The sequence below is a fragment of the Sturnus vulgaris genome, chromosome 6 (assembly GCF_052056855.1).
Source record: "Sturnus vulgaris isolate bStuVul1 chromosome 6, bStuVul1.hap1, whole genome shotgun sequence".
Lineage (NCBI taxonomy): Eukaryota > Metazoa > Chordata > Aves > Passeriformes > Sturnidae > Sturnus > Sturnus vulgaris.
Window position 1 is genome coordinate 38,632,995 of NC_142248.1, and position 143,013 is coordinate 38,776,007.

At 42.5% G+C, this 143,013-nt stretch overlaps 4 protein-coding genes across 24 annotated transcripts; 2 read left to right on the forward strand and 2 right to left on the reverse strand.

Moving 5' to 3' along the window:
• The first annotated feature begins 8,111 nt into the window (after nucleotides 1–8,111).
• On the forward strand, nucleotides 8,112–69,734 carry MARK3 (microtubule affinity regulating kinase 3). 20 transcript variants are annotated; one of them, XM_014871900.2, is made up of 20 exons: nucleotides 8,112–8,473; nucleotides 16,441–16,479; nucleotides 20,810–21,001; nucleotides 26,783–26,836; nucleotides 33,626–33,674; nucleotides 34,394–34,459; nucleotides 36,957–37,027; nucleotides 42,263–42,319; nucleotides 42,974–43,210; nucleotides 43,317–43,436; nucleotides 44,124–44,223; nucleotides 44,482–44,594; nucleotides 45,353–45,506; nucleotides 46,965–47,188; nucleotides 52,472–52,575; nucleotides 57,053–57,217; nucleotides 57,963–58,220; nucleotides 60,572–60,598; nucleotides 65,187–65,231; nucleotides 67,276–69,734. In XM_014871900.2, exons 1-20 carry the CDS (start codon nucleotides 8,423–8,425, stop codon nucleotides 67,619–67,621), a joined length of 2,472 nt encoding a protein of 823 aa, XP_014727386.1. In that variant the 5' UTR covers nucleotides 8,112–8,422; the 3' UTR covers nucleotides 67,622–69,734. The 20 variants fall into 20 exon arrangements, with proteins under 20 accessions (XP_014727386.1, XP_088022676.1, XP_088022679.1 ...); XM_088166550.1 differs by having other exon boundaries at nucleotides 58,005–58,220; XM_088166553.1 differs by having other exon boundaries at nucleotides 58,047–58,220.
• Nucleotides 69,735–88,215: 18,481 nt separating this feature from the next.
• On the reverse strand, nucleotides 88,216–97,704 carry CKB (creatine kinase B). Of its 2 annotated transcripts, none has more exons than XM_014871899.2 (8): nucleotides 97,631–97,704; nucleotides 95,921–96,108; nucleotides 95,285–95,439; nucleotides 94,259–94,391; nucleotides 93,205–93,376; nucleotides 91,632–91,755; nucleotides 90,729–90,918; nucleotides 88,216–90,147 (listed from the first exon to the last, which is right to left on the reverse strand). In XM_014871899.2, the coding sequence occupies exons 2-8, from the start codon at nucleotides 96,096–96,098 to the stop codon at nucleotides 89,969–89,971; spliced, it is 1,131 nt and encodes a 376-aa protein (XP_014727385.1). In that variant the 5' UTR covers nucleotides 96,099–96,108; nucleotides 97,631–97,704; the 3' UTR covers nucleotides 88,216–89,968. The 2 variants fall into 2 exon arrangements, with proteins under 2 accessions (XP_014727385.1, XP_014727384.1); XM_014871898.2 differs by lacking the exon at nucleotides 95,921–96,108 and adding an exon at nucleotides 96,557–96,769.
• Nucleotides 97,705–99,439: 1,735 nt separating this feature from the next.
• On the reverse strand, nucleotides 99,440–102,785 carry LOC148223440 (uncharacterized). Its single transcript, XM_088166560.1, has 3 exons — nucleotides 102,328–102,785; nucleotides 101,145–101,322; nucleotides 99,440–99,646 (listed from the first exon to the last, which is right to left on the reverse strand). The coding sequence occupies exons 1-2, from the start codon at nucleotides 102,653–102,655 to the stop codon at nucleotides 101,318–101,320; spliced, it is 333 nt and encodes a 110-aa protein (XP_088022686.1). The 5' UTR covers nucleotides 102,656–102,785; the 3' UTR covers nucleotides 99,440–99,646; nucleotides 101,145–101,317.
• On the forward strand, nucleotides 102,035–124,968 carry TRMT61A (tRNA methyltransferase 61A). Its single transcript, XM_014871897.2, has 4 exons — nucleotides 102,035–102,151; nucleotides 104,778–105,142; nucleotides 114,995–115,261; nucleotides 123,558–124,968. The coding sequence occupies exons 2-4, from the start codon at nucleotides 104,812–104,814 to the stop codon at nucleotides 123,884–123,886; spliced, it is 927 nt and encodes a 308-aa protein (XP_014727383.2). The 5' UTR covers nucleotides 102,035–102,151; nucleotides 104,778–104,811; the 3' UTR covers nucleotides 123,887–124,968.
• The last annotated feature ends 18,045 nt before the right edge of the window (nucleotides 124,969–143,013 follow it).

Sequence of the window (143,013 nt, forward strand, 5' to 3'; positions counted from 1 at the left end):
GACACATGGAGAAAACTCTTCAGCTGTACAGCACAGGCTTGATTTTCTCGGCTCAGAATACCTGCAGCACGCATGGAATTCACTGCCAACAGGGACTATTCATTTAGTATGGTTATACAGTGCCAGGCACTTGAAGCAAGTCCTACAAAGCTCTGTGATTCATACAGACCACAGACCTAATCCCAGAACGTTTATTGTCATCAGTGAAAAAAGGCTAAGATGTGACAGGCACTCTTGGCCAGAAAGAAGCAGAGCTGGTGCCCTGACTATTTTGGGACAAAGACGTCCTGTTCCTCCAAAGCTTGAGCTGGGAGTACATCTTTCCCACTGGGAAGCACCAGCCAGGCTGGCTGCAGGGGCAGCCAGGGGGAACCTGGCCCTCTACAGCAACTTCAGATGCCTTTTCAGATAAATACAGAGGCAGATGAGTAAAGGACTTGAGTTTATTTTTTGTGTATGCTTGAAATGATGATAGTCTTAATTCCTGCTTTTTATTTTGATAATATTAAAGCATTCCTTCTAATTCATTTTGCTCTTCTATTCATTTTGAAAACTGTCCCATGCTTAATAGATAAAACATATCCTCTCCCTCCAAAACTGTTTTTATGTTCTTGTGTGATGTGAATTATAATCAGGATTGGGGCAACAGCATTAATGTGATATTTTTCCAATTCAGATTGAAGCTATTGACCTTCTACCCTTTGTAGCCATAACACTAGGTTGTGATATAGAAACCCAGGATAAATATGCAAATAAAATAATTCTTCTTTGTTCTTGCAAAGGTTGTTTATGATTATAGAGCTAATTCATTGTTCACCACCCTTGTTTCAGTAGCACATACAATGTAGCTGACTTTGGGTCATTATCAAGGATGCCTTCAACACATAAGCACAGCAACACAGATGCCTGTGATATCCAGTAACTTTTTGGACAGTGGGAAAGCTCCAAAGGAAAGCAGATGTTGGAAAAGGTTTTGGAAAAGGTAGAGAGAAGTATCTAAGTAATTATAGGCCTGTCTCCTGACACGAGTCCCAGCAGTATAATGGAATGACTCATATGGATCTAGATTAACAAAGAATCAAAGGAGGAAAATATCATTAATGCCAATCAACAGGAGTTTATGGAAAGAGACCCTTTCAAACTGACTTGTTATCTTTCACGAAGGAGATTGTAAGGTTGAGTGATAAATGTAACAAAGCTGATGTAAAACACTTGGACTTCTTTAAGGCCTTCAACTTGTTGCAGCAAGACATGGTGATTAAGAAACCGGAACAATCCAAAGCCAACGTGACACATATAAATTGGTTGTCTAATTAATCATCCCTGAGACACCACCAGGGGCTCCTGGAAGGGTGCTTGGGGCATTGTGAGCAGCAGGCACTGATCCCTGGGTGCCACCTTGGGACCTTCAGCTCAGTGTCCCACCACAACCATTTATTCAGTCCTCAGTCCTTGCACCCCTTCCCTTTGCTTGCTGGCAAACCCCACTACTCAGCTGTGATTTCTCAGAGTAGTTTATTTTTTCCTTTCCCACCCTGGATAGCCTGTGCATTGTGTGAATTTTCAAGATGGCAATTACTTATCGACAATTTTTTAACAGCAGAAAAATACAATATGATCCCATAACTCTGCAAAATTGTTCTTCATCTTCACCAACTGATATTTTATCAAGAACCGTAAAGAAACAAAAGGATTGCTGATAAGGTTTGTGCATGACACCAAGACAGATAAAAAAGGTAAAAATTAAAGGATGCGTCACCAGTACAAGCAGAGCAGTTTACAAAATTGCATTCAGATGAACAATACACGTTTGAGTATGACCAAAGGTAAAAATTACACCTGTAGGAATAATAATAATAAAGGGTAGTTTCAATATAGGAGATACCATAGGGAAGGGAAGGGTCAGAGGTATTGAAAAGGGCACATGAAACACAGCAGAATGTGAGTTTCCAGAGTTCAGAGTTACAGTATCTGAGAGGGCTAAATGGCATCAGCTAAATAACCTACATCATGTCTGTATTTGCGTTTCATGCTATTGTAGATGAAAAACTGTGTTCACATCTGGTATCCACAGCACAAACCAATGGATAAGGTAGAGATGAATCAAAGGAAATATGCATGCTACTGCTTACAAATTTGAATAGGATGCCTTTTGATAACAGACCCCAAGACTTCAATCTCTTTAGTCTCTTCAAGAAATCGATGTGGGCTGAACTGGGTCCTGATTTGGAGTAAAAGTCTGGTCATCCATGACACAAAAAACAGGAGAGTTCCCACAGCTGGAAGATGTCATTAGCAGGCATATCCAGAACAGAAGCAAAGGCTTCGAAAAGTGAAAAGGAACAATCACATGGACAGTCTTCCTAAATTGCCCACTGATTCCTTGCCACTGGTAATATTTAAATAAAAGATACAATCCAAATCAAGCACAAGTTACTTCAGGGAAATACACAGAGGGACCCCAGGGCTTGGTTCTGCTAATACTTTATAGACTGAATGAGCAACAACTTGGGTCTTCACCTAAAGTGCCTTCAGAAAATACTGAGGCTCAGTCTATGCCTGGACCTCAACATAAAGTCGTGTATGAACAAGGTAGATTTGATTAGTGTGGGCTATACCAATTTTTAGGATAACCTGTACCCAAAAGGCCTGGAATTTATCTTCCTGTTATAAAACAATTACTTCCCACTATTGCTTGGGCACACCAATTCTTAACCAGCATTTGAAAACATGACATGTTCAGGAGTCATCTATTCTTTTCCCCATATTGTGAATAGAGTCATTGATTCAGTATCAACCACACAGGAAAAGGATGTTGCTTTGATGGGGTCATGTGCTAGGAATGGAAGAGGCTTGCTATAAAACACCTATTTCAGCTTCAACAATACAGAGTCAAATTCAGAGCTAGCATCACCACCAACTGGCTACTTGTCCTTTGTGTTGCCTTTGTAGCCCACATGGCATCATGGTCATGGGAAGTTAAGGAAGTATTTTTCAATCCTCTGCTTCTCTAAACAGTGACCTTGTGCCAAGCCATGAGAGCAGTGCTCTCACCCAGCTCTCTGCAGCACTGTGATTCTGTCCTGGAGCTATGATCCATACAGGCATTTGCGTCAAATGGCAGTGGAATCAGTGCAGTTCGGGCACTTGATAGCGAGCCCATCATGAAGGTTCACATGTCATGCACCACACTATACGGCTCTGCACAGCATGGCCCTACAGGAAGGGAGTTAAATGAGGTATGCAGTTCAGGAACCACCACTGTTTGCCCACGGCTGCAGCCCAGCACCTGAACCTCTCCTCACTGAGGAATGCAGAGCAGTTCCAGTGCCACGGCCACTCTGCTGTCCTCAGGCACTTGTATGGACCAGAGGGAGAAGTCAACACATGCAAAATCTTCTCCCACCTCTCAGATCTCAGTCTCTGCTTGACACGAAGCTGAGAAGGAAGATCTTTTCCCTTTCAATGTTTTCTCTGCTGTCAACACCACATTTTGCGCTGGCCCTGCAGCAAGTTGCACTTGGGCCTCATCATAATAGAGCATAGACTATTGATTCAGGTTGCAGACAGTAATCAGTCCTTTTCTATCAATAGCTTTGTCATTGACATTTTAAAAATCACACACTTCTTCTTACAATAAAACACTGTTAAGATAATGTATTGTCTGGAAGTTAAGATTTTAAAACCAAATACAAATACTAATTTCAAATGCAAGGAATGACTTCAATTCTAAAGACAACACTAATGATAAAACAGTCCTGGAAATCCTTCACTGCAAGGAATTGCCTTAGAATTTCTGCAAGAAAAAGAAAAAAGGCATTGGAATAAGAATGAATAATATTAGCTATATCCCAGCAGATATAACATATTTTAAAATATGTTTTTCAAAGGCTTAAGGAAAAACCAAAAAGTTTCCTCAGATTTAATGACTATCAATCTAAACTGGAATTTTTGTATAAACTAAAATGATTTAACACCTGGGCACATTCCCAGCTGGTAAGCACTGTCATAGCTGCAGAACACAACAAAGCACCTATAACAATGGCATTAGCTGATTCTCTACTTGTCTCTACCAACTGATGTCTTTCAGTCCCCAGTCTTTAAAGACCGGTGAGTGGAATACAAATTCCTCAGTCAGTTCTGCATTTGTAATCCTTATTCCAGAATTAAGACTCAAAACCTGTGCATATGAATACATTAAACTTAATCCTTATGTTTTGCCCAGCAATTGTAATCAAGTTCAATATTTTCTTGCTCTGACTGCAAATGCTGCTGGAGTCTACTCTGTGCAGTGCAGTGTTAAGAGGTTTTTAGTGTGGCTTTTAATGTCCAGAAGAAAAAAATTCTAAATTCTTCACCACAGTGATGTCATTCTGTATCCTATTGTTTTCTCTGTGAGGTGGCAGCCAGATGAGTGACATAAAAAAAGCACTTTAACTAGCAGAATCTGCTTCCTGTATGTTTTTGAGTCATATTCTCCAGCTCTACTGCCAAAACCAACTTTTTATAACTGCTAGCACTGTAGCCAGTACAGCTCAAAAAATAAATTGCAGCCTATTCTGGTAACATACAAACATTATCATCTAAGTTCCCCTTGCAAAATCACTGCCACTATCACTAGTGATGGCACAAGAACCAGAAAGCATGATAGGATTATCAGACTGCTTTCTGAGTTTCAAAACCTTTATATAGGAAAAGAAATCACCTCCTGATTTGTGAATGTGGCTTAAGTAGCACCTGATAACACACAGAATATTTATGGACAACAAGGAAAGACAAAACCCATACAATCAGCTTTTTTCTATGGCCCAATTTCTAAGAAGAATATGAATACATTTTGAAATTAACTCATCCGTTTAAATGGGAGAAGCAGAATATAGCAACAATGAAATGTAGAAGAAAGCACCTGCTACGCAGTTTGTCATTCCCTGTGCAAGTTTTGCTACACAGTAAAACCAGACGTAATCAATGTTGTCATTTAATGGCAATAAAATAGCAAAATCAGCTACTGTTATTTTTGTGGTCTCAAGCACTTCTTCAGAAGTTCTCACTTCAAAATCCTTTGCCAATAAAAACATGACTCTGAAAGATACAGTCATCCTTCACAGCTCCCCTGCTCCCTATGTCTCTTTCCCAGCCCTTTTAAATTTGGACTGCAAGTATTAAATGCAGGCCATATCAAGGGCAATAGTGGAAGTCCTACTGTATCAACAGGCCTGGGAATTTCATTTGACTATCCACCACTGTACAGTTCAGATTTTATCGGAGTGACTACCACGGAGCAGAAATGCAAGTATGTAAAACACAATGCTAAGTTTAATGCCTCCTCATGCCTGTGCACAGAACTTCCACAGATCAGGACAGGCACACTTGTAGGTGCAAACAGCATTACGTGTACTTCTCACACCCTGCCAATCGCTCCAATGTGGGCAGCTCAGCCTTCCCATGCTGGCTGGAGTGCCCATGAGTGCAGGGTGAAAGCACTAGGCTGGGTAACAACCCAAAGAAACCTCTGCCCGATTTTCTGCCCTTTTTCTGACTCTGTCATAACTCAATTACAATTTTTTACAAACACATTGTAAAGAACATATTCTACTGGCAACCAAAAAGAAAAAGATGAAGCAGCAGCCCTGTAGCAAAAGCAGAGTCAGGAGATCTGGATACTCTTCCTGGCTTTCCTTTAGACTTTGTGATTGACCTTGACAAATCAGATACAGACAAATCCCACTCCCTGTTCTGTGCAAAGGTTCTTGCCTGCTTCCCAAGGAAAATGGCTCCACTATGAGTATGTATTGTCCCAGCAAACACACACATGGATGTGCATGTACACACAGAAATACAAACATTTGTGCACGGGGTGAGTCCTGAAATCCAAAATTCCTGTCATTAACACAGAGCAAAACATCAGCTTAAGGAGAGAGTTAGGAAGGAAAATCTGCAGGTCAGATATTGTGGAGCATTTTGTAGTCCTGAAGACAAAGTAACAGACATGCAACTTTATTGGGTGGCAAAGGCCATCTTTCCTTGCTCATGTCTCTAAAAGCAAGGGAAATATCGCCTACATCGTAGGATGGATTTCAGGGCTGAGTTGGCAAATATTTATGAGAGCCATAAAGTTTAGAAGTCCAGTTTAGTCTTTCCACTTTAGAAAGACAAAATGTTACTGCTAGGCTGCCAGATCCGCAGATATGCCAAGTTTCTACAAATCCCACCAGAGCCAGCATTTTTTTTTCTACAGAGGTTCATATTTTTTTTCTGTTTAAAAAAAAAAAAATAAAAACCAAACAGAAATAAGTTTGGTTTTAAACCGCCTACATACTGAATATACAGAAGTTATTTCTCTTTCTTGTTTTTCATTTGTAATTAGATCTTCTCATGACTATACCAAGGTCTTCTTTATAGACTTAAAAAGGATTATGCAGAGTAACTACTGGATATACAAAGAATGTTTTGATAGCCCAGGCTTCCACCCGCCTTCAACAAATGAGCCAAGCATCAAGCTGGTATGAAAACATAGCGCTGTAACACTGTATGGATGTCTGATGGCACCAGGTGAGATCTGCCAACACCAGCCTCAGACCCCTGCCAGGTGTGAGCTCCCTTCTGTAACTCACACCATCCTCTGGGCTGGGAAAGCCCAAGAAGACGAAGGACATGCTTTGGCAGATGGCCCAAGGACAGAACCCTGAACACGGATGACCATTCCTGGACTATCCGTGCCTGTGTCCCTTCCCCTGGCTGTGAATGGGCAGTGGGGTCTGTCCCCTTCCCCAGTAAGGGCTGGCTCTGCAGGGACATCTGCCATTTCACCATCCCCTCTGCCCCACGGTGCCACCCAAAACCTGAGCTCCCCAGCCCACCTGACACCACATCTCCTCCCACGCCAGGGGGGCTGCAGCTCCCTGAGGGGCTCTTTATGGAATCATAGAATCAGAGACTGTCAAGGGGTTGGAAGAGCCCAGTGCCACCCTCCTGCCATGGGCCCCATCCAGACTGGGCTTCAACACCTCCAGGGATGGGGCATCCACAGCTTCTCTGAGTAACCTCTTCTGGTGCCTCACCACCCTCACGGTAAAACATTTCTTGCTAATATCTAATCTAATTTTCCCCTCTCACTCTCCACCCATTACTGTTTGTCCTATCACTACAGCTGTTGATGGAGTGTCCCTCTCTAGCTTCCCTGTAGCCCCTCTCAGACACTGGAAGGTTGCTGAGTTGCTCACATAACCTTTTCCAGACTGAACAGCCCCAACTTTCTCATCTTTGTAGGGGAAATGCTCCAGCCCCCTTATCAACTTCGAGGTCCCCTATGGACTTGCTCCAACAGCTCCATGTCCTCCTTGTATTGGGGCACCAGAACTGTATGCAGTGCTCCAGGTGGGGTCTCAAAAATGCGAAGCCCACTCCAAGCTGTGCCGCCCCGGGGCTGCTCCGATCCCCGGAGGACAGAGGGGCAAGCACGGAGGGCAGGGGCCGATCCTCAGAGGACATGGGGGCCGGCAGGGAGGGCAGCAGCTGGTCCCCGGAGGACGCGGGGCCAGCAAGGAGGGCAGGGGCCGATCCCCGGAGGACGCGGGGCCAGCAAGGAGGGCAGGGGCCGATCCCCGGGCGGGCAGCGGCCGATCCCCGAGCGGGTAGTGGCCGATCCCCGGAGGACGCGGGCCGGCACGGAGGGCAGGGCCGGTCCCGGCCCCGAGGCCCCCGCACACGCCGGGCGAGGGGCGGGACCTTCCGGTTCATGTCGGCGCTGGGCTGGCGCGGAGGAGCAGCGCGGCCATCTTGCCTCGTCCGGGAGCGGCGGCGGCGGCGGCAGCGGCGGGGCGGGCGGGGGGCAGGCAGGGAAGGAGCGGTGGGCGGGCGAGCACCCACCGAGCGTCCGCAGCCCGCGGGGCGCCGGCCTTCTCGGAGCCTGGGGCGGGCCGTGATGCGAGCGGCGGCGCGGTGAAGCGGGGCCGCGGCGGGGGAAGGAGAGGGCAGCCCCCCGGGCGGCGGGCCTGCGCTAGCCGTGCCCCGGCGGCAGTGGAGAGAAGCCGGGCTGCGCGGCGCCCCGCTGCCGCCTCCTCCCGCCCGCCCTGCGCTCACCCCCTCCCCCCCGGAGCCGCTCCCTCGCCGCCTCCCTTTCCCCGGCTCCATCCCTTCCCTCGGCTCCATCCCCTCCCCGCTGGATGAGGCGGCCCCCTCCCCGCTGCTGACCCCTGCGGACCCCGGCTGTAGGATGAGCCCGAAGGACTCGGAGGGGGCGAGGCCGCTCCGCTCCCCGAGGAGGATCTAGTGGGGGGGCACCGACGCGACGCCGCCCCCCGCCAGGCACCTCGTCCTTCATGGTGGCTCCCTGCGACCACCATCTCGGAGCAGACGCGCAGCCCGGGGCCCGTGTGTGTGTCTGTGCGCGCCGCCGCCGCGGCCGCCCGAGTGAGGGAAAATGTCCACTCGGACTCCATTGCCCACGGTGAACGAGCGCGACACCGAGAACGTGAGTACCGCGGCCGCGGGGGACCCGCCGCACCGCGCCCGGCCCCGCCGCGGGGGCATCGCCCCGCGGGGCGCTGTCAGCAGCCGCCCGCCGCCTCTACGCTGCCCAAATTGCCGATTTATTCTGAATTGATTATTTTTTTAACCCCTCCAGAGCACGGTTCGCCGGCTCCGTGGCGCTTGCGGGCATCCCTCCCCCTCCCAAAGCCGGTGTCCCCTCTTTAATTCCCCCTGTACTATTTGAGTGTCGCAGGGTGGCGAGGATCGGGTTGGTTATGTCGGTAACGGGGATCGGCGGTGGGGATCTGCTGGGGGGCTGCTGCCTTCTCATCATATGCAAACTTAACTGCTGAAGCACCCGAATAAACCTGTGGTGAACAGATGGGAATAATTCAGCTTGGCTGTGGTGGGCTAGGTGACCTAGATAATAGGCCTCTTCCCTGCTTAATTTGCAAGGTTCTCGATGGTAATGACGCTGTTAGGCTAGTCACCTGTTCAGATGACATTAGAAGGGTTTCTTTATAGGAATTACCCTTCGCGCAAGGGAGCCTGTTCCCTTCACACCGAATACCTCCCCCCCTTTTTTTTTTTTACCTTGACAAAGCCAAGGTTTAGGAATTGACACTTTATTTACAAGATTAAGTCAGTCGCAAAGGTCGTATGCTAAAGGAAGAAAGAACAAAAAAATAAGTAGTCCTACCGCATGAGCATATAGCAACAAACGAAGCTCTGTAGGAGACTCCCTTTCTGCAGATAGAAGCTGTGTTTTTCTTAAGTTAAAACTTCCTTGATCTTGGTGTATCCTGTCTAACCATTTTTCTGCATAGGCTCTGACATGTCCCCAAATGATAAACAGAAGGGAGTTGTCACTCACTGTAGTCTATTTTTTTTTTTTGCAAGGGCTTCTTATGTTTTGGACTGGCATAAAAGGTGGAAGCTTTGGTTAAAGATCAGGAAAAACTGTTGGATTGTTCCAGACCATAAATAGTCGGAGAAAAGTGATGGTAGCCCCATTGTTTAAAACAAGACCAGACAAAGCGTTAGAAAACATGCTGCATGGAACAATTACTGCATTACTAGGGATTTAGATTTTATTGACATAATAGGCACTTCTAACTTCTGTGATCTTTATTTGTTTTAGCACTACATGCAACCTGCAGGCTAAGGGCTGTATTGAGCAAAAAGCCAACTAAGCATATTTGGTTGTAAAATCTCAATGAGCTTCCTGTCTTGTGGAAGAAAATAATTAAAATATTATGCAGCCCTTCCTATGCCATGGGGAGAGTTGAATTTGAAATATACTCTACAAAATACTATGCAGAGTTTATTTGGATGATTGTTTTAGTCTATGCCAAACCTGACTGGGGTTTTCAATCTCCATGTGACTGTATGGAGGTCACATAGTAAACCATTTTAGAAAGTGTTTAGATCAGATTCCCCAATTAATTCAGACTCTACTGTGGATAACTTAACAGTGGAAAGGCTTAATATGTGCTCGAGGAAACATAATTATTCACAAGCTGTGTGTTCTAGCACTTTAAGTTAGATTTTTACATGTCTTCCACTTAAGGCACCTTGTTCTCACTTCAAAATCTTGGTCTAACACTTCTGTTTAGTTATCTTCATAATTTGATATACATGGATTGTTTTGCTTGCTGATGAATTGCCTTAGGTTTAGAATAAGGCATATTTTTTCAATTGCTGTGTTCTGTACTGGTGTCCACAGAAATACCTGTAGGTAGTGATACTGACAGGGAGTGATTAATCCAAGTACTCACCCCATCCAGTGAGCCAAGCACTCCTTCCCCCTCCCTAGTACAATACCATATTCCTTAGGAAGCACTCTGATGTTTTCATCGGCTATCTAGAAATTTACCAAACCTATTAGGCCTTGCTTAAAAATTAAATTTAAATCTGACATTTAGTCTGTCTGAATTACCCCTACAGCTGTGAGTGGCAGGTCTCTTTTTTAATACCAAATGCAATAATTTTGATACTTCAGCTAACTGTTCTTCTCCTCCAAATCTGGGTGTGTTGTCTTGGCAGGTAAATTGAGCCTTGATTCATTCTCTTTCACATAAGAGAAGTCTAATTAGTTAATATTCAGAGGACTCTTTGAAGAGGCTTAGGAGGTGCCAAGGTATTCAGCTAGCCTTTGGGCCATGGTTGTGGACCCTATTAATGCCTTCTCTCTGCTTGGAAGGTTACCACTGCTGACAAAGGCTTGGCTGGTGTTGAATCTGGTTGAAGTATGCTGATCATAGCTTATCCATGCCTATACTTGCAGTTTTGAAAATGAAGTTAGCCTCCAGAATGACAGTGAGTGTAAATTATCATTGTCTGTGCTTGCAGTTAACCACGTTCAGCAGTTGGCAGGTTCTGTTGAATAAAAGGTGTAATTGCCAGTACTTGATGTTTTTTTTTCTTTCCTAAGGCTTCTTATCAAGACATGCTGAAGTGGAAGTACTGTCACAGTGACTTTCCCCAAAAGCTACTCAGAGCTACCAAGCCTTTAGTGCCTTTGAAATGAAAGAATTTGGCTCCGAGTCACCTGGTTTTGAGAGGAAAGGCATCCCAGATGATCTGTGATCATAGGAACTTCACACTTGGACAGTTGGAAGCTGGCTGTAGGCCTGTGATGAGCTGGCTCCTCACCGCAGAGACAGAGCAGCTCCCCTCTGGCCGTGGCTTGTGCAGCAGTGGCTGCCAGCTGCTTAGGGGACAGAAGTGCAGGACAGGATCAGGTCTTCTCTGTCTTTTTCAAAAATACGTCCTGCATGTGAGAAAGCAACAGAGACAGAAGAGACCTCCTTCGTGCACACCTGGGAGATAGGGAAAGACACGGAAAAAGGAGTTTAGATGACAGAAGAATGAGTAAACCTGTTTTACTAGTGATGAGATGGAGGGAATATAGAGGAGAATAGAGTGTGGAAACAGTGGGAAAGGAAGTTAGAAAGTGGGAAACAAAAGATGAGAGGAGTCACAGAGGAATGTGCATATGGCAGCATAAAGGACAACCAGTGACAAAGAAATAGGAGCAGAAGGAGCAAGATTATGAGTAGGACAACTATTCATTAAAAAAAATATTCAAAGAGTGGGAAGATGATAGCAAACTATAGATAGAAACAAGGAAATACAGGTGGTATGGGGGTTGGAAGATGACTTTTTTTAAGAGCATGAAATAGAAAAGAAAAATCTTGGATTAAAGAGTTTAATTAAAACCTCTGTGTTCATTGCACAGCTGTGGTTTTTTTGGGGAAAAAAGGGTAACTGTTTCGAATGTGTTGGTTCTGCAGGCCAATCTGAATTAAAAATTTAAGTAATTTGAGGAAAAGCAAGACTAAAATATACTCTTATCTCCATGACTGTGCCTAATGTGAAAAATTTGCTATTGAAAAATGCCAGCATGATGGCAACTGTGCTTGCACAAAAGGATTCTGTGCAGTGGAAGTACCACCATTTTTTTTTATTTATTTAAAAAGATTTAGTAAAGGCAGGGTTAGGTACAAAAATGTATTTTAAGATACTGGGAAAGTTAGTGCAGTATGTCTTGGTTTATTACCAATTAACTATGAAATGCATTAGAGCATTTGCAGACAATATGCAAGCTTGCATTGTTCTATATATTATTTATCAGTCTTCTCCTATTACAGATAGATCTGTAATTGGAATGCTTTCTTCCATAGCATGAAATCCTGTGGGCTTTTGCGAAGAGGGGACTGAGGAGGGAAGCGTTCCTGTGGCCAAGAATTCTGACAGATTTTCTTCTACAGGACCATCTACACTATTCTGTATTTTTCACCAGTTGTAATAAATGCTCTGCTTTGAATTAAATTGGGTGAAGGTGGCAAAATAACTAGAAATAAAAAATATTTTAGGAATTCACCTGGGATCTATTTTTTAGTTGCAGAATTCCCCAGAGCAGAAAAAAATGCTGATGCCTGATAGGCCTGGTACTGTGCACTCAGAAAATACCTGGTGAGGCTGCATGACATTGCGAGTCCCCAGCTGCTAGTATTTTCACATTTTTGCAGTGAGACATTTAATTCCTAGCTTTGCTGAACAGCCTGTGCTGTGGTGTTTAATCAGTTGGTTTCAGTCAGCTCGCACTGATGGGAGGGTGCTGGGGGCATCAGCCTCGGGTGCCTCTTCCCACCCGCCGTTTGTGCCAGCACTAATTATCGTGGGGTGTGTGACGAGTCTGGTCAGCTCTGATCTGACTGGTATAAACCCTTAAGAAAAGTGGAGTTATCCCCATTCTGTGGCTGCAAACGGAATGTCCAGTTCAGGTTGGGAGGGTTAGAAATGCTTCCTAGTGTTTTTGTTTTGGTTTGAGTTAAGCCAGTTGTAGCACAGCACCCTAGGGCTAGGGTAACTTGAGTTGTGCCACAACTACAAACAGAGATACATAGTTACAGCAGTGTAATTTGGGATGTTTTGTTCCTGGAAATAAACTTTTTCCCCCCCCTTTTTTACATTATTTCAATAACTCAGGTTGCAAGACTTTACTCCAGAAAATGTTACATTTAGTTAGACTAAATTCGTTAGCACCACCAAACGTGAGGTGTGTTGTGGCCTTAGAAGTAGCAGTCTGAAAAACAGAACACAACTGCAGGAATTGCTGAAAGAAGATAAATGAGAGGACATACAGTATTTAGTACACTGAACTTTATAGACTTCTTCCTAGCTTTTGTTACCCACTCACCTGGTATCCTTACCTGCTTGATTCTCCATTTTAGTTCTAACCAAAAGATATATTCATGTTGATGTAAGCGGACAGTTCCTGTTGACAACATGTCTCAGGTGACTCAAGTCAAAGGAATTCAAAGAGTGGAGGCATTTGTCTCTCCTGATCTCCATTTCATATGATATATAAGTAGCATGTGTCTGCAACTTCCTCTTCTCCTCAGTCAAGTAATGCTGCCTCATGGGTGTCAGCCAGATCAAAAATGGAGGTCACTTTTTTTTTAGGCTCATGGCATATCGAGGTTGGCTCTGCTTAGTGTGGAGATCATCTGCCACTAAAATTCTTTAGAACATATGATAAATAGGTGTGTACTGCTCTTAAAATATAAACCTGAAAGATACTGAGTACACCTATGGTAAGGATGAAACCCTTGTGTTAAGAGGAATTATTGCCCCATAAAGCAGCAAGTTGCTGAGCTCTCTCTCTCTATATATATTTATATATGTATATATACATATAAACAGAAATTGACTTTCAAATAAAATTTGTTCCTGCAGGGTTAAAGACTAAGCAAAGTTTTCTATCTGCAAGCTGAATGTGGTTTTTGAAAACCAACTGTGAGGTGGTTGGGTTTTTTTCTTTTTTGTTTAGCATGTAATTACTGACAGTGATGATTCTGGAAACAACTTAGTTGGCAGTATTGTTGAAGAAGAATAGAATATGGTTGGCTCTTTAGCTATTATTCCCCAGGCTGATGTCAATAAATATCCATTTTAATCAGCAGTAAAGGAACTTTGGCTGGAAAGATATGATGAATGTCAGATCTTGATAATGTGAAGCAACAAAAGAGCTTTTAAAGAGCTTTTCTAACCGGCACCAGACTTATCTTTTTGATTATATAAGCAGGATTTCTTCACTGTTGTGTTGTTCAGTGCTAATCATGGAATTACAGATTCACTCTCTTTCATATGCTGTATAGACCATGAACCAAATACTGCCGAACACATTGCAGAGACTGTAGTGGTTTTACATGGGAGGACTCTTCAGCCAGACCCTGTATGTCTGTGGGGGGAGCATCCTTCCCTTGCTGAGGACTATTAGTGCTTTGCTGTCAGCACTTTCCCACTCTGGTCTTCAGAATGCTGCTCTTGTCACTAGCAATTCCCACTGCTGGTCAGTAGCCAGAATTAGGAGTGTGCAAGTGTTGCTTTGGGTAGCAGTGTTCCCTCTGCCAGGTGAAAGTGTCCTGTGTCCCTGCTGTCCACCTCTGTTAGGCTGCCCAGTGTAGGGCGTTGCATTGCTGTGCTCACTTTGGGCTGGATCTGCCGTGTCCTGAGTGTTACTCCTGTTTTTTTTATTTTATTTTACCTTCCCCACTGAGGTGTGGAGGAATTAGGAATGTGTGTCAGAGGTAGAGGTTCCATGTGCTAAAGGCTGTTTACTCTTCAGGTTCCCCCTTTAATCCGGTGGTTTCACAGATCTGACCTAATTAAAATAGCCACTCGTTTTCATGAATGTCATACCAATTACATGAATGAACACTATGGCAGCCTGAGAACTGCACAGTGAAATCTTCCCCTGTTGACAATGGAAGCATCTCAGTTAGTATTTTCTCTCCCTTAACATCTATATTATATTTCTAGAGGGTCTTCTTGTCTCTGCTTGTGATGAATTCTGACGCTTTCAGTTGTTCCACTTGATCACAACATCCATAATGGTTGGACTGTAGCCCACATCAGTGAATAAATCTGCCCTCATGGGTTGATAGCTTCAGTGCCACTTTAGGTGGATAGCATTTTTCTTTGTGGGAGACCCTTTACAATTTTGTGAGATGGAAGCTGTGACTGTTTACCCTTAAGATTGATTATGGAGCAAGCTAGTCTAAAAATTGCCTTTTAATTATATGTGTTGGAACCAAATAATTGGTTATGCAAACATCAACATATGCATACTGGGACTGACAAAACCCACCTCACTCCATATCTTGATTTGTCACTGGTAGGAGGGAAGTAAAATCAGGACAGGTACAGGACATCTTCACCTGATGCATTCCTTGTTTTATAATCTGGGAAAATAATATAATATTTTATAATACATGATTATTTAGGGAATCCCAGAGCAGTAACTGGTATATAAACAATTGTGATTGAGCATTTGCTGTGACACCTTTCGGTGGCTGCCAGAAGCATAAGTCTCTGTTTTGGCTTTCCAGTAGAGTTCCTTCGTCAGCAGTTGCAGGATGCCCTGCTGTGCTGTTTCAGGGATATCTGTGCTCAGTAAGATGCTACTGTGCATATCCTTAGGGCTACCTTTTTGCTCTTACACTGAGTAGTACTCAGCAGCCTGTGTGCTCTTAAAGATGTTAAGGAGAATGGGAAATACAATACAACACGTTGGGAAGGGCTGCAGTGAAATTTTGTCTTTGCATGTTTGATTTAAAATATTTTTGAAGTTTGTTTTTTTTTTTAAAAACCAACTATGGTATGTTTCCTGTTAAGTTTTTTCTGTGTATGAGAGTGCTAGTGGGAAGTGCACAGGCAGAAATTATCACGTATTTATATATTGTGTGCCCAGGTTAAGGTGAAGCAATTTAGTGTCTCAAATGTTCGTGTCCTGGAATACTTACATTATTAGCATTGTAAGGTGTAGGCTTTAAGTACAATTTCACATTACAGTTAAAAAATCTGAAAGATATGATTCTGTCATGATTGTTGCTGGTCTGACAGCTTTCCAAGAAATTCTATAATATCACTTCATAGTACTTCATGCAGAGGTGAGGTAACAGCTAAGGTAATAAACATTCCTGGAGACTTCAGTAAGATTAAATTTTATTAGTTCGTTTTTGCTGATGATAAGCTAGTTCTCACTATGTAATTAAATAAATACTTTTTAAAAGTTGATGCTATTTGTCCCCCTCCCCTGTTTCAGAAACAGTTTCCTATTTTCTGTAATTAAACATGGATTTTTGCAGGTCTTGGACATTCTGATTTCTTACTGATTTTCAGCTCTTCGAATGGATATCAGATTCTGTTTCTTTCAGGTTTTTCCTCAGCTTTTGGCATCTTAAGCACTTCAAGAACTTTGATGCTAGTCACCCCCTGTTCTGTGTGTATCTAATGCTCTGAATGTTAAGATATCTGAAACCATACAGATACCGGATAAAACTTAACATCTACCAAAAAGATTTCAGTTATTGACACCCTCATACTTCATTTGCTTTTTACTTTTTTTCCTTTTCTTTTTTCTTTCTCTTCATGCTAATCATTATCTGGCTATGAAAGGATGTCGGCTCATCATTGGGGGAAGGCTTTTGCGAAAAGGTGGGTTTTGTGTTGTGTTCCAAATATAGTTGGTCTTGAGTTCAGTCCCTCCCTTGCAGTAAGGTCTCTCACAAATGGAGATGTTTTACTTCATTTCCTTCTGGGTTGAGTAATAATAGGGTGGGGCTGAGGGGAGGAGGAGAATGTTTTGTTTTGGGGTTTTTTTTAATGACAAAGGTTGTCTTGTTAGCTTGAAAATGGATGGTGCAAAAAAAGAAATTTAAAAGATATTTCAAATGCAACCTGACGCATGCCGAGATATGGAAGAAAGTGCTTTATTTTCATGAGTGGATTTCAAGAGACTTTTCTTTTAAAAGAGGTGGTGGCTGGCAAAACTGAAGTTGCACAAAGCACCCAATCTCCTTGCCTCAGTTTCCCTCTACAGTGTAATGGTCTTTACATGATGAGAGGTATTTTGGGAATCATTCAGCCATGGTGAGTTCATTAGCAAGTGTTATTCTTACAGAAAACACCTCCAGGAAATACAGCTCACCTACCACAATGTATGGAAACTTATAACAGATAAACACAGGCCAATTTTGAATCTTATGTTTTTAAGACAAACCCCATATCTTATTGAAACCATATAAATGTGGACCTGGAAAAGAAGCCTGAAATTGAACAGAGTTTAGGGGGGGTCAGCGTAGTGAAGGAGGCAAAATCTGCAGATTCGAGGGAAAAGACAAATGACCTGTATCTTGATTTGGAGAGCAGGGGATGCTGTTGCCATTTCTCTGGGCTGAGATTGGCACTGTTAATCTCTTTGCTGAGGAAACTGCCCTGGGATGTACTTGAGCCAGATGCTATACAAACCAATGCATGATTTGAGCTTTTATTGGACCACCTATATTTTACTTTTTGCCTACACCATTTAGCTTTCCATCTGCCTGTCATGGCTTCTTGAAAATGACTAGGTTGGGAGAAACAGTTTCACTCAGTTTTGAGTTTATGCTCTTCATTTCCATATGCAAAAGAAAATCCATGTTGAAATGGACAATCTGTTTTCTGTGGTTTTTAGAAAGCTTGCTGTTTGTTCAGTATAATAATGTAACTGACAGAAGAAGGACTTGCTGATAGATTTATTTATGTAAAGTGGAATATAGTCCAAATTAGATATGGTTGTAAATGGCTGAATTTCTTCAGAGTGAAACATGGCTTTGAGCAAATCAGTTGGAGAGAGCTGAACTGCTTAGGAACGCACAGCTTGATACTTAAAACCCACAGCTGAAAAAGATCATATTCTTGAAAAGAAATAATCTGGGTTGGGGTGGAAATGCAAACCTCCATACAAGGAGATTGTGTTCAGTTTATCAGCCTTAGTCCAAATGAGTTCGCAGCTTTTAATTCCACCCTTTAAATGCAAAGCTAGGAAGTGTGAAAAAAATTGTAGGACACAATTAGTCATTTCTCAACAAGAGGTCAGTGAAACTCTCAAGACACATAACTGGGTGGTTTACTATGTGGAATAGAGTTTGTTAGTAAAACAGAATCTTTCTTTTACCTGATGGTGCTTATGTGAAGTAGGTTACAAGTTAGATAAATTTTGACTAACCTGTGGTCTGGCTTGGGAATATGTTGTACCTGATGCCCACATCTCAGCTTCTTCTTAGGCTAGCTCAGGACTAATAGTGTTTTAGTTCAAGCACAAGGCAGCACAACTACTGTGTTTTCAGAGTCAGCTAGGTGGTTCAAAAGCTGTTGAATTCAAGTTGTTGAATCTATCTGCTGGAGAGCCTAAGCTAACAAGCCCTGCTGGGAGGCAGTCTGGCTCCTGCTGAAGCCGGCTTGTGCCAAGTGCCCAGGTGTGGAAGGGCTGTAGTTTAAATAGTTTGATACACTTCTTTTTCCTAGGAAAGTTATCAACTCAGTGAAGTGCAGTGTAAGTAGAACAGTTGTATTCCTGGGATGCTGTACTTGAACTCAAATGAACTTTCCTTTAATATATCCAAGAAATTTCCTCATGGCTCTGTACAGAACATCCTGGTCCCTGATCACCAGGGGTAGCAATGTAGGAGGATGTTAGCATCTAGCATCAGCAGTTGCTGCTTTTTTCTAGCTGGTCTGAATAATTTGACACTAAAAGGTATGAAAGGAGCTGACAGAGTTGTTCTCTGCATTGTGTGTTGCAAGGTTTGTTAGAAGTCAAAGTTTAGGGAAATACAGAAATACTGTGCCAGTACACAGGGGTGGCTAAGATGGCCTGAAAAATCAGCACCAGCCTGACATTAAGGACATGCAAAATACTGAAATGGTTAATATAGGATTTCACTGTCTTTAGTAGTTCCTTCAGGTGTTGACTGCTCGTCCTTCCTCTCCTTGAGAAGTACTGATTGATAAACACTTATCCAGTTGTTGTAGGTCTCAAGATATTAGAGAACACTGAATTATTATCAAGCCTTGAATTTTTACTAGATATTGTTATGAGTGTGCTTCTTGTTCTTGTGCCAGTTCTTAGTGGTTTGGAAAAAAACGTGTACCCTTGCTCCTGAAAACTGTGATAAAATTGCTAAACTATGAAATAGGGCAGGATGGGCCACTCATCAGGAACACTTGATATTCTGCATGAAAGGAAACTTTGCATTTCACTTCAGCCAAATGTGATCATGCATGTAAGGATCCAGGAATGAGAATCAGTAAATCAGGGTTGGGTGGTCAGGTACAGATCTTCTGCAGGTCTTCTGCAAAGAGGGTTAGTTCTGCCCCTTTGAAATCAGTGGGGTGTTGAACAGAAGATGAAACCTCTGTGCTTAGTCCTGCTGCACCTACTCCTGGTATGGTAGGTTCATGTCTATCATGAACCCCACAAAAAATGTTGGAAAAATAGAGGAGGGTTCTCAACAGAAGTACAGGACATGTTTCCTTGTCTTCAATCACTTGTACAGCAGCCTGTTTAGGGAGCTCAATATACATATCACTTCATATCACTTACTAAAGTGAAAGGGTATTGCTATCAGAGAAATTAAGTACCTCTATGGGAAGTGCAAATCTTGGGGCAATGCAGTAGCCAGGCAGTAAGGAGAATCTAAAGCCAGATTGATACTAAAACATTGTGTGTTTTTTAAAATAGTAACTATTGAAACCATTTTCCAGTTGCCATAGACTCCTAGCAGTAGCATTTTTTAAAATTAACTTAATGTGGTTTTAAAGATAATTTGATCACAGCTGTTGCACTCAAATTAACAAATCGAGGAACCTAAGATGTCAGAGTATTTGGTCACAAGGTTACATCAGGCAAGTGAAACTTGCCAAGTGTCATGCAAGCATGGATTTGTTCATTTGTGCCTGTACCATGGTTGTTACTCTTGAAGTATGATCTCATCCTCACGGTACAGTGATTTTCAGACTGAATGTTGCTGTATGCCAGTTTCATTGTTGCCCTCAATGGGTTTCAGAAAGAGGAGTAGTAGTAGAAGAGCAAGATCTGGGGTTTCTGGGATGACTGTGAATCTAATGTGTCATCTTTGGTGGAGCCGGATGTTTGCTCTGCATTTGGAGGCCCCTAATCATTTCCAGCTAATATTTTAATTAGTGTAGTTGGTGTATGGATCTCAACCATAACTTAGGAACATAATAGGGCACCTGCTCTTTCATAAACAGGCCGTCAGGAAATGAAAAAATACCTTTATCTTGACCATGTGATCTAATGAGTAAAGACTGTTATAGATAATATATAACCATTCCTTTTTGCAATTAGTAGCTGTTCAGTGAAATGAGAGTGAAAGGAACTTGAAAGATTGCAGACAGTGTCTCAGATCTCTGTAACTGGCTATCAATATTCAAGGTTTCAGTACATTAGATAAGATTTCTTCCATTTTTCTCCAGGTCATCCTGGGTATTTTCAGTCATGTGGATCTGTAGGAACACAAGTTTAGTACCACAAGGAAAAAAACCCTTTTATTATTTTATTAATGTAAGTTGTCCAGTAACTGTTAACAGTTTGTGCTCCTGGAAAATCTGTATTCATGTTTCCTTTCCAAAGGCTTTCATGCACTAATTAAGCACAGTAATGCAAATGGGAAATAATATCAAACACCTCCATATTTTGTACGTGATCTGGCAGTCCATGTAAGTTACTTAGAAGTGCTCAGCTGTTGCTGCAGTGCAGGTGATGTTCCACTGGCTTTAGCAGGTGATGAGGTGAATATTGTGTTGTGAACTGGGCACCACTTTATTGCCCCCATCAGAGCAAAGTTCAGTGTGAACATGAAGTTTGGATCCTTTGAAGGTTTCTTCAAAGGCATTGCTGACGTTTTTGAATGTTGTGTGCTTGTCATCATTGGTGTGCTTTGTCTTTATTCCTCAGCCTTACCCGTGTATGTTTTTGTTGCAGCACACGTCCCATGGAGATGGACGGCAGGAAGTTTCCTCTCGAACTGGGCGCTCTGGAGCTCGCTGCAGGAACTCCATAGCCTCCTGTGCCGATGAGCAGCCGCACATTGGAAATTACAGACTCCTTAAAACCATTGGAAAGGGGAATTTTGCAAAAGTGAAACTGGCAAGGCACATCCTAACTGGCAGAGAGGTAAAGTGGTATGGGTGTAAACAGCAGTGAGTTGCTGTAGGTGTGAAGGTTCTCTTGGAATAGCATCATCTAAGTGAAGATAGAGCACATTTTACTAGAGTTATTGCCACTGATGTAGAAAAAAGCAGAAATTGAAAACTATTTTTTTTAGTAATTATTACAAAACAATTTCTCTTGAAAATGGTTTCTTAAACTTGTATTTTTGACAGGTCTCTGTCCAGCTGAATTATGTTAAATTTTGCTACTAATATTCTTGGATAAATCCTCCATTTTCAAAAAGCAGATCAATATACAGCAACTAAATAAGCTTGTTGGAAAGACTGCCTCTTAGTTTCTCTACACTGCAGGGCTGTATTGGAGGCGAAGTTGGGCATGAGAGCTAAATGTTGTCTTAATTATGTTCCAAGTAGCCCAAATGCAGTATTTTCTTGCCAAAGCAATGTATTTCCCAGGAATCCCAGAGTGGATCATCCCAGGGTGTCTGCAGTGTTGGGTGGCTTTGGGAAGATGATTCAGTTTGTTCAGAGATAGTCTATGTGCCAGTGACAGTTTGCTCTATGTGTGTAGGATAGATAAGCTTTCTCTAGCATCTCTTCTTGGAGTTGAACTCAGCTCCATATTTAGTTTCTGCATGCCATTGCAATGTAATTAATCACTTGCACTTAGTGGTGGTTCTGATTTGGTAGCTATAGTCCTGTCTGCTTGTTACAATAAGGTGGTTTTTGGTGCTTTTTTATTAAAAGCGACTCTGAAGTACTGAAAGAGGGAGAAGAACCTTGCTGACCTATTCTTACCAAACCTGTTTGATGAAGTAAATGTTTGCTGATACCAGCAAGGACTTTTACAGAAGCTGTATTGCTGACTGCAGTGCTTTAAGGGAATTTCTCTTTTCTGAGCTAATATGGAGTTCAGTAGCAGGAACGGAGGGAAGAAGAGAGGGGACATGTTTTGCCAGAGCTTTTGAGATGGATTTTTTTTTTTTTTTTGGCTGACAGTTCCTTTTGTCTTCTGATGTTAAAGTCAGTTCTTGTTTGTAGAGAAAGTTCTTGGTTAATTCCTTTCCACTTTAGTTTCCTCTTCTTTTTACTGATCCGTAAGATGGGATATGCAAGTATTTGGTTAGTATTTCTTTGTTATTATTATAGGTGTTGAACTTGGAGGTAGATATGTGTCACACTTTGCAAAAAGTGAAGTACATTGTCCTTTACTTGCAGATAACTGTGTTGACCTCTGGTTCATTATTTTTGTTTGAAATTTCAACAAATGAAGGGGACAGTGTAACATTTTTGGCTAAATTTGGAAAGGTTGGAGTACTAAGTTTCCACTCTCACAGAACTGATATAGTTCAATAAATTCAGAGAATAAATTCTTTCTGAGTTGTGACCATTGATTGGAATTAGTGTTATTCCTTAGAAGGGAACAATTAAGCTAATTTTATAGGAATATCTGCAAGATATTTAAAACTTTTTTTTTTTTAAGAGGGAGATGAGTAAAATTTGTCTTATTGCTAGAAAAACTGTACCATGTTGATAATTTTAGACGTCTGTGACCAGAATTATATCCAATATTCTGGATAGCAATTTCCCCAATGTCATTACTTCACCCTTGGCCATACAGAAGTATTTATCTGATCAATCTTAAGATTGTGCTAACCTTTCTCGTGACTGTTAAATTGATGTGTTTTGCTTGTGATCAGCAACAGCACCAACCTTGTATGTTGAATCAGTTTCATTGCTAACTCATCTCCAAGGTTGTTTAAATTGGTTTTCTATTGTATTTGATGGTGCCTCTTAACTCCTGTAACAGACTTAATCATTGTGGTCTGACATCCTGTGCCAAGGCCGCTGATACAGATATTAAACAAGATTGGTCCCAAAATCTTATCCTTGAAAGACTCTTACTCATTTATTTCCAACCTAATATCTCTTTAGGCACCTTTTTTAGGAAAAAACCCCACGACTCTGTGCACTTTTCAGCTTATCTAGTTGGAAAATTTCCATGCAGCCTCCTAGACGAGGCTTTTCAATAGTCCAGGTAGTCATATCTTGTGTTTTCATAGGGTACATTAACTGTAGGAAAATATGTTGCATTTAAACATTCTGCTTCCTTGATTTTTTCCCTGCCAGTTTTGAGTTCAGGAACTTTATGATGAATTGGAAAAAATTGTCTTCTCATTTTTAAACCCTGCTCTGCTGTTTTGTTCCTGGTAGATGCTAGGAACCTGTGCTGCAAGAATGTTTTTTTTTTTTTTTTCGTTCTCCTTTAAAAACCTACTTCTCATAGGAATTCCAGGGTCATATTCTCAGCCTGGCCTCAGCCAGATGGCACTTAGCTTTCTGAATTTGTGATTTCCTGCTTTACACACTTGCTCCTGCTGCCTGTCCTGTCTTTGTTCCTGGTTTGTTTTTTTTTTAATCTTATGTACCAAAACCTAAACTAAGTGCTTAGTTTTGGGAGTTACACTTAAATGAGTTTTCCTCTCTGCTGTGTTCTTGCTGTATTTGAACCCCACTTTCTATTCCTTGTTATCTGTGTCTCTTTTCTGAATGTCCTTTCAAGTGACCATGTCAGTTTCACTTTATGGCAATTCCTTTTTTATACCTCTGTGCTGAGGAGCTTCCAAATCCTAAAGCGGATCAGCACTTTTCTGTCACTTTGTGGGAGGAGGAGATGTTTGTTTAAGCATTCTTTCAGGGTAGTTGCTCATCTCCTTGCATCTAGAGTCCTTCCCTGGGGATTTTCCTGTTGCTTGAGATGAAGATTTCATGTTTCCAACTGGACTAAGTTCTAGGACTCTTTTTCATTTCCATTTTAGTGTCTGCAGGACACATGATGAGAGCCCATCTTCAAATTACAGAAAGGAAGAAATGTTTAGCCCTTCAGGGGATGATCAGAACATCAGCCTAACTTGAGGGGGTTGAATTGTCTTGCAAGGAGTGTGTGGCCAGAGATTAGATTCACTGCATTAGAGCTGGTGCTTGGGCACACCATCCTTCTTGATCCTCTGCCTAAGAAAGTGTTATTTGTAGGCTGCCTGCCCTTTTGAAACCACAAGTCTTCATTGTCTATCTGCTTTTCTTAATTCTTTGACTGCAATCCATGTATTTTCTGTTGTAGTTTTATCAAGGGGTGTTTCCTCTGGCAAGTTTTCTGTACTTGCCAAAATGAATCTAAAAGATAAAATTACTTTCTGCTATTACTGAGGTGGCCAAAATTATTATGGACCCTTTTTTTCATTAAAGATATGTTCAGTTAATAGCAAGGAAGCTGAAGTTTCCTGGTGAGGCTGAATTCTTTCAGAATCTAAGTCTGACTCCAAGGAATCTATTGTCATCTTCTTTCTGTTTTTCTCTTGGAAAAAGTTAAATTTAAGAGGGAGAAAACATTCTGAATGGTAGCAGTTTGGCCAATTTGCTCAGTGTCCCAACTTCTGATTTCTTTAACTCGCTTATTCAAATCATGTAGGAGGAATGTTTTAAGTTATGTTATTGTGACTGGTGAAAGCAAACTCAGTTTTAACTCTATTAACAATTTCACACATAGTATCGTGGCAGTGGTGTAATAGTGTAGGTGGTCTTGCATTTTTCCAGCACTGGCCCTAGCTCACAGTACATGAAACCATTCAAAATGCACTTTATGTAAAGAGAGCAAAGTTTCTGCTTTGAAAGGCAATTTAATGTTTTATTGACTGTACTTAGAAAATTCTCCATTTAACTTTCTCAGAGTTCTCATAACTATTCTTGAGGGCAGGCTGCCTTTGCCTGTGATTTGGAGGCCTTATCAAGGCACCTGAAGTTGTTCCCTGTTCTGATGATGGGTTCAAGCCCTCACAGTCCATGTTAACACATTGTACTCTCAGTGTTCATGTGGATAGGAATTCTCTAAATTCACCTTGCCTTTAAGGCTATAATTAGTGCACTGAACGAGCCTGAGAGTCTGTCTTGGAAAACTGAGGTCTATACCTTCCCTGTATCTCCAGGGCTGAATCTGTTTGGCAGTGTCAGAGACTTTTCTGGTCATCTGGCACCAAGTGCACACTGAGGTAAGCTAGTTTTGCAGTAACACGGTATCTTAAGACTTGGTGGATTGGAAAGGGTTTACATCTTTTAAAGATTGGCCAGAATGGTACAGCCCAGAACACAAATGCAACCTTTTCTGGGTGGAATGCACTTACCAAGTGAACAGCTATGGGTAGTCTTGGGGCACCAAGTCACTTTCAAATAATATTATCTGCTGTTGGCAAAGGCAGTGGTCACTACATCCAGCATGGAATTAAAAGAGATTGCAGAAAGCTAATAACTTTGAACTATTGTCACAAAGTTAACAACAGGCATAAAGGTAGAGATAAAGATCTTTCTTGGTTTGGTACACAGCTGCTAATATAAAAATACCTATTGCTTAATGTTTTCCTCTCTCGTTTGTATTTTTGAAGTGATTTCTCAAGGTTTTGCAATGGAATTTTGCCTTGGGAAATAGTGATCCTTAATTTCAGTAGCTTGCCTTAGAAGAAAACACTCCCCAAAGTAAAAGCATTCTTAGATGGCTTCTCAATCATGTCTCGTCGTATCTTGCATCTAGAAGAGCTCAAAATAAGTCTTGAATATCAGTTTCAGAAAAACACCATATCCATTATGTAATTCTGTGATGCACCCAAGTGTTGAACGCTGTTCCCCTCTTACCCTCTCCATCGTGACAATCCATCGCTGTGTTTTTGCACTTGAATGTAGGGATATAAATTGGCTTTGATGTAAGGTATTCTGTATTCCATATGTCACCAGCCCCAAGTTAATGAGGTGACAAAGATAGCACAAAGTGATGCAGGGAAATGGGAGCTGTGGCATGGGAAGGAGCAGCATCTACTGTTTGAGCCAAAAATTGAAGTGGAGTTAAAAGCCTTTGCACCAGTGAGGTATTAGAATCAGCTGAGTTGCAGCATCTTGCCTCTTTGAGAGGCACCATCTCCTTCTGTAGAGCTTCTTCTGGTACGTTTAGTCACTAATTTAGAAAGGAAAAATACCAATTGGTGTGTAATTCTGGAAAGATTCTCATTTCTTGTTCTACCTCATCCAGTATCCAAACTGCATTGCACTGAAGTTTCTGTTGCCTATTCATTGTTTCAAATCTTCAAGTTCTGACTAGTTAGCATGGTATGGAATTTCTCTTTTGCTTATTATGTGAAATTTTTATTTTGTTCTTTACTATTTCTGTGCAGCATTTACTGAAGAGAACAAGTAAAGGAATGTACTTACCCAAAATGTTGTACTGCAGCCAACGTGTTTTTGTTGATTCCCAAGTGATACTTTTTTTAATACCCATCAGGGAGCAAATTGACAAATATTTAGTGAATTCAAAAAGATGAAGTTACTTCTTGCCAAATTTGTGTGGAAATGCTTTCAATATGCTCTGAAATATCTGCTATTAGAAACTGCCAATGCCCAGTCACTACTGTATAATCTGTTGTGTAATTATACTGTGTAAATATTATCTGTAGGCATGCTGCTCTCTATTGGGGCACTGTCTGCTGTTGGAGCTTCCACTGCCATGAGTGATGGTCTCAATGTCAAGTCAAAGACTCAGCAAGCTTCTCATCTTAATATCCTTAAAATACCAGGGTTTTTCCACTCCTGCTTCTAGTTTACATACAAGTACATAATTTGCAGAAGGAACTTAAGCGTTTTTGTGCAATTTTCATGTTTTCCATTTCTGTTACTGGATTTGAGCATGTTGTAATAGCACAGTATTGTACTTATGGAAAATACTGATCATGAACTCTTCCTTTAGGTTGCCATAAAAATAATTGACAAAACACAGCTGAACCCAACTAGTCTACAAAAGGTATGTTTTTACATTTAATCTTTCAACTGTATTATAACTTGTTCTCTTCCCCACCTTCTTCCATTAACCCTGAATGCCTGTGCTGGAGAATCTGAAGCACTGCATACCTTTGCATATGTCTGACTACTGTATTTAATAACTGGTTTTGTAACAGATATTTTTGACAACCCTGCAGTTGTTCAAGCTGATCTTGTACAGAGCTGTAAACTGAGAAAACAGTGGTATTTGCCACTTCCTTTGTCTCCCAAGCAGAGCTGACTCTGTAGAGAGGACGTCTGTGGTTTGGTGTCATGCCCCCATGTCTCCTCTCCATGTGCCAGTCTCTTTGTTCAACTTAGAAATGCAAAACTCATGTTCTGTCTTCTTAAACTGGCCTTGAAAATACTGCCTATGGACTGAAGGCCTTGCAGTATCTGTGCCTTTCATGTAGTTTGCAGCAGGAGAGGTGATGCAGTTGTATGAAACAAATTAGGCCATGGCTATTCTGGTTTCTTCCCTCTAGCTCTGAATGTTTAATGTGCTGTTACAGTTGTATTGCCTTATCTTTTTAAAAAGTACAGAGTGATAAACCCTGCTCTTGCATTAAGCAATCCAGTCTGTTTGGGAGTCCATGCAGGAAATACATTTAAATGTTATTTTTACTGGGACTTCTCTAACTCTGGCCTTTTAAGTGCTGCAGTCAAAGGTTTTTTGTTTACTTTTGAGTACTTGGATAATAACCCCCTTGAAATATTTCTGTTTGAACAAGAGAATACACAGAATTTACCTGCAAACAAAATGAAAAGAGAGTAACTAGAGTAAATGGGAGAATATACACATTTGTATTTTATTCAAATACTAAAAAGATCATGGGAGTAGATTTTTTTTATCAAGATTAATGGTGCAAAAGTAAATTGGAAAAACACACAAGTTCTTACATTTTATGGTTTCATTAGGAGGCAAAGAATAACCTGTAGAAGGAAGGCGCTGTCATCTGAGCAGGTAGCAACTTTTTATGAGCCTGTAGATGGGGTAAAAGTAGATAATCTGGTTCTATTTTTCTCAGAATTTTTCTCAGTTTAGTCTCTGAGGTTATTGCAGGGTGAAAATAAAGTGCAAATTAGGTAATATGATGGATTAAATAAAGTTGTTTTCTGTGGCAGATTGCAGCTTGGAATACCTAAATAAAAATGGTTGAAGGCTTGAAGCACTTGAAAGTGAAACAAAAGCTATGTGATAAAAAGGGGAAACATCAGGGCGTGGGAAGAATGGTCAGAGAGAAGTAAAGAAGTCATCTTTTCAGTTAAAAATGTAAAATCATAATCCTTCAAATGGTGTTACTTGAGATTGGGCTCTAATGTCAGTTTGCTCATATCGGGGTACAATACAAACCTTTTACCAGTCACAAGTGTTCAGTTGGTAAAGCCACCAGGTGGAAGTGTGCATGATGTGCCTTTGATTACTGGATTTCAGCCAGCTCAATGTCCACTCACGGCTCTGTTGTAATTTAATTTTTATTTACAATTTTAAAAATTAGATTATGAAGTGTGATTTATAGTATGATCTTGTGAACTGGATTTTTTAACTGGGAGCCTGGAAGAATAGTACCAAATAGCAGGGTAGAAATCAGGTCAAATTTGTGGAGTGAAATTGCTAATGTGCTCTCCTCTCTGAGCTCATCTGTTATACGAGCACAGAAAAAAATTAGCAAGATGTATCAGTTTTCAATTCAAAAACTGAAAGCAGTTTTATTAAGCTTTAGTGCCTGCTTGCCATAGGCAGCAGACTGAATGCACAACAAGCTACTTGCCAGCTGTGCCTGACCAAGGCTTTTTATTGTGCGAGCCTTTGCCCCTTTCCCCCCAGCACTGCCGGCAGTGCCGCAGCCTCGGTGCCTTTGGAGCCGACTGCACACGCGACCTGTGGATCTCAGCAGGGGAAGCTGAGATGGAAGTGCTTCTGATCTTGCACTTCTGGAGAGAGAGATAAAATATTTGAGGTATGGTGGGGAGGGAAGGGCTGTGCCCAGAAGAGGGTGTGGTGTACAGTGTCTCAGCTGCGGTGTAGCTGCATGCCCGAGTCATCTTTAGGTGGGGAAACAAATGGTGATTAAAGGCTGCCAGTTCTGATTTCTTTGTGTTCCATCTTCCACATCGATACTTCAGCTGCCAGGAAGAAGTTAACCTTGTTAAGGACTTGCTTTGCTTTCCGGAGCAGTAATTCTTGGTATGCCCTCTCTGCAGCCCTGACAGCTCGATACTGATACTCAGCAGCACAGCTCTTGGAAGGGTCGGGTTTCTTGTCTGCTGCTGAGGAAGTTCTGTGGCAGCCACATGCAGCTAAACTTTACTGTTGTTTTAGGACTTAATTACTGCTCTGCTGCTCTTGCTTAGTGAAGAGGAAGTTGTAACTGGTACTTCCCTGCTTTGAAAGAAAAGGGAATTCTTAGAGGTTTTTTCTCATGCTGGTGGTGTTAGTCATAATCGCTGTTCTCCACAAATGGACGTGTGTATGCAGTTCCAGTGGATATTGGTCTCACTGCAAACAAGTGCTGATGCTACAGAGTTCCCTTCCTCCTAGACAAACTTTTTTTTTTCTTTTGAATTAGCAATGCTATTACATGCAAGGGTTTTTTTAGCAAGCCCATGTAATAGTGCTAAATCCCTTCTCATTTTCCTCTTTTAGAACTTGGCTCCTCAGCCAAATATTTTTGTTCATTTTGTGCAGATGTTTTGCCACTTACTTGGGCAATACTTATTGTTAAAGCGTTTAGTGCTCTTAAACATCAATTTTAACATGGTTCATGTCCTTGCTGACCATGGGTCAGTGTTTTAAGAACTGCAAGAAAAGGAGGAGAATTTAAAATGCTCAGGCTTTTCTGTTTGTAACGAGTATCCCTTTCTGTTTTAAAGTTGTGCTTAGTTTGAGGCAAACTTGTATTGTGTAAAGGCTTTTTGCTTGAGGCTCTTTATTAGATGTAGGGCATATTTCAGTGAGCAGTTACCAGGAGAAGCCCAATACACAAGTCAGGCTTGAGCTGGCTTGGGACAACATCTGTGAAAAGCCTCCTTCTTTAAGGAGAAGGTGACCAGGAGAGGTTGGTGCTCTGCAGGTGGTACTGACTCACTTTTTAGCAAACTTTTTCAGTATTTTTAAAATAATTTGTTCCAGTCTTGTAGCTACTGCAGGAGCACTTCTAGTCTGTCTTTTGCTGTCTTCAAAGAGAGTTAGCCTAAAAGAACCAACTTCCATTGCTGGTTCATTTCGGTTTTTTTATTCACTTTTTTGGCTCACAGCATTAATTAAATGGCATTCTTTTCCTGTATCTGACATGGCTTACACTCAAAGGACCAGACCACAACAAAGCTGAAAGCCATTTGTTTGGCAGACTAAGGATGTTTGTCTTTGCCTGGAAACATTTGTAGAGCTCCTGTTGACGGAAAGCGAGCTGTTCAACAAGCTGGGAGTAACTCAGTATTAGAAATCAAACTAATGAAAACTATTTTCAGTTGTTTGTCTGACTTTATAGTTTCATTATGACAAGTAAGTTCCTAAAACTAAGAAAATATTTTTTGGTACTGAGAACCTTTGTGTTACGTTTTCTGATATTACACCTTGTTTTGTGTTCCTGTGGCCAGGGGACCTCAGAGGTGTGAGTTTTTATCATTACCTGGATATTTGTAATGAATTTTTGGTGTGATGATAGCTACTACGTCATTTCTTAGAAGCTGATACACATAATATTTTGGGAGAATGAAATCTGTAAAACCTTTATCCAGCATAATTTGGGAAAGTTGTATGATGTTTTACATTTTATTCCTCTATCAGAAATAGACTATAATATATATTAGAATGTCAGGCATTTGCAGGTATTCCCTTCTGTGAAAATGCGACATAAAACAGATAAACTAAGGGTGCACAATCTGAAGTGCAGTTATCTAACGAAAATTCCAATTTGGTGGTGGTTGTCTCCTATTCTCAAGTATTTTTATTTTTAATTTCCTCTGAGACAGAAATAGTCTGTTTTTTAAAAGAGCTTGTTCCCAGTCACCCACTTGAACAAAAGGCTCGTAATATAGAAGCTGCTTTTTGACATGCTTTAGTAAAGCAGAGTAGTCATTCTGGACCAGTGTTTTGGTAAGAATATGACCCAGTAGGCTTTATCTGGGTACTGGGGGTGGAAGATATCAATTGAGAGTGAAATTGTAAAAAACTGATAAGAGGCTTTCAGTTATGTAAGCTGTGATTAAAAGTATTAATGGAGTATTCAGAATATATTATATACCAGTTTAGCTGAAATGAATGAAAAGTAAGAAAAAAATAGATATAAATTCGACCACTTTTAAATTCCTGATGATCAAGAGAGAGATGATGTAGTCTACCCTGTCTAATTACATATGAAAAAGCTCCAGAAATAACATAGCTTAAAAAAGAAAAGAAGGCAATTTTACCTCTCTAGAGGATAAAGAAAACATGCACACAGTGGTTTTGAAACTATTTTGCATGGCCAATAATTTACTTGATCAATCAATCCTGATTGCATTTAAGCAGCTTGTCATCTAGCAAAGTGTCAAGCACAGACCTGGATAACAAGATAATTAAAAGCATTTGGAAAACTGTATGTTTTTTCCTCTGTATTCAGGTAGTGTGCCAGTCCCAGCTGTGGCTGTAGCAGGGAGGTCTCCTGGGCAGTGCAGTGAGGATTGCTCCCCAGATGTTGGCATTTGCAGAAATTCTATGATTCTGAAATATCAGAAAGCAGAGAATGGTTAGAACAGCTGGTCTCCAAATTGGGAATTTGTCCTCTTGATTTATTTAAAATCCACCCCTTGCATTTTCTTTTATTAAAAATCACAAGGCATAAGGATTTTGTTTTGTTGACTCTCTGGTTGTTTTCTGTTTGTTTCTAATGTTTCACGTTTTTTTTTTTTTTTAATTGAGTAAATACACCTACAAGTTTTTGAGTTGTTACTAATATGTGTAGACCTACAAAATTTCTTCACTTTATCTGAAATCTGACCTGAGCCAAATTTTCCATCAGCACTTTTTCTTCCTTACTGTAATTAACAATGCTGTTATCCCTATCCCATATTTGCAAGACTCTTGTTTTTTTTCCTGTGTCTGCATTCCCTTGGAGCTACGGACTTCTGTTCTGCTTCAGTCTCTTTACATGAAGTTCAATATGATCTGTTAGGTTGCTGATAGTCCTGTAGAAATTTCTGTAGGTTTCTAATAAAACCTCTTGATTACTCCCACTTTTTGAAGCATGCTGTTAGAAGATAATTGACACTGAAGAACATAAGCCCTCTGGAGTCTTGGGCTGGCACGAGCGAGCTGCTGAGGGAGAACAGCTACACACTTGGCTGCCATGTAGTGTAGTCCATAAAAAGAGAATTCTTTGGTTTTCTGAATACAAGAGTATTTTTGCTTCATGTGTTTTGTAATAATATTTTATCTTGGAACTGCTTTTAATTAATCTGCTATTTACCAGCTTTGTTCAAAGCAATGTTTTATATTGCAGTAACACCACCTGTGGCATTTTTAGTATTACAGTTATGAATTTATGTGTATCTTACAATAGTCTTTTGCAGAAGCGTTTTGAGAGGTGAAAATAGTTAACAACTTCAGTCATGACTTTGCTTTCATTTCTAGTTTGTTAAATGTCACTCCATATTTTCATTCAGTTGCAGAAGGACAGTTTGCTCTGTGTGACAGGCAGAGTTGAAATCTTTAGAAATAATTACTCAGGCAAAGCCTTCTTCACATGAGTATTGGCAGTGGGGACATGAAACATGACAATATCCTTACAATCAGTACACTATCTCTGGATTTAGAACAGGGGATATAATGTCATCCTGCAGTTTGAAATGGGCAGTTGTCCCTCACCACCATCCTGCTGGGTGGGCTAGAGATGGAGTGCTTTGATATAGGGGAGTGGTGTGTTTTGTGAGATTTTTCTGTTAAATAATTCCTGTACCTTGTGTGTCAGTCAGGGTTAACAGCAGTGCTTGCATAAAGGGAAGCAGCACGGAGGGGTCAGGAAAACACCGTTTGTGTTCTGCCCTATTAATTTTGGCAGGCACGTTCAGCGTGTTGCACTGAGCACCGGGCAGGCTTGAGACTGTGTCTGGAAGTCAGTGGGCTGTGCTGGCAGACCCAGGACTAGGTGCTGCTGTGCCTCAGTTGCCTTGCAGCAATGCTTCTGAAGGGCTGAGGAGTGGCCTTGTCTTCCCTTCTCTCCTTAGAACTTGCTCCTTGCTGATGTGGTTGGATAACATGATTTTTACACACTATAAAAGCTGGTTTTTCACCTGTAGATGTGCTGTTGTAGCACAGCAGATCACAGGTTCCTGGGCTTTAGCAAAGTACTGAAGAATGCTGAATTCATACCAGTAACATACTGCAGTGGTCTTCTAAAGTTGTTCTGGTGGAGAGTCACAAAAATTTGGAACTGTACTTTTTGTGAAGGGACTGAAAGATGTGTGAGATGCCCTGGTCAGCAGGAAGCTGCGTGGGCTCACAATGGTCTTCTGACCCCAAAAGTCTGCAAACCACAGGGCTAAGGTCACTTCTTTCCTGTGCTGTCTACAGTCTTTCCTGGGTGTTTTCAGGTTTTTGAGGGTTGATTTGTTTGGAAGGGGTGTTAAGCAACATTTAACTCTTCCCTTCAATAATTGCTTATTTCATGAACATCACTGAAATGTTTGTCCTTTTTGTTTAAATTACTATATCAAAGTCATCAGTCTTTAAGGAGAACGGCTGTTTGTTAGTGATTTCCTTAACTTATTTCACATTTTATGTCTATTTCAGCTCTTTAGAGAAGTAAGAATAATGAAGATCTTAAATCATCCAAATATAGGTATCTTGTTTCTTTCACATAATTTCCATCTCTGGAGAAGTTATCATTTTTTCACTGTTAAGATTGTCGTGGCATGAGTTTAAAAGATTGTTTTGCCCTAGAGTCTGAATTTACTGTAAAACAGCAATAGTAAATAGTATTTCAGAACTGTGTGTTTAAAAAAAAAAGTAAAATAAACATTTTTGGTCCGTTTGCACAGAACTGATATTTGCATAACTAACTGATAAATTTGCTCTTTTTGAGTATAGTATTGATTTTTGACTGGATTCAGGCTCTCATTAAAAATTAACATATACACCAAAACCAAGAAGTGGTCAAGAATTTTTTCAAGTTTGTGCATTTAAATGATGTAGTGCTACTGTGGGACTGGTAACTGATTTGTCACCAGTTCAGTGCACATATGTGGCTATTGCTGATGCTCCAATCTGTGCATATTCTGCTTAGTTTAGTTATGTTCCCATGTAACAGAAGCAAAATATTGTTTGTTGAGAATATGTTGTTCTGTATGAGTTGACCAAATATGTTACAGTATTGTCTGCTTAGGACCATTAGACATTAGAAAGATTAGAACATTAGAAAGCTTCTTTAGAGTAAATAGTCTGATATTATCAAGTGGCAGGCAAACAGTTTGGGTATTTTTCTTTCACAGAATTCTGTGGGGGGTTAACATAATGCTTTTGCAGCTACTTAACTGATGACTAAATGTCTTTCTTTTCTAGTGAAGCTATTTGAAGTAATTGAAACTGAAAAAACTCTCTATTTAATAATGGAATATGCAAGTGGGGGTAAGTACCTCTTTGCTGCCGTGACCCATGTAAGCAAAATGCCAAGTGAGAGAAAGCACTTGTTTTCTTGAAAGTTTTACTTTCTTTTTCAGCAAATATTTATGTCAAGGTAGTGTAAAATATTAAGCAAAATCTTTAATGTTCACTGGGACTTGTTTGGTTAACACAAATAATGAATGTAACTTGTAAAACCAGCTTTTAAACTTACTGGAACTTAGTAACATTTGCTTTTTCTTCACAATTCAAATTAATTTGAAATATTTTCTCAGCCACTGATTGTTCCTGCCTATAATAAATAATAATGTTCTCAATTTGTTGTATTCCATTCCCTATCTCTGGTGTCCTATTTTGTATAAGATATTTGGTAAATCATGTTCAGATGAAACATTTCTGTGTTTCTTTAATTGTTACTTTCAAAAGCATGAGGACTGCAACTTCTGTTTTTAGATGTTGATGACATCTTACATGTCTTAATCACAGGCCTTCTACTGTCAAGAATTTTTAGGCTTAGCCTTATGCCATTTTAGGAGTAGCTTAAATGCTCTTCCTGATTGAGGAGGGGATGGAAAAATGCACATCCTGGAGTGTCAGATATTTTCACCAGAGCCAGAATTAAGGTATTCAGGCTTAAGTTACTCCTTGCTGGCTAGAACTTAATATCACTCAGCTTGTCAGTGTGACCCTTGAGCACCAGCATCTGGGAATCTCAAACAGTTGAAGCTTTTCTTTAGGTTTAGGAAGGAGATAGACTTTTTTCAGGGAAAAGCAGCATTGAATTCAGACTCTTACATTAGATTATGTGAAGTCTAATCAATTGCTACAAATACAGCAAGATTCTCTGCCTACCTGTGTTTTCTTCCAGCAGCTTCCTAAATGCTCAGCCAAGATGTGCTTAAACAGGAACAGAGAGTGGGTATTGTACCATTAAAATACTGACTAGTGCAGGTGTTTGGGGAGACATCTCTGTGTTTTTTGATAGTACTACACTTAAAAGTGAAGTCTTATTGCCATCTAGTGATTGGCTTCTAGGAGGTAGAAAGGCCAGTGGTTCTCTAAAGGAGTGAGGACCTTTCATAGGGTGATAAGGGAGAAGTAAGTACTGTACTGGTCTAAAAGGCCAAGAGCAGTACCTTTTGATGTGCCATGCTGTTCAAGACAGCAATGGCTGCTAATCACAGTGGCAGGCATCAGTTTCCCTATTTCCTCTTTATCAAGGTAGGGGTCATCATGATGCACATGAACTCTGGCTGCAGGATGAGAGACATTATTGCTACAGCTGCAATGCTTCATATAAATTGGGGATAATTCTTTCCCTGGTGTCTTTTTCCCTGAATTATGAAGAAACGTTCAGGTTTGCTGCTTCAAGGTTTTTTAAGAAAACCTGTGAAATACAGCTGAGAGTTACCTGAGTTGAGTATTAAAGAATACACTGCAGAGGGAAGACTATTTTATAGGAAGTCCTGACATTCCCTCAGATGGCTCAGTTGATGCTTTTCTTGCAGTGTGATTACTTTTTTATTGCAATCTGGTGGAGTTGTGTCTTTTAAAAAAATAAATATGCTATTACTCAGCTCTTCCCTTGTGAGGTGGCTGTCTACCAAAACCGTGTTTCCTTGCTCAGTAGGGAATTTTTAAATATTTGAACCACTTCTGAAGATTTTATGGTTTTTGCATAGTGGTGAGGACTTTTAAAAACTGTGTTATTATTCTGTGTTTGTAGTTCTTATGTACATGACTGTTGGTTTTTAGTAAAGAAAATTCCCCATGCTTTTACAAATGTGTCAGCGTTTCATGGGCCAGTGGCCTGCACCTAAAGCTCAAACATTGTAGTCATTATTGAGGTGCTCTAAGATGACTGCATTGATTAAAGAGGGGGAAAAACCGAAATATAGTAGATCTTCAGTAATCTTTCGTTATCCACAGCCACACAACAGTGGCACTGCTCAGTGTAGTTTACAGGTATGATGGTTGTGTGAGAGATTCTATCAATGTGTCCTGCTGTGCTCGTTCTTGTGTCCCTCCTTGTGGGTACCTCTTCCAAGCCTAGGTTAAAGCTAAGGTTTCTGATTTTGTTCAGAACCATTTTATACATATGCACAGATTAAAATTCACGTTGGTATGATGATATTTACAAATATCATCAGCTGTTCTCATATATGAAGCAGGTTTTTTTCTGAAGCAAAAGAAACTTGTGAGAAAATCTGTGAAGGGGTAGATGTCATCTTTGTTTACAAAACAGAAGTATGCTGCTCAGTTTCTATCCTAAGTAATTGGGAGGAAATGGTTTCCTTTGTGTATATCCAGTCACTCATTACTTTCTTGTAAAAGAGATGATGATGTAGTAAATTGCACAGCAGTTGTGCCTTGTTCTCTTGAGCTGTCCTGTAATCATAAAATTGAAGTACAGTCATTCTGGTGAAGCTGCTGTGGGCAACTGCTGGAGAGGAATCTCTACATTCTGAAATTGGCATTAATGCATATCCTCATTGAATTGTAGGGGAGGTGTTTGACTATCTGGTTGCACATGGAAGAATGAAGGAAAAGGAGGCTAGAGCTAAATTTAGACAGGTATGTATAACATTCCTATACATCAGCTTTCCCCTCATCCCTGTTTTTAATGCTGAAGTGAGTAAAACAGCTGTCCTTTGCAGTGTTCAGCATGTTGTGGGCTTGTAGCTCTGAGTAAGAAAAAACTTAGGTCACAGCAGTACTTTGAAGGAGTCAGTAGTCTGTTCAGTGGTGCTGGTTTCTTTAGTGCTGAGTGCCAGGGTGTCCAGGAGTGCCAGAACACGAGACTGCTTAGTTTGGAAGTGTATTCCACTCCAAAATGCATTTCCTCTGGGCTGATTTCATATGTCCTTAGCTCAGCAGGTCTGTAACATTTTGGAAGTTGTTCAAATGTAACAGGCTACAAACAGGCCAGTTTCAAAATGCAGACAGTGCATGTAGTGGTGATCCCTTCACATTCTTTTGCTTACATGAGAAAATACTCTTTAATAGCTGTTCTAAAAAGTCTCAGAAAAGTCATTTCTAGAGTTTTTAGTTTAGCTTTTTTTATTATGAATAAGCTAGCCCTGCCAAGATGTTGGAATTTCACTGATCTGCAAAAAGCATTTCCATTCTACACTAAAGCAGTACTGAACATAACCGGATATTTTTGCATAGCCAATTTAAATCCAAATGCTCTTGTAGCATCTAGAGTTTCAGATCTGACCAGTCTTACATACTTGTTTCCTGTTCTTGGGCTGAAATTTGTCAATGTCTATTCCCTTTGGTCACTTGGATAGCCTCGGTAATGTTGTGAAAAATAATAAATGTCAAAATTATGCTCCAGCTTAATGACACTTGAAAATAATTAGTAGGGCCAAGAGTGGTTTTTTGAATGGTGTGTGGGGGTTTTAAGCTGTTGGACTGTGACAGTGATGTGTCAGTCAGTTTCCCTTTGGGAAGGAGAGGCTCTGATGATTTCACTTCTTAAGCATAGCTGTACATAAAAGAAATTTAAGGAATGTAAGATATGAGACTCCCAGGAACTAATTTAGTGATTTTGCTTTGTTTTCTCTCATCTTATTAAATCTTATATTTATCCTTCTTAATCTTTTGGGGAAAAAAACCCACACCAAAACTGCCACCACCAAACAAACAAAACAATCCAAAAGCAGCTGTAGACTTCATCTCCCCAGAAGTCATTTGTGATTACTGGAGTTATGCAGCTTGACAGGAATGAAAACTTTTACTCTTCAACAAAGTCTTACATATCTTTTTAAAGCTGCTGCCTTCACTTTCATATTCTGGTAGGTAGAGAGCTTTCCTTTCTGATTGAAGGTTTCTGGTTTATGCTTCTGTGCTGTGCTGGGAGAAGTGGTGGGATGTGAAACAGTCATTCCCACTTCAGCCATCTCTTCTAAAACCCTGGTTGTTGCCTTTGTGATGTCACTTGAAGAGCTTCAGAATAACTTGAGAGGATGGACTGTTCTTTCTCAGATGTGAATATTGGAAACTTCTACTGATAGACTTTCTGCTCTCAGTCCTCAATTTCTTTCATCAGGAGCTATATGGAAAAAGGTCTTATAGTAATTACATTAAAATAGCATGTTTCTTCAATAAATACCAATTTTTCCTAACAATTTTACTCCCCTTTAAGTGAAAATTTACAGAAACAGGTCAAACATGTTTGGCAGGTACTCTTAGTGTTTAATTTTATGGGATAATGTGGGTAATACGGGATATATGTAGCTTCATTTTCAAAAAGAACTGTGGAGGAAAAGAATTTAAAAGGGAATTACCTGCTGAGCTGGATATTATGCTGGAACCCATAAAGAATTGGGTTTATGTACTCTAAGCCTGATGATTTTTTGAGTGGGTTTGTTGTGCTGTTTTGTTGGTTTTTTTTCTGTTGTTGTTTTGTTTGTTTGTTTTTATTTCAGTAGAATAAATGCTGTTTATAGTTTTATAGATGGCACTTGCATGCACAGGAATACACTTTTCAGTTTTCTCTTGCAAGTCTCCTGGTGCAGACAGCTGTGCTCTGTCCTCCCCCAACAGCTGATTTCCTGGCTGCTGAGCTCAACCAGTTTTAGAGGGCCTTGATCTCAAAGAAGGGAGGTTCTTGAAAGCTTCAAAAGCCTCGGTTCCTGGGGAAAAAAAAAAGAGCACCCTAGAAATAAACAGAGGAGAGAAACTGTAGCACAAGCTGATTGGGCTTTGCTAGAGAGAAAAGCATTGATGCTGGATGAAAGTCAGGTAACTTTGATCAGAGCTTGGCATTTTATGAGATACTAAAGCTCAGGCTGAGGGACAGTGTCAAAGGAAACAAGGAAACGAGATCTTGCTGGGTTCACAGGTCATAAAACTATTCATTTCACCTTACTGTAGTCCTGGAATAGCTTTGTGTCGCTTGTGGTCATTGTTGGAGAAAGAATGCACTCTGCAGACCTTTTATCTGATGCAGTGCAGCTGTTCTCTGTTTGATAGAGACTTATGACATAATAGTCCTCTTTTTTTTAATTTTTTAACTGTTTTAGCAGACAGTGGCTCTTTCTAAACTGAAGAAACAGTTGTGCCATGGTATTGAGATTAGTTCTTACAATAGGTTGTATTATATCTTGTTTTCAGATCATGTTTCTTCTTTCAGTAGATGTGATTTCTGGATCAAACATTTGTTTTGTCTGAGGAGACACTTCCTCTAGCAGGCAAAGAGCAGAATTTGGTAATTCTCCGTTCTTTGCTTGTTAAAAATAAAAACGAACTATTTTTTAGCCCATCTTGTTTAACCATATGTAAGATTTTTTGCAGGAAAATAGAATGTAAAAGACAGTAATCATATTATTCCAGTTGCACTTAACAGGGAGCACAGGAGAAGGTACAAAGTCTAAGAATACAACTATGCTATACAGTTCTCCATTTCAAACTCCTTTTGTGTTGCCATGTGTGAGAAATTCAAATTAAGAATATTTTGCATTCTTAATGTCCCCTTATTCTTCTTCCCTATTACAGGCTTCCAGGCAGTTCTGGTTCAGTTTCATCCTTTTTCCATAGAAAAATCTGATGCAGAGCAGCAAGTCTCTTTAAATTTGTGTGTATTCATTCTCTCTCTTTTCTGCAAGTAAAAAGATCTGGCCTTCTTCAGTCTTCTCACTTGTTTCCCTGCTGAAGCAGTATAGAATTCTTAATGCTGGTAGATGTTAGGACAGATCTCAGAAAATTATAAAATCCACAAAATACATCTTATTGGTGTGTTCTAGTAAAGCAACAGAATGCTCTTAGCGGTGTGGAAGGGCCCTTGAGAGGTCATTTACCCTTTTGTATTTAATCCTTTTAGAGAATGGTTCTTCTTCTAGAGAGAACTTCTTCAAACCCTATATTTATGCAGATTTTTAAAATCACTCTTTAGAAAAGTTTTTCAGTGCTCCAGTTGTTACTTCTAGCAAAAAGTAACAGATGAGTTTTCCCCTCTTCTCTTCACCTGCCAAGTGTCAGAAAATTCCTCACACAAGGTTAGGAAGTGAGGGAGCTGTCAGTGGAAACGATGATGGAAGGTTGAAGACAAGGGTTTCAGTCTGGTGCAGCCATGCTTTGTGCTATTTTTCATTCAGTTATGATTGGTGTTCTTCAATTATTAATGTCCTACATATTGCATTATTTCACTTCATGTGGATTGGACTCACTTCTGCAGTCTCTGTGCCATCCTGTTGTAATGCAGAGGAGTTCAGAAGCATCTCCAAAGGAAGCTACGATTGATCATCTGCTCAACCTTCCCTCTTAGGCAGTCACAATAAAGCAGTTCAGGAGTGAGTGGTAATAGTGCTGTGTCTCTGCAATCCTGAATAAAGCCTGAGGTGTTTGTCAGGCTGTCAGCATTGGAATCCCCTGCAGAGTGAGCTTGTGACTGGCACTGAGGTAATGGTAGCAGAGAGAAAAGGAAGGGAAACCAAAAGGATGGGACAAGTGGTGGCATGGGAGCACTTTGGCAGTTTCATTAACTGTAAAAAGCTGAACTTGGAGTCTGAAAGAGGGAACCAGTACATAAAGGAAAAAGCAAAACCAGAATGAAGGTGTAGGGAATGGAAATAGTACTTCAACTTTCCACTGTCACTTGGTTTCTAAGGTTGCATTTTGCATGTGAGTGATTCAAGTGAATACAGAGCACAAAGATCACTTTGGTGCTTAAGTTTCAAATACAAGGCTTACTGGTGCCTCAGTTATTTGAACTACCAAGAACTTACCAATACCTTTCATTTGCTCTAAATGCTGAGGGCAAGAACCCTTGCTCCCTACCAGTACTGCAGGATCCTTACACTATACTGGTGATCTGATCATGAGTTATTTTCTTGTAGTAGTAATGCTACCTCATATTTCTTCTAGAGGAGTCTTCTTACTCTTGAATGAAGACTGGAAATATATTTATTTAAATGTAGTTACTATTTTTATGTGCAGTTCCACTTACTTCAAGAAGTCATAACATCTGCCTCAATTCTGACCATGCATGCATGACAAAATGCATTTGGCTGCATTTGTGGTCATGTAAGAATAATACTTTATCCAGCTTTTCCATACATGTGAAGTTCTGCAGCAATGCTTATGACTTTAAGAAGCAATGTACGGTGACACTGCACTGTTTAAATAACTTATATGCTATTTTATATTTATTTTATATTTTATATTATTTTATTTGTTATATAAAGCAGGAAAAAAATTATGATACTTGGAAATTATGATGGAAGAAATTATTCCACTACACAAGAAACATAAGAGGGTTTTTCCATTGAGCTTGCTATGGTATACAAAATACACTAAACCATATGCACTTAGACAGCAGATCTCTGTCAGATGCATAGTTGCTTGTCATTGCATAAATTTTGACAAACAGGCTGTTTCCCAGTAGTCTCTCAAGTAACCAAAACCCATTTCTTACCCTTTTTCTCCCTGGTATGCCATGAAAAATCACCTTTGAAGAGGGCCTGGAAAACCTCAGTCTAGGGGGAAAGCTTTTATAGCTGTATACAGTATTGGAATGGAAATACTTCAGTAACCTTTTTGAAAGTCATTGCTTCTACTGGTCTATAATTAGCCCCACAGGAAAAACAAAATCCTCGTTCAAGTATAGGAGAAAGCAAATAGATCAAATAACATCGAAGTTATTCAGCAGCTTTCTCCCAAATGTACTGGTCACTGTAGGAGTTGGTTATCTAGGTCTGACTGGATAACTTCATGTCAACTTCAGTAATAAATGTTGAAATCTTTGATTAAAGCTCCTGCTTCTTTGAGATGTTACTTACATAATTTGGCTTGTTTTCTATCTAGATAGTATCTGCAGTGCAGTATTGCCATCAAAAGCATATTGTTCATAGAGATCTCAAGGTGAGTATGAAAAAGTGTGTGCAGTGTATGTGTGAGAAATTTTTTTTTTAAGTGGTATTTTAATAGAGATATGACAAGAGTTGATTTGAACAGAATGAATTACCAGTACTGATAATGAAACCGGAGTATGGCTTCTTTGTGTCTTGGTATGAAACAGCATATCTCTTTTTTAAACACTGCCTTTTATATTAATAGTATTGCTATGTAATTTGTTCAACTTGCCATAGCTTTGTAACTTAAAAAAACCCAAAAAACAATACCACCACAAAAAAAAGAACACTTGAAAACACTTTAAAAGCTATGTTTACTTTACCAAGCTACTGCAAGAATACCACATGCTATCAAGTATGGATAGTGAGACTGTATTTTATTTTCATCTGAATAGATCAAAATTTAAGATACATTTCTATGGAGATAAACAGATACCAACAAGTTTTCAGGTAGTGAAACAGCTCCCATGGTCTGAAGCCGTTGTACAGAGATTTTTAAAACAGGATATACTAATGATTGACTAAAGCACACCTAAAGATCTTGCAGGGAAGGGAATGTTAATGGGTATTTCAGTTTCTTGCCTTTTAAGAATGAGTAAAAGCAACCAATAGCATTCTAAATCAAGTATTTTATTCATGTTACAAACTGTTCTTTCTCTTCCAGGCTGAAAATCTATTGCTAGATGCAGATATGAACATTAAAATAGCTGACTTTGGTTTTAGCAATGAGTTTACAGTTGGAAATAAACTGGATACCTTTTGTGGCAGCCCACCATATGCTGCTCCAGAGCTCTTTCAAGGGAAGAAATATGATGGACCTGAAGTAGATGTTTGGAGTTTAGGTGTTATTCTTTATACTCTCGTGAGTGGATCTCTTCCCTTCGATGGACAGAACTTAAAGGTAGCTTTTTGTAGACTATGTTGGCCATGTTTATCTAATATTTTATCTAATATTTTATGTGACTTGCTGCTTACAACTTACTGTCTGTTCTTGTTCTGTTACCAAGGAACTTAGAGAAAGAGTTCTAAGGGGAAAATACAGGATTCCTTTCTACATGTCCACAGACTGTGAAAACCTCCTCAAACGTTTCCTGGTGCTAAACCCAACAAAAAGAGGCACTCTAGAGGTAATTGCACAAATTAGGTGCATCAGAAAGCTCGACATATTTTGCAAACTGGATTTTTGAGCTATAACTTATTATTTCCATACTGTTCCTCTGCATGTTTGGAGTGGGCTTTGGAGGTGGGATTATCGATGAAAGCACATGACTCTTCAAAGAAACTGTTTACTGGGGTTGTAACACACCTGACTCCAGTTACTTTCAAAATCAATGTCACAACACTTTCTTTGTCATATAACTTTTCTTCGTGTTTAGCTTGTGGATTCCTGCATTAATGGATGATCCACCACATTGTTTTCCACATTTTCAGTTGTGAACTGGAGGTGTTGGCTGCTGTTAATTGCCTTTTGCTTGCCCTTTGTACCATCATGGAGGAGTAAAGACCAAAGCAGGGCTTCTGTTGGTGGAGCTTGGAATTCCAAGATATGTCACAGTTGTCACACTGCTCCTGGTCTGCATTGCAGGCTTTTGGCTCTCAGCTGGGAGCTGGAATACAGTTGACTAGGGAGAAGCTGGGCTTGGTGTGCATAGTTGGTTTTCCTCACTGGAGCAAAGCAATAGGTGCTGGAAATGTTCTGGAGCATAAAAACTAGCAAAGACCTTAATGTTTGTTGCATAAAGAAGTTGTTCTTCCCACAGCTTGTTTTCTTTGCTGGTAAGTGTACTGTGCTAACAAAACTTTTTTTTCCATAGCAAATTATGAAGGACAGGTGGATCAATGCAGGGCACGAGGAGGATGAACTTAAACCTTTTGTTGAACCAGAGCTAGACATCTCGGACCAGAAAAGAATAGGTAACTGAATACTTTCCAGAGTATGATACTGTTTGCATGTTGTGGGAGGGGATTTTGTTTTTCTCCACTACCACTCTGTATTTGTTTGACATTTTGAAAAAGTAATTAATCCTTTAAAACTGATACTTTATTACGTTTATGTTCTCAAAATTAACAATTCTATTTTAATTCTTTAAATGTTCCATCTTTTCTCTTGAAAACTCAGCCAGCCTGAACATCAGAGTTTCAGTTACTTACAGAATGTCTGCTTGGTTTTAGATATTATGGTAGGAATGGGATATTCTCAAGAAGAAATTCAAGAATCCCTTAGTAAAATGAAGTATGATGAAATTACAGCTACATACTTACTGCTAGGAAGGAAGTCATCAGAGGTAAGTACCATTCTTAAAACTGCAAAGAAGCAAATCAGAAAGTGTCTTTAGCAGAGTTAGAAACAAAAATTAAGTTAGTTACTGTAGACATTGCATTCCTGCAAAAAAATCCATCGTACTTAAAGTCATGTTGTTCTGCTCATCAGCAGTCCAAATTAAATAGATTTGTTCTCACCTGATTTTGAGCCAGTAAACTCTTGCCTTTAGGCTCTCCGGAGCTGCCCTGTTCACTCAGCAGTTACTCCTCTGAAGGATTTTGTATGCAGTTATTGTCCTGGCTAGTCTAGGAGCTCAGGTGTGAATGTGTAACTGTTACAAGAGAACCAAGGAGCAGGACTGAACAACCTGAAAAAGTTAATGCATTGTAGATTACCTTTCCATATGATGCTGAGAGGGCTCAGCATCAGAAAGCTGCTCTTGGTTCCTCTCCTGGAGGAGTTGATGTAGTGGTCTACAAAGTGTATCCTCTCTTCCTGTTAAAATCTTGGAGAACTGCGAGGGGAGAGTTCTGAAAGGACAAATGGATTTTCTTTACTGATTATTCTTTGAGGAGCTGCAAATTCCGCTGAGTTTTACCTAAGACAGTTGTACAACGACTTAAAAAAAGGTGGGACCTCTAAGCAAATGCCCATGCCATCACTGATTTCCCAAGTAGCAAAGCCATCTTCCACCTCCCTGTTCCTGCTCCCAGAATGTGGTGGATGTTTTAATTTGTTTTGTCTGAACTCCTTGTTTTAATATTCTCGTTTGTATTGTAGTTGGATGCAAGTGATTCAAGCTCCAGCAGCAATCTTTCACTTGCCAAAGTTAGGCCAAGTAGTGATCTTAATAATAGCACTGGACAATCTCCTCATCACAAAGTTCAGAGAAGCATATCTTCTAGCCAGAAACAGCGGCGGTACAGTGATCACGGTGAGCATTTCTCATTTTCAGTGTTGCAGAGTACAGTGACTTCCAGTTCTGCTCGGTTTCTGGATTTGTCTCCATCCCCCAAGTGTAAGGAGTATGACAACAGCATAGTCCACAGCATGGTGGTTAAATATTTTAGTGAATCATTGATTTTTAAAATTGATTTTGTTACAAAGCCTTCAAAAGAGCTTTTAGAGGAGCACTGAATACACCAATTTAATCCTCTTGTTCTGCCTTGTGTTGTCCCTTACATTCCTGGCTGTGCTGGCAAAGTCTTGTTACACAAATTGAAGAGAATGTTGCAACCCCTTTTTCATGAAAGGCACAGCACTCCTCCCCCATGCTCTTGTTTGTCTGTTTAGCTTTTGTTTTCTTTTGACACTAGTAGGTCAGCTTGTGTCTAAAACTTGAAGAAATGTCAGTTTGCCAATAATTCTGGTTTCCTGTTTCCTGAGGATAGTGTCACTTGGTTGTCCTGCAGGAATTCAATTTATAAAGAACAATGACTCTGACAAACTTACAACTCTTCTGCTTAATGACAGTGCAATATAGTAGATTAGGATTTTCTAAATGTCAAAAACATCCTTCTGCTCAGACATTGCCAGTTTAGGCCTACATTCTCTGCATTCAGAGGTTGCTTTTCCTTGGGGGGGGTCTTCTGTGTTGCCAGTTACTGGGGGTTTTGATACTTGTAAAACATGTTTTAGCTACATATTATATATGTTTATATGTATTCTTTTTTCTGTATATATACATTCATACAGTTTTTGAATAATTCTTATTAAAACGCTTAACTAAGAAGTTGATGTAACTTGATGTATCTCTTCAGAGCTGTGAGATGTCAGAAAACACAATCCTGACACACCCCACAGACTTTACCCAGTGTCCAGGAGGCTGGATAAGGAAGGAGGGAGCTTGGCACTGTTGTTCCTCATTCCCAGGTGGCAGGAGCAGTTGTCTGCTCCTGGAACACGTGGGAAGGCTGGTGGCGACCCAGTGCCACTTGTGGCTGTTGCAGGAGCACAGAGCACCAGCCATCAGTGCTGCTGGTGCCCCAGGGCTGTGTCACCAGCTGCCTGTCCCGGGAAATTGGCTTGAACAGCGTATGGCAACACTGTGCTAATGAGGGATGGTCTGCTTTCAGTGAGTCAGTTACTTGTTAAGTGTCTTGAAGATGACTCTAAAGAGTTTTACTAGCCAGCCAAATGAGAAACCTTAATGAAATTCTTGAAACTTTCACGGAAATCAAGAAGTACCTTCACCTTGCAAGGTTTTCACAATATTTTACTGTTTCCTGAAATACATCTATTTCAATAATTTAATTATCTTTTTGCAACTTTGATTCCCAGTGTTAACTATGTTCATTCTCATGTGTGAACACATTTTCATTGTGATAACAAATAGTTACTGAACTTTTGAGAAGAAAAATCCTTTTCCTGTTTCTTTTGTTTGTTTTTTAAGCTGGACCATCCATCCCCTCAGTAGTGGCATATCCCAAAAGAAGCCAGACTAGTACTAGTACTACAGACAGTGACCTCAAAGAGGAAGGAATTCAGTCAAGAAAATCCAGCAGTAGTGCTGTTGCAGGAAGAGGAATTGCACCAGCTAGCCCAATGCTTGGAAATGCCAGCAATCCCAACAAGGCTGATATTCCCGAACGTAAGAAAAGTTCGGCTGTTCCTAGTGTAAGTAGAAACGTTTATTTATCAAAACCATTAATTTTTTTGAGGTGTAAAAAAGTGTTAAACCTGTGATTTATCAGTGGTGCTGATTTTACTTTTCTTCTATCAGTAAATGTAGGTATTTTTCCCTTGCAATGTCAGCTATTCAAGTTGCCTCTTAATAGTGTTGAAGTAGTCAGTATTTATAATTAGCATTAGTAGCTCTTGGTAAACAGACATAATTTGGGTATTAAAAAAAAAGTAAAACAAAAGGTAGTTTTGTTACTCCTCATATCACCAACCACTCCTCTGTGGCCTCTGTACAGAAGAATGAAATCTCTGTTTTTGTTATCCTGTTTTATAGTCTCACATGTTTAAGCAGCCACCTAATCTTTGTCCTCAAACATGCTATTTTAGATCATAGTTATGTTGTTAATATTATCAAAGAAATGTAGTTCTAAAAACTCTTCAAAGATGTATTTCAGCCTGTACTCAAAATCAGTGTGCCTGGCTTTTGTCCTTGTGGGCTTCCCCCACCTGCTTCTAAACCACAACAATAACAAAAAAAAACATACAAAGGAGCAAAAGTAGTGAATGTACATGGTTTAGCAATAGGCAGTGTGCCAAAAGAAATAAAATCCTTTGTCCATTTTGGCTTTAGCTTTTGATCTCTGTGGTTACTCCCTCAAAGGCAAAGTTGGAAATCTGTTTTCACATAATGCTTAAGTCTTGTGACATCTAATTTCTAAAACTTTGGGATTTTGTAAGCAGAACAAAATTCCCAGGCCTTTAATCAATTTGTTCAACTTGCAACAGAACTTTTTTTTTCCTTTTTTTTTTTTTTTTTAACTTATCCGAAAAAGCTGTCTCATTTCTTTGGTCATAATACTCAGCACCATTACTTAAAACAAATGAGAACATAACTTCCTGAGCTGCAGGACAGTCTGAAGCAAATGAAGTGAAATTAAACTTGTTTTAATTTATTGGTCCTGTATTGTCAGTTGGCTCAGTGGCTAGTAGTGACTTGGCTCAAGGATATCAGCCCAAGAGTTTCCTTGGAAAAACACATCTACTGTAGCAGCTTTTATTCATAAATGTGAACAAGAACTTAGTATTTTGGGGACCCTTTTTTGATTTTTGTGGTCCTCCACAGTTTCCCTTTGTTCTTGATCAGTACAGAAACCATTCAGATTTGCTTCTTTCTTAAAAGATAGTTCTTAGCTATTGAATCTCAAAATGGTAGGATAATCAAATCAGTTTTGTCCTACATTGGACTTCACTTGGTATTGTATGGTGCCTTATCAAAAGATTTGTGTCACAGTTGCAACATACTTTACATTCAGTATCCTTTCATCTGCTATTCTGTGCCACTTCAAATATTGGGGATTTATTCCAGTAGACTTATTTCAAATTTCTTACTACTGTAACTGAAATAAAATTTCAGCTCATAACCATATGATGCTTCCCTGACTCAGTGTACAACTGGCCCAGCTGATCTTTTACTAGCAGTGATACCAAGTGGTGAACAGGAAATCAGACTTATGTTGTCACTCAATAATTAGTGTTTAAAATTGCCTCTGTGTATAGCTCTTCACACCAGACAGTTCAAACTCTTGAGTTTTTTTCCCTTTCCTTTACTCTCCTCTGCAAAAGACTACAAAGATGACACTTTGCCTTTCTGGTTGTTGGGAATGAAGGGAAGCACTGACTTTTTACTCATTTCCTGCAGCTGAGTAGGGAATTCTGTTTCTTACAGTGTTAGCATGCTTCTAGAAGGCAACAAATTATAGGAGTTACCATATTGTCCTGAGGCTTAAAAAAGTTTGAGATGAAGAGAGTTTCTGTTTTACTGAGCACTGAATTCCTGAAATCTGTAATATGATGGAAAAGCACTGAAGAGATGGAAAAATACCCTATAAAAACAATTATTATTTTGGCAGAACAGCAAAAGCAGCAGAACCAGTCCTTGCTGGCTACCCTTAGTCAGTTGTGTGCTATTGTTATTAAATAACAAAGCTTAAAAGCCTGCACTTAAGGATAAGAGTTGTGCTTTTAGAGCAGATAGCCAAGTCTGGGACTGGAGTGAGGGGATCCAAGCTCTACTTCTAAAGTTGACAGAGTGTTTAACTCTTGTAAACCAAATAGTTCTGCAAGCTGAACAAGTACACATCAAAAATCTTCAAGGTATTTGGGCAAATACCAAATTAATAATTAAAACCTGCTACAGATTTTAATTAGATATTTAGCAGGAGCTGATATATCTGTGTTTTAATAATTCCTTTTTTGTTTATTAGAGCTTTGGATTTTTTCCTCAATGTTGTAGAAAAGCTGCCCCTTAGAACAGCTTTAAGAAAACTGGAAGAGAATAGGTGGTACATTTGAGAAGTCATCCAGGACCAAATACCATGCTAGTGCTCTTAATTTAATAGATTGGTTCACTGTTGTAAGTCAGAAGCCTTTTTGGAAAAATTTTCGTTAGTCCTTGCCCTACTGTCTCTCAATGGGAAATAGCTTGCCTAAGCAGTGCACACAAGAGTCTCTCTAGGAAAAGAGGAGGACTCTGTGCCACAAATTCATCCTTTGTGCTGTGATTGGACCTTGTGCATGTGCTCACAAGTCTCAACATGTGCTTTGCTGTGTCAGCTCCTCCTGCAAAGAAGGCAAAGGATGCCATGAAGATGAACTTAGGCAGCTAACCCTGACCCTAGGGGTTGTCATTCCAGCAGGGAGTGGGGTGCTGTTCACACCAGTTTCCAGTGCTGTGCACCTGTGCTATTTAGTCATGTCCAGAGATTAACAGTCTTTAGACTGGCTGAAAAAAAGTCACAGCTGAAGAACTTCCTTGATGAATCGTGAAAGGTCATGCACTAGAAAGTGTAAAGGCCCCAATACCAAGATTATTCTTGCCAAAACTGAAATTTGAAACCCTGAAGTGCTTAAATCTCTTCCCCTGATCTCTGAAATCTGAGTCAAACAGGAAAAATGTATACTGATGCTTCCATCTTTGCATTTCAGCATGAGCTGAGAGAGCATGTCCTTGCAGTCCTCTCATTTAAGATATGAATACCAAAACTTGTCCACTCCCAAACCTGAAAATGCAGTCTTAAAAGTCTGGTCCAGCACAGAGATTGCAGTCTTGTCTTTCCAGATGTGCAACATGACAATATATTTTAATGTTATGGGTGTCTTCTCAAGGGAAACCAACATTTCATATTCAAAGGAAGCAGGTGGGAAGAAGGAAGCCACTGATGATTGTGCTTATTTCCCACCAGAAGACCAGTGTTGGATATTTTAGGTGCTTCATCCTCTAGTATGTTCAGAACACAGAACAAAATGGTCTGCAAATACTAATAAGCAATATTTCACTGTACCATTGGTTTGTGAGGCCTCCATGAAGTGTCCTGCACAGTATGACCTCCCAATAGCAGATAAGCAAAACCTCACCTTTGGTGCACAACTTTCATTGCTGGCAAGCTTGTAAGAAGAGAGACGAGTTTGTACAGTGATAAATGTCAAAGGAAAGTAGAAGAATTGGTGATGGGGTTTTTTAAAATAAATAAATGTATATGAAGACAAGGGATATATAAGGAATAAAGTATAAGGAAAGGGCCAGGAAGGCTTCTGCTGATGCTGGGCACATGCTTATCCGTAAGGAATATCTGGTGAAGAATACCTGAGAACCCTTCAGACAGTTGCATGCATTTTACAAGTTAATTAATTGTTCTGCTGATCTAAAATACCCTTTGTCTTTGTACTTTTTAACACCAGGAGGTCGTGCACTTCACTGTTGCATTTTAATTTGTACATTTGTGTAAAAAGATGTGTAACAAACAGGTCAGCAGTCTCTTGGACAAGATGGCTTCATGGTTAAATAGCTCAGAGGAGGTGTTGCTTGAGACTCCCTAAAAAGCAGATATTTTGCCTTAAGGCACTGGAGGGGCTTTTGCTAGGCATTGAGAATACTCCACTTTAACAGTTTTATTTCAGGTTCGGAAACAAAAAAGGTTTGGCTACTCTGCTTTCACGCTTGAACTAGTTTTTCCTTTCTTTTTTTTTTAATCCTTCTTGCCATGATTCTCTCCTGTGACCGTTTATGCGAAACCTTTTCTTAATGCTATTTTTAAAATCCGCTGAGTTTCCCTTGTCCGTCATAGCATAATTCTTCAAAGAACTCCAAAAGGTTAGTTGAGCATGAAGTCCCCTGCCTGATTCTTAGTGGCCCTCCTTACTCAACATGTGCTTATCCAGGTGCTGACCAGTCATTCCCTTAAGCTGGCCTCCTCCAAAACTTTCCCCAGCAGTGATGTTTGAAGTATATCACCTTTTTTGCTTCCTGCTTTGCCCCGTGATCCTTTTCTTTCAAGAAAACTTTTAAAGGTTTTTTTCCACTTTTCCAACCATTTGCAGTTTCCTGTGTTTTGTTCTTGGGGTGGGGAGAAAAAATACAAAGGCTTGCCAGCTTTTACTTCCTCTACGACCTGGGGGTGCATGTTTGTCTGGACCACCGTGCTTTTCCTACAGTAATTGAATCTAACATTTTATAATTCTGTTATCTGTGAATTACCTATAGCTTCTCAGTCGTTCCTGGAAAATTGACCACCAACTTGGGCATATCTCCACCCTCTTTCTCTGTAAAGACAGAGGCAAAGTAATTCTCTTTCTTTTCTCCCCTCTAAAGTAAGGTCTGTAGTTTAAGTTCCCCTGGTTCTCTTGCCCTCAATGTATTATGCTTGTATTTAAATGTGTATTTTAAAAACTGTCTTACTAAAATTCTCTGCAATTTGTCTCTTATTCTTCCCTGTTTTTAAAACTTGTCTAGTGTTTCATAGTATCTTAATATTTAAAAGTCCATGTTTACTTTCCCACTGAATTTTACCACATTTGTTTGTTAAGTCTTTCCTTTTCCTATCTTGTTTAAGGGTATGATTTTAACTTAAAGGAAAATTCTCCAAGCTACAAGTGGTAAAGTATTTCAAAAGTAGGCTATAAAGACACAGGCTATCTAGATGCAGAAGAATGCTATATATACTGAGAATTTGTAATTCAAATCATTTGTATTTAACACTTTAAGGAATAATAATTTTGAGCCATCAATATGAAATACAAGAACAACTTGTTAGAATTATTCTTTGTGATTGCATTGTTCCTTACAAATACTAGATGGAGTTTGTATATCAAATTATTTAATTATTGTACGTTTTAGAACTGTGTAGAAGTAGCATTAAGTAAAAAGCCTTCAATTATATGCAGACTAACCTCAGAAAAGCATTCTGTGGGGAATAACAAGCGTATGTTTTTTAATTGTAGAATAATACTACCCCTGGAGCAATGACACGGCGCAACACATATGTTTGTAGTGAAAGAACCACTGCTGATAGGCATTCAGTGATACAAAATGGCAAGGAGAACAGGTATATGAAATGTCTTCCTATGGTGTATGTCCCTTGTCTTCACCTTTCCAAAAACATTGTAATGCCTAATTTAAAAATAAGTGATATTCTAATGTAATTCTTAATGAAAGGTGAGTATAGATCTTTTGTTATGGAGCACCTGTAAGTATGCTGGGGCTTGGGTTTTTTTCCTATATTTAATTTTATAGTCTTTATATTTAAAATATAAAAGGAAGTTTCTAATTTATGGTTAAATATGTGAAATATTTTTAGCAGTCTTCATCTTAAATTTGTTGTGAACTCCTGTGGTCAAACAGCATATGCTTGCAGAAGAGTATTGTTTAGTGTCAGGCTACAAAGTCCATCTCTCTTGAGCCATTCTCTTTTTATATTTCACTCTAAACTCTGCTTCACTGGGGTTATTTGAAATGCCATTTTTGCTGCAAAGTCTCAGAGAGAAGGTAATGTTTTTCTGAGCAAAGATGAAATGATCAGCCATTGTCTTGGACTAATAGTGTTTCTTGCTGATACAGTGGCAGTCTAATTGTTTCCCAGGATTTTACAGAACTCAGCTGCTTCCCTCCTCAGGGTATCTCCATATTCTGAGTGAAAACAGTCAGAGAAATAACAAATTTCTTTCTATTTTACGGAATGAAAGCCTGAGTAGAGCATGCAGTGGAACTGGAGCTAACCACTGTATGTGTTGGCAGTGTGGTCACATCTACTGCCATCTTGTGAAGACTGAGAAGAGCTGTCAGAAATAATATTATAATGATCACAGATATCAGGTATCGAGTAGCAGTTGGGAAGAATACCACCAAGTTTCCTGGCTAGTTGAGGTATTTTAATTTCCAGCCCTTCTTGTCAAAATTTTACTGCTGTCAAAAGCTGGTAAGAATTAAGTAGTTAACCCTTGCCAGGAGAGCACTCAGATAGCTGGTACTTAAAGGAACTCTTCCCACTTTTCTCCAACCCTTTCTAATATTGTGATATTTTGTAAAGGGTGGGAAGAAAATATCTATTTTCTACCTTGTGTTAAAGTTGAGAGAAGATCTGCCATTTTTTGCACAAATTTTTTTCCCTCCTTTTGGCAGTTGATGAGGAATTTTGATGTTGAATGGAAAGCCTGTCTATTCCCTGTTTGATTCCTGGAGCCTAGGGATAAAGAACATGATTTTGACCCTGTCTCTTCCTCCTAGTTTTCTGCAAATGGAAAGGGATTAAGGAAAGAGTCGAGTATAAGTTTGAAGACTGCCAAAATTGTATCTGTCTCAGCCTTCATTGGTTACTCCTTGTTAATCTTACCAGGTTGTTTAGGCTAAAACTCACCATCCTTTCTCTGATTTGATATGTTAATATCTTTTTTCTTTCCAAGCAGTCTTTGGAAAAAATGAATCTTTCTGTCCATAATAGTTTTGGTAATTTTTTGTTACTTGATTACTTGGTTGTATACAATTTCTGTTCATCCTTAAACTCATATCTTGTCTACAATTTCTTTGTTATGCTTTTAAAAGCTATCAGATATTGTTTACTAGGAATGCTTGAGATTTAGATGTTCCCTTAATTTGGGAGTAAATTCATACTCCTAAAGAGCTATCTTTTGAAGTAATTTTATTTCCTCAGCTTTGAGTTTCTCGGAGAACTGATTTTTTTCTGGTTTGTCACATATAAACCTTAAATTCAAAGTTAAGATTGAGTACCACTTGACAACTACATTAGTTGTGTTTTATATTCATAATTGGTTGTCCTTTTTTAATTTACCTTTTTATTGTCAATATGATATTTAAACATCATTTGCTTTTTCTACAAACTAGACTAATTTGGGTCATTTGAAATGTCTGAGAATTTATATTTGCACAGGTAAAAAATGTATAGCTTTGATCATGCATTTTTTGATTACTATATTCATTACTTTTTATAGAAGGTTAAAAAGAGAAAAGGTAATGAGAATGCATTGCTAATTGTACTACAGTTGGAGATGTCATTGTCTGAAATGCTTCAATACTAAACTGCATGTTCATTTTGGCACAGTTTCATAATTACTGTGATTTGGCACAGAATTCAGATCTGAATGTATTTTGTTGCTGTAACTGGGTAAAGCATTGACTGGTCACATGAAATGCAGGGACCTTTAATGCAGGAAAAATCAACATGGCTATTGATGGGACTGGCTCTTAAGAATTAATCTTTAATGTTATTGTACTCTCAGCTTGGCAGAAAGTAACTCTAGAAACTTGTTCTTTTCTCTTCTGTAAAGCAAGATCCAAAGTTGAACGTGGGCTTTGTACATATCCAAGGTTTAGTTAAAAATTACTTCTGTGCTTTTGAAATGTCTGGTGGCAAATGTTACAGGCAGGAGTAATTGCTGTAAATGGTTTGTTACAGATTGGATTTTAGATTTTCCATAGCTAGTCAGATACTGACTGTGACCCAGTGAAAACTTGGGAGACTTACCATAAAAGGCAAGATGCACACATTTAAAATCTCTATTTTTTCTGTAGAGAAAGTGTTAAAGCATCGCTTACTTTTATCTTGCACATTGAATTCTGAGCAGGCACTGTTTCTGAACATATGAAAACTTTAAAGAATCGATAGTCAGTAGATCTGATGTTGGGGAAAGCAGTCCTGAAGGCCCATGCCAGACTGGTAGAAGCAAAGAGTTCTAAGTCTCCCATCTCTGCTTTAACACATTGTGTGGCTGACACAGGCATTCTGCTGGAGACAACTCTTTGGCTTTCCTCCAAAGCCTGAGCATTAATTAACGCACTTGGGGACTCATGAAACACTCTTCATAATGATAGGCAATTGCTTTAAATCATTTGTAACACAAATGATTTACAACAGCTTCAGATTTTTAATAAGCCTTGGCACTAATTGGTGATTGTTAGTTTGCTGTTCCTGTGTTCCCAGGCTAGTAATCCAAGGAAGCTGATTTCTAGCAAAGCAGCAGAGGAAGAGAAGGTCCCTTATTGATACCTTTAGATGTCACATTTTTGGAGGCAGGTGACTAAAAACTTGGGTCTTGTGTTGTAAAACTAGATTCTTTATCTTTTGCAGTAAATATAGAAGAAAGGAGCTGGAAGAGCTTAAGATACTAGTGACCAATTATGTGACTTCAGAGTATTAGTTTTGAAATGAATGTTCATTTTCTTACAATTCTTTAAAACCCTGGGGTAATGTAAATGCTGGGCCTGTGTTGAAGGCTTCATTGTAGTAGTACTTGTAGTTGTCATCCTGATGGATTCAACATTGTTGAGATGCATGCATGACTCAGATGAAGTTTTTCAGATCCTGAAAAGTTAAAAACAAACCAAAACCAAGTATGTTTGGCTAAGCATTCTAGCTGGCATTTCAGATGTCTGAGCCGTGTGGTGTTGTGCACTAGTGCTTTGGGAGCTGAGCCTGAGAAGTGGATGAGCTGACACTTATAGCTGCACTAGCATTCTCCTCTCCAGAGTGATGTACCAGAATTTGGTGACAGGACCTCAGTTTGTGTGTGTAACCATGAAGTAACTTGGAAGTGAACATGCAGTATCTTAACCTTGAGCAAAATTTCTGAATTACAACGGTTCTTACTTTTAAAGCAAACTTCAGGTGAATGATGTGGTGATGTAGTCTGAAAGGCCCAAAACATCTTGTGGCTTCTCACTTTTCTCCTATCCTTATCATTACTAGATACTGTGAAGGCTGTAAATAGTATTTTGGCCTAAATAAATACATAAATTTAATGCTCCTGTTTGAACATATTATACAGCTGGCAGCTTACTGGCCATTCTGCTAATACAGTGCTCTATACTTTCCTACAAAGCCTGAATGGTAAATTGGATAATTTAATGTTCATGGTCAAAGCGATTCTTTTTTCTTCAGAGAACAGCAAGCATGTTCAGTGCCTACTACATGTACAGGATCATTACTAGCAGCCTTTTTCTTTTTTCCTCTCTGGAGTTGTTAAAGATCATGGTATTTTTAGTTTTGATTGTACCTGTGTGTACATCTCAGTTATCTGATGTAGATTTGACAGCTTGCCCAACTTTCACTAATTTCTTTTAACACGGATACATTCTGAAAACAAAGGATTTCGCTGTAGTAATGGAGCTATCGTGAGTCTTTTGGAAAGTGCATTTGGTGGGGGTTTTAATGCATTGCTTACTGTTAAGAGCAATACAAGTTACATCAGTGCTTTATCGTAGAGTTTTGGCATAGAATTCTGAGTTATTCAGGTTCTGTACATCAAGGAGGGTATCACTGCTAACTAATGTTAATGGTAAGAGCATGGTCACTTACAGATGTCCAGTGCCATGTAAGTAAGGATGCTCTTTAAGGGGAGTGTAGGGTAGTTACTGCTGTTTACATAGAAGAGGAGGGCTGTTAGAGTTCGTGTTCTTTGATAAACCAGTTAATAGAAGGAAAAGTTTGCTTTTTTTTTCTATGCAGTAGTTTGTTGTTGGTCCATCATGCTCTTCTTTCTGCCTCTGCCTGAACCCAAACCCCCTCGCAGCCTGACAGAAATGTTCGCTTACGCAGCTAGCCCTGCTTCAGTTTGTACCACATCCTTCTCCAGTGTTCGGCTGCGACATCAGAAGTCGATGTCCATGTCAGCCTCTGTGCACACGAAGATGATGTTGCCTCCAATAGACAATGGCGCAGATAACTTCAGGCCTATGTAAGAACCAGAAATCGTTGTGACACTAACTTATACCCACTGCTTCTTAACTTTGTGCTGTGGAATTTTAGTCCTAGATTGTTCTAGTATATTTTGCCCACAAGATGTGTGTTTCCTCATTTTTTTAGTCTTGTTTACATTTGTCTTGTGGTGTGTCAGGCTGTCTGTGACATAATCCTGCAATAGTGAATCTTAATTTTTTCCTATTATTAGGAGTATTGGACATTCCCTATTGTCAAAGTTTGTGGGAGACTTTAACTGTGTATCCTGAAGGACTTCACTACTTGGAGCGGTTGGCTTGTAAAGAATTTTGTGTAGGATACTTTCAAATTAGCAAGACTTTCAAAGATGTATGTACAGAATGTGGAGGGAGAGACATTAAAGTTACTTATTCTCTTTCCTGGGAGGAAACTTTACTGGGCTATTCTTTTATCAGTCTTCTCAGTGAAACACTGTAGGCCTGGTTTATCTGGTCTTTTCCAGGATATTCCTGTTGCACTTTTCTGCCTATGTAGGTTTCTGTTTCGGCAGCCTCTTAATCCTAACTTCTTACAAGTTTTGATTCCATACAGTGCTGTAATAATGTTGGTATTTCCAACCTTGGCCTATATAAAAGTGTCTGCTTATGCTTTACTGTAGAACGTAGTGTTTTGTGTTTCCTGCTGAGCCGCAGTGCCTGCGCGAAGGCGTTCTAGCGTTGTTTTTTTTTTGTTTTGTTTTTTTTTGTGTTTGTTTTCTGCCCTAGCACTATTCCCGATCAGAGAACTCCCGTTGCTTCAACCCACAGCATTAGCAGTGCGACCACCCCTGACCGTATTCGTTTCCCCAGAGGAACGGCCAGCCGCAGCACGTTCCACGGGCAGCTGCGGGAGCGCCGCACCGCCACCTACAACGGCCCGCCCGCCTCGCCCAGCCTGTCCCACGAGGCCACGCCGCTCTCACAGACCCGCACCAGGGGCTCCACCAACCTCTTCAGCAAACTAACTTCCAAACTAACCAGAAGGTAAGCCTCTTAAGGTGCTAGTGCAACGTTTCTGTCTTTTTTTTTTTTTTTTAATAGCAGAAATACTTCATTGCTTAGGTGATTTTTGTCAGTGATCGGTGACTTAAGTTCTGCAACTTAAAATGCAGTTGCTTATGATTTTTTCATAGTTCTTTTCTGATTACAGAAGCCATTTGCTTTTGGGAGTTGAGTGAAATGGGGTTAAATGTGAGACAGTTTGGTCTGTGCTGTTTCTTCTATACTCTCCAGCCTCATGTCTGAGGTATGAATGCTGCAGAGACAAAACATTTCAGCTCAGGGGCTCAGCATTCAGCTGCTCAGGGGCTGCATAGTCTATCAGTAGATGGCATAAACTAGGATCCCAGTCTAAGTATTTGATGTAGCATTAGAAGCTCAGGTTGTGTTTCCCAGTCTCTTAGTCCATCAGTGTTTCCAGCGCAACCTTGCTGGCAGCACAGAAATAGAAATACCACAGATGAAAGGGTAGGGACAGGAGGCAAAAGCTTCTGTTGACAGTAGTACTGTCACAGGCCATCTTAAAATAATGGCAGTATTAGGGTTTCAGTCTAGGCAGGAGTCTGGCCAAACCTTGAAAAATTTATTCCTGATTTGGCCTTTAGTTCATGTGCAGATTCTGTGTTAGGTGTGAAGGTGTGGTGGTCTGGCCAAAGCCAAGCTTCAGCAGGTCTTGCTGCTGCACAATTTTTATTCTAACCGAACTTCTAGTTTCAAGTCCATGTACGATTTAGATTAGTTACTACAAACCCTAAAATTGAAAATTGTGTTTTTTCCTTCTGGATTTAAAACCTGTCCGTTCCCTTACCACATACTCCAGACCACTGATCTCCACAGCTTGCATTTGCAGGATGAAAGCTTGTTTTTCTTTGCTTTAAGATAATCATCAAGCTTTTGTACACTCCTTATCAGGTGAAGTTTTTTGGACAAGATCATTCTGATCTTGGCCTGCTTAGCTTTTGTTTTAAGCTTATACTACGTCAGCAGCAACCCATTTCCTTCCTGTCTACTTTGACTATAGATGCCTCCCTCTCAGTATCCCCTTTGCAGTCTCCCCTTCCTACAAAATACTGCTAAGCCAGACTCCAGTTTTTCATAAATGGCTGATTTCAGTTTAGAGAGTGAATTTCTTCAAAAATGTAGAAGTTGCTTCTTTACAAAACAAGAACGTGACAGTCTAGCCTTTGAGAAATGTTTTAATTTGCTCAGTTCTCTGCCAGGTGACACTTCTCTGGGAAACACTGTGCTGTAGGAAATTTGGTTTGGGTTTTTTCCCCTTCTTTTTATGTTGAGAGAGAGAGAAGTTTAATTTGAATATTTTTTAAGTGTTAAGCCATCTGCTTTATGTCAAATGAAGTCTTAATCAGCCACATCCTTTTGGCACATCTTTCTTTCTGTACTTTTGTTTGTAATATCCTTACTTAATTTTCCATTTGACGTTCCAAATGTGGACGCTCAAACTGTGAACATGCAAACTTTTCACTCAGTTGTTTAGGCAGCATTCAAACTTCTATCATTACCTCAGAGTTTCAACTTTTGCAGTGCAGTGTGGTTTTCTTGAAGAAGTCTTTTGACAGTAGTTTAAATTCCATCTGGACTTGATTAAATAACATGCAGTTGTAACACAATAACACAGTTACAGATGATTAGTTTGCTCTTGGAGGATCTCTTGCAGCTGGGGCTCTGTTATATTCAGTGCTATACAAACTACTGAGGAGGTGGATAGTGCCACTGAGGGACATGGTTATGTTTCTTCCTCTTAAATAAAATTTTTAAATCTTATTACTCATTAATTTATTGTAGCATTCTCTATGGGGAATCAGAATTCTTTTGGTTTTGAGCTACTTATATTCTGGTGTACGCAACTGTTACAGCTTCTGACACTAAAATAGCTAAATATTTGAGGCAGTTTTTGGCACAGTGTAGCTGACCTAATGTTATGAAGAAAGGAAGAAACCTAACTCTGATGATACTCAAGATATAATTATAATAGAGTTGCTGATTTTTGCTTTCTATGGTAAATACATGAAGAAAATCCAAACATATTTTTACCCGACCTTGCAGATTTTGAGTCTTAAAGTGTTTTGACACCAGTACATATTTTAATTCATAATAAATACTGGTTGCATGTTTCCCAGAAAAAAATTGGAAGTAGCAATTCCAACAGTTTGACTCTTCAGCCCCTAAATCATCTGCCTAATCTGAGAATGTATTGAAGTGTAATTTAATTGTTGCATTTAAAATGAGATTTTTGCATGTTTCACTCTAAATGCCTTTTTCAATTTATTTTGTACAAAATTTTTTGTTAATTTTTATTTTGGCTTAATTTCTTTTAGAAACATGTCATTCAGGTTTATCAAAAGGTAGGATTTATTTATATTTAAAAAAAAGTGGCTCCTGCAATTAACAAAAGATTTGGCTTTTCTAGCCTTGGTTTTCTGAAAACTAAACTTCCTGCTGAAAACTAAATACTTTCTTTCTTCAGAGGAAAGCATAGAATAAATCCATTAACTCATGATGATACCTAAGAATCTGTGGCACCATCTGTGTTGTATAACAAGATGCTAAGCATGCCTTGTGAATTCTTCTTTCTTTGATAGAGTTGGTAGTGCCAAAGTAATTCTATTCTCTGTACTAATACACTTAGCATGCTTATGTTTGAAGAATGAGGTGTTTGATAACAATGATGAAAGTATAAACAAAACATAAGATTACAAGCAAATAAAGGTAAGTAATGTTAAATTTATATTATCTCTCTGTTTTATTATATGGAAGAGAAAAAATGGTTGAAGGTTTGAAGTACTGCCTGCAGCTGAGCACAGTTTTGAGTTGAACAGTTTTGTGTGGAAGATTGAATGAAGACTCAATAGCTGTGTATTTATTTTAAAATGGGGTGCATTTTTTGAAGTGAACTGCAGCTGAAGTGCAAGTAGAGCACTTCAGTTATAAACAAAAAGTACAACAGTTATGCAAATTTATCAACGAAAAAGAAAAGCTCAGAAGTCTAATTCACATTTCAAGCTGAAGGATTGAATTACATTTTGCAATTTGGGAATGAATCAAGCTGCTATATTTCTCATTAATCCACTGTGATTCATGAAAATCGCTTACATAATTTTGATGTGTCGATAAATTTTCCAGTAGAGTTTTGTAATAGCCTGTTTAGTTGTACCACATCTTGGAATTTCTTAAAGGGTGGTACTTCCAGTTTCCTACTGCTGATCAAAACCAGGGAGATGAGGCCAAAAACCAGGCATCTGTTTTAACTTTCAGGATACAAGGCTGTGCTTGTGATGTAATTTGGAGTTTGTCCGACCATTTCAAGGAAATGCTTAGATTAGGGAGTCCTGAGAGATGTAAATTGCTGCCTAAATGTGGATTTATTATGTACAGTGTGAGGCTAAAGGCACCCTACCTGATTAACTGAGTCAATTCCATGCAATGGTGATAATAATCAGAGCTCTTCCAAACATGTCCGTGTTTGGAACTGGTGTTGGTTGGCTTGGCTGGCATTGTCACAGCTGACTTGAGAAAATGCAACAATTTCCTTAAGGAAAGAAACATCCAACTCAACACACAGCTGGAACTGAGCAGTGACAGTGGCTTTAACCCAGCGTGCATTATGAGCTGTGAGGTGCAGCCCACTTCTAAAACAAAGGATTGTGATCTGTGCAACCCTCCCCAGCATCTATGTTCTGAAGAAAGATGAGAAATGCTAATATGAGTACAGTTTTAAACTAGAATGTTACTGTTTAAATCTGAGACTTGAGGTAATTTTTAGGTAATTTTTAAAAAATTACTTTTGACTTGACTTGACCAGGAGTCTTAGACCATGGTGGAAATATCCTGCTACAGCTTCCATTAATATATCTTTTTGAATAAGAAATTTGTGAAGTCTTACACGACCTGCACAGCACCAGTGTGCTTTTTAAATTCTGTTTTAAGTATGCATGGTGTCCCTGATCTGTATGTTGGTACAAAACCTGAAAATGCTGGGGCTTTTTGGCAGTTTCTTCTGGCTATATTTGCTATGAATCCTACCTGAGCTCACTGTCCTTGTAGTTCTGAAAGAGCTACAGTAGCACGTAGACATAGTGCCACAACATCACTTCTAGGGAGCTGAATGAAAGTAGATAATCAGTCACTCCTTGTTAAACTGCTGAGTTTTACAGAGGTATCAAATATATATATATGTGTGTGAGTATATATATATATCTTGTACTATGCACTGTCTTTGCCAGTATGCATATTGTGGAAGTCTTAACTTCTTTTTTTTGACAGCAAAAATGATTCAATATTCTGGATTTTATTGCAGCATCATTTCTCCATTTCCATAAATTGATCTTATTTTATCATCTTGCACTTTTTGTTGATTTTCAGTATCTTTTTAGACAGTTTTCTTTGTGTTTACTTGGATATTTAAAACAGCATACAAAGATGTAAAGAACAGGAAACAAAGCATAATTTGGGACAGATGTGTGGAAACAATCAGATTTGTGAAAGCCCTTCCTAAACCATAAGGTAGATAATGTGTAGGCATAGCATGACAAATGAGAACAGAACTTGTCTATGTATTTGTTCCGTTCTCAAGACCAAGAAGCATCTTGGTCCATAAAATCAGTTTATGTAAAACACAAGCAAAAGCAGAAAATTTAGAGCATAAACGAGCACAGCAGTGAAGATTGTATTAGCAAGTGAAGAGGCCTCGGGGCTGCATCTGACTCACAAACCTCAACCCAAACAATCCTGGCAGTACAGTAAGTGCCTGTTCCCAGAGCAGCAGTGCTGGGCTGCTGGACCATAACCATGCCTGTCATGAAGGAAGGAGCACCTTGAGAGGCTGGCACAGCTCTCCTAAGTTTGGCAGGATAGTTCACATTTGAGGTTGTGTGTCACTTTATGCAGTTCCTCCTGCTCAGTGAAGGGAATGTTGATGCATGGAAAAGCTGAGCAAAGTGAGGGTTTTCTGAGAGGCTCCCATGAGAATGTTTATTATTTCAAAGTGGCAGGTATATTCGAAATAATGACCTTTCTTAGATTCAGAGTTGTAGTGGTTTACAAACTGAACACTTTGGCTTAATTTCAAACTGAAAAATGTGTCAGAACATCATTAGGGATTTTTCCTTACAGACTTTTCTGGGCAGATTCCAGCAACAGCAAGGCTATTCATTGCTGGGGAAACTGGTTGTGCTCCCATTTTCCACAACCTTTGGCAAGTTTCAGAACAAAACACAAAAAACCCAACAAAAATCCATAAATGTTTGCAGCTCTTAAAGCTGCCACCTTCCACTTCATAGGAACATAGAAGGCTCTTTGAAGTTTAAGTACTCTTAATTTTTCAGTTGAGGAGTGTTTTCTAACTTGTTGGTTGCTTTGCCCAGTAAAACAATCATCTGTGAGGGGAGGATCTGTTCAGTTGGTACATGTGGTGGTTCCTACCTACCCCTTTTTTGGGTCCTGTAGAGCTCTCATAGAGCATGACTTCATGGATTGTATGTACAGGCATGGAAAATCGATTTCCACCTTCTCTTATATCCACCATAGATTAGTAGCACGAGATCTAATGAAAATAACTACAATAACTGCCCACTTTGCACTGGGATTTCTAATCGTCTTCTCATTTTTTTTCTGTGATTTTTGCTTGTGGCAGCTATTGCCAGTGACATTGTCCCTGTTGTACAGGGAGCTGTGTGGTACCTCAGAGAGCAGGGTTCTCATTGGATGCTGCCATGAGCAGCAGCTCTCAGCTGAGCAGCTTTGCACCCTGTTAGGTGCAGTTGCTTTGCAGTAGCACCTGAGTTGAATCTGGGCTGGTTCTGTCGCCCGTGCTGCCACTCTGCTCCTCACAGTGCCAGGACAGCTCCTGGTCCCCTATGACAGGGACTGCCAGAGTCACCTTGCAAGGCTGATCCCTCACCACAGCTCTCAAAAGGAAGGAAAGGAGGAAATCACTCCTTGTAACACCCCACACACCCTGATATAAATAGCACTCTGCATCAGAAAATAAGGTTACTGTCTTACATCCCTGTCTCTAGACATCTGCCACCCAAACTGCTGTGTTTGTGTTACTGAGGAAAGCCATGTACTGCCTTAGTCTGGATTAAAGCAGTGTACAGCAGCATCCCTCTGAGCAGAGCTAATGCTGATATCTTGAACCATCCTCCTTCAGAGAGAGAGAATTTTCCCCTTAATTCTTCTTGACCCTGAGCTTTCAATGAATGGTAGTGACCAGCAATTTAGCCTTAAGCACTGCAAGAAGACAGAAAGCTTAAGCTTGTTGTTGGATGGGGAAGATGCATCAGTGTGGGAAATAATAGGATGGAGTTACCACAGCTTGAGAAATCTTGGATTTACCTATTAAAATTCTGCTAAAATGTATATGCATCTTCTTCTTTTGCATTAAGATACTTTGGTATTGTTTGAACACCTCAGATCTGATGAGCAATGCAAATATACTAGATGATCAGACTTGTCTGTAAATAGTTAAGGGGATTTTTTAAAATATATACTTCATTCCAGATAAAACTTTTAAATAACTTAAAAATATTTAGCCTAAAAATATTTGGGAGCTATTTCTCTTTCAGGAGGTACTTAGTAAATAATACAGTCACTTCAATATGCTTGGTAACTTTAGTTTCACATTTTCTGCTTTTAGAACTTCAGATTTATTCAGTGAGTTCTACAGATTTAATGTATAAACACATACTTTTAAAATTAGTTATGGTCGATTTAAAAACTGTAGTTGATAGACTTCCATTTGGTTTGACAGTATGTTACATTCTGAGTTTGGCCTAACCTACCAAGTTCTTTACATCTTTGTTGTTTTGTATTTTAAGACACCTTTGGTATGATTGCAGTATCTCTTAGCAACTACTCAGGTATTATATATTGTAGTGTAAGATTTGTCTTCTCTTTCCCACTTCCTTTTGCTTCTGCATTCTTTTCATTGAGGCTCCCGACTGAATATGAGAGGAACGGGAGATTTGAGGGCTCAAGGTGAGGGTAAAACTTTTGTTTAAAATGTTACTTAGGTGAGTTTGAACCTTTCTCCCCTTGATTATGTGGCATAGTGGCTTCAGGCAGCAGCTTTTGTTTCATGTAAGTCATTGGAACTAAACAAAGAAGCATTTCTGTCTGCAAAACAGCTATTAAAGCACTGACTGACTTGGTTCTAAACTTTCATCTTTCCTGTTGCCCTTTCCCTTGTGTGGTTTTTCTTTTTTTTGCATTTTAGTCATTGTAATTTGCTGTTGTCGTGTAGATGTGTAGATAAGTGGTCTCTAGTGAGGCTGCAAATGTGTGGAATAACCACTGAAGGGTGATAAGATATTTCTCATCTCCAAAATCACACGTAGTTAAATATTCTTCATGTTATACTCTTCTTCCAAAACCAGCGTATCAAAAACATATTAGAAATTATCAAACTGCTGGTTTTGCCAACTGTTTTCAAGTAGAAAAAGTTTCCAAAAATAAAATGAGCATTGAATATAAGTTGGGTTTGTTTTCTAGCCCTTTAAAGCCTTATTACATTAAAATCTTAAACGGAATACTCTTCAATTTGTGTGATGAATTTTATAACATCTGGTAAATCACATTGCATAGTCTTATGACTCTCACAGTCACATGAAGTCTTTTAATAGGAGAATTATGAAATAGGTTATATTTGAGAAATATATTTATTTAGTTGTGGCCTTGCTATCACTTTTTATTTAACTTTTTCATAATTGCCTGCTTAATGGTAGTAGAAATAAAATGTGATGTAACCATTGCCATCTATTTCAAAGAGCAGCTTGGCTTAATATAGAGGCTCAATATGAGACCTAAACTGCATGGTTGGGGTTCAGTTAGGTTAGCTATTTCCAGAAAACAGTTAAGTATGACAGTCAATACATTTAATTAAATTTGACGAGGTGACTGACAGCGTACAAATATTCACAAAGCAAATCCATATTTTACCCATGGAGGTCCAAATGTACTTCCTTATTCTTTAGCTGCATGACTACTGATTTTAATTGAAGTAGAAGAATGATTGCGAACTAGAAATTTCTGGAACATTTCTTTCCTTTGTCCTGTTTAACCCCACTTATCCATACCAAAAGAAAGCTTAAAAAAAAAAATTCCAGGTTTGGGAATACCTCAGTATTTTGTGCTTCATCTCTTCAAACTGTAACAATAATGGTACCCTCTCACCATCTGTGCAAACTATATTGAAGAGTGTCTAATAATCACTTCCAGCTCTCTTTATGCACGTCCCCCTCAGAGGCACTTAACTGCAGAACTTGTAGCTGCAGAAGATTTCATCATTTTACTTCTGCCAGTGGTTGGTATTTAATGAATTACCAACCAACTTAGGAGGAAGCATCTCCTCTCTGAGGCAGCCCCCAGAGCCTGCAGCGTGGGGTGTCCCTAGGGATCATCTCAAACACACCCCAGTACAGGAAAGCTAGAGCATAACTGAGCCAGGTCTGGGGCCTCATGGTCACCCTGGTCCTGCTGTCCTTCCTAATGCTTGCAGCCAGCTGCTGTGGGGCTCCACAGGCCCTCCCAGGGCTGCTGCTCAGGAGGAGGTGCCGAGGAGCCCACCTTTGTGCATGGGCTCACCCCATCCCATGTAAGTGGGCACCTCCCATGGCCTGGGCTGAGCACCCTCCTGCCACAGGGAGCTGTTATTTCAATGTTCCAGAAACTTCTAGCACAGAGCTGATGTTTCAGCTGCCCACATAGCCTGTGAGAGAACAGTTTTGAGCAGAACCTGTCTTAAAATCAAGTCACAGGTGCTGCATATAGTTCTGCCTCCAAGAAGGTCACTGTTCCCACGCTCCTGAATCCAGTGAGTGCCAGTTGTGTCACACCTCGTGCCATACCTGTGTTCCAGCCCCAGCAGCTACAGCTTTCCCCTGACTCTGTGTGTGTGTACAGAAGCTGGGGGAGCCCCCGGGGCTGCTCTAATCTGGGTGGTGTGCAGTGAGTGTTGGCTTCACTAATGTGGCCCCTGGGGAGGGTGGCTGGCCCTGCTCACTCCCAAATTCCTGTCTTTCAGCCGCAATGTAGCTGTGGATCAGAAGGACGAGAACAAGGAAGCCAAGCCTCGGTCACTGCGTTTTACCTGGAGCATGAAAACCACCAGCTCCATGGATCCCAATGACATGATGAGGGAAATCCGAAAGGTCCTGGATGCCAATAATTGTGACTATGAACAAAGAGAGCGTTTCTTGCTTTTCTGTGTCCATGGAGATGGGCACGCGGAAAACCTTGTCCAGTGGGAGATGGAGGTGTGTAAACTGCCAAGACTGTCCCTGAATGGAGTTCGCTTTAAGCGGATATCGGGAACATCCATAGCTTTCAAAAACATTGCTTCCAAAATTGCCAATGAGTTAAAGCTGTAACAAGAAAAAAATAGTTAAGTTGTAAATTAGTTAGCAATTTAAAGTGTTTTTGAGAATTCCGATGGAAATGTATAGAATAACATTTAGGCAATAACTTCTGCATCCTTCTGAATAGTGATATTAAAAAAAAAGCTGCTGAGCTGGGAGGGAGAGTTGGACTTTTTTATAAGTGCACTACAGCATTAAAGTTGCCTACTATGTAAAATATTACCCCTTCTGCTTTATTTCCATTGCTCCTAAGTCTCTGACAACAAATTGAAACACAGAATATATTCATTTAAATATGCCTCCTGTTTGTGTGGATGTGTGAATGTACAGTATGTGTGTATAATATATAAAGTATTATATGTAAACAATTCATTTACAACATCGAGCTGTACCAGTACCTCTTTTTGGGCTAATTTTGGTGCTAAAAATTGAAATGGCCAAGGAGGAAACACTTGAGTTAATATTTAAAAAGACTGAAGCGATAAACCAGTGAATGCAGGTTTACAGTTCACTGCTGTGTTAAGAAGAAAAAAGTGTGTGAAGAGTTTGGATTTATGGTTGTGAACATTATTAGTCCTGTTTTCTAAGTAGATCTCATGAGATGATTAAAAATTCACTTTTACTGAGTAAGTCTTGCATTATATTTTGCCCACCTATTTATTATTTAAGTCTGAATCAAATTTTAATACTGTAGTTAATTTGTGCATTAATATTTGGGTAAACGCTTCCATTCTTCTGCTTCTGCTAAACTACTAAAACTGTATCTTTGTCCTTTTGGCTTATGAGTATTGATTGCAGCTAAGAACATTTCTCTGTTGTTCCTCTAGGGAATGAGGCAGTGTGAAAGGAGGTGCTAATTGCTGAGTAGTGGTTTTGTTTCAGAGCGAGTTTGCCATGTTAGACTAGGTCAGGCTGATACAAAGCACAAAGGGACTCTCAAATCTTGGCCATTCTCTGCCGCAAGCCACGTCCAGTCCATGTGTTCGAGGCCTTGCTGCACGTTGGGCAGTGCTGCCCTCACCTTCTGGGCACCCTCAGCATTGGAACCCAGAAGTGGCAATCAAATATTGGCTACTGATCTCCTCTGTCCAAACGTCCAGCTTGCTGAGCTACAGCCATAGGCAGGAGCAGCTGAAGCTTTTCCTTGCAGCTCTCTCCCAGCGTGCTTCCCTTGGCTCCGTTGTGTTGCTTTGGATGGCTCTGTGCCAGTGTCTCTGCCGAGGGAGGCCACTGTCCCCTGTCCCCGTGCAGGGTGGAACCCTGATGAACTCTGATGGCCAAGTAGCTTTTGGTAGGACGTGAAGCTGCTCTGGGATAGCCCCCACTCTTTAACCATCACGGCGGTGAAACGGATTTGATTTTGCAAACCAGAATGAAGAGATCTCTTCATGCATTGTTTCCTACCGATACTCAGTTTATTTCATCGAGGACCTGTGTAGATAATACCCTGCATTATCTACTTGACTTTTTGTATTAATGTTTTGTGGTTATATTTCAGTGAAGCACTTACGCATGTACTTAACATGTGCTTTAAACTGGAGCCTAAATTTGCATTTTAAATTTGCAGTGAGCTAATAGTTACTCATAGTACACAGTTCAGATTTGACCCGAGGTGAAAATGCAAAGTCCTTAATATTTTGCAAGTTAGCTCTTGTGATCTGTAGTCTGTGAAGGCAGCAGACTTCCCCTCTCTTTCCCCCTAAGCATTGATATCGATTATGCTAGTTTAAAGGGTAATCATAGTTGTTAAATGTAGTAAATATTCCTGAATTTGCATTTTATTCTCTGTATATTCTGTATCATGCCATGGCTTGAGAACTCCGGGTGCTCCCGGAGTTCAGTTGGCTTTCAGTGCTCTGCCCATGCCTGTGCTGCTCAGTATGGGTTTTTTCCATGAAAACTCCATTTTGTAATAGCAATAAGACATTTCAGGGCAGTCATTGTACTTTCTCAGGTGAATGGTCACCTATCCTTTCACTCCCTACGTTTTAAGCACTCCTCCAAATGTATTTTTTTCACCTGGCAGTGCACTTTGTTGTCTGAACTGAAAGTGTTCTGATAAATTATGTAAATCTGTATTCGATGGAAGTTCCAAAAGGTTTCATATTAAATGTTTTCTGAAATACTCTCTTCCTACTTCACCTGTTAAGTATGTAAGTGTTTCTAAAAAGTGCACCACTATCATACTTTGGATATTTAAAGTTTGTACTTCGGTATTTTTTCTTAAAGTGTTCTCAAAAGGTTCTCTCAGAGTAAATCTTTATTTGAGGTATTTAAAAAATCACTTACTATAATCAGAAAAAGGTTTTTAACAGCTTCTTCCCCAAATGCCTTGTAAAATTACTGAGTTATGAGAATATTTAGCACCCTGCATGCTTGGTGTTCAAGCCTCTGGGAGCTGCCTGGGAAGGAAAATTCTTTCTTCAGCTCTTGGAACCAAAGATGAACTGCTTCCCCAACACAGGATTTTGACCTGCTTGTATTTCTTGGGAATCTCTGTAGGCTTGCAGACACCACTGCTGATGGGACTCTGCAGAACTACAGCTGGTTTTTCTCACCTTAAGGGGCAAGTTTTAAAAATAATCAGAGGTCAGTGTGTGGTGAGGAGGCAGCAGCAGATCTCAGTGCTTTGAGGCACGTGAACAGCAATGGAAAGTATTTTTATTTAATGACATGACTGGTGTCTGGGCTGTGTGCTCCAATGATGCGTTGGGGGTTGATTGTAATGGGCTCATGACTGAAGGTTTGCATCACTGAAACCTGTGTCAGCCAGCACTGAAGGTGTCTTTTGATTGCTGGATCTGGCAGAGAAAAATGTATTAAGAGTTTGGGTTGTGGGGTTTTACTTCATTAAGTAAAAGCATTTGAAGATACATACATAAACCAATGAACACTGAGCAGGAACAAGTTCGGATACACTTTTTCTTATGCAAACCTTCCCTGTACTTAGGATTTCTGAAACACTTCAGTGTATTTGACCTCTTTACAAGACCTGAGGTCCTTGACCATGTTGAGAAGTAGGCTGGAAGAACAGCTAGTCCTGCTGGGCTAAGTGTTTTGCACACTTACTTCTGTTCAAGCTACAGCATCTGGTCCAATCTTTGTGGATTTAAAGATTTATAATACAGATTAGGACATGGTTTAGCTTTTTCTCTTGAATTACCGTGAGGCTTCAAGATCAAATATAGCAAGATACTGTATCCTATTTTTTTAATTACGGAAGTTTGTGTCAAGATTATTAGATTATTTATAAAAATATGGAATTAATACCCACACATTTTATGTTGCAGAAATGAAGTGCAGGGTTTAGTAGTCCTCCCAGTCATATGGAAGGACTGTGGCATATCTGGAATTTAAATAGGAGCTCTCTCCAATTCAGTTAAAAACTCAGCTATACATGGGCCCGTTGGGACAATGTGTAGAGGCTTTTAATCAGTGTTTGCCACAGCTGCTGTGTCACAGACCATGTTGTGGATTGCAATTTAGTTAGGCCTGCAGCCAGCCCAGAGAGCTGTTGTCCCTGTGCAGCCCTGGTCTGGAGCAGCAGTGTGTGCCCAGCCCTCGGGCTTGGAATCTGCTCTGTCACCCTGGTCACTGTCCCTAAAGGGCTCGGGAACCCCCTGCTGTGGGCAGAGGCCCCTTGAGCCAGTGCCACTCTCTGTATTTCAGGGGGAGGCTGGTTGGGTGTTTCTGGCTGTGCTATCAAAGACCACATCTTTTCTTAGTAACCTAAAGTGTTAAATATTTAGAGCATTTCAGTAGTCGATGGTATTTCTGCCATCTGGGGTGGGGGGTGTCATGCTAATGTAAAATTTTCGTTTCTCATTTACACTGCAGATGTTTAGGAATAAATACAGTTTTGGAAAGCTGGTACCACTGTGGATTAACATTTAATTTTAGATATGTAGACTTGTAACTGTCCATACAATCTCATTTCTGTAAATTTTCCTAGAAAAGTTCTGGAGCTTTCCAGTCAAGACAGGCTCATGTTATTACAGGTTACTGGTGCCACCAATTAAATCCCTGATGAAGTGGAGCTTTTCCCCCTCCAGTAGCAGTGAATTATTTCATTGATTTCACCATTGACAATTACTCCATCACTTCAGAGAATAAACTTATCCAGCAAAGCGGCATGAGCTTTGAATAAAGTTCAACCTAGAGAAATTAGTGATTTTTTGGAAGTTCAACTTTTTCATACCCAAGACCAATCAGAGTCCTGCATTGCACTAGCAGTAAATGCTTAAAGAAAAACAAGAACAAGGGGGATATAGGAGTTGCTGTCTCTGTGCTCTGTGCTCCTTACTTCTGGCAAACTTAACAGAAAAAGCCAAACGAGTAAACTTACTTGGATAACTTGATGGTTTTCCTGTTTCTGCCAGTCTCTTTTTAGTGCACTACCAGGTACTGCCTGCAAGCAAAGGGGCTGGATAAAATGAGCAAAACCGTGGAGGAACAGTCTCTTGACCACTCAGTGCTTCTGAAGTTGAAACAGTTTGGTATTCGAAATAAAAGAATTTGAAAGACCCTTAACTGTTCTCTTCTAGCCTTCTAAGAATGCTTTAACCTTTGATACAAACCACAGGCTCTTGTTCCAGCAATAACAGAAAACAGAGGGGCGTCAATGCCAACACTATGAATCCTGCAAGTATCTCTGCACAGAAACCACATTCAGGGCATTAATTGTCAGCTGTTGGGAGTTCACCTTCACCGACGAGTGCCATTAACACCTTGTAGTGGTTGTGACTTAGCAGGTAAGATCTTTATTGCAGGAAAAAAAAATGCTTTTTCTTGGTTTTTGCTTATGTGTGTTGAGCACTTGGAACAGTGTGTTCAGACTTGGATGCAAAATCCATGAGAAGTGGCCATGGTTATGGTTGCTGTGGGAACCACAGCATGGAATTTCAAGGCATAGAAATGTTGCAGTTCTCATTCCATTTATACCCTTATGTTATCATTTAACATCCTTTAAAAAAATCAGGGCATAAAACCAAAATATTTGTACAGTTTGTGTTTCCTTGTAGTTGCTGATCACATTGAATGTATTAGGTGAATAAAATCAGATAACAAAATACCTCACCACGAAAATAATTCTGTTAAAACATATGGGGATGCAAAATCAGAAAGTAAAATTCTTCTGGCGTTACAATCAAATGGTTTTCAATCATTTGCCTGTCTCGAGGTAAAATCCTCTTTGCTTGGAGGTGCCTCTTGCTGAGACCTCAGCGCAAGCACCACAAACAGCAGCAAACAGCAAAGTTTCTAAGCATGGAATAATTTTCTCCCTCACAGTCAAAAGGCATGAAATGAAGTGTTTTCACACGTGTTTCCACATGGATGGGAAAACCACGCTGATGGGAGCTTGGGGGCAATGTTAGAATGGTCCTGTGTCTGTGGTGCCCAGAGGAGCAGGGGCTGGTGCTGGGGGGTACCCGCTGAAATGTCGGGAGATGGATGGATGGATGGATGGATGGATGGATGGATGGATGGATGGATGGATGGATGGATGGATGGATGGTCGGTCCCTTCTGCACGGCAAGGCGAGCTGCAGAGGGACGGTGCAGTGTCTGCAGCGGCCACAGGATGTCTCCCAAACGCAGAAACAGCTCTGCCTGGGGTTCTCTTGGAATTTTTTTAGAGAAGAGCTCCGTGGATCACTCCCTCCCTGCGATTTCACATCGGTTATCGGTGTTACCGTCCACTGGGACGACTTTTACTTAAAAGCATTACAGAGGAAATTACAGATGGAAACTGTATTTTTCAACTTAAAATGCACCCTAATGATACATTTATTTTTCCAGTAAGTTGTATTGCTTTCTGAGCTGAAGTGTAGTTCCAATGGGCTTTACCTTTCCCATGGAGAGCCTATAGGTTTTCCTACAAACCCTTTTTCACTACTTTGCTACGATTTGTTCAGTCTCCTTTCTTGGAAAATGGCCATGTCAGGCAGCATGCTCTTCTGTTGAGAAAGGCAAAAGTCATATTGAATATTTTAATTCATTTGCAGCTCATTTTACGAGTAAGAACCTTTCGTTTCCTCTTCGGAAATTTAATTACTGAAGTTATTTTGCTGTTCATCCTTTAGTAATCAGTCTAATCAAGGCTGTAAATTGCAGCCAGCCTTTTCTAAAATAATCTGGGATCACTTGCCATTTATATTCCACTGTATTAGTAACTCTCTAAAGCTTTATGCCCGGCATTTTCCATGCCTGCAGTCTATTTTACTCTTCAAACAAATAATGTCACATGCGCTTCGAGTAGGCAAGAAGTGAAACTTCCTTATTTGCTCAGGAGCTTTTTCAAATCACGTATTTTACTTCAGCTTTCACTTTTATTGTAATCTAAGTTTTGCTGCTGTGGGATTAATAGTGACTGTTACTAGTATTTATCACTGGGGTGTTTGGACTTGGCAAGTGGGAATGGAGAAGCTGTTTATTTCAGGCTTCTCCATGCTTGTTCTGTGAAGGAGCCCTGTGTCTCATCCCCTCCTTCCTGCAGTCCCAGAACCATGGGCTGCTGCTGAGCCCTTTTCTGAGCCTCCCAAGGCAATTCCTGGAGCGTTGGTTGTGGAGAGAGGCGTGCACAGGGCTCAGCCTGCCGTGTGTGACTGCAGCAGGAGCAGCCAAAGCAGAGTTCTGCTGTCGGGAAGTTCTGTTCCTCATCGCTGATCTGGGAGCAGCCACCACAGCAACTTTGCTAGGTCAAATATATTTTAGTGGTTTTATCTAACTGACCCCTTGATGAACCTCTTTATCCTTGGCTTCCAAAACTTGTTGCTTACTCCCTATCTCCAGAGACAAGCCTTGGCTGAACCCTTCTGAGCTAAGTCTCGCTTCAAGGGACAGTCCCTTTTTAAGGTCTCCTGTGGTGTCAGAGCTCCATGAGTCTCTACAGACCAGATCTGTGAGTGCTTTTCTAGCTGGAGAAAGAGTACAAGTGCTCTGGGGTCCCTGAAGCATCTCCATGCTGGTCCGTGGTGCAGAGCAAGGCAAGAGCAACAGGATCTCCTCAGTTTGGTCGCTGAAGTGAATCCAGACCTACAGGATGGCTTAGCTCAATTAAAGTCAAGGCTGTAATGAATCTATAATTTAGAGCAGCCCCTAGGATGGGGGGAAAGACAGTCATCAGTTCTGGATGGCTTCAGTTCTTGGATGTTTTCCAGGCCTCTCATGAGGGAATCAACCCCCTCACCAGAATGCTCTTTACTGGGTGTATTCTGTAACACGTGGGGTCTGTGCAGGGATGGGCAAGGAGTACATCACCAGAACACCCCAGAGTGTGGAGCTGGAAGGTCTCTGGGTGCTCATGGACAGTCAGGGCAGGGCTGTCCTGCTGCTGGGGCTGTCAGCCTGCTCTCTGCCACAAGCAGGGGGAAAAGCTTGTCCTGGCCATGTTGCTGTGAGAAACCACATCCATTTTTCTCCCTGGCTGCCTTTTAGGTCCTCTTAGACATTAATGAATGAATATTGCAAGGTGAAAAGGGAGACATGGTGGGAGCTTACCAGTGACAGAAGAGGGGCTCAGTGAGCACCACTTCCAAGGGCCCCTTGCTTGTGTGGATTTGAGTCTGGAGCTCAGTGCACTGTTTCCCATGTTGTCTCACAGCCTGTTGGAACAAAGAGCTCTTGGTATGAAGCTGCAGCCCACAGGGGCTGCTTGGAGGGCTCATTCCTGCTCTGGGCTCTGCTCAGGGCACAGGCAGGGAGGTTTCTCTCTGACCCATCCACCTTGCTCGCTTGCAGGTGCCACAGCCCCAGGGGGCACAGACTGAGCATACACGAGCCCAAGCTCTCACACACACTGAGGTTTGTTTCTCTGGGAAACCAGCCCAAAAACTGTGGCAGTTCACAGCAGGAACCAGAGCTGCTAGCCAAGAGTCATCTCGTCTTTAAAGGTCACTTTTTAGGTGAGAGCTGCACTTGGGGTGAATCCTGATGGAACAGGGGAGAATTCTGCTGGGTGCAAAGGGGAGCTGAGCTCTGGTTTGGGCACCAAATAACTTGGGCAGCTTAAAATATCAAAGATGCTTCTCCAATTTTCTGTCTACTGCTGACATTATAAGCTGGGTCTGCCAGGGTGGGTGTTGCATGATGCGAAATAGTCAGGAAAAAATGGTCTTGTGTCTGGCTAATTCTGCTGAAGCAGTGGGGAAATGTGGAACCACCTTTGCAAAGCAGTAGAAGTAAAGGCAGTGACAAAAGCATTCATCAAGGATAAAAATAAAGCAGAGGGATGAGAGCCAAGGTTTATAGGGACAGACACATGCTGTTTATTTAACCAGCATCCAGCATTTCTCATTAGCTTACTGTTACCTCTACCTTACCCTCCCCTTCTGTCCTCCAACAACATGTGAGAATAAAGAATGTTTCATTCTTGCCTTTTTTGTCACTCAGATGATGCCTTTTCCCAGTTTTCTGTCTTGGGAGCAGTAGCATTCCACATTTCATTGCAAAGCTGAGTTTCATTGATCTAGCAGCAGAGTTCAGGGAAGACAGGGAATGAAAACAAGTCCTAAATTGGGACTGAACCAAAGATAGACATGCTGCTAAATGAAAAACCAAAAGCCTGGAAGTAAAGCACTGGATCAGCACGGTGCTGCATTGAAATTTGTGGTTATGCTGATTGCACCTGTTACACTGGCTGTGCTGGAGGATTTTCTGGATACCTCACAGCCAGGCTGTAGGTGTGGAAGTGTAATGCAGAAGAGGAGGCACCCCCAGTCCTGATGGTGACTAACCAAGGCTGGCACAACATTCAAGCTGAGAACTAAGCCTCAGACTCTTCTCAAAGGGGACTGAACACCCACCTGGCTGCAGAGCACCCTCCAGCCTGGCTTCTGGTGCAAGAGCAAGAGGCTGAGGTGTAAAAACAGGTTGCCCATGGAAAAGGTTGCTATCTCCAGTTGTGGATGCCCTGTCTCTGGAACAGTTCAAGGCCAGGTTGGATGAGGCTTTGAGCAGCCTGGTATAATGGGAGGTGTCCCTTCCAACCCAAATCATTCTGCAGCTTCTTCAGCTCATACACCCTATTTGTGTAGCTTGGGAAGACCCAATGAGCTGCTTGTGCTCATTTAGAAATCAGTGTCTGTACAAAGAGTCTGCGGTCACAGCAAACCTGGGCTCCCAGACCAGTTCTTCAGCCCCAGAGCTGCTGGTGCTTGTGTGGTGCTGTACAACTTGCTGTTAAGCCTGAAGGGCACAGAGCCTCCTTTCCTCATGTTTCTGGGGTAGACAGCAAAGGAAATGAGGTGTTAAACCCAGTAGGAGCTAGAATACAGCCCTGCTCAGCCTTGATGCCACTGGAGACATAAAGGCCTGCCAGCAATCCCACTCACCAGCTGCCGTGTGGAAAATCCTAGAGTGTGCTGAGATTCAGGGAAAGGTACTAAAATCTGTCTTTGTGGGTGATGGGGGTCCCTAAATAGGCCACGTCCTGATGCAGGAGACTGGTCAGAAATTGAGGCAAATCTAGAGAAGGAAAGGTTGGGGTGAGCTAATCTTGGCTTCTATTTTCAAGCAGGCAGAATAAATCTATGGATTTGAAAAGGGAGTATCAGCAGTTCCTTCCCATGGCACACTTCTCCCAGGCATTCTGGAGGATTGGGTCACTTTTTAGGATAGTCACTTGTTTCTCCTCCTAGTGCTTCTAACAGGGACCCACTACCAGTGCGTGGTCACAGTGGTCACCCCTGCCTGCAGCAAGGCTCCAGCCTGGCAGGTCCTGGGGATCACCACAAGAAACAAGAGCCCCACTGGCACATCCTTCTCTAGGTGTGGTTTTCCACAGAAGAGCAGCCTGGTCTGCTGCTGTCTCACTTTGTATGGCAGAGCTCTGGGCTGGCAGGGGTGGTAGCAGCCCCAGACAGGGGCGAGCTGGAGGGTGAAGGACAAAACTCTGCCTGAGGATAGCAAAAAGTCTCTTCCTGTCTCAACTGGTTTCATTTCTCTCTTCTGGTCTGAATACACACTGGGTTGGGGCCAGGACACTTCTGAGCCCTGGTTTCTTGTCTAGCTGCTAAACCAACTTCTTCTTTGGCTGGCTGGATGCTTTTCTGCTGCACTTCCACATGGCCAAGACGGGTGCCTGTGCAAAAGAGGAAGGGACGGTCCTGCTCTCTCACAGAGAGGGAGTGGTGCAGCTTGAGCAAGTGTCTGTCACAAGGCAGGAAGAGCAGGAGTCAGACTTTCCCAAGGCTCAAGTTAGATCTCTTTCTGGCTACCACAGTAAGTGCAGCTAGGCTGACGTGTAGGACAACAAAAACTCTCTGTTGATAGATGTAAGTGGAGTAGTTTGAGAAGGTCTCAAATTTTCTTCTTGGCAAAATGAGGTTATGCACTCATTTCCTGAATTTTTTTCTCCTGGAGAAGGGATTCACAGTATGCAAGGAAGACCTTCGGGTTTGTTTTATAGTCATAAGACTCAGCAAAGAACTAGGAGGAAGCACAATACCACAGCCCTGTGGTTACTTGTGTTCAAGCTGCTACTGTCCTTCCTGAAGGCCATAAATATTCAGTCACTGGAGCTGGGGGATCCATGCTGAAGTCTCCCTGGATGGATAACTGTGACTGCCTCACTTCCACTGCTGAAGGAAGCAGCAAGCTGTTCTGTGAATCTCTTAGCCTACAGTGATCCATAAAAATCTCGAGCACAGGCTCCTGCTCAGACTGTCACATGCTTAAATTCAAGAGAAGCTTTCTCCTTTAGCAAAGCAGCAAAGCCACCTCTGGTTTGGTGCTAGCCAGGAGCATCACCCCTTCCCCTCCTGCCCCATCCTGAGCTGTTCCTGAGCTGGCTGCCAGAACTCTGTCCCTCCTGCCATGGCCACAGCCACGGTCCTGCTCCCCTGGGCAGCTCCTCCCTACCTGTGACGTGCTGCAGACATTGTCTCCGGAGAATACAAAGGAAGGAGGACTTGTCACCAGGAAGGACAGGTCTTTCAGGCATCTTTTGAAGCCTCACAGCCCTGGGAGTGGGCAGAACTGAAGTAATTTGTTCCTGGAGCCAGAAGTCTGGAGGAAAAACAGTTATGGAAATAATAACAAGTGACAATCAGAATAGGTGGGATCGAGCTCAACACAAGGACAATGTGTTGGCTGAAGCAGGCATCTGTTTCTGTGGAAAAAGTCATTGCTCCTCTGATGAGCTTGCAGCCTTTGGGGAGCTGGGAGGAGGAGGAGACAGAGGGGATGAAGGTGCTCAGTGCACTGGTGGCCACACCTGGCTGTGCCTGAACTAAAGGCAAAGTTTGATGCTTTGGTGTGTAAGTAGGAAAAGGCAAGGGAGCTCTTTCCTCCTTTCACTGCTCCTGGACAGCATCAGCCATGGCTTTTATGAACCTCTGGGCCAAGCTACACCTCAGTGAGGTGAAAACATCATCAGAAACTCTAATGCTTTACAGGACACATCGTGTCAAGTTTGGCCCCACACAGCTTGGTAGATTCTGAGCTGATAGTAGGGACCATTTGTGGTTTAAAACAGGTCAGTCACAAATTGCAGTGATTCATAGTGGCCCCAGGTGTGTGGCCTGCAGGTGAATGTCTGGAAAGAGAGCTTGAAAGGCAAGTGGAATCCTGTCCACAACCTGCTGCTGTGGGGTCAGCCTGGGCTTGGAAAGGGGCACAATTGGAGGCCATGAAACCCTGGTCAGGGAAGGACTGTGCCCTTCCTGCTGGCACTGTTTGATCATGGCAGGCTCCACTTGCCAAGCCCAGGGTCCCTGAGCCCAGCCCAAATCCAGCCAGGAGCTGGGGTTCCTGGTACACCTGTGTGCTGTGACCCCTCACTGTACACTGTGTCTGGACCTCAAGGTGCCGTGTCCCCCTCTCCTGACCCATGGCCTTGTCACCTGCAGAGTGATATCCAGGCTCACAGAGCATCCCTACCCCTGCAGTTGTCACAGCCCTACACCAGTGTGGGTCTGTCCCAGGGCAGGACAGGGGGTGCTGCCCCAAGGAAGCAGCACATGGGCAGTGGGATGGGGTCTTGGGATGGGGGCTCAGCACCTTTGGCTGTAACAGCATTCCAAAACAGACCTAATGACATATGCCAAGGATTTCTACTGGGCTGCAGCTTCCAGCCTGCATGAGCATCAGCCCAGCTGGAGATTAAACAATGTCCTTTAATAGGAACAGGCAGGGGAGCTGCTCTGTTTGCAGTGCAGGGAGCAGAGCACTCCACACTGGCTCGCACACAGCGCCAGCACCACGGCAGGACTGGGATGCCCTGATTTGGAAGTGTCTGGCTCGACCCAGCTGCTCTAAAGGCGGCTGTTTCCTACGCAGAGGCCAAGGGAGGCTTTTTATTTAGAGGATGCTTGGCCTGCTCAGTGTAGAGGAGAAGTCGAGAGACAACAGCTCTGCTCCTGAGCTCCGCCTGCTGTGACTTTGACCTAGAGCAGAGCCAGGAGCCATCCCCGCCCTGCCAGAGCCCCCCGGCTGCTGGTGCTGCCATTTATGGGGCTCCCTCCTGTGCCCCGTTAGACGATGCTGGCCAGCACAGGGGCAGCTCTCGCTGTTGTGCCCAGCCCTGCCCTGCTCCTCCCCGGGAAGGGGATGCCGGAACGCTCCTCTGCGTAAACAGGAGCTGCCTTAAAAATAAACCGAGAAACAGCCAAGCTGGAGGGCATCACTCCTGTTTCCATGAGAACACAGGCAGCACAGCCTGCCAGGGCAGCTCAGCTCTGGCCTTGGCTTTCTGACCCTGCTCTCACCCTGTGAGATTTCTCCCCAGCTTTTCCCTGCTTTAACCCCTTTTCCTTCTTGGGGCTCCTTTGAGTGGACCCTTGCTGTGGCTCCTGCTCTCTGCAACTTCTCCTGTTGCCTCCCAAGCCCTCTGAGCCCTCCTGGGGCAGCAAAGCCCCATCCTGCCACCACCAGCACCCCAAGTTATGGAGCACAAAGGGTCCCACCCCCAAAATGGCCAAAACTTGGAGCATAAAGCCCACTGCCTGAAGCAATAAGGCTGGGGGCTGCAGACAAGGATTCAACCACATTTATAGTAGGGTGATGTTGCTGCCAGCACCTGGGTTGGCACAGGGATCTGTCCTGAGCTGGGTTGGAGTATGGGGTCCCCTTTGATGCTCTCCTCATGCTGGTGGGAGGTGATCTGTGGGAGGGACCACCGTGTCCAGCTCTGAGTGGACCACGAGGCTTTTCACCTTTGATAACGTGCTTTTTACAGTCTTTTGCATTCCCAAGAGAAATTCTGCAGGAATTTTCTATTTCTGCAGGAAAGGCAGCAGGGAGAGGAAAGGTTGATCTCTCTCGAGACCTTTGTACTTTATTTTTACTTTTGTTGTTGTTTTTATTTTAATCTTGAGGAAGGAACAGACTGAAAGGGGCATAAATAAAATCCAGCTAGTTGGGACAAAAATACTTGGTTGAAATCCTTGCCCAGCACTGTGGGTGAGTTTGTACGTGAGAGACACAGCTAAAGGAGGATTCTGTATCTCAAACCAGGATTTTTTATCTTTCCTCTGTGTTCCATCTGGAGAAGAAGAGTGGCTAGGTTAACCTTCACCTCTGAAGAGGGTGAGCAACACAGCAGAGGATCAGGCCCACAGCAGAGGATCATGTCCAAGAGCCACTTTTGTCACCTTGTCCCCAGCCTCAGCAAAGCAGCTTCCTCCCTGCTGTGGGATGTGGCTGTGATACTCTCCAAGGGCTGGTTAAAAGCCTGAATGATGCTCTGCTAAATGCAACATTACAGAAGCACAATGTACTGTTAGCTCTAAGCCTGGCATAAGATGAAGGATCAGTCTTGTTTTCTTTTCTAAGACAGACTTTGGGATTTCCTTCACCTGGGTCAACATCATGTCCCCTCACCTGGGGGTGTGGCAGGAGAGAAAATGCTGTCAAGCCTTCCTCTGCATCTAAAACATGTTTAAGCCTCATGCCGAGTATAGTGCCATTGCTTAAAACAAATATATACATATCTAATTTCCTTGTGCTACTTTCCAAGGATCCCAGTCTTAGTGTGGCTTGGCAATAGTCTCTCACCACAGGTTACCCTTTCTGAAAGGTTCATTTCCAAGTGCCAAAATCTCTCCCAGGACAGTTCATTTGGAAACTGCAGCCCCTTGTCCATGGCCACCATGTCCTGGGTGCCAGTGTGAGCCTGGACTGGCCACCTCTGCCAGCACTCCAGGGCTTTCTCAGTGGGGTGCCAGGACAAGACAGAACATGTTGAGAAATAGCAAGAATAATGCCAAATTCAGAGATTAGCAGTTGGCTTATTAGGTTTTCCCCTAAGCTCAGTCTTAAGTAATTCTCAATGACCCACACAGAAATCAGAAGGGAGGATTAATAAAGTTTAATGGTGGAGGTTTTTGTTTGGAAGTGTCATGAGACTAAAAGTGCTGGCAAACAGCAAAGTGTTGTTTCCCTCCTTGCTGGTAGATGTTTCTTAGTATCTTAAAAATAGTTTTACCTCACTTGCTAGTTTTCTGAGTTTTTTTAATAAGTGTTCCCATGCCCATTCAACCTCAAATAGCTCTTGGGTTTATAAATATATTTCATTGTTTCTCTGTATCTACTTGATGCATATATTCCAAATCCCTTTTAGGTAATCTCATCTCTGGTTTTGGTGGGCCCTGCTCAGGACTGGCTTTAACTGGAAGTGAATAAATTGAGCTGAAAAGCAAGTCAGGTGAGCACTTAAACAACTCCTGTAGAAGATGATGGCTCTCAAGGGAAATTGTTCTTGGTGGACACTTCACTCTTGAAGTAAGTTATATGAAAATAATCTCCATGTGGCCATGTCAATGGCAGTGGAAATTATCTTACAAGAAAAAAAGGTTGTACAGGTACCCCAGGAAATCCAGGCTGATGAAGAACATAACCACAAAAACATATCATTGCTGGTTTTGACATTGATTTATATAAAAGTATTTGGAAAAGATACATTGGCCATCTGCCTCTTCAGCTGACCCACCACTCGGTGTAATTTCTCATAAATACTGTTACAGGAACAATCCTTTATTCCTTGTGAGGAAAAACAAAATACAGCTTCAGTCTGCTTTTAAAGCTGTATTTTATACCACATGCAAGGGTCTTCCCAGACACATATTCTGGGCTGTCATGCCCAAGCAGCAGTCACCTGAGTCAACTCAGAGGCATTTCCAGGGAGCAGGAGGGGGTTGCAGGGAGGAGTGCTCTGCCCCTGGAAACATCCTGGTACCCCCAGGAGAGAAGAGGGACAGGGTCTCTTAGTGACAGTGAGTAGCATCTGAGGGCTGCATCCCAAAACATGCAATCCTGCTGCTTGTGTGAGGACGCAAGTGACCACCAGCACAAAATGGTGCTGAGTGTCTGTGACTGCCAGCAGAACGAGAGGCTGGATGCTCCATGGGTGTCTGCTGCAGCCAGACTGATGATTCCCAATGGGACTGGGGCCTGGTTCTGTCCAAAATGTAGGTTACTGTCAGGAAGCAAGGCACATGAGCCAGGGCAGAGCCCTGTGCTGCCACGGGGACCTTTCCCTACTGACACACTCAGGATCCAGCCCCCGTGCCAGGCGGGCTGCCCTGCTGCAGCAAGGGACAGGTCTGGCAGAGAGGGATTGTCTCCATCCCATGCTGAGGTTGTTCTCAGCACCTTGTTTCAGCTCACAGTGACCCAGGCTGCGGCTGCTGAGGCAGGCAGCTCCCCCCACACTAAGCTGCAAGGTCTCTGTCCTGCTGACAAGTCTCTGCAAAGCACAGGGTTCATTGCAAAAAAAAAATACACACACAAAAAAAAAGGCAAAGCACCAAGTAACAGAAAACACACAACCTGGGGCTCTGGGCTAGCCAGTCCCTGCTTGCTGGGTCAGCCTTGTGCCCAGGTGAGCCGTGCCCCACTTCACAGCACCCCAGGGAATGAGTTGGAGCCAGCTCAGCAGTAAATGGGCAGTGGGCAGCTCAGCTGCTGCACAAGGTGCTGCTGCTCAGGTGCAAGATGTGATTCCCAGCAGCTGCTTCATTAGGTGCCTCTCACAGAACCCTGCTCATGATCATCTACCTGGCTCTCTTCCACTTAATGCACTCAGGAGGTGGCTTGCAGTGAGAAACAGTCTGTACCGACACCACTGGCCAGGACCTTTGGGGCTATGGGAGGGGCACCCATCCCCAGCACTTACCCCCTGCTGCGGGGACAGGGCTTCAAAAGAGTTGGGAGGTGGGACACATGGACACTGTGGGATGCTGTGAGCACTACTGTGGGCTGGGGATCAGCCTCTGGAGAGCCACAGGCAGATCTGGGAGGTGCCCAAGCACCTGGTGGGCACAGAGGCTGAGCACTGGGGCAGCTGGACACACTGCAGCCCCTGCACACATGGCCATGCACGCCTGACCTTGCATTCCCTCCTCAGCTCTCCTCGGAGAGCTCTTCAGGACAGCTGTAAGAAACCCTCAAGCCTCTCTGGAAGCTCTCAGCAGTAGGAAACAGCTGAGCTGTTCGATTTCTCATGGCCCTTCCCACCCCTTAGACAAGGTTTGGGTCACTGCTGGGGTCCCACCAGGCATCCTTGATGGGAACAAAGAGCACCCTGTGCCACCCACCAGAAGGAGGAGGAGAAGGGGCACTGACAGGGGCAAAGGGGGACATGCCAGAGTCAGAGGGAAGGAGGTAGTACCCATTCCAACAACGAGGGAAAGAGCATCCTCAAGATGCTCCATATTTTCCCTTAAAATAATGGCTTCTTGGAAAAAAAAAAGCCAGAAACAAAAAAAGGCAGCCATGACTCTCCCATGCAGAGGAGCTGAAACTCTGGGGCCATCCATTGCAATCCTCTTCTCATGCATATTCCCACAAGGATTTCTGGAGCCATCTCTCCCCAGACAAGTTCCAGCTTGGAGGCTGTTACAGCAACAATCCAAGACAATGCTGTCTCCATGTCCTCTGCTGAACACAGCCCACTGCCTCATGGAGCAGGGTGGTTCCACGGCCCTCCTGTGCCCATTCCCACTGGAGCCCTCTCCTGTCTTGCCCATCTGGACATACTCAGTCACTGGCTCCAACTCTGGATCAGCACCAGAGCCACGGGATGGCTGTGCCGGCTTCCCAGGAATCGCTGCCTGTGCCCAGCACTGGGAACGCTGTCAGCCCCAGCAGGGATTAATGATGATTCAGGGGATTTCACCACAGCCTGCAGGGAGACTGGCCAGTTTCTGTGGGCCAACCACAAGGCCTCAGTGAAACACCAGGTTCCCTGCCCGAAATGGCTTCACCAGCTGTGCCCCGAAGCCACCTCGTCTGCATCTCTGCCTCCAGCCTGTCCCTGGCCAGCTGGGACACGACAGCAGGAGAAGTCACCTCTGTGCCAAAGACGGTGCCCAACCTCCATCAGATCCCATGGGCAGAGCTGGCACTAGGGCTGAACCCTCCAGCTTTGCTGCAGTTTGAATGTACAGCAGCATTTGCACTGCAAGCAGACACTTTTTACAGCCCAGCAAACCTGTCCTTGGTGTATGTGCTCACTGCTCTGCTGGACCAGGTGTGGGGTTTCAGGTGAGTTAATTCAGTGAGTTTGCAGTCTTACTCTTTCCCATGTAATCCAGGAAAGCTTTGCTGTGCTTGAGTATTGCCATCAAACAACATCACAATAAGTCACTGCAAATACATAAGCTGACACCTCCAAGGTCTTCCAGGTTATTCTCAGTTTCACTTTCCGGTCATCAATAATGGATGTGGAAAAAGCAACGAGACTGCAGCTGTCAGCCAAACCTCACACCCACCTGCACGAAACACAGGGAAAAGCTGAGGTCTTTGCAAATATCTGGAGCTTGCATGTATTTGGTAAATTAAACTTCAGTTCTGGTTTTATACTGAAATTGCACTGAAGAAACTCAGGGTTGCCCATTCTTGTATATTTTTAGCTGAACTTTTCACATTCATTAAAAACTTCAACGCTAACATTTTTCTACCCATTTTCCTGGGTGTTGAGCATGAGGTATTCTGACCTTTTAAAAGTTTAATTCATATATATATATATGTAAAAATGTTTTCTCAGAGTCTTACTCACAGGCTGAAGGAGAAAAACAAAAATCCTTGGTAGGTTCGGATGAATCTGAGTTTATTTTTACCCTGTCTGATACTGCAGAATTTCCCTGTTAATCCCAGGCTGAGCTCACACTGCCACTTCGATCACTAGACTCACACTCTGGGTGTAGCAGGTACTGCTTCTCACCTGGCACACTCAGCCTGGCTCTATGCACCATTTGGACAAAAAAATACTCAGACAGTGTTTCAGAAGGTGGGGAAGCCCAGTGTTTCAGTACTGACACCTCGGGCAGCCCTCACCTCTGGCTAGGTGCTCAAGGCTGGTGAGGTGCTGGGGGACTGGAATCCAGGGCAAATGGCCCTATGGGCCTTGAACAGCAGCTGGTCAGGGGCTTGTGTGATTTCTGTGTCAGAAAATAAATCTAACGTTATAAACAGGGGAAGAGGGTCAAGCAAAGCAAGAGGCCCAGTTGTCATTACCTTCTCATCTTGGGCTGTGGGGTGTTCTCCATGGCTGGGCTGGGCTCCCCCTCCACTGCAGACAAATAAAGCCCAACAAATCTCCATGATGGTGAGGAAGTGCCCTGCCCCACTGGGGGAGAGCTGGAGAAAATGTCATCCAGGCTATTTCCAGTTTTGTAACTATGTTTTTTTAGGAGGAGGGAAGGCAGACTAGCCAAAGGAATGTGGAGCAGCCAAAGGAGCCTGCTAGCCTGCTGCTTCCCCAGGGGAAAAGCAAAGCAAACAGGAGATGAAAAGCCTGTGATGCCATCTCCATCCTCAGAAGAGTGCCTTGCCTACCACACTACCACATTTTTTGTGTGTGGGTGGGTGGGTGGAGAAAAGAACAAAGATCACTCAAAGCCTTCTGCTCAAGTTATTCCATATTGCGTAAAAATATGGTAATGCTCATCTGAGGACAGGCTGGAGCCTAAACCCTCCCAGGTGAGTGCTGGAGACATTAGGCAATAGCACCTTCCTTTTCCTTCTTGGCCTAGCAATAGATGCTGAGCAAAATGGCAAGCTGGAAGAAAGCATTGCCCTGCCCTAGGCTGTGGTTGGAGCTGAGCAAGAAGCCTCTGTGGAGAGCAGGACTCTAGCAGGAGCCTCCTGTGCCCCAGGCAGAGCACTCACCAGGCATCCAGCAGGTAAAACCACCTTGCTCCATCCCTTGTTTTTGTGAGAGCAGAGGCACACGGCTTAACCACCTTGTCCCAGGAAGCAGGAGCCGCCCTGGAGCTGCTGGAGCTGCTCAGGAAGCAGCAACCCTGTCCCCTCACCTGGCTGGAGGCACGAGGGAGTGTGCAGGGAGCTTGGCAACTTCACTGAGGGTTGGGAGCCTCCCATGGCAGGGCCCAGAGCCCAGAACCTGTGCTGTGGTGCTGAGTCCACAGGAGGATGAGAGAGACACCGTGAATCATTTCCCAGTAGATAGCACAGAAGTGGGATAAGGAGCATTTACACTGCCAGTGAGTGTAACATGAGAGGCAAATGGTTTCCCAAGCAGCTTCATTTCTTGAGCAAGGACCCTGGGTGCCAGCAGGCAGCATACTGCCTGTGCCACGTGTGTCCAGAGGCAAGGCTTGGCACCACACCAGCCAGGGCTGGGCAGCTGCTCCCTGAGGGAAGCAGAAACAGTTAGGAGGAAAATGTAATGAGAAACAGAAATTTCTCTTTAAAACATTATAAAAGCGGTGCATGTCTTGCAGCATCCAAGGGACAATGTGCCAGCCTGTAGGACCAGAGGCAGTGAAACAGGACAACACGAGGGGCTGCTTTGCAGCAGCAGGATGGCAGCAACCATCCCTGCTCCCCAGTCTATGGGGGAGAAAAGCTCAGATGAAATGTCACAGAGAAGCCCAAAGATGGTCCAAAGGACTCCTGGCCCCTCTCTTCCTCCAGCCCACACCCCCAGCACTGCTGGGACCAACAAAGCAGTCCCCACTCCAGGCCTAGTGAGGACACTGCCATCACCATGGGGTGTGATAAGAGCAGGAGCCACACGGCTCCTTTCCAAAAGCTACAGAACACACGTGGTTAATTGCAGGGTCCCTGGATAAAGCACAGCACCGACTGATAACCTTCCTCTCCTCCCCTGGGAGGTGCCAAGTACCCCGCTCCCATGGCAGCCTGCCAGCACCTGGCACAATTTTGGGTTCCCAGGGCACAAGCAAGCTGTGCCCTGCTGCTCCATACCATCCACGATGGGCACCCAGGGCACAAGGGTGAATAATGCCAAGGACCAAACCAAAGTTTTTAAGGAGAGGGAGCAGGAGCTTTAATTTCTCTCTTGATCAGAGGTTTTCAGCAGGTCCCACCTGGGGTTGGTCACAGTGTCCAGCTTTTGCCAGGACATTCTTTCTCTGAAATATTTGCAATTGCTTTGTACAAGCACGGTCGCATGGCAGCAACACGAGGGAACACAGCAAAGGTAGTGGGTGGGAAAGAAAACCAATTAAAAAGAAGTATTTTCTAGTTGGATGCAGGCATTAAAGACTGGCTTGCTTGCTGCTTTGAACACAATTGTTTAGCCAGCTACAGGAGCTGTCTTAGACTGCAGGGGCTGAGGGGCTGAAAGCAGACAGATGCAACAGCTCGGATGGGTTAAGAACATAGGAGAAACAAGATGCATAGAGAGAGAAATGTTTTTATTAGTCCAGCTGATATAGCTAGAAAAAAATAGACAAGTTTTCAGGCAACTCCTTCCATTAGGTAATTGCTGTGAGTGCAGTAACAACGCTGTGTTGAGGAGAGGCACCACTAAATGAACACTCTCTGATTACAAGAAGCAAAACCAGCTATTTGCCAAGCGTCTGTGAACAGTGACATGAAGCACAGCATGGGGGAATCTAAATATACAGAACCAACCGGTTGTCTTTTGCACCACTTTCTCTTCCCTGCTCTCACAAGCTTTGTACAGAAAAGTCCTGTGCTGATTAACTCAAATACAGGAACACCCAGTACAGAACAAAACTCTTTCAGATGATCTCCTCTCCCCCACCCAATTAACTTTGAAACACGTACAAAGCTGTATTAAAAGAAAAAAAATCTGAAATGTTCACTCAGCCTTTTCTCACCAAAATTAAATTAGCTTATCTCAGCTGGAATCATCTCTTCAGCTAAGTGACAGCCTGCAATCACAGCCTTAGAAATACAAAAGAAAGCTTCAGTTATCTACACAAACCTATATAAAGCTGCACGCCAAGGAGCTCTGCATCAACCTCTCATCACGCTCCCTCCATCAAAGCTGTGTTTCTGCAGTGGGTAGAGCTGTTGAGCAGGTGCATCTGCATGAGCTGCAAAGGATGTTCTTTCCAAGGGTCTGATGCTCCAAGTTAGCATTACTTGTGGAAAACGCTGCTCCTGCATATTAATAATATGGCGCTCCCACCCAGCAAGCACACGTGTACAGCCATTCTAGAGAACAGACCTACTTGATGCAATCTTGAGCTCAGACCCAGAGAATTACCTGAGCTTGCAAGCCAGGCCCAGCTTGGAAAAAACACTATTTTGCACGTTTTAATTGACTATACTGCTCAGTTTTAGGCTCATGGGCAACTGGTGCAGGGGCAAACAAAAGCTAATCAGCTTGTATTTTCCTGTAAGTTGCAGCTTTGAAAACCCATCTCTGCCCTGGCTGGACTGAAATCTCTTAAGAGAGAAGCATGGGCTGAATTAATCTAGGTTTCACCTCACCCCTTACCCTCAAAAGGGCAACTGGTGTTTACACTAGCTAGATCGACGACAAGCTTCTCCCCACAAAGCTGCTCAGGGTCAGTAATACCATAGGCTGTAGTCAGACCTCAGAGCCTTGCCCTGCACCCCGAGAGCCCATCTGAAAAAAGCAGCAGCCCTCTGGACCCAGCCCTGTCCCCCCTCCCTTACAGGAGCCAGCCTGGCTTGCAGTACTCGGGATAATGACAGTGTACAGTTGGCATGAGCAGATGCACAAGTCAAAGCCTTGGAGGTAGGGCATGTTTGCAGTGACTCATGTTTAACACTAGTTCTCAAATTTACAGCAACTACAACCAAGTTAGAAGGTTCAACTTTTGAAACTGCTTTAACAACATTTCAACTCAGCTGGTCTGCAGCAGCACACTAGAAAGATATGCTTGCACACAAAACCAGACCATCTGGCAGAACTATGAAACCAAGTCACTTAAATCTCAAAGACATTCAGTTAACATATCTAAGACACCTCAGGCCAAACAATAGTTTATTTCATTTTCAACAACATCTCAACCATCAAAAAAATAAACTCTAACACAAATGGATGGAAGACTTCTCTACAGTGTAACTAAGTGGGCTCTGACCCCAAGGGTTTGAATTGGAGTGACATTTTATTATTCATCCAATAAGTTAGGAAGCATGAGAATAAAGTGCTTTATTTCTGAGCTGGCATGAGGTCATCAATGGACTGGCCATTTTCAAGGCGTTTCTCCATCTCAATGAGAAGCTTCACTCCATCCACCACCATCTGCACCAGCTCCACCTCAGAGAAGCCAAGACGATCAGCATTGGAGATATCAAACACTCCTCCAACAGCAGCTGTGTCCACACCACCTGCAGCAAGAGAGTCAGTTACAACATTGACCTCAGCTAGAGCAGGTGAGTCTGCCTCTCTTCCCTCACTAGCCTGAGGTAGGGACACAGCAGGACCATCCTCCACAAGCTGCCACTTGCACCTCCTCCTACATGCAGGAAGATAAAGCCACGTGTGATTGCCAACATGAACCACAGAACATGAACTAGGCCAGCTCTTCATTCTTCTGACCCATGAGCAATCTAACCTGAGGTCACAAGTACCTGCTGGAGCCATCTCCTAGCCATAGGTTACACCAGGATTCCCACCCTTGCTTGTAACAGGAACAGCTGCCACCAGATCCACCTTACCTGGTGTTCAGAATGACACACAGGACATTAACTAGAAAGACATGGTACATACTAAGTAGAGCACTAGAATCCTCAACTCCTCCAATATACAATTTGAAAACTTTTTTTCTCTCCACGTGTTTTACAAGGGTTACCTTCTGGATGGTGTGACAGGCACTGACAGCATGAACCAAGAGATGGCTCTGGCCATAACCAGGCTTTTGCTGGTGTCTTAGGGCAGACTGACTCAGCTCAGTGTTATCAACTCTCACCTGTGCCTCGTTTCTGCAGCCGAAGTCTCTTGAGGACCTCTCCAAATTTCTCATGTTTCCCAAGGTGTGGGATCTTGATGTGCACACCAGCACGGAGCCCTGTTCCAAGGTTGGATGGGCAGGTCAGGATGTAGCCCAAGTGTGGATTCCACATGAACTCGTAGTTTTTGGCCTTGAAGAGACTTTCTATCTATAAATAGAAAGAACAAATGTTTAGAGATTGTTCTCTGCCTGAAGACTGTAGGACATCCATTAGCACTCACTTGCAGCTCCAGTTACTCAGCAACAGCCACAACACTCAGAAGGAACAGCTATTTCAGCCACATAAGCCCCCTCTCTATGGAAAAAATTGCCACCAATAAGGAAGGGGCTTTTAAGGCCTTCATCTTGCTCCTAGCAGTGAGACAGGCTGACTTTAAAAGCTACACTTCTGATGTTACTATCTGTTAGGAAGCTGCATTCAATACATGTCAAGCTGGCACGTCTCTTAGAATCAGGAAAGGGGCTGGTAAAGCTCAAGCTCATATCAAGACCAGAAGTAGAGAACAGCATCCAGCCTAAAAACTTGAGTCCAGTTTTGCCCATGCACAGTCAAACAATTTCTCCTCCCCAGCAAAGTGTCTTAAGGCTTTAGAGAACTATGTAGAATTTCTTTAAAATACAGTTGAGACATTTGGATAAGGGTGCCACCACATCAAGCAAACATATTCTAGATTACACAGCCACAAAGCTTTTTGCCAGAACACCTGCTCTGTAGCCCTCATAGCTCTGGATCTCAGAGTGTTCCCAGAGATCCAGTCTATGAAACACTACCATGGAAGACTCCAGAGGGGGCTTGAAAAATGCGTTCTCAGATCGAACCATGTGCCTTTTGAACCTACAGCCCAAACAATAGTGATTTACCTTTGTTAGTCCAGTACAGAAGCGGTTAAATACTTCCTTCATGTTGCCACCTTTCTGCATGGAAATAACTCTAAGGTGATCCTCCTCATTGATCCAAACAAGGAAAGTCTTGTTATCATTGTGCCTAGGAGACAAAGCAATCAGTTTGCTGTCTTTACCACATCACATTTTGAAGATGGCCCCAAATTGCTCATCACTGCAGATTTTAGTTCAAGAGGCTCACTTAGCTGCTTCAAAAAGATTGATCTTCCTTCTTTTGCCCACGCAGGACCTAAGTTAAGCTGGTAGTTGCTACTCTGCTCTTTTCAAGAGGTAATTTGAATTGGCCTTTACAGAGTGACTAATAATATAGCATTACCTAGTCTTATAGTATCAAAACCTAAAATGCCCTCATCCCCCTAGCTCTCTTGTGGTTCCAGTTTACAAATTAAGGTATTTATGCTCAGCAATTTGCAGAAAGGTGATCAGTAGACTCTGAGGGAGTCCTGTACAATAATGTTCCTAATGCCACCATGTGTATCGAGCCTTTTAACAGTATTTTGTCACATTCTGTCAAACTGCACTTTGTACCTTACTTTCAGTATTAATTTTAGACCATGGCTCTTCAGAGATGCTGTATAAAATCCTCTCAACAATGTGCTCCCCCTGTCCCAGCTTGCAGCTGACAGCAAGTACTATCATCCATGTTTATCATGCTGGTAATTTCTGAACTTGATTAGGATCAAAAATTAGCTAGTACCCGAGGAAAGTTATTTATGCAGACAACACTAAGACATTACACTTCAAGTCTGTAGATTAGTCATGCTCAGATGACAGCGCTATCTGGTGCTGGCAATCTGCAGGTAGATGATGCAATCTTAAAGGTGACCTACAGAAACAAAGCATGCTTCCTCTGGGTTGTACTGAAACAGCTGCAGTAATAAGATTGGAGCATTCCTGTTGATAAAAACCTAGCCCTTAGCTTACAAGGGAGCAAGTTAATTATGCTGCAGAAGCTCCTGAGATGCAGTTTTATGTAGGTGACCTACATTTAAAACAAGCAGAATCCTTCTATTCCACACCTCTGCATCAGTCAACTGTCACCAAATGTCTGGGGAGAGGGCCAGAACTCTTCACTAGAAGAGATAAAGCCATACTAGTCCAGCACCAGTGAGTTTCTGCAAGCAGAAGTTAAGAGACCAGAAGGGAGTAACTATGCATCCAGGACTGACTCTGAGCTAAGACAATACTATGGTTTGTACCACAAGTTACTCTCAACTCTTGTGGGAAGAGCTGACTGTAGTGGCACATCTGCTCCTTTACAAGTGATCCACTTCCATAAGTTGATTCAGTTTTTGTGTGATGGTTCACTGACCCATGCAGACTCTGGTTCTGGGCTACCCAAGTTGCCTTGCTCTTACTAGCATAAGAACACTTGTCCAAATTTTGCTGGTCAACTACAACTTCCATAGGAGTTTCTCATCATATACAGTAATACAAAATGAGAAGCTACTATTTTGCCAAACAGTACAAGTCACCACCAAAAACAGCAAGACTTTGACTTCTATGACTGCTTTCTCACAAACATACTCACCAGATACCCCTGGCATCAGGCCAGTCTCGTGCCATCCCAGATGCCAACAGAAGAGGAGAAACTGGCTTGTCAAACAAGAAGTGGTCATCAATCAGCTGCTGCTGCTCTGCATCAGTCATGTTCCTCAGAGCATAGTACTTCCCCTTGAGATCACCATCCAGACTACCCAGAGCTGAAAGAGAGAGGCTCTTTTAGAATGGGACTAAAGGTGCTAGACTTTCCCAGCACTTTGGAGACCCAACACAAAGTATGGCAATGTTTGATCAGCTGGGTCTGGTTCCTCCCTTGCTTTCATCTGCAGTGGCAATACCCTTGTGGTAGTATCAGATGATTTGTCTGCACCTTCCAGGCTTATACAAGTAGCCTTTGTTTCCTTACATGCAGTATAGAATCGTTAGTGCTGCTGAACTGTACAAATGGAGACTGCTTTTCTTCCAAGGAGAACCAAGGTTATGAATATAACAAGCAGTATTATTCTAGCCAAGGACTGTTACTCTGCCCTTGAGAGGTTTTGAAACAACTACACTCTGAGTCTCCAGAACTGCACCTTGAGTATTAAAAAGCAATAGGAAAAACAAAAAAAAAAGCCAAAGATTTTCACTGAAAACCAGGGCTTATTCTAGTCAGCTGAAGATTTGGAACAAGAATACATCTCTAAACAAGCTCAACATTAATGAAAGTCAATTAAAAGCAGCCACAGAACACTGCATCCCATGACTCAAACCCTATGGTTGCTACATACCTGTTACATTTCAGGTTTCAGCTCTGATGAACCAACCTCTTTCCCCACACACACAGACAGAAGCTTTTGAGATCAGCAGAGGTCAACTTAACGCAGTACAACTTCCCTCTGCCACGTGCTCTTGCTCTCAGCTACAAGCTGCAATGCTGAGGCAGCTCTAATGCAATGAGCCTTTTCCAGGGAAAGCTCCATGTTCAGACCAAGTCTCCAGGGAGGTGGCTCTTGCCAAGTGCCTCCATTTTCAAACTGCAAAGAACACCTCTTGCGCAAAGGACAGAGCTGTGTCCCTGATGCACCTCGTTCTCACTTTACCTTCAACAGAGAGCTTCTCGATAGCCCGCCTCTCCCCTCGACTGCAGTGCGGGGGAAGACAGAACCCACGGATGCTTCTGCCAGTTCTGACACGGGAACTTAGCACGTAATTGGGATCCAGGTCATCACCTCCCTACAAGATAAGGAAACCAGCAAGTACAACCCTGTTACCAAGATACCTCCCCCCTAAACACACATAGCCACCATGCACTTTACACCTGAGGTATTGACTACCTGGCCTGTAAGCCAGCGCCTCATTTCAGGGCTATTTTATTCAGCATTACATCAAGTATCTGGTGCAACACAACTCTTGCTTTGAGGCCAAGGCTACAGCTACTAAGTAGTCCTAGAAGACAGGGTTATCACCGGAACATCAGTTTCATGTCCATTTCAGACTGTGGTCTGGGCTTCTGTTACCCCTTAAAGATTTGCCGTCTACAGATATCAACATGAGACAAAAAACTTTCTTTAGTTAGGCGTTTACTCTTGCAAATGAGAATTGTTCATTACTGTTCTCATAAGTCTCTTTTCAATATGATTTACGGCTAGCCAATCAACATGGAGTTAGGAACTCCCAGAGTCTAGTTTACAGTAACATTTAAAACCCATAAAATGATATAAGAACCCTTACTCCTAGCTGTAAAAATATTTATTCGATAGCATGACACCATCAGTTAGAAATTAAGATCCAAGATCAGACAGAAGAAAGTGTTTAAATTTTATGACAGTCCTTGACTCCCAGGACAGAGCTGTTTAGTTTGACTGTTAGAGCTCGTGGAAATGCTCACTGAAGGTGTTTGGCACAACCCACACTGCAGCAGCACCTGAAAAAGCTCCTGCTGCACACAAGCTACCCAGCTGTACCCAGCCACTGACATCCCACAGCAGCAAGCTCTTCAGGCTGACTGCACCAGACCCACAGCCCAAGTGTCCACGCTCGGTGGAAGCCAGGGGACAGAGCCTGGCAGCTGCCAATAACTTCACAGTTCTCCGATCAATTATCTGTAATTGATCAAAACTTTATACCTGCAGGTTATCAGCATTCAGGTCGGTCTTGTGCTGATCACTTGGTTTGTAGCCACCATGCCTGTCTTCAATAACTGGATCAAAGAGTTCCTTGAACACTTCATAGGATTCTTCATCACCAGCCACACATCCTACTGTCATTATGAAGGGATGGCCTGGAGTGGTAATAAAGTCAGAAGAGCTAAGTTTGGGCAACATTTGGCTGTACTCCAGTGCAGCACTAACCAGGCAAGTTCTTTAGTGGCAAGTCTAGTCACTTAGAAATTCATTCTTACATAGAAACATTTGGAGAGACCCTACATTTTACACTTCATCCTGATAGTCAAACGCAGTGCTATGGAAACCCATAGCTGTTGTCATTAAACCATGCTCACTTGCCAAGCTTGGTTTAGGACAAATTTCCACAGCACATCTAATTTCACTAGCTAATTTAGATCACTGCATTGAACTTTATGGCTAAACAATCATGCTTTGCTGCAAGCAAGCATGCTTTGCTTTTTGCTCCTTCTGCTACACAGCTACATTTCTGTAGTCTGTTCATAAATACCACCTCCACAAGATTAGTTTTAAGTCACCATATTCAAAAGCACCAGTTACTTCAGCTGGTTCACACGGAATATTCTCAATGCATTTTACCAGGATTATCAACCCCAGTCTGAATGACATCATCCAGGGTGAAGCCACTGGGCGTGACTCTGTCTCTCAGTTTCTTGTATAAATCCAGGGTTAGAACTTTGGCCATGTGGTTGTTGTGGGTGCTCAGGTCCGGGTACTCCTCATCAGGAGGCAGTCTCTGATTATTTAGTTGGGCCATTTTGATATTGCTAGAGTAAAAATAAATACTGTAATGTTAACATGTAAACACATCTGCTCCCCCTTTTTCATAGAAGTGCTACAGAACATCATGTAACCAGTCTGGAATACGAATAGACCAGGACACCCAGGTAAATTGACTTTTTTTCCCCCCCTCCCCAGATGAGTTATAATTAGAATGCATTTAGTTTGACTTTTTTTTTTTTCTCTTCAGATTGAAAGTATTTAGCAGAGCAGTTACATAATTGAAGTGTCTGGGAATTGATATGTCAGATCACAGCACGGAACATAGCTTGATGGAAACATGGCCTCCAAGCAGAGCCATGCTTTTAGAGCAGTCTCTCAATGCTTTAGAAGATTTGTCCCTCAGTAGCTTGAGAAGTTTGGGTACCATTGTCAAGAAGCACTTCCAGTCAGGAGGGAGAACAGATCATTATGCAGACCTAACGACCCCATTACCTGGGTTGTCAACCCCAGTCTGGATGCAATCATCCAGGGTAAATCCACTGGGAGTCTGCTTATCCCTCAATTTCTTGTACAGGTCCGGGGTCAGCACCTTAGCCATGTGATTGTTGTGAGCTTTCAGGTCAGGGTACTCCTCCTCAGGCTTGTACTTCATCTTCAGGAGGTTGTGGCTGTTTGAGAAGGGCATGGCTGACCCTACCGCAGTCACTAGGGGAGAAAGATGGGAAGCCTATCACTGGGGGTTTGGCAGGCTCCAGACCGCCCGGGGGAATGCCAGGCACCCAAAAGGTCACCTTGGCTCACGTTCCACCCGCGCCTTTCACACCTTTGCTGCTACACCACCTTCTACAAGCATCAAGAAGGAGGAAAGAAAGAAAAAAGTTCTTCACGTCCACCAGCCTTGCCCCGTCCCCACCATCCCGGCGGCAGGGGCAGAGGCTCTCCCGCCCGCCGGGGCACCGCCCGGGCTGAGGGGACGCGCCCAAGGTCGCGCGGAGCGGCCGTTGTAGCAACGGGCAGACCCCGCGCGCGGCTCGGGGACAGGGGCAGCGGCCGGGCCGCCGAGAGCCGGGGGGCGCTCGGCCCCGCCAGGACCCCGGGCCGGCCGGCAGGTGAGCGGGGCGGCACCGCTGCACCCTCGGTGCGCGGCCGCGCCTCCTCTCGCCGCTGAAGGGCGAGGGGATCCCGAGCAGCGACGGCGCCCTCCGCGTCCGCGGACCCTCGGCTGCTCTCCGACCGGGAAGGGGAAGGCAGCATCCAATAAGCCCTTACACAACAGACGGCTGCCTCAGGGGACCTGGACGGGGCGAGCGTATGTAACTACCCTGCTAAATACCAGGTTAATCTGGTTTCAGAGCCCAACCAGCCCGGCGAGCACCTGCGCCGCTCCCTGCGCCCCCCGCCCCAGCTGTGCCCCTGCCCCGCGCGCCCCTCCTCAGCCCGACCGGCTCCACCCCACACAGCGCGGGGAGGAAAAAAAAGAAAAAAAAAAAAAGGCAAAAAGTAAAAACAAAACAAAAAAAAATATCCTTTAAGGTTGTAGAACAGCTCGACTGCCCCGGGACTTACCGCGGGCTTCGCAGCTACAGCAAGAACCTCCGCACAGCTGCGCGCACTGGACTGCCTCACTCCGAGTGAAGCTCCAGCGGCCCCGCCGCGCGTCTTTTATATAGAGCGCAAGCCGGCGCCCCATTGGCAGTTATTTATAGCCCATTCATTCCATTGGGCCGCGCGGCGGCGGGCGGAGCGGGCGTTGCACCGCCGGCCGGGCCCGCGCTTGCCGCCATTTTGCTCGGCGTCGGGGAGGTGGGTTGGGGGGACGGAACCCCCGGGGCGGTCTCGCGACGCTGAGGCGGCCCCGGCGCTGTCCGTTACTGAGGGCCTGAGGGCACGAACGCGCCTCGTGTGCCGCCGGCTAAGGGGTGCCATCGCACACCAGCATGGCCCGTGGCAGGCTTCACACCTTCGCCAGGCTCGGTCGAGGGTTCAGACGCGGGTCTGATAATGCATCATCCCAAAATAAGGGTTATGTAGTGTTAGCGCTGGCCGTGCTGCGAGCCTTGTGAGTGGCAAGTGGCCCCGAGCTGGCAGAAGCCCCCAAGGCGGCTGCGGATGTGGCGCCCAGCCCCCGGCAGCCTGGCTCTGCAAAGGGAGGACCTGCACCTCGCCTCCAGCACCTGCGAAACCGTGGGCTCGATTTACAGTTTCATTTGAAAGGAAGTAGGGTGATGGTGTAAATCGCAGTGAATCCTCTGCTCTTGTCATGTGCCAAAAAAAAAAAAAAAAAAGTCTTCAGCTTTTACTGGAGAGAGGGTGATTTCCTGCTAAAGACAGGCACAGGAACTCTGGGATCTGACCCATCTAAAGCTCACCTGAAATTTCACTGGTCTTTTTGTAGGAATGAGCAGGTTTGCTAAGATGCAGCTGAGAATCCTGCTTTTTGCAGAAATAATAATTTGTTAACTACGTGAATATCTTGATTTCACTTTCACCTTTACATAATAGTATCTTTATCTTCCTCTGACGTGTTTCTCACGGCAGAACCCATGTTTATCCTCCAGTCCAAACAGACTGTACTTATCCACGAGATCTGAGTCCCAGAGTTGCTTTTCTTGACATGAGCTGTGACTTTCAGGAGACATCACCTGAAACTCTTTCTCCACCACAATCCTTTCAGCACCATGACCAGTACCCTCACCCTAAGAACAAGAAGCATGTGCACTTTACAGAACTGCTAAGGACTTAAAAATAATAATATACATATAGAGGAAATAATTGCAAAATAAAAAGCCTAGACTGCATCAAATAAAAATGTGCTGTGTTTGGCAGCCATCCAGGTTTCCGAGTTATTCCAGGTCTGGTAGACTGAGTTGCTGAGTACACAGATCTCCAGGAGAAGCCAAGGGCTCAGCATCTGTGCAAGTCCGGTCTCTTAGCTTCCGGATCAAAGAACAAATCCTCTCTCTAGGTCTCCTCTGCACTTTTAACCTCACAAAATCTTCCCCTACACACTAATAGTTTCACACAATGCTCATGCTCCGGAATAGTGTAAATTGCAAATAATGCATGGCAAAACAAGTATTAAATTATCATAAGTGTAAAATTGTACCTAGAGTCCTCAATAAATTGCAATATAAATATAACATTAATGGATTACTTCAGCTGCAAACATAATTCTGATTGTGGATTTTTTTTAATGTAAACCACGAATATTTTATTCTTAATTTGAAACAGAAATATACTAAAACCATTTTCTTACATTATGGCATATTTTTGTGGTACTTTTCTCTACAAAAAAAAAAAGCCAATCAGGGTTGGTTCTGAAGGCTCCTTTTATCTTATTCCATAATCTATTGCCACACAAACAAAGAAGCAATCAACTGTTCTGTAATTTAATTGTTCAGGAGATTTGTGGAGTCAAGGTCACCTCGAGATCCAAAATCCAAGGATCCGTTTCATTGGATATGCTCTTTTTCTCCCAGTGTTGCAGAACAGGGAATACCAGTTGTGGTAAGCAGGTAGAAGTCTCAATGTGCCACACATTACAGCACTTCCAACACAAACACACACCTCTTCTTCACAGAACTTGGGGGACATGGAAAGAAAGTCAAGAACATAAAATCACTAAAATATATCCAAATTACATGTTTAATAAACAATGCACTCTCTTCCCCCTTTTCTCACCACTATTTGACAAATTTCTACCATGCAGTAAGTCAGAAGTGGCTGGGTTTTACTCAGACAGCATTTTAAGACCGGCTGAAAGCTGTGTGTAAATTGGATCCTATCTTTGTCACAGCATTCCGTGCCAGCTTCCCTAGTGACTTAATTACAGATGCTGTGCCCTTTGTCAACAGCCTCTGATCACCCGCTTTATCTGCCTCATCTGCTGGGAAACATTCGCTTTGGATAAGCCTGTATGGCCTGTTAGACTGTGATAAAGGCACCAATACTCACTTTCCATGCTAGGATGTATCTTAGTGAATACTGATTTATATGCTACATTTCCGGTTGGAAAGGTGGGCTGATTAATCCAGAGATCTTTGCACAGAGCTTTAACAATGAAGAATTAAGGGAAGTTAATGCAGCCAACTTCCTAAGAGGCTTAATTATAAATGTTGTGTGGTGTGCAAGTGCAAGAGCAGATAGGTGTTAGCTAGTGAATGTGTCTTCTGAAATTACTTGTGTGAATGTAATATGAACCTGAAGAATTAGGGGATAAACATCATCTTGGAAACATAGAACAATATTCCAAATTAGGAAACAGCAAGAGAAAGTGGTTTGCTGTGAACAATTGAATTGTTTCCAATTCCTAATCTCCAGCTAAACACCACTCGAAAATTAAACATAACACTCATGTACCAGTAGATTAAAGAAATTGGCCATAGCTCCATCTGCTTAACTTGTCAAATGAAACTTCTCTTCTCATTTATCACTTAAAATGTATTTGCTTAGTTGTAATACTTAGTGTATTTTCTCTCACTGGTTAGGCAGTCTGTTGAAAATTACTGATTGTTTCCAGTGTGCCTGTGGAAATGAGGAGCTGCTGAGTGTCTCAATCTTGTGCACAGTCAGGCCCATAGTGATCAGAACAGCAGCCCATCATGGGAAAGAAAGGACATGAGAACATAAACAATGACAAATATAACCAATGACACTAAAAATGACAGAAAATTAAACAAAGTGGGTGCAAATATAAAGGCACAGTAGAGCCATGATTGCCAGTCAGAAAAACAGCTGAGTAGGAGTTTGCAGTTTAAGAAACCTCTGAAACTGCATACATTATGTTTAGATTAGATGGAGAAGAGTTTCATAACTAACAAAGACTACTGCAATTATGCTATGGGCAGGTCAACACCATAAGAAAACATATGTTCTCACTGAAGGTAATGGGAAAAAAAAATCCTTTATACTTCATGGAACCACAATAATTTTAAAAATCACAGATCATCATCTAAACAGCTCTCCGTTACTGGGTTTGTGATTGTGAAAGGATGATTTTTTTCTCCATTATTGTGTATTACAGGTTACTGGTGAATGCAGCACAGTACAGAGCGTTATCTGATTTAGCTGGGAACACTACCTGCACGTCCAAGGTGATTCACATGCTCCCTGCTATGCCCATACTGCTCCCATGCCAGGTGGCCTAGGCTTGTTGTGAGCAGAAGATGAGGCAATATTCTCCTCCTTTGCTCCTCCTTGCCTCCTGACTACAGCCCCCGTACCACCAGGGCAGGCAGGGCTCTCCACATCATTTCAATCTGAAACATGAGACACAAGTAGGAGTTAGTACCATGCTGTTAGGGGGTTAGATAACAATTCTGCTGCTTCTGAGCCCACAGTGTGGTTTCTCCTGCAGCCTTATGAAACCCCTGTGAAGAGCTTGGTTGGCCTCGAGCTGCCTTTCCTTGAGGCTTCCTTGGGGGAAGGGCATACAGAACTTTCTGGAAGCTGCCTGCCTGAGCCCTGGAGGCAAGGCCTAGGTCTGCCAATGGCAAAGGCAGCCATTTGCTGGGGAAGGGGCTTCAGCCCTGCTGGCGATGGCCCTGGAGACACCTTACACGTTCAATGCTTGATGAACGCCAAGTGCCCACTGGGGCTATCAGTTCCCATCACGGCTTTTCACTGTGGCCGACCGGGACCCCGCAAGTTTCACTGACAGGGCAGCTGCCCCAGGTGGTCAGTGACCGTCCCCACTCCTCAGGACCCAGCAAGAAGCGCAGAGAGGACGGGGAGGGGCGGTCAGCAGGGGACTGCGGGGGACAGGTGCCTCGATGGGGCTGAGGGGACGGGTATGCTGAGGCGGATGGATGCATCGATGGGACTGTGAGCAGGACGAGCTGAGGGGAAACGGCGCCTCGATGGAGCTGCGGGCTGAGAGAAGCGGGCGCCTCAGGAGCGCTGCAGGAATTAGGTCTGAGCGCGCTGGGCACAGGCGGCAGCGACTCTCCGGCTCCAGGCAGGGCTGGCGGGGGCGGAGGCGGCGGGAGCGTCAGCAGCCTGCGACCAAGGCGGAAGGAGGCGCTGGGCGGGCTCCGCGTGTGAGGAGAGCCGGGCCGGGCCGGGCCAGGCCGGGCCGGTCCTGGGGAGGTAAACGGCTCGGGGTACGGGGAGAACCGGTGCCGTCCCCGCGGGGACACGGGGCGCTGGGGCGAAGGCGTTCCTCCCCCGCGGAGCCGCCGCCCGGGGCCCTTATGGGTTAACGCTGCTCTCCCGCGGGCGAATGCCGCCTCTCACCCCTTCCCTGCCCAGTCCGTGCTTCTCACCTGCCCGCAGCTGAGGTTCCCGGCTCCGCTGGGACGGGCTGATGCGCTGCTGCGGTCCAGGAGCCGCATTACCGCCCTCGGGATACGCACGGGGGCTGAGGGGAGTCCTGGCAGCGGGGTCAGCGCTGAGCGGGAGCGGCTCCCGAGCCCGCGTGTGCCTGGGCGGAGAGGGGGCTGTGCCCGCCTCGTCTGCGGGAGGTTCCCCTGCCCCCGTGCCAGGCAGCCGGGCTTCGGGAGGGGGAAGGGGCAGCCTGCCAGGTCTCTGTGGGAGCTGGTCAGGGAAGAGAGATGAGTGTCTGGGTTGTAATTGAAGGCAACACGGAATCATGTTAGTGGTTTTATTTGTGAGTTGCGAGGGATCGCCTGGGGCGTTGGGTTTAGGTCGCTGCAGCCGTGGCAGATCCAGAGAAGAGTCCTGATCCGGTGTCGGAGTCACCGCCTCAGTTTCCCGGCACTGCCATCTCCCAGCGCAATCCCCCTGCACCTTGTGGCAACAGCGGTGCTGCCCCAATGCTCTGCGTGCTGCCCCGGGGGAAAGTGCGGGAGCCTCTGCACTGCCAGGGAACGGAAAATACTGCAAGTAGTAGCTCAGTGTGCTCCTTGACAAGGGGGCAAGGCAAAGAAACTTCCAAAATTCCTCACAGACGCCAATTTTACCCCAAATATACGAATATAATGTGGCAGGGGAGGTCTGAGCCTGAGAGATGTGTAACTTGGGATGTCAGCGTGCACTGACAGAGATGGACTTGGTGATTTAAAGGTCCCTTCTAGCCTTGATGATTCTGTGATTCACTGCTGTGACTGCTAGCTGTGCTAAGTGTAGTGGCTCAAAGGAAGGCAAGGAAGCTGGGAGCCAGTTGGTGTAATCGAAGGGAGAGGAGTTCGCTCAGTGTTCCTGCAGGCTTGCTATAGGATTCTTTTTCACATGGGTGTAACTGCAGTAAATACTGTGAAATAAATGTATTCCTTTCGAGGTCCTTTCAAATGACACTTGTGAGAGCTGAAAACTGCACTGCATTAAAAGTATCTGGAATGAGAACTATAAGTATCATTTATGAAAGATGAGGACATGAACATAATCATAAGGTGGAACCTATAAAAGACAGCATTTGTTCTATCTCATAAAGTCCTTCATGTATACATTTCTGAATTAATGGGATGCCCTTCCTACTATTTCACCAGATGTCCAGACAAGCCTCTTCTGCCTTGGCATCTGAACACCTTATGCAATAAGCATGTCATAAGCTTTGGAAATTTCAGCCACAAGCACATCTGTTTATCAACCTCAGTGAATGCAGTGGAAAAATTCTAAATCTAGCTGCTTAACAGCAAATTGAGCTACACAGAGTTTCCAGGGAGGAACCAGACTACAGACACCAGACTACACTTAGAGAACGAAAGGTTTTAAATTAAAATGATAAAGCAGGACCAGACTCTTAAGCATTCAACACAGAAGTGCTGGAATTCAGCAATTATTTTGAAACTAAAAGTTACACTGCTTTTGATTCTGCCAGGGTGTACCATACTTTCAAAGCCTTCTGTTATAGGCTTAAATTTCTAACTTTGGGATCCCTATTACTTCATTAAACAACTCTTGCATATACTAATCAACCTGCAGCTTAGACAGTTAGCTGCTTTATCTGAATAGCAATGTCATGTTTCATTGTAAGCCGCCTTCTGATTTCTAGATTGTCTTCTCAAGGCCATCAAAATTTAATTGTAATTCTCTAAAACAGCTCTGAGACCATGGGGCTGAAGTGATTCGATGGTTGGCATTAGCTTGCCAAATGGTTGTTTACATTTAGCTGCAGCAGAGATCACTTCCCAGACAATTACTTTGCACCCCCAGTGGCAAATTAAAGTCCACAATATTATTTTTTTTTTCCATGTAGTTAGTCAAGTTTATGCATAAATTAATGTCCTTAGCCTATCTCTAAACGTTCATTTGGAAAAGTTTCAAGTATACTTTTGTTAGTCATCCTAATAGCTGGTGATTGAGATCCGGGCAAGTAGCAGAATGTCTTTATGTTGTAAATCACCAAGAAATAAGCAAGAAGATGGGAATGTAAGTTATAACTTAAAAACATGCTCTGAGTGCTCAGGAACTGTAATTGAGTAGGGTGCTGAAATTGGTACTAACCTGCAGTAGCATTGTGGAGCAGGCTGAGTAAATGATAATGTATTTCCCAATTTTTCTTTAAAAGTTATCATAAGCCAAGAAAAATACTTGTTGTTTTCAAATCTGTAGGATCCTTCATTGATTGCAGTTGGATCAAGAGTACAGCAGAAGACTGGTCCCTGAACATTCTAGAGTTTGCTTGCTGGCATCTTATTTACACGGTGTGCTTTTGTTCTGTATTGGAGAAAATAAAATCACTTGGTTTTATGTCTGTAGGTTCAGCTCCGTCGTGGTCCTGTGAAACTCTCCTGACATATTTGTTCTTCTCTAGGTGACAATCATCAGCCAGCTACAAGATTGCCATCATGAGTTTTGTTGAATATGGAGATACAATAAAGGATGGTGACACAGCTATTGTGTTCCTGGGCCACGAGTCCATGTTTCCTGTGAAAGTCCAGCATGGCACTGTAACACAGACTAAGTATGGGGTCATCAGGCATTCCACAGACCTCATAGGCAAGAAGTATGGCTCCAAAGTGACCTGCAGTAAAGGAGGATGGGTGTTCATTCTTCATCCAACTCCAGAACTGTGGACCATGAATCTCCCACACAGGACGCAGATTCTGTATTCCACTGACATCTCTATAATCACCATGATGCTGGAACTGAAGCCAGGCTCCATAGTATGTGAATCAGGTAATAATTGCTATGTTGAAATCCTTTATGAGGAACTAACACCAACACTTTCATGAAAAAACAGGGTTTTCTTTATATTTTGCAAAAAGTTGCACTTTTTTTCTGCTGTGATACAATTTTCCCTGCCCACATGTTGAAGAATTCTATATCTTGTGCACATGTTATCAGCTGCTGTTTCTTCAAAAATTCGTGCTACCTTGGAGTGCAGCCTCATGTATGTGGGTATACCTCTGAGCATGTGTTTGGTTAATTCATCTTCTTAGAACAAATACGTAAACATTTTCATTCCCATTTTCTAAAACTGTTGTTAAGTACTTAAAGAATGTTTCTAAATACATTATTTAAACCAAGATTCAGGCTTTGAATTTGCGGTTTCAGAGGACTTAGTTGAGATAACCTGGTGGAAGAGACTGGTGACAGGGTGTTGAACTAATAAGAGAAATAAATTGGCAGTATTTATATATGGTACCATGTAAGTACATAAATTTCATTCTTTTCCCAAGTGTAATCTACTTGTAGCACCACAACTTCATACAAAATCACTGATTAAATACAATGGATGATGTGTTCATCACAGGGCTGTGTTTTATTTCTAAACTTGGTTTAATTTATTACAGCTTGCATGATTTTGCTTAATTTGGAAGTAAGGAGTACAAATTTACATAAAGGTTTTCTTGGTTACATAGAGTTTGTAATAATGTCTTCATAACTTTATTACTACAGTATGAGGCAATATGAGGTTTGCTTGATTTGAGTGAATCTCTGTAGTTTGGAGAAATAACAACTGAGGTTGTCCTTGTTTTTTCTGGCTATTTGAGCATTTTTATGAAGCAGTTTCATACATTTCCCTCTCAAGCATAGATATGGCAAAGGATCAGCATGACAGGACTGTGATGCACTGTACTTTCTTGCCTTTACCATTTCCTGTTCCCACTCATGCATAATTTTGGGCAGCTTTTCAGGCATAATGACCACTTTCTAACACAGCTGAAACAGCACTTATCTCTGCACCCAGTTTCACCCGTTAAGAACAAGGCACTGCATTTAGCTTGTTGCTGTACAGCAGCACTTGAAGCAGGCAAAGCTCTGTGCAGAAGCCTCTGATACTGTGAACATAGTTGGGTCTTGTGAGTTTGTAATTTGGTTTGTAGGGTGATTAGACGTTTTTAGTTTTATCATGGGTAGTTTCTGTATTCATCAGCTCTTCCTCTCCCTGCTATGTTTAGACAGGATGGGAAAAATAAACAACAGATTATTTGGGGGGTGGGAGGTGGGGAGAGATTTGAATTGCTCCATGTCCTGTCTCACTTGGACTAGTCAAATATACAGAGCTGTACATAAAACATTTTCAATAATGTCAAAGGTGCCTAGAGAAAATGAAAATGTTTAATCTCTTTCTTATCTAAACAGCTAAGAAATGGAAACACTCGATTTCCAAAAATGTTGCGAGTCAAAAGTCATAGCCACAAATCAATCCTTTTTGCTAAGGGGAAACTGTCCCCAGGTCCATTTTAATGCTTGTGCTACCAATATATTGCAATTTCAGCTTTCCAGGCAAAGTGAACAGTTTTATTGCTGTAGTTACGCTTGTATTGCTTGCAAGTTTCACTTTTCACAAAGAAAAGAAAGAATACTGCAACAAATCCATCTGGCTAACCTTGGAGCGAGAGACCCTACTGCAGATTTACTTTGAATTAAAAACTTGACAGGTATTGACAACTAGAGCATCCAGTGTGGTGATGTAGCCTACTTTGGTGTCATCCTAAATTCGATGGTATTTGGTGATCCAAAATCATTAGCTCTAGATTAACCTTGTGTGGGCTAGACAGAACCAGCCCAATGGTGATGAGTAGAAACAAGACAGGAAATCTGGCTTAGTAAAACTTGAGTCTGCTTCCTGATGATGCTGAGTTTAGGTGTATTTTAAGCGTTACTTAACACAGAGGTCTGTTTTTTTTATTATTTGAACTTATATACACGGTTGCTGTATGGACTGGCAAAGCAGGCTCTGTAAAAAAAGGTGGGCTCTTTTCCTCTTGTCTTACTAACTCACTGTAGAAGTGTGTCCTGTATTTAGCCATTGTAAGTTAGCAGAATTTTGAATTAGTTTCCACAACTGTGAGAATAAATGATAGAAAAAGTAAGATTAAATACCCTCTGTGTGGTGTTGAAATGCTGTGAGTATAAATGATCTTATGCATGTGATTATAAAAATGGAGTAGAATAACCAGAAGGATTAATTTTATGTCAGTTCTGTTGTATAGTTTAAATTGATTAGTCATTATTTGTCCTAAAAGATACGAACATATTAATACAGTTTTTACTATGTTTAATCATCTTTAATAAATACATAAAGAGCAAGCTTGTCAGCAGCACATGCATAATTAAAATGCCCCAGGCATACTCTGTTGAGGAGGCTATAAGAAGACTCTGCATCTACCTGATGTTTCATGACAGAGGTGTAGGAATATGATCCTTTTTCTGTCTTCTGCTAATTTCTAATTTATAAAGGTATGTTGAGTTTTAAAACTGTTAGCCCTTACTAGAGCTAAGATCTTTTTAAAAATTGGTCTCTGCTCTGAGAAATTCCCCACTTGGATACAGTTTTTAACAGCCCTATCTTTCCAAAATTATGGTACTCAGAATAGCTGCTTTAACACCTGCTGTGAGTGGCCCAATATGAAAGTTTCATTCTTGTCAGGTAACTAATAATCCCATTTATGTTGACTGCATGTGCAGCAATGCCTAGATAAAGGAAAAGGCTAATTTTTTCTCTTTTGTCTCACCCCACTCTCCAAATCTAATCTTGATGTCAACTTCGCAGGCTAGGCTCCCTGTAGGATAATAATTCTATTTGACAACTGATTTTGAGGGGTTTACATTTATTTTTAATACTAGACTGGAACCAATATGAAACCTTTCAAATACTTTTTCCAAACAAATCCCCTTCTTTCCAGTCCCCACACATCAAGGCTTTTTTACTGTCCTCTCTCCATGGTGAGATGTAAAAGAGTGTCTGTCCTAACAGTACAGCATGTGAAACCTCATTTAATCTGATAAATCTCAGAAATATTTTGGCTTCGATGGAGCGTAGTATTTAGACAAAATGTAATTTAGTCAAAAGTACTTTAACCACCATGCCAGTGATCCTTCAGCATTCACAAAATCAGACTCACATGAGTGAAAATGTTAATTGGATTTTTTGTTTCCCTTCAGCTAAATCCCAAATTAAAAATTGCTAAACCCTATTCATTGCTACACAGCAATGGGTTTCTGAGCTGAGGGACTGGATTTCTGAAGGCTGAGAGCCTTGTTCTGGGTTCTCATGGTTTCTCAGAGAAGGAGTAACAGGAGCTGCCACCCAGCCTTACACTAGAGCTTCTTAAAAACAATTATGAAATTTTCAAACTCACAGCCTGAGTATAGATTTTGTTAAAGAGTACACTCCTAAAAAATTAATGAGGGCTTAATGATTAATGGATACTTAATAAATGATTAAGAGTTTATTGTGGAGTCCCAGCAAGTCAGCTGTGTGCTTATGACTCTTCTGAAGTGTTTATAGACTTTTTAACAAATACTGCTTATGTCTTCACTATTTTTGTGTCATAAGTACATCTAAACTGTTTGCAGCTCTGTTTTTAGTGTAAAGTACAGACCAAAGTTTGGAAGTATTAATTTGATTCTGGAATGTGCCCAAACTTAATTATGTCTGTGTTTTATAATGTCTCCCTTATCTACCTCTTAGCAGCTGTTCATGTTAGAGAGAAGAACTAGAAAACCTGATCCTTGTATAGCATCTCATTGAAGTATTAGAAAGACCTCATCAGTACAAATGTCATAAACCACAATATTCTCTTTCCACACCAAAGCACTGAACTGTTGCTGGGGCACCCAACAGAGGGGCAGTAAGAAAGATGTGAATCTATTGGAGCAAGTCCAGAAGATGAAGATGAGCAGGGGGCTGGAGCACATTCCCTGTGGAGGCAGGCTGAGAGAGCTGGGGTTGTCAGCCTGCAGAAGACAACTCTTCAGGAAGATCTTACAGCACCTTCCACAACCTACAGGGGCTGCAGGAGAGGTGGGGAGAGGGAATTTAACAAGGGCATGGAGTGATGGAACAAGGGGTAATAGCTCTAAACTGAAAGAGAGTAGATTTAGATTAGATATTAGGAAGAAACCCATTACTGTGAGGGTGCTGAGGCCCTGGCACAGGTTACTCAGAGAAGCTGTGGATGCCCCATCCCTGGAGATCTTGAAGCCCAGGCTGGAGGGGACCTTGAGCAACCTGGTCTAGTGACAGGTGTCCCTGCCCCAGACAGGTGGGTTGGAACTAGAGAATCTTTAAGATGTTTTTCAACCCAAACCATTCTGTGAATCTGTGATGGTTCTATGAACCAAACCTCTGACCACATGAGGCATCACTGTAATATATTCAGACTTGTGGCTGTCATGCAGCTGATGAGGAATGCTGTTCATATCCTGAAGGGTTTGTTTTCAGACTTTTTGGACTCACTTGGATCTTGTAATTTCACCTGACCACCAAGGACACTTCTCATGCAACTCTGAACCTAACCCTGTTGTTAACCATATTATGTCCATTCTGTAGAAGAGTCCTTCCTAAAAAATTCAGACTTTTGAATCTATAAGGAAAATTTATTTCTTCTCTTGAATCTCTAAGGAAAAATTAATTCTTCATATTCTTTTGTAGGCAGTGCCAGCCTTGAAAACCTCCCTGCTACCCTTCCCTTAGCTCCTCTGTCTGGCCAGTGAGCAGTGACCTCCAGCCTGTTGCCTAAAATTAAGATGTCTGCTTCAGCATGGTGTCCATGACAGATAGGCAGATAAGCTAATTTTCTGTAAAGGGAACTTCTTGACTGTAAAGTGAACTTTTTGATTAGGTGTTTTCTCTTTCAGCCATCAGTTCAACTTTTTGAAATTCTCTCCCTCCCTCTCTTCTTCCTTCTCTCTGTCCCTGTTCTTCCTTTGTCTTACCTCTGCTACCATGATTTGGGCCCTTGACTATCTTCCCAGTAAGATATTTGGGTTAATTTCCATCAAATGCTTAATATCTCTTCATGTATTCATTATAAGTCATTACACAAACTTGTCATGTACAGTGAGCAGTCTTCGTCTATTCATTGTTTCTTGACAGATTTTAGCTGTGGAGTTTTTAGCTCTATCTCAAGATTAATTTTCCCTTGGTTTTGAGGCTCCTTCCGTTCTCATGGCTGATTCATGACCTATATTACTATTTGCTAGAGCTAAGTGGCGTAGCTAGGAGACAAACAGAGAAACACTGTCATTGTTTTGTTGTATTCATTTCAGAATGTCTTAGGTAGCCAAATTTTGCATCAGAAGCTTAAATTCTATTAAAATGTTACTAGATATTTTAGAGACCCGGTATTAAATAACACTTTGCATACTTTTCTCTTTTCCTGTTTCCAAGCAATATGATCCTTTTTATGCACTTAAGAGCTTATTCAACTTTATTCCAAAATGCTTTTGCTTACACACCACTGTAAACATCTATAGATTCTAAACGACAATTTGTAAATCCTTTTTTTAAAAGAAGTACCATGATGAGAAACTTCTAGAAGAAGGCAAGCAACAGCCTGCAAAGAGAAAATGTAGTGAAATACAGAATCAGGTCACTTATATTTATGGCATAGGTAGGATTCCAGGAGATAAGACAAATATCTTTTGCAATAAGGAAACCAGACTAAACAGAAAACATGTAAAATGCACTTTGTATTCTATATCAGTTAAGCACTGTGCTTGATGCCATGGTGACACTGAATCTTGGTAGTATTCTGTTGTGAAATAACATGCATCATTTTTTAACAGCTCAGATACTGACCACTGCAACTTTTGAGAAGGTGAGAAATTATTTTAACGTGGACATTGTTTTAAGATGGCTGAGGTGTCTGGAGGCTTCTCTGTGGAAAACCTGACACTTGAATAATCAGAGAGTGAGAAGAACAGATGTGTTGGAGGTCAGGGCAATCAAGAAGTTCATCTGATCAATACTTGCTTGTCTGCAAATCAGAAGGAAGTATCAGTGAGTGCTGAGTTAGTGTTTCATATAGGTGTCCACTTGTTAGGACTGAAATCCTAAAACTTCAGTGTTCTGCTTGGGAGAGGGGCAAAAACTCTGCCCTAGAGCTTATATGCATCAGAGAAGGAGTATGTCACATGCTTGGGCCCAAGAAGAAGGAAATGATACTGCCTCAGTGTGCAGGGCCATTAGCCACCTAAATCGTGGGTGTAAAACAGGAGCTGAATTCCTGCCTTTGGACTGAAGTGGGGCCCGTTCCTAGCTTACACTGTGCTGATCCCCTGCACAGTGCTGCCTCCTCAGATGTTGAGCTTTGAGTGTGGCGTATTGGGGCCCCTGTGGTGTCTCATTAAATGCCTGCAATGCAGATATCTGCTTTTTGACTAAGATGTTTGAGATCACAGAACAGTCAATGTAAAAGAGCATCACATTTTCCAAGTGAAAATTAGCAGTGACGTAAGTGCTCACCTAAGTGAGCTCTAAAGCAGCAGCCGTGCTGTTAAGGTTGTCTTCAGTACAGTTTGATTTGTTGTTGTTTTACCTCTGTTCTGTAGAGTCCATTCATGATTAAAACATGGTAGTTAAGTGGGCATTGTCCCGTGGCAGAGAGCAAACAGTTTCTAAGGCTATTTATTGTGCAGGCTGTCAGAAAGGGAGCATCTTGGTGAAAAAATTATAAATTAGTTGTTCTAGTTGTCTTACCTTCTGCTTTCTAGGTCATATCAGGAACACAGACATTTCATTGCACCTTTGTGAGAAAGAAAATCCATTGAAGTTCTTCCAGTTCTGATCTTGTCTGTTCTGATACAGAATACTAATTTTTGAGTATCGAATTTTTTGGTTCATTTGTATACAGGCAATTCAGGTATGCAATTTCTAGTTTGGTAGCATTCTAGTATATCTGCAGTAGTTATGCTCAGGTTTTGCTGCTGTCCTGACTGATTCTGTATCATGCTAAGGATACTTTTCATTTCTCAAGAAAACCTGTACCTGACTAGAATTTACTCCAAACTGATGCCTAAGACTCTTTGAATCATGTTTTGCTTTTTATCAGTAGTGATTTTGAAAGAAGAGCAAAGAGAAATTGAGAAGGTTGAGAAGACAGAAATGTTTAATGTTGCAAATTTGCAGGGAAGAAGGTGAATATAAACATTAATTTCCCCTTCTGCATCATCATAAAAACATAGGGTTGAACCCCTGCCTTGTGTAGACAGTGCTGATTGGGCTTTAGGGCTTGCAGCAGGTATGGACTCATGCCAGACTCTCGTATTAATGGATCACATCAAATGTGCTGATCTATAGGGCACATGAGAGTTAAGGGTCATCATCATGTCACATGTCTGGGATCAGAATGTATTTTCAAGGAGAGATTTTACAATAGTGGGTTATTCATAACCATCTTGTTCCTGATTTCCTGCAGTTCTAAAAGTGTTGTCACGGAGAAGGCAGGCAGCATCTTCAGATTATCCCATTAATAATATTAATGTGATAGAATTTGATACATATGCATTGTTCTCATGTTTGTGGTAGCCAGTCAACAATAAATAATTACTGGCAATCTTGTTTAACAAAAGCTCTGTCTGTAATACACCTGCAAGTGGTGACTTCCAACATCTTGGTTTTAGTTCAGGGTTTGGCTTGGAGTGTTTGTGAATAAAAAAAGAGTTTTAGAAAAGAAGCCAAAAAATCTTAATGGTTTTCCTATGGAGGAGACAAATGGCATCTTCTGTGGTGTTTTTAAGAGCAGATTTAAAAGGAAAGTGATTAAAAATGTAAAAGAATATGAACAAGGAAACTGGATACATGTGTGAGCTGCCTCCCTCTTCTGCTTACAGCCCAGGCCTGTTCACTCCTTTAGATTAGCAGAGAGATATGCAGAAAGCATACAGCACTACACATTTGAGAGGTAAAATAATTAAATTCCCTTATTTTACAATAGTTCTCAGTTGTGTAATCCTCCCTTTTGGCATGAAATGTAAAGGCAGAGTTTCAGTCTTTATCATCCTGTGAGCAATAGTTCCCTGTCTTTGTCATTAAAAACATACCAATGGAATAGTATTTCTTTGTTATGCACATATATCATTGAGTTTTCACAACCACATGGCTGCTGCACTACCATTACTCCTTTAACCAGGGAAAAGTTCATTTTGACATTTAGATCATGTGCTGTGACAGGATAGTTTTTAATGTATGCCCATATAGGTGTCTTTTGCTTTTTCTTTGTTTCATATTAACACTGCCTTGAATGCCTGTATTTTCACTTTATTAAATGCATGTGTGTAAAAGTCTCTCTCTTCTCTTGGACCTCTCTGAAGCCAGTGCTAAAATCTGTAGGTCCTCTCTCCCTCTCTAACGGGCCCTGCTGAAGCTGTGGGGGGTGCCAGTCTGCTCACTGGGGTCAGAGCCCTCTCCGGGGGAAGCAGAGGAGCAGTGCTGATTGCGCCGTGCAGCCGCTTGATCCGGTGGCAAACATGGGCCCTGGGCTCTGTTTACAGTCTGAATGTCTCCCCTTTCAGAGCTGTCGGATTAAATACAGTGCCACAGCAGTGTTCCTCCCCTTGTGTGACTAGAGGGCAAGAACCTGGGATCTGCCAGTGAACTCAGACTTCCTGTATGATTATGGAAAGTACTGCGCCAATTAAGCCACTGTACCAGCCCCTGTGCCCCCTAATTAATTTCCTTTCTACTTGTTTCTGAGCTGCTGTACTTCAGATTCTGTCCTTTATAAGTTTTTTAAGATTTATGTTAGCTGGAAGAACTTGCCTGAGGCTGAACAGTCATTTAAAATAGCTAGAAATAGATTTTATTTCTACAGGAGAAATGTGTTCTAAGCATAGAATTATGAATCAATAAAAACAGATAATTTGGAGCTGCTGTGGGGTTTTGAATTCATGGGGTTACTCCGTTAAATGCCACTTGAGTGACTAATTTGCAATAGGAATTGGTATATGGGTGTTTTCTTAAGTGAAAATCTTTGTTATTAGTCATTCATCTATTTAATATGCCAATGGATCATTTAAAGTAAGTTTCCTAAATTATCAAACTAAAACAGTCTTGTCAGTCTTTGTTTGTTTGTGGTAATTGTAGTTACCTACAATTTTGTGACAGGTTTTGTTAGGCTAGTTAAGCTTGTGTAGGCATGTATGTGTGTAAGTGACCTGTGAAAACAGGTGTTCAATAAGTGTGGCTACAAGGAGCCAAGAGGCCTTAGTTTTGGGTAATCCCAGTGGGAGTTGAGGATGTCTCTTAAGAGATCTCTGCAAAGCAAACTGTATCCTGACAGCCATTTGTTTGCATGGATATTAATAGGATTTTCAAGCACGTACCCATGCCAACATCTTTGCTTTGTTTAGTGAAGTATAAGGCTTTGAAAATCCATTAAAATTTGCCTTAATCTCTTTTCACCCTAGAAGAGTCTGACACTTTGAACAAAACCTCTCCAGTTAATTTTCCTGAATTTTCCTGTTGCATTTACTTCCTCGTGTTCTCCAGTGGCAGTCGTGAGAGCTATAGCTGACCCTTTGCATTAGTTTCCTGCTCCAGGGAGATAGGACAGATCCTGTGTTTGCCAGATTTTTATAATGAATGCTTTGAGGACCTGGAGGACTGTTTCCTATGTCACCTAGTCCCTCCCTCCTTGTGAAGGAGGGACTGTTGTCTTTCGGGAGCTGAATCAGTGGTTTGTGTTCATTTGAGTTTGGAACAAGCATTCCAAGTGGGAAGACTAATGCAGAAGACTTTAGTTCTGATGTTTGGCACTGGCAAACTCAATTTCATGAGTTGTTTGTCTTTTCTAGGTACAGGCAGTGGGTCCCTCTCCCATGCTCTCATCCGGACGGTGGCTCCCACCGGGCACCTGTACACAGTGGAGTTCCACCAACAAAGGGCCGAGAAGGCGCGGGAGGAGTTTCGGGAGCACGGGGTGGAGCACCTGGTCACTGTGACCAACCAGGATGTCTGCAAAAATGGCTTTGGAGTCTCAAACATTGCAGATGCTGTGTTCCTAGATATTCCATCTCCATGGGAAGCCATAGGACATGCAAAGTCAGCATTAAAAGCTGAAGGTAACTGCATTTTTCTCTTTCTGTTCGGGAAGCACTGTGCACATATCTCTGCCTTTGGGCCATACACTAGATGTGCTCCCTTACCTTGTGTGATCACTGTTCTCAAATGTCAGTCTCCAGGTATTTCTAAGGCTGTGAAACCTTCAAAGGGCATCTTCAATTTGCTGTGGAAGATTTGAAAGGAGAAGAACAATTTTTTCCTGCAGGCCCAGGGAAGCTGCTACAATTTGCATGGGCAGTTTATAAAATCTCCTTTGAACCATTCTCAAGTGCATTTTGCTAGATCTGAGGTGTGTGGGAAGCAGAAGTAACAATAAATGCTGAAAGCAAATTTCTTTGGCAGTTCAGTGGAAAGGTGTTTGTATAAAAGGTGTTCAGCCTCAGTTCACATCAATCATTGCAGATTTGTACCCATTTAACAGAGCACCCCAACGGTAAATGTTAAAAAAATGCGGTTACACTTAAATATACTTGCCAGTTTATGTCCTAAATCTTTGGGGTTGGAGCTAGCAAGAAGTTTGCCATTGGATGCAGTGGGAATGGAACATAAAGGATGTTGTAGATTATGCCAGTTACTCTGGGATTGTGACAGCAAGTGAGAACTGATGTTGAAGTTTTGCACAGATTTCATCATACCTCTTTTCCCTATTGAAAAATAAGCTTCAGTGAATAAATGATTCTTTTATCGTGGAATAAGTTTTCCTCTAAGTAATGTCATAATAGTGTGGACCTGAACTAACTTTGGCCAAATTGCTTCCATCTACAAAAGTGACTTCTATAATCAAGAGAGCATGGAGTTCTGAGCAGTGTCCATGCTGGGACATGAGTTAAAAAAACTTGATTATGTGCCAAGGCCCAGTTCTTTGTTAAAATACATAATCACAGGCTGGACTTCAACTGAATTGCTAAGTCTTCTTGAAATCATAGGATTTAAGCTTGTTCTTAAAGGTCAGTGAACGTGCACTGCCTTGCTGAGTCAGGACCAGCCCTGCTGTTGGGCTACTTCAGCTACTACTGAAAATTTTCTAGAAAGCTTTGTGATACCCACGTAACACACTTTCTTTAAAAAGTGAATAAATAGAGGGAGCCTTGTTAGCACTCTGTACCTTCAGTGGTTACAGCTCAATTTGTAGCAGCTTTCCAGTGTGTCCTGGGAAGGAAAAAAAATCACTGCACTGTACAATGCCTTCCCATGCTCAAATTATCTAATCTAGTCAGCACAACACTCAGCTGACTTCCCAGCTTAGAAGGCGCTGCATTGCGCAGTCCAATTTGAATTATTTAAGTGGTGCATGCTTAGAATACTAAGCAGGGCTGCTTGAACAGTTCCAAGTTTTGAATCCTTGTCTCACTCCAGCATTTGAAATCCTAGAAAATGTATTACAGTCCCAAACCGGCCATACCATCTGGCTATGCTTTTCTGTGCTATGCTACAAGGTTACATCTGCTTAGGCAATATAAATAAGACTTCAAAATCCCACATTTCTGTGTTTGTGAAGTGGCATCATTCACTTTATGAACCACTCAAAAGGCAAAATTGCTGATCCTTGCTGCAGTTTTTGCTGCAACCAGCCTCCCATGTCTGAGATCTGGTGCTGGTCTAAGGCTCCTCTTTTGGGCAACTTGATACCCCACTGACTGGAGGCATTTTTAAAATTTTGCTCTTTTACATGTAAACAAAAACTGGTTTTCATATAAAATATAATTGATTGTAGTAGTAATATGTAAAAACGTACACATTTTTCGGTTTTATTCTGAGTCATGCAGGTGGTTTTGTTGTGGTTTTTTTACTGCTGTTAAATCTAAAATATTGCAGAAGGTTATCTGTAACTGCTTCCGTTTCCCTACCACAGGCAGATAATTTAATAGTGCTCCTTTGTTTTGTTTTCAAAGAGTTAAACCTCTTCTGCAGTACAGCCTGTGCACATTCTGCTGTTATTCAACCCCTTTCCAGGGTCCTTGTTGTGATAAAGCATCACTGCAGGAAATGAGTTCCACTCTTTTCTGTCCACGCCCTCTCTCTCAGATCTGGACGGGTCACATTTGAACCATTCACACTGTGGGTTTTGTTGTGATGTGCCATGCAAATATCACAGCTGTACTGCCTGGTAGTGGTAATTTAGACCCTAAAGTCTTAGTGTATTTTGAATTAAATTAGAACTAAACAAATTCGATATATAGCATTAGCTACCCTTCTCCTTAAAACCTCAATATTCATGAGTTCAGCTGAAACAGTATGGGAGAGTTCTCAACCTTAACAAAACCTAATCAGATCGCTATTTTCTCTCCTACTTCAGCTCAAGGTCCTGAATAGTTGCCACTCCTGGTAGGCTGAGTGTTAATGATCCTCTTTACAGAGTACAGTTATTACTCACGTTATGCCTTGCAGTATGCTGTAAATACACTACTTAGAGCAGCTTGGCCTCCCATTTAAAGCACTGCCAGCCTCTGAAGAGCTGAAAGAATAAAATGTCATAGTACGTTTGTGACTAGAAGGTTCTTGTTCTCTGGTGATGCTCTCTGCCGACGTTCACGTTTGCCTCTCAGCTGCATCCTTTTGTGCTGATATCACCAGTCACACTTCCAGCAGAAACGCTGCTTGTAGCATCTCTGAGGCACTGCTGCACTGCAGAACTTCCTTTCATTTCCACACTTGCACTGTTTTTCTTCTGCAGCATCTGCTGATTAATGCTTTTCTGTAGTCATAGCTGCGTTCCCAGTATCTGACCTTGGTGGTTTTTGCAATATTGACATTAACCCCTTTAGGCTACATTTTTAAAAACTAAGAAAATGAGAAAATTGTGAGGTAACAGAAATATTCTACAGTTCTTAAATGCCCTGAAACTTTTGACTCACAGTCATTTCACAGCTTAATACTGTAGTGCTTTGGATGTAATTCTGCACCCACCTACTCTACTCTCATAAATACTGTCTATTTCTTCCAAGGCTGTGGAAGTTGAAGGAGAAGCCCACTGCTACAATAATTTTCATACAGATTTTAAATTTTCAGGTAGGGGGATGGAAAATTACAGCTATATATTAGGTTGGATTAGCCTCTTGCATTTTAAGTTGCTCCTTGTGATGTTTAACAGTCTGAGTCACAAAATTATTAAAACCACCTCTCTTTTATTTTCTTTCTTTCTTTAAAGATTTTACTCTTAAATTCAGATTTTCCATTCACTCTTTAGCATCATAAAGCCCCTAAATTACGAGTGTGTCAAATTGTGATCCTTGAAATAACACCTGAATCAGTTAAAATGGTGCTATCAATTCTCCCTCCAAAACTCTGCAGGTAAATTTAACTTTGAACATCTCTGTCTTTGGGCCTCTGCAGTTCCATGTCCATGTAGGAAGTCTCACTGGCTATTTTTCTTCAGCTCCAGAGGTTATTCATGGTCCAAGTTTTAAATCACCCAGGTGTGGCTTTGAGGCGCAGCTTCTGTCCCTCACCATGTGAAGTACTTGGATTACTGATTCATCCCTAGCTTGGGTCTGTTAGGGCTTGGTAGGTCAGGTGCACACCGTGGACCTGCCCTGAAGTACAAGTGATTCTTTCATGTGTAGAGAATCAAGCAGAAGGATTCCTACATCAAAATCCTCACTGTGGAAGGCCAGCCACTACTGGCTTTTACACAGTTTGAAGGAAGTAGTTTGAGATGAAAGAGTCCTTAAAGAAAGTTGTTAGGTTTTCTTCCCCAGTATGGAGCCAACTGATTTCTTAATTTCTTTGTTACATGCTTTTACCAGCCCATAATAATCAGCAGGAATAAATTCTTTTTGAATCATGCACCTACAAGTGCAGAGGTTAAGGTCACATTTGCAGAAAATCACATCAAGCTCCCTATTAATGAGCTGGCAAGTGATTTGGATAAAATTCTCTTTTCTGAATCAAGAAACATCCTTTAATTTCTTCCAACAGCCAAATCCTCTAATTTCACTTGTCAGGGAAGCTACATCAAATCGCCCACGAGCACACGCACTTAAAGGACATTCTGTCCCCTTTTGCAGATACAATATTTTTAGTGTCCTACTAGCACAGAGTAAATGCCACAATGATGCTGCTCAGTGACTCTCCTGCCTCACCTCTGCACAATGATAATGCTTGTGTGTTTTTTTTTTCTTCCTTGAGATCTTTGTAGCATTATCTTCCAATTATGACAATGCATTTAACTCCCAAATCCCAAGCTGTGTTCTTTTGCCAGAGGTAAAAATGCTGTAGTGTATTCTTTATGTCACAGAATCATTCTAAAATTACTGGTCCTTTTCCCTAAAACTTAATGGTACTACACTGCATGTGCATCATCTGAATAATGTAGGGATGATGAAAGAACCTGTCAAAGGACTTGTGACACATACAATAACCTACAAAAATGAGAGCACATTTCTTGGACATGTTTTCTCTATCATCAGTACACACTGGAGTTCTTGTCAATTGGTAGCACTGAGGTTTTCCACACTTGAAACCCAATGCACTTATTAGCTAAACATTACTGGTAGAGATGTTAGTCCTTGCTCAGACAAACCAGAAACAAAATTGTTTGTTGGCATTGCACAGGAACATTCTGGCAACTTTCGAGGCACTGGCCTCTTGTAGAGATGCAGTGGTGTGTCCCTCAATTACCAATTAGATACAGTTGGTTGAAATGTACAGTGCTATGTGGATGAAAATCTTCTATTTCCCCCTTCCCTTAAGCTCTCTTTTCTAATCATTCCAGTCTGAATTCTACTTCCATTTTCATGTCCTCTCGACCCTGTTGCTGCTTACAATGACTGCCAGGACTGTGTGGGCTTCTTCCAGGCTATGGATTCAGGACATTTAACCTCTTCATTAATGCTTCAAACTAACTCGTTCCCGTAAAACTGAAGGTAGAAAAAAACTTAAGTCTTTCATACCATCTCATTATTCTCTTCTCCTCAACTGTAGCACTTGTCAGATGCATTATACATGAATAAACACATTTTTAGACAGCTCTTCAGATCAAAAAGCTCACACAGCTTCCCAATGTGAGCAGGATTAATCTCTCATAATTACTATATCAATTTATGATGACACACAGATCTCATTAACCAAATTTTAGGAACGGTAGCTTTCCTAAAAGGAGAGCTCTGAAAGAGCACAAACCCAGTTTGTACAAAAAACTTTCCATTCAGATGTTTTCACTGCTCTCTAGTCTAGTCCACTCCTTTGTGATCCACAGACAGAGCAATGTGCCCCAGGAGGAGAGGAGAGGGAGGGAGCTCGTGTCTTTTCTTCATTCACTAAGGAATCCTTGGCATGGCAAGACAAAGCAATGCATATTCAAGTCCCTTAAGCCCTAAAAGCCTCTTGGTGTCTAAAGGACAAGAGGGCTCTCAAAGAGTCTGAGAACTCTGAATGCTGAAATCTAGATTTATATCTTTTTGATGATTGTGACAGAAGGGGTGTTGCCTAGCTGGTAGTCCAGCCGGGTACAGAGGGCAGCCCACAGTGTGCAGGATTCAGAAGCATCTGCTCTCTTAAACATGACAGTGTCTCTGCTCCTGGGACAGATGACCGTGTCCTTCTGAGTACTGGTTTTCTGCTTTTTTTATTTTGCAGGTCTAAACACGCCATAGGAATTGAAACTTCCCAAATGTTTCTATTTTAGACAGCCTCTCAGAGTCTAGAACTGCAATTTCATTTTTGCCTTCCAGCCTTTTGGTAATTGTAGGTTCCCAAACTTTGCCCATAAGATCTGCTTAATCAAGTAATTGCAGCCTGTAACTGCAAGTCAGATCTGGCCTGCCTGATGGAACAGGAAAAAGCAGAGAGGACCCCTCTCCCACTTGTTAGGATCTGTAAGGACAGATGCTTGATGGGTTTGCTTCTAAGCCCTTTGTAGGTATATTTATTTGGGAGGGATGTGTAAAAATAACGAGAACAATAGGCATGAAAGGGCAAAACAAAATTGACAGAACTGTTAAAACCCATTGGATGGTCTCAGTTAGATGGAATACTAGCAGTTCTCATCTTTCACACCTGAGAAACTTCCAGCAGTGCAGGAAGTAAAGTAACATTGTTTTTTATGCTTGCTCTCTGGATATTTGCTACTGCAAACAAGAGCTTTCCTCCTTGCCAAACGGCTTGAAAGCCTGTTTTCTGTAACCCTACTTCCCCCAGCAGTTGTGAGGAGGCAGCCTGATAAATCTTCACCAAGTTTGGTGTTGACATGCTGTGCTCAGCTGACCAGCCCCAGGCAAGAGGAAGGGTGCTCTGCCTTTAATTGAAGGCTTGACAAGAACCGTAGGTGGTTTTGCTTGTATGGCAACAGCTGTGTGCAGGCTTTGAGTTTTTGACTCTAAATCCAGAGCATGTGAATGCAAAAGCCTAAACATATCTTCAAGCCCTTAGAGTCAGAACAAATAAGAACAGACTTACTGTAAATGTAAATATATTTTGCTTTTTTTATTGCAATATAAAACCTCAAAACCAAAAAGCCTGAATGAAGTAGTAGTCTCTGGTCTCTCGGCAGATCCTTGCTTTGCAGACAAAGAATTATTGTGAACTGACATTTAGTTAAATCAGACATTTGTTCAGTTCCCTACACAGTAAGAATATAAGTTCTTTCTTTGTAACATGCGTGCATCATAGTAGCTTTCTAATTATGTAACAGATTTTTTTTCCTGACCTTTTCTGTTTTACATCTGCAAGCATGGTAGAAGTGTGTAAGTTCTTTGGCCAGAAAAGATTAGCTGTCAGATTCAGGAACATTTTGGTAGTGCTGGCCATCCTGATGAACATGCAAATCTAATTTCATGGGAGTTAATGGACTGGGCATGCAATTAATTTAGCATCAACAGACTTGGTTTATAAAGACACATACCAGCATTAATTTTGCAGGTGATTATTAGTTTTAATTGTCACTCCAGGGAATTACTTGTCCAGGGTACTTTGTTCTGAAGATTCACGATAAGAACCCCTTGGTTCAGAGACTTTATTTGAGGACTAAAATTAAATCTTAGCGTATGGTGGATTAATGGTTGTGGAAAGTGTTCTTCCCCAGGCAGTACCCAGCACATCACTGCTGCACAGTAACTAGAGAGCTACAGTGACGCTTTCAGACCCGATGCTTTCTTTTTTTAGAGATCTGACTTTAAAAACGAAAAAGGAAAAAAAAGGGGGAGTTTGAGATAAAGCAGGCTTCATGTAGTCCCAGAATTGCCTCTATTTTTAGCAGGATGCTTTGCTCTGGCTTGCACGGGTTCTTTAACTACTTAGATGACTGGTATTGGAAGGTTTGGCTGGAGCCCGGGAGAGGACTGGGAAGGAATGCAAATCAGGTCAGCAGGCATTTTCATCTAATTGTAGTAAATGAAACAATAGCTGAAGCTGCATTGCCCAGTGTTCCTTCCTCCTGCACAAAAGCTTTTCAGGAAGGGCAGTTGCCTTGAGGGATGCTGTGTCCTGGGTGAAAGCACATGCCCTGGCTTTATGGCAGACAGTGTCCTTATAATTCTTTGATCTGATTTGGCTGTGGCTTTTCAGAGTAAATCTGAATCGCTCTATTCTCAGCTGTTAAGGTGACATTGTAGCACTTAGAGAGGTGTAGAGGGCCTATTAATACTCCGTATTAAGAATCAAAAATCAGAACTGTACAGAGACAAGGAGGCAAGTGTTAGTTTGTCACTTAGAAGTCCTGTCCTAGAGCTTTACAGCATTTACTGTAAGCCTGCACAACGTGATATCTAGTAAACTTCAATGCTCAGGAGACATGCTAGTCAGCTTGACTAAAAGGGTAAAGCCTTAACAGCACTCCATCTATGGCCTGGAGAGATCCCTTTATTCTGTCCACGCATGCCATCGTCCTCAACTAAACACAGCCGCTTTTGTCAGGGGCGTGTGCAGGCGCGCTGGGCTCCAGCGCTGTGCAGCGTGTGGAGAATGACTTCTGCCTTTGTGTACGTGCCAGCTGCAGTTTGGTGCCTCAGTCCAGAGCAGTGGAGAGTGATTCCAAAAGAGTCGCTGCTCTGAAGGGATCAACTTCAACAGTTTTGCTGTGAACAAATGTCGAGGGCAGCACTGGATGTGCAAGATGAATGAAGTTGCTGTTGTTGTTTTTAAAGTGTCTGAAGCATCCTGTAGAGTTGTCCGTAATAGATTTTTGTGCTGACACTTTAAACCAACAAAGTTGCCTTGTGAAGATTTTCTTGAAGAATGTTTTCACTTTGTCTGTATAATAGTAATTCTATGGGGATCTGGGAGAATTTGAAAAAAAAAGATGAAAAGTGCTTCATTTTTGCTTTTACCCTGTTTTCCACTACCTGTCTTATTTTGCAGGTGGCCGCATCTGCTCTTTCTCCCCCTGCATTGAACAAGTTCAAAGAACCTGCCTAGCGATGGAAGAATATGGTTTTACAGAGATTAACACCTTGGAAATTCTGCTCCGAGTGTACAATGTAAGGACAATTAGTTTGCAAATCCCTGACCTTGGTAAAGCAGCTGAGGATAATTCTAGCACTGGCTTTGACAGCAGCAGCCCATCAGACCAAGGTAGCCCGTGTGCTAATCTGCAGCAAGGGACTGTGCAGTTCAAGAGTGGCGTGCCACTGAGGGAGGTGGTTGGGCACACTGGGTACCTGACCTTTGCCACAAAGAGCCTGGTGTAGTACATGGCCAGTTCATGCAGTCTGGAGTGGAGTTTGTGTGCATTCTGTTTTCGTGGCTCTTTTTTGTATGGCATCCAAAGTTTTACTTGTCAGGGAATTCCATATATAGTCAGATTTGGTTGGAATATGCTTTGTTTAAATAGCACACAAGCATTAAGCAGGGCAGCATCAAGGGAATGTCAAAACTCTGGAATGGTGCTCCACTTGCTGTCAGAAAGAAGATAAATTAATAGCGAATGGCCATTTGCTGGAATGTGCAGAATTAAGATCACTCATAAAAAAGCAAAACAAACAACAGACAAATTACAAAAAAATTGGATTTTTTCCTTCTTTTTTCTGAATTATTTTCCCAGGTTTATGTTTTTATCTTTTCCTAGCACCACTGGACACTATTTTTTTAACTTCTCTAGTATCTGTGTTGCTCTGAAGAATGTGAAAGTGCCTACTTCCTCCATTTTAGATAAGAAAGGTCCAAGATTATAGGATTGCCAGGACAACTATTCACAGAATCAGTGTTTCCTTGGAGTAGTGTTCCAGAGGATTATTGGCAGCGCTCAGGAATACAACCTCTTACTCCATTCCAGGCTGGTATCTGCAAATCATTTTGAACACACAGAGGCCAAAGAAGTGTGGTAATTGTTGGATTTAATTTAAATTGGTATATTGTGCTCATCAGTTTGTAGTAGAAATTCGGATCTGGATCCATACAGTCATGTTCTAATGGAACAACCACTTGCATAGTTGATGATTCCACTCTGAAAATTAACTGAACAGCTGGCTAATATTATCTGAGCACCTCTTTGTAAGTGGTGTGGATGAGGTTCCAGTTGTTTGGTGGTTTATTTCCATTATGGTGTATTGTTTTCCTGGAGCTGAATGACAGAAAGATTGCTTTTGGCAGGATTTCTGTCTCCAAATTACATCAATAATGCAAACTTAGTAAAATCCTTAACCAGCCTTATTAATTAAGTTTTCAGATAATTTACTCTTTGGTCTTCCATACAGAGCTGGTGGGTGTGATGAACTGTTTGAATGCTGGATTACATTTTGTATTTAAAGATTAAAATAATCATGCAAATTTATTAAGTTCCTTTTATTTTTTCTTATTTTATTTTTAACAATAAGTTCACAGATATTCCTATTCCAGCCACTAGTGCTGCCACTCAAAGCATTTAGCTGTGCCTTGCATTCGGTACCTGAGCATATCAATTGCTGTGCAAGAGAAACAGCCATTCATAAACTGCTGCCTGAACATTTAACCTGATATCCCTCCCCCATTCTTGACAAAAATAAACAAAGCTAAGCTTTTAACGTGTTACAGCAGAACGCTAATCCATAACGGTTTAAGGAGAGCTCAACCGATCACGACTGCACAGATAAACTGTTGAGCAGATTAAAGGCAGAAAGCAATTCTGTTCAGCTAAATCAGTTATGTAAGTTGGCCTACAACTGCAGCATTTCCCCAGAAATTATGGGAAAGTTCCTTTTCTGATGCTGTTCATGTTCTCCAGGCTGTGCAGTAAGATGCTGATGCTGTGTGTGAGGTTTGGTGGCTGTGTTAGAATATGTGTGTGTGTGTTTGTTTGTGTGTGCACATGTTAGTGGGTGCTGGGATCACCACCAAGCAGCACAGCACAGCTACTGACAGACTCCAGAAGAAACAACAGGGAATTACAACAACCACAAGGTTCTTCACTTTTTTCAAGGTGATCCTCATTCAATAACAAGGGGGATCCCTAAGCTTCTCCAGGGATAATTCCAGCCCCAAACTTGATTGTTTTTCCAGACCTTATTTTAAAGTAATGTAACATTTAAACAGGGGTAAAAAGGAACAAAGTCACATTCCTGTACTACAAATAGATATGGAATGGAAATACCAATGTGTCTTCCTGGAGTTTGAAACAAGGCTAATGCCTTTTTGCCTGCAAAGCCAATTCAAAACCCCCTGAAATAAACCATTGACTTTGCTTTGTCCCTTATTGATTTGATCTCTGCTGAGGAAGGGCAAGCATTGCATAAGAAGAGAAGGATTTCATTTCTGTCTTTGCAATATTAAAAAGGCTTCTGTGTTTTTGTTCTGGTGGCAGCCATAGCCAGTAGCACTGCACCACTTCCTGCTGTTGCTTTGTTGTCAGGGTCACAGGGAGGATCCCACACTGTCCAGAGTGGACAGTACTGTGCTGCTAGGCCCCCCACTGTTTAATGCTGCCTATGGTCACCTGGGTTCTACATTCTGGCTGCACTCCCTGCCAAAAGTAGTAGTCAGAAAGATGGGTCTTCCCCTCCACGATGGGGGGATCTGCCTGGGCCATACTTTTACAGACTCATTTCTCTTTTAAATACATTTATTCTCCAGTATGGAACAAAACACTTCTTCCTGCCCTGGTGCAGTTCAGTCACATGTTCAGGTGCACCTTTTCACTGCTGTCACGAACCAGGATTCCTCAGTCATGGACGAGCACTAGGACACAGCTCTGCACAAGAGCCAGGTCCTGCTGTGCCCTGTGCCCCGCAGGCTGGCGTGGAGAGCAGGCTGTGTGTGACACCTGGCAGCCTACAAGGCACACAGCAGTGACTAACATGAGTGACTAAGAAACACTCAGAGCTCTGCTGCTGTTCACAGTTTACCTGTGCTTTAATTAAAGCATCACAGATCTGTATCTCACTGTGGTTGTTTCTTGCCTACCTGTTAGCACAACACTCTTCTCTGCAGAAGATGATCTGCTTGAGAACCTTAAAGGGATAAAGTGGCAAAATTCTAGGAACTCATTCTTCTTCTTAATTTCCTGCTCTGCCTTCTCCTTAGGTACTTTGGGATACGTGATGGTGAGGAGATGGTTCTTCCTGGGAAGCATTCCAGAGATGAGGGTTCTGGTTCGCACTCACTCCCTTGAGAGTACATCTGTGCTCCATTAGTCCTGGTGAACGGGATGATTGCGGAAGTCATGGTGACCTAGAAAGGAGGGGGCCCAGAGATGCAGTGATGTGTTTGGGAATGAGTGCTCATCCCAGCAGGGTCTGCATCACTTGGGTGGGTGCAGGAGTGCGCTGGGCAGCCTATGTGTTCATGCCTGCCCAGGCTCATTCTGGCCAGAGGCTGGAGAACTGTGCCTTCCTGGGCTGCAGTTCAGGGGTGTCTGGTGGACCCAGCTCACCTCTGTGCCAGTGGGAGCCGTGCAGGCTCGGCAAAGGAAGGTTGTGAAATGGCTGAGCTCTTGGAGGCTGTTGCTGGGCTCCGTCTGGGCTCCTGCTTGCACAAATAGGAGAAAGGCACGATAAGAGCAGAGTGGGAGAGTGAGCATTGCATAACCATGATGTTACACCAAAGGTACGTACAGCTGTGACCAGTCAAAGGGAGGAAGGGGGTTGCTGTAGTACCAGAAAGTGCTGTCTGTGTCGCCATGAGGGAAAGCATTTACGTGCTGCTTGGCCTCTTGAGTGCTCCTGAGGAATGACGTTGTTTAGATGCCAGAAGAGGGGAGCCAGACTGTGTTATTTCCTTTCTCCCTACATGACAGCTTCTGAACTGGAATGAATCTGCATCAGCATCAACACAGGGAACAGAGAAACCTTGAATTAAACAGTGAAATAAAAATAATTCTCACTGGAATCCAACCCTTTACCTGCATGTCTCACCCAGGAGATCTGTGTCCTTTTGGAGGCTGTTGTCCTCTGCTGCAGGGCAGCAGCTTTGAACTCTGAGGTAAAGTGGATGATATGCTGATAGGAACAACCACAAAGTCCAGCTGGGAACACTGTCCTGTGGGCACTTCACTGTACCTCGTGTTTCCCCCTGGCTGCTAAGTGGCTGCTGTGAGTGGTCCCTTCACATCATCTCCCTGCTCCTGCCCTCAGACCCAAAGCTGACAGCCTATCAACAGCATGCATCAGCTCTTCCTGCTGCTCCAAGCCCACTGAGATTGCACAGCCAGGCTTTGGGCAGAGCATTTTCCTCTCCTCTTTACTGGAGTGCAGGACAAGGGCTGTATTTTGTCACCCCATGAGGACCTGCAGGTACAGCTGAGTGTTCTGACGAGGCACCCTGCAGAGAGCAGCACATTGGAGCTGCTGAGGACCTCAGCCTGAAGTTATTTCGGTGGGGGCTGAGTGAGTTGATGCTAAATATCGTATTCCTTTATAGTTGTTAAGAGGGCAATTTGCATGAGTGGTTCCAGTGGAGCTGTGGAGCTCTCCCCAGGGGTCCAGATAGCTGCAGGATATGTCAGAGACCAGGACCGAGTGAATTTGGAGCTGCTGCTCCCAGAGGTGCAAGCTGAGTAGTCAAAGCTGCATAAGGAGAAGAAGGAGCCTTTTCCATCTCATTCTGAAAGCTGATCCTGATTCACCGTGAAGCCCATGTGCATGACTAGGTCTAGTCAGCTCAGAGAAACTGTTGCTTTAGCAACCTCCCTTTGTGTTAGGCACTGTGCAGGAAGAGGAAGTCTACAGTGGGATTTTCCTCTCTATCACGTTGCTTTGGGAGAGATTGTAGTCCCCACCCCTAACCTGAGTCAAAAATATACCTGCAGTAGTTTTGCCTGCCATATGTCTGCAATTCAGTGTGGCTGGTCCCTGGGCATGTGGAATGAAACTTTTGTTGTCAAAATATTCTGAGCCAGAAGTTTATTCCACTTGAGGGGTGAGGAAGATGATGAAGTTGTAGGCTCTGATACTTTTTACAGTGGTCCCCCATCCCCTTAGAAATTGACCATAAAGTATCCTTTCAGGATAATTAAAATAATCAAGAGCCACCTATTTGTAGGAATCAGCTGGATTCGAGAGAGAAATCTACTTGGACAAAGGGGAAGGAGCAGTAGCAAGGTAGAGAATGATTTCTAGGAGAAAGCTCTTCATTTCCTGGCCTTTTGCAATAAAAAGGCAATTTCTCAGGAAATTCCAGATTCTCCTCTTGAAAGCTGTGGATCAGAAAGGCTCATTAGTGAGGATGTCCGTTCAATTAGGCTGTTTTAACAATGGATGTAGGGTGGGATCTACAGCTGATGGAGTGGAAAGGAGGGAGGGAAAGAACTCTGCAGTCGGCTCAGCCCGTTGGATTACAGGTGCATCTTGTCACACTGTTAGAGGAATTCAGTATGGTTCAAATTATGTCAGCAAAATACACGGTATGGTTATGTATTATATGATAAAGAATTACCCATTTAAGGACATTACTGGGCAAGAGCATTGAATTACAGAGAGATTTGATTGCCTATGTTGAAAAATCAGGTTTAACTAAGAAACTAGCTACAATTTCTCCATATTCTCTTGATGTGTTTTTGTGTCCTCTGTCAGATAAGGTGGAAATATGTAAGAAAATGGAAAATATTTGGGTGGAATACAGAACCCACAAGCACATCAATCTTGCCAGACAGGAGATTGACTTCCAATTTTTACCACACAGTGTTCCTAGGAGGGATCCTTAATTGCTGACATTTCCTCACTGATCTTAACACCCCTTTTGCAGCAGGATGTGCAGATATTCTCATGGTTACAGCTGATTACCAGCCTGCAGACACACGTCAGAGCAAGGATGGCAACGCTGGACTCCTTTAGGTTTTTACATGGGCTATATGTGATGCCTCCCTCTGAAGGCATTACACCCAGCCCTGTGCACTGCTGGCATTAGAGCAGCACCAAGAGGCCCAGGTGGGCTGAACACATGAACTCAGCCTGTCACACCTGAAAAAGCCACCAGAAAAATGTGACCTGTGCACAACCGTGTGGCACTGCAGCAAGCCTGAGGCTTCCTCCCACCTCAGGGACACTGCTGGGGCTTGAGCATTATCCCTTGGAGCATCTTCTGCCCCCAAGGGAATATGAGGCCTCAACTCCCCTTAGACTAAGTGCCTTTGCACCTGCCACTTCTGTGCCTCTTCTGACAGAGCTGTAGGCTTAAGAGTCGAAGTGCAGCATGCTTCCCTAGGAAAAGAAAATGCAGTTCTTCCTCATGGTAGATCTCTGTGTGAGACAGGATTTCTGCTTTGTAAACAGTTCCTCATTTCTCATGCAGTTTGACTTTGATCCTGCAAACATTTACTAAGAGAGGGGAAGGGATTTGCAAAATGGCTGTGGCAGGAGATTGGAAATACCTGCAGCTGTTGGGAGAGTGTGGTGATACCTCCACGTTAGGGAGCTGCTGGCTGCCTGAAGCCTGAGCAGGTTTCTCAAAGAAAATAAAGGGATTTCATGCCCTAGCTCCTACTTACTTTTCTTATTTATTTCAGTGGGATTTCAGCACAACTCCTTTGATCACCTGGGCCCTGGTTGTGTAGACTTCTTTGGGAATCACACAGCACCATGCTGCTTTCAAAGGCTGATGCATGAAGGGATTGTGCAAGGCAGTGGCAGAATGAAAAACGGGACCTGAGGTCCCAGATCTTCTCACAGCTCCTTCTTAAATAATAGTGCTCTCCTAATGCTCAGCAAGAATCTCCTCCAGAGCAAAGCTCTCACATTGCAGCACCTCAGTGCCCACAAGTTCTTACAGTACCTGGATGCAAATACAGTTAGATAATGTCTTGATTCATGTCACAACTCATTACCAAATCAGAGCATGCAGCCATATCAATGCTTAATGATCTTCTGAAACTTTAATTCATTTTACTCTGTAGCTATTTTCATTAATTAGCTGCATTAATTTTATACAGATTAAAAATGTAAGTCAATCTCTTTGAAGTAGAAAAGTGGCATTTTAAAATCTACATTCTATCCCAAGCCTATAAATATGTCTGCCTCATAGAAATCAGCTGTTTATGGTGATTCTTATACCAGAGAGGGTGACTCAAAGAGGCTTATGTGCTGCATTAGTTTTATCAGAGCTGAAAAAAACCTCCCAAATTCCCTGTGAATTAGAAGGATCAGTAACTATAGATAGATCCTATGCTCTTCCCCCACCAGCTAAAACATAGCACTGGTTTCGGATAGTCTGGATCCAAAGCAGTCACAGTAGCAGAAAACAGTCACATTTTGTTGCACTTTTACAGAATACTTTCTCAAGTAAAGATCAACAAAGCAGCAACTCCATAAAGGCTGCTAATTGCTCAAAAAGCATAGTCAGTGTTTTCCTCCATGCCTGCCCCACTTGGTTGTAGAATACCCAAGAGTGGTTGAATTCAATTATACACCCCAAAATAATATTAAAAGATTGTGAGTAAGGCTGCAGAGCCAGCCATGCAAAAAGCCAGGGAATCTAATAGAATTAAGGCACTTTCTGAAGCCATTAGTTGTAAGATAAATAAAGCTGAGTAATGAGTTCAGGGATAAGGGACAGAGGGTTGAGGTCCTAGCCGGGTCTCACAGGAGTCTGGAGGTCACCAGTGGTGTCTCCTGGCGTGTGTGCTGGTACTTGTGCAGCTCAGTGTTGTTACAAATGACCTGGAAAAAGGGCTGAGCACTTCACTGAGGGAGTCTGCTGATGGTGCACAGTTATTTATGGCACTAAGGATGGGGTCAGGTTGTAAGGAACTATGGAAAGACTGTATGGGTGAGTCCTGCCTATGACTGGGCAATAAAGTGCAGGTGAAACTCGTGCAGATAAATGCAAAGGGTTACCAGGGGACAGTCCTGTTGGGAATTGTGAGTTGATGGTTGCTGGGGCTGCAGCACCAGGACAGAGAAGCTCAGTGGTCAGCTGGGTGCTGCAGGCTGAGAAGCACCATGAGAGGAGCACTGTCATGCTCTGAGGGAAGGACAAGCTTGTTCCTTTTCACAGGAGCTGTTCTAAACCTCCTTGCAGAGCATGACTAAGTGGAGCTAATCTAGGAGATCATTTCCATTTACTCCAGTGTCCCTTTGTACTTTCTTGCCAGTGATGGTCTAAAGCTCCGTGACACTTCCCAAACATGTAATGGCTGCTTGCTGCAAGTCAGAGTCAAGTTCCAGGTGTGTTTTCAACCACATAATAAGATTTATCTTGCAAAACTTTTGTGGTTCTTATCAGTACATTTGCCCACTTGTGAGATAGGAGGTTTTTGTTATGATTTTGTTTCCTAAACATTTGAAAGCCTTTGAAAAGCAGAGGGCTTGTTCAGCTGTGTCCATAAACATTCAAATTATACTTGACTTATTTTCTACCCTGTATTTATCCTCTGTGTGTGCATGCTGCTGTTTAGCAAGTGCAGCAGTCCTCAGAGACCAATGAAGGAGGAAACCTCCTACCTGCAGTGCAGCCAGGGGAGCTAAACCTCCTGACTCCCATGCTTGAATCTGTGATGGACCAGAGAGTAAGACTTAAATTACTTATTTGAACACCATTACACCCCAAAAACAAGGTCAGCAGCCACTGGAGCCCCAGGAAGGGCAATGCCAAGTAGCACCTTTGGTTGCAGTGGCTGGTGGAGAGCTGGGCACCCCTCCCAGCCCATTCCCTGCTCCAGGGGCTGGACCCTGTGGCTGCAGCAGGGAGCAGCCCCATTCCCCCACCTGGCAGCTCCAGTGTCCTTGGGAGCTAGCACAGTTCAACAGCAGCAGCTTGTTTGCAGGCAGTGGGATTTTACAAGGACTTTAAAGAGGCAGCTCTGCCTTGGGAACAGGCGATGCAGCAAACACTGGTGAGGGTGGTCTCCCCTGCAAGGCACCACACAGCTGTGGGGTTTATCTGGTTCTCTGCTCCTGATCACAGCTGCCCATCATATTTCAGTGTATTTATGACAACTATAGGTCCAACTCTTCCACTTCTTTTGAGAAAAAAAATGCAATAAACACACACTACAATTTGCACAAAATTTTTCAACAGCCCAGGCTAAAATCAGTCTTTATGTGCTTAGAATTTATTTAAAATAATTGCTATTTATGCTTTTTTTTTTGGCTTTTTACCAATCTAATCAGCATAATTTGACTGTGCTGGAACAAATCTACAAGACTCCAGAACTGCTCTTGCAGATCATGCAGATTAAACATGAACTAATTGGTAGATTTCTGTATCTCTAAATCCACAGCTTTGGAAAAAGCTGACAATGCCCATGAGTCTTCACACAATAAGAGAGAGACAAAACCCAGACATACAAGAAAAATGGCTACAGATGGAATATGTGTGAGAAATCTTTGCAAAGAGAAAGGATTGAAAAAGAAAACCAAAAACAACAACTAAAAGACATAGGGATAATAAGCAACAGTGTTTTGGGGTTTTTTCCTAAATATTTCAAGAATAAAGGCTTTTTCTGTCTTTAGTTGAGTCTTTTGTGGAAATTAAACGTGGTTCTGTAAGAACTAGAGGCCGTAAACCACTGTGGGATAAAAAGGAAGAAGTAGCAGAAGCTGCAGAGATGAATATTGAATTCACCCACGAGTTAGTCTGAGCACATCCAAAAGCTGTGACGTCAGTAAAAAGGAAGAAGCCTGACAATCGCCCTGGGAACGAAACCAAAAACTTGCTTTGCCAATGTGTGAAAGCTTCTGAAAGTCTTCTAAAAGTTTCCTCAGGAGACAACAAAAACTTGATTAGAAATGTTCCAGCAGATGATGAAGAACAATAACAGCTGCTCCAAAGCTCACTGCAAACAATGGAAAGTCCCCGTTGATTTGTTCAGTCTTGAACAGGGTCCAAAATTCACAGAATTTTGCAGAAGAGGTAAAACCAGCTGTCTGCCTGTGACAGCAGCGTTCATGCAATGAGGGGACGGGAATGGCCCCATAATTCAAGCCCCATCCAAAAACTGCCATTGACAGGCAAGAGCCTAAAAATAGGCACTTGGAAAAGAGGGTTCAGTGCTGGTCTGGAAGAAGGATGCTCCATTCTCAGGCTTGATGGGATGACACGGACAAAGTCGGAAAGGTCTCTCTGGGATTAAACCTGTCATGCATAAATTGACATTGTTAATTCCTACATGCCTTAAGGAGGTGTATTTTACTTTCCTACTTGGTTAGTCACACACAATCAGGATGTCCTCCTGATCTCACTAGTACCAGTTTTATGGGAAGTCTCTCAGCTGCATTTCCTGGCACTGAGCTTATCAAGCTGCCCATGGGGGCTGAATGGGCTGGGCAGACTCTGCTCTTTGCTCTGATCTGATAAACGCCCCAGACTGCGTCACCTTCTGAGCTTACTTGGGGGATACCTGTACTTAATATGGCTCTAATGATTTCCCCTTGTTATCACCACTTAAAGCCTTCCTTTCTCAGCTTCCAAGAGCAGGAAGCTGCCATGTCTCTGCCCAGAGCCCCCATTCCCATGCCCAATGCAATTAGTGCCTGTTGCCCTACACAGTGCAATTAGAACTAATGAGGAAATTTAAACCAATGACATCAGAAATGTGTTTGGCTCATTGTCTTTGAAACATAGATAAAAGAAGCAAGACAGCCTCAAAACCATATGACAAATGTGACAGTGCTAGAGTCTGAATTCTGGCAGTGCACCAGCACCTGGGGAGCTCTGGGCTGAGGGGCACAGGCTGTGGGTGATGGAACAGCCTTGTAAGGAATTTAACTGCAGATAAGGAACTGTAGGGGCAACAGAGTAAGCAGTGGGTTTTGCCAGTGAAAGGACAAATTCCTCTTTCATTTCACCTCTTAAGGACCTTGGAGTAAACCTGCTCAGTGAAGCTTTGTGCCTTCCCACAGTTCAGAGCAGAGCAGCTTTGTACTGCAGCTCAGGAGCTGGGGAAAGTCAGCAGGAATAAACTGAATTCTAATAACATCTGCTTTGCCTTCCTAGCTCATCCCCCACCACCAACTCACAAAAAGAGAAGCATTTGGGAAGTCCAAGAGATGCTTTCCCCATGATGCAGCTCAAAGTTGGTTTCAAAAGAAGACAACGCTTCTCTGCAAATGAAGCTTTAATAGCAGTATTATTTATTTAACAGGAAAAGCAAGCCAAGGATAAAATAAAAATTAAACTTATTCCTGAGCCTTTCACTAGGTACATATTTATTTTATCATTTATCACAAAACTATATAGTCTTGTATTTGAAGGGAGCTTGCTCTGTTGGCCAGGTATAAATACAGGTATAAATAAATACTCCTAAAAGTAATCCTAATGAAGCTTGTGCTAGCATGCATGTTATAAGCATGCTCCCTTCCAAAATTCCTGTCCTTGCCCCATGGAACTGATATCAGGCTTTTTCCATTACATGGTTAAAGCCTGTGCACAGGCAGAGCAGAGACTCTGGATCCTTGTCCTAGTAGTTAAAATCCCTGTGGAATTTGTGTCAATTTATCCAAAGGGCTACTTGGATATACTGTGCAGGGCTTAAACCCCCCTTCTCTGCGCTATTTTTGAGCACAAGCTCTAGCAGCTCTGAAGCATTTATTCCCAATTGCACCCACAACTTTTCATTTTGGTCTCTTTAATGTGTCAGTTTAAATCTCTTCCCCTTCCTCAGGCAGCTCTCGGGCTGTGCGGTGGCGTTGGGGCTGATGCCTGAGAGCAGGAACTGTGCAAAGTGACTCTCACAGCAGCAACACTTCCTCATTTCATGGCATTGCACATCTTGGTAAGGAAAGGCTGGTTTATGCCCCAAAAGGCAGACTGGCACTTTGGCATGTGCCAAGGCCATGCAGCCTTTGCTTTATGTCCAGAATCACCTGTATGGCTTCACCTGCCTGAGTCATGTGCTGCAAATTCAGACATCAGTTACGGATGGGATTTTCTTGCATTAGAAGTTTTATTTGAGGACAACAAATCAGTTGTACCTCCGCCACAAACAATCCCACTCAGCCATCAGTCCACACTTGCAAAGCAGTACAAAGTTCCCCCCTGAGGTGGATGTTCCCCAGGGGCAATGCTGCTGTGAGCTGCAAGAGCAGGAGGATCACATGTGCACTGTGCCCATATGTCCCTGTCACCTCGTGGGACACTGCAGGGAACGGATGTTATCCCTCTGGAGGAACCATGCTGCCTCCACATCTCTCACCAGGAGCTCACGAGGAGGGAGGAGGCAATTTCAGAAACTCACACCCCAGAACTGGGAAGGCTTTTTCCATGTTCCTTGCTGAAATTAGTCTTTCCACTTCTCTGCCAGTCCTCCTCCTCCCAGTCAGGCCTGTCACTGAGGAAATGCTAAACTCCAGGAGCACCAGTGTGGATTTGGTGCACAGGCAGGGAGACTGCCCCTGCCCCTCCCTGGGGAATGAATCCCTCCATTAGCAGGGCACTTTGCTGCAAATTCAAAACACAGAAATCAAGGGAAAAGTGATTACCTACAGGAAAGCTTCAGATGATGGAGCAGGTCCAGTGTCCCTGCTTGCTGCTGCCAGACCAGACTGTGTCCGACCATGGATGGGTCACTTGGGTCCAGCACAGCACTGTCACAGGCAAGGGTTCTGCAGTCCAGCATGAGGCCAGGCACTGCTGCTGGCTCTGCCCTTAGTGTTCTACTATTCTTTTACTATTCATTTAAAGCCTTCTTGTTTATAATATTACTTTCTACTCTACGAAGGCCATATGGACATGATGATCGATTATATGCTAAAAGCAAAGTGAAGGGTGCTTTAAAAAGTCAGCTTATTAGGGGTTTATTCAGTAAATTAATGTCTTTTAGAATGCTAATGGACATAGAAACAAAGACATCTCGTAATTACATCATTCAGGTCTACAGTTTATATTTCTGAAAGCCAGGGAAAGTTACAATATAATTCAGCCCCATCTCTGCACAAAGTAAGGACTCTGTACTCTTCATCTAATAAGAAAGCAAAGTGTTTGGAGGTCTTTGGAGTAGAGTTGCAGTAGTCAAATTCAGCTTTAACACACACACTGTCAGGGAGCCAGATGAGTTTGTGGTAGCACATATCATGAAGAGATTAATGTGATGCAGCCCTGGGGCATCTCCTCTCACCTGCATCCCACAGGCCTGGGTTACAAAGGGCAATGCTTCCATTTAGTAAAGAAAGTTTTCTGTCATTTTTCTCCGGATCCTCACAAGATATAGCCTGTTCTCAATGTAAATATCAAGACTCTCAAAAAGTTGACCCTTGCACACAAAAGTAAATGAAAATGCCCCTTCCTTAGAACTTGCAATGTTTAAAAAACCTTAATGAGCTTTCCTTATTCATAAAAATGCCTTGTTTTTAAAAGCTTGCCATTGCCTTAACAGCTTTAAATTTGTCTTTTGCATCTCTCCAAATCTGCAACTCTTTTTCCTCCCACCTTCCTCCAAAGTCCATGTTATGGAGTATAAATTATATGGTCTTGCAGCTGCTTCTCCCTGAGGAAAGTCCAACAACTCACAAAATGGTAACTAGGAGAAAGTGTCATTGGGGAAGGTTAATTTTAATGAGGAGAAAGTGCCTAGAGACAAAAGTCAAAGCCAGCTTGTGTTGTCAGTGGAAACCACTTGGTTCTGTGGGACACCCTGAAAACATGCTCAGAGAAGTTGAGTCATACACACACCTTTATTGAGCTTTCTCTCAAACTTTTTCTCTTAAAGTCCAGCCTGACACAACATAACATGGACATCTTGCATGTCTCTCAATTCCGCCTGCCTGCAAAAAATTGCAGAATTGGCATTCTCTGTTATTTTTTTTCCAAACAAGGACTACTTTTTAATTACAGGTTTTAAGATGATATAATATCCCTCCTGTGCTCTGAGGCACCCTGCTGTGTGCTTTTGCAGAGCAACAGTAATATCTGGCAATGATAAGATCTTTATAAACTGTTGTCCTTGTTAAACAAAGAGGACTTTGATTCTACAGTAACATTGCATTTGGTGAAAACCTGATTTGCAGACAGTCTTTTCCCATCAACGTACTGTGAAACTCATGACCTTCAAGAGCTTTTGAGTTCATGTCTAGCAAAGCAATGGCACAGTGACTTTCAACCCATTTGTCAGACCTGCCACTGCTGGCCCCACCTCAGCCTGTAACCTTCAGCCATAGATTGGAGCTTGTAGTCAGCTCTTTTACCACCTGAGCCCTTTGAAATGCCTTTCAGCCCCATTGCAAATAGCAATACAAAACTGGTGATAGAGGGAGATTAAAGGCTGATGGTGAATGTCAGAGGAACTGTGCTATCTCTCCAGTTCTCTGCCAATATTTTCCAGGAACTTACTTCCTCTTATATAAGTTATAGATTTATTTTTAAAAAATTCAGTCTGCCTTATGCAAATATTTCTTATCAGCAGATAATGCACTTGCAGCAGCAGACATATGTGATTAGAGAACCTGGGCTTGAGGTGACATAGTGGTAGCACATGGTGCCGTGCAGAACAGCAGCTGGACTCCTTCCACCCAAAAAGTTATTTGTTCTAACTATAAGGAATGAAACATTAAGCACAAATTACCTATTGAGCAAAATGCTTTGCAGACCACCACTCAGTGGGCCCTCCAGTGTAGCCTATATGTGCCAGTTCAGAAGTAGGGTGAGGGGAAAATGTGGCTTTACTCCCTTAAACTCTTGAGATTAGCAAAATAATATAAATGTGTGTAGTACAAATTACATGTCTGTGATCCAGGGTGCTTGCTACTGTGGCACCCAGAAGGTCACCAGCAATGCTTCCTTCTTCTCATGACAATAATTTGGGGACCAGTTTTCAAGGGTGCCATGTATTAAGTGTTTTTCTCAATGAAACCATTCTCAGAATTTGGGGGTCAGGCCTACGCCCACAGACATCACTGGAAACCCTCCCATTGACTCCAGCAGCCTTTGAATCAGCCCCTCATTTCTGTGGGTGCTATGGGAACATGGATACACAGAGCTCTGGCAGCAGACTTTTAAAAAATGTATTGGGGATAATTTCTCCCTCTGGAAACCTCTAGTTTAGCAGCTTAATCATCAGACAAGATTAAGAGTAGTGGAAAGATCTTGCACCTTCCTACAATGAGTTAATTCTCTCCCCTGCTATATTAGCCGTCATACATCTATATATACTGTCATTTGTTTCTCACCCTCCTCCAGATCAGAGAGCTGCTTAATCACTGCCTGTCAGCTCCCGCCTTGCCATATTTCAGCCTCTTCTTTTAAAATGTTGTTATTTGCTCCCTGGGCTGCCAGTAGTAAACCAGAGAAGCAATCAATAAATGTCCTTAACTGGAGCTCAGGCTGCAAGCGGAAGCATTGTCTAAAGCAATGGGGGGAGGATAAATCCCTGTTTCCTTTCCCCAGCACTGCTGATTGCACATATGCACTGATTCACTTGTCAGCTTGCCATTAGCAGACACACTCTGCCTCCCAAAACACAGGGGTTGTGAGAGAAGAGAGAGCAAGCCACACACAGGAGCAGCCACTGCTCCCGTGGCTGAGCTGTCTCCTGCCCTGGCTGGGCTCACACCTCCAGGACACCTCTCCCTGGGGAGGGTTGGGTGCCTGCTGCCTGCCCCCATTCCCAGCAACCAGGAGGGTTTGGCACTGGCTGGCATGTCACAGCCCCACAGCATCCCACACTCCAGGGAAGGCCCATGGCATCACATCATGAGCAGCACACCAACGTGGTGCTCTGCAAGCCAAGACATCAGTGAACCAAATCCGAGGTGACCACAGCCACAGCTGGTAGCCCTTGGACCTGCTGCCCCTTCAGAAGGGGGGAGGAGCTGGTCTCCTCTCCATCATGACAGCTGGTGTTAAGTTGCTCCATCCTTCCCACCTGTTGCCTGCTGTGCAGCTCATCAGCAGGAGCCAGGAATTTCTTTCTGGCCTTGAGCAGCACCCCAAAGCCTCCAGACCCATAGCTATTGTCAGAGCTGCAAACATTGCTCAGATGCAAGCAACATCCCCTTTCTCCTGCCTTCCCAGCCTCCTGTGTCAGGATTCTTTGGATGCAAACAAATGCTGTTTCGCTCCTGCCAGCCATCCCTTTGGAAACTAGAGGGGTTATTATTCTTCTTACCAGCATTTTGCACTTGGACAATACTACAAGACTACAACAAAACAAAAGCAAAAATCTGTCCTGAGTGTTGGCTTGTGCAGTTAAATTCAAAGTCATGGTCCAGACTGCGAAGTTGCCTCCTGCTGTAACTTGGCAAATAAGTACCAAGTGGGTCTTTAAAGGGCAACCTAAATAAGAACTGTTAATTCCACTGTTGACACAACCAGTAACTGCATAAAAAAGGGTTGGTGGGTGAAAAAAGTGATAGAAATCAGTTTTGTTTTATTCTGCCATGATGGAAGCCTTTTAGATGGCTCAGTCCCTGGCTGTCTTCACTCACTGCCAAAGCTCCCATCAGTGTCTGGGTCACCACGCTCCAGTCTGACCTCAGCTCCTCAGCAGATGTTTCCATGCCATTTAATGCTACTGTGATGAGCATCATAAGGCATAAACCTGGTATTAGGGGAGCAACAGGGACATAAGCTACCTTTTCTTGGGCTTTTGAAGTGCCAGACCAACTCCTCAGGGCTAGAGGAGCTGCATGCTCTGGGACATGCCAAATGTGGCATTAAAAAGCCATGGCACAGCCACGTTGTCCCTAGGTGAACAGACTTAACTGCAAGACCAAACTTCTTCCTGTGCTCTGTGATGGGAGCTGGGAAACCCCTCTAGGGGCAGATGCCACTTAGTTATTATTTAATTTTAATTCAATACTTATGCTCTGGTCATTACTGTTGACCCGACCTCAGCATGAAAATTCTCCTACAACCCCAGAGACAGATGAGAAGTTCCTCCCAAGTCAGCAGAGGGATTCCCAGGGGTGCTAAAGCAGATGGGAAGTAGATATAATATAAAGCAGCTGCAAGTAATAGAGGGGGAGAATATTGTAGGAAAAGAGTAAAGGAAACAGAAGGTTACACATCTCAAAATATCCTTTAATTCTTGCCAGATATTAGTCAGACTTATCTCCAACCATAACATGTCTTCTACTAAAGAAGCACCATTCTCTATCTTCCTTCTCCAAATGTGATCCAATATCTTCTGCCTTGACACTGGAAGTGGGGAGCAGGCACCCAGCTGTCACATTTGCAGCTGCCAACATGGAGACAAAATATTCAGGCAATTCTGGCTGATCCATTCAAGTCTGCCAGTGATCAGCTGTCAGCAGTGACTGGCTGTCCATGTTGTCCTGTCCCACACATTCTCTGAAACCAGAGATCTGCATGCACAAATGGACCTGGCCCACACCTTTAACAAATTTTTCCTTCTGCCTCCATCTTCTCTTGTAACAAAGCATCTCCCTGGATGGGTCACACAACAGCAATACTCCACTGCAGCAGCTCTTAAGTACAAACACAATTTGACAGAAGCTACCACAGGACTGCTTAGAAGAAAAAACACCTTGTAAAATTCTCAGATGATAAAATGTGTCACATGAATCATCCCCATCCCAGCCCAGGAGCACTATTAGTGTCAAGGGCAATAATAAAGAAGATAAGGAGTGCAGAAGAGCGCGTGCAGCCCACTCTAATTATTCCCATCACTAACAAGTCAATGAATCAAAGCATGAAAGTGAATGTGTGCAAAAGTGTGTAAAGCTGAAGAAAGCATCCCTTATTCCCTGACAGGGAAGGAGAACGTCTGTGTCAGCAAAACAAAGCCTCAAAAGCAGTATGAAAAGTTGAGCCCAAAGCTGTGCTGGCAACTCTGTGTCCTTGGGTGACTTTGGATAATGTCAATGTTCACTCTACAGAATATGGATGGTGCCTCCTTTCCTGCACTGTTACTCATCTGGATTTGGTCTTTTTCCAAGTTCCCCTGGTAGGTGAACATTCTCTGCCCAGCACACAGGAACTCCCACGTTTAGGCAAGAATCCTCAAAACCTAAGTAGAAATCCACACAAACTGTGCTTGGCTGTGTTACACACAGAGGCACTGAGGCACTGAGGCACTGAGGCAAGAGGCTCTGTAGTGGGCTGAAGACTACTAGATGTCCTCTGTGGAATTAGGACATCCCTTAAGGAGACTGTAAGTGTCCTATTTAGTGCCCTTGCTCCAACACAATCATCATTACTGGTCCAAAATACTCCTCTTTGTATTCCTCTCTCTTGTCTCCACTTCAGAGGGCCTGTGATATTGCAGCAAATTGGCAGAGAATGAGAGCATTCAGGCAGTTTTTAATCAAACCATGCAATGGTTTCCCTTCTTGTTCTGCCAGACAGGGACTCTCGCCATCATGCTCTGTAAACGCCCTCTGCTCTGGAGCAGGAGCATCAGCCTGGACCCTGACTCGGGTTCTCCATGTCTGGAAGGAAAGGACTCATTCACAACCTGATTCAGAGCCTCCTGACACTCAGGAGAAGGGCTCGTTCCAGTCCTGATTCACACTGCTGTGATCTGATTCAAACCCTCCTGGCCCAGCAAGGAAGTGGGACCATGACTCAGATTTCCAGGTTCAGAGCAGGGTGACTCAGGACACACATGGACCACAGCTGGGACAACTGCTCCAAAAACACCTCTGCTCCTCTGCTACCTACCAGGGGACATGCCACTGCCCGGGCATTTGGGATGAGCTGTTCCAAGATGCACTTTGGACCAGGTCAGTACAACGAAGCTGAATGTTCAGAGAAGAGTGTGGCACCAGGACATTCAGGCTGAAGTTGTCCCCTGGGTAAACAGGTGCTAGTCCACCTCTGGCAATCACTGCATTCCCAACCTGTTGCAAGAGCCCCTCCTCCTGACACAGAGCCAGGTCTTGTCCTGCAGACACTGTTGGACTGATGCCCTTTGTGTCCTGCCGTGAAGAATGCAATGAGCTTTTTCGGCTTCAGCAGCTCAGGGCTGCTGGGTTTTGTACCTCGTGGTTACACTTATGGGACCTGACAGTGGCTCTTTAATTCTTAATCCTTCTGAGAAGCAGACTGTGTGTTCCTTCCAACTTGGATCAGTCTGGACCTCATTAGCTCCTCTCACTTGGTGGTGCCCAGAGGAGGTGGCAGACGAGCAGACCCAGGAAAATCACAGTCCATCACTGTGGTGTTACTGTGATCCAGCCCTGTGAATTTTATAGTAAAGTGGAATTCTTCAATAAAGCCCTGAGGCTTTCCTGGTATTTCTGATTTTCCTTGATATACTTTCCATTTTTGCCTTCCAGATTTCCACTTGTGTTCAGAACAGAAGTTAGGGTGGACCATGGGATGCAAAGTGCTGACGTGGTCTGTCTGAGGGTCCTTACTCTCAGTAGGGGTGGGTGTTGAGAGACCCCACATCTTCAGGGCAGGTATGTGGGTGTGTGTACATGGGGGAGGCTGGAAGCTTTAGAAAATCTTCCCTGACATCATTGATGAGCAGTGAGAAGAGCAATCAAAGGCTTTAAAGAATCCAGGGCACAGT

Coding starts and splice junctions, on each gene's coding strand:
- CKB (XM_014871898.2), bottom strand. CDS start 96,749: ATGCCCTTCTCAAACAGCCACAACCTCCTGAAGATGAAGTACAAGCCT. Junction 94,392..95,284: donor TGAATGCTGATAACCTGCAG/GTATAAAGTTTT, acceptor CTTATCTTGTAG/GGAGGTGATGACCTGGATCC. Junction 91,756..93,204: donor CCTGATGCCAGGGGTATCTG/GTGAGTATGTTT, acceptor TTTGTCTCCTAG/GCACAATGATAACAAGACTT.
- TRMT61A (XM_014871897.2), top strand. CDS start 104,812: ATGAGTTTTGTTGAATATGGAGATACAATAAAGGATGGTGACACAGCT. Junction 105,143..114,994: donor CTCCATAGTATGTGAATCAG/GTAATAATTGCT, acceptor TGTCTTTTCTAG/GTACAGGCAGTGGGTCCCTC. Junction 115,262..123,557: donor GTCAGCATTAAAAGCTGAAG/GTAACTGCATTT, acceptor CTTATTTTGCAG/GTGGCCGCATCTGCTCTTTC.
- MARK3 (XM_014871900.2), top strand. CDS start 8,423: ATGTCCACTCGGACTCCATTGCCCACGGTGAACGAGCGCGACACCGAG. Junction 33,675..34,393: donor CTTAAATCATCCAAATATAG/GTATCTTGTTTC, acceptor TTTCTTTTCTAG/TGAAGCTATTTGAAGTAATT. Junction 47,189..52,471: donor AAAGTTCGGCTGTTCCTAGT/GTAAGTAGAAAC, acceptor TTTTAATTGTAG/AATAATACTACCCCTGGAGC.
- LOC148223440 (XM_088166560.1), bottom strand. CDS start 102,655: ATGATTCCGTGTTGCCTTCAATTACAACCCAGACACTCATCTCTCTTC.